General features: G+C 48.5%; 4 protein-coding genes and 1 pseudogene across 6 annotated transcripts; 2 read left to right on the top strand and 3 right to left on the bottom strand.

The window, feature by feature from the left end:
- Positions 1-17,282: 17,282 nt before the first annotated feature.
- Positions 17,283-19,761, bottom strand: LOC130874498 (sphingolipid delta(4)-desaturase DES1-like; annotated as a pseudogene).
- A 15,731-nt stretch (positions 19,762-35,492) lies between these two features.
- On the top strand, positions 35,493-66,913 carry LOC130875056 (epoxide hydrolase 1). Its single transcript, XM_057770692.1, has 9 exons — positions 35,493-35,603; positions 53,282-53,469; positions 55,971-56,151; positions 60,686-60,913; positions 61,887-62,016; positions 62,494-62,702; positions 64,437-64,545; positions 65,965-66,090; positions 66,488-66,913. Exons 2-9 carry the CDS (start codon positions 53,287-53,289, stop codon positions 66,687-66,689), a joined length of 1,368 nt encoding a protein of 455 aa, XP_057626675.1. The 5' UTR covers positions 35,493-35,603; positions 53,282-53,286; the 3' UTR covers positions 66,690-66,913.
- On the top strand, positions 35,553-89,535 carry Ephx1 (epoxide hydrolase 1). Its single transcript, XM_057770693.1, has 9 exons — positions 35,553-35,603; positions 79,070-79,257; positions 80,224-80,404; positions 82,100-82,327; positions 82,879-83,008; positions 83,542-83,750; positions 85,963-86,071; positions 88,645-88,770; positions 89,180-89,535. The coding sequence occupies exons 2-9, from the start codon at positions 79,075-79,077 to the stop codon at positions 89,379-89,381; spliced, it is 1,368 nt and encodes a 455-aa protein (XP_057626676.1). The 5' UTR covers positions 35,553-35,603; positions 79,070-79,074; the 3' UTR covers positions 89,382-89,535.
- Positions 89,536-91,213: 1,678 nt separating this feature from the next.
- Positions 91,214-128,079, bottom strand: Tmem63a (transmembrane protein 63A). 2 transcript variants are annotated; one of them, XM_057770776.1, is made up of 23 exons: positions 127,982-128,079; positions 123,357-123,556; positions 120,123-120,202; positions 117,474-117,537; positions 116,482-116,519; positions 113,960-114,102; positions 113,085-113,136; positions 112,646-112,754; positions 111,321-111,391; positions 109,323-109,403; positions 108,980-109,103; positions 108,747-108,880; positions 106,788-106,925; positions 104,283-104,436; positions 101,808-101,914; positions 101,624-101,710; positions 101,141-101,203; positions 97,849-98,011; positions 96,101-96,206; positions 94,371-94,538; positions 93,670-93,785; positions 93,310-93,372; positions 91,214-92,112 (listed from the first exon to the last, which is right to left on the bottom strand). In XM_057770776.1, exons 2-23 carry the CDS (start codon positions 123,540-123,542, stop codon positions 91,945-91,947), a joined length of 2,415 nt encoding a protein of 804 aa, XP_057626759.1. In that variant the 5' UTR covers positions 123,543-123,556; positions 127,982-128,079; the 3' UTR covers positions 91,214-91,944. The 2 variants fall into 2 exon arrangements, with proteins under 2 accessions (XP_057626759.1, XP_057626760.1); XM_057770777.1 differs by lacking the exon at positions 127,982-128,079 and adding an exon at positions 125,968-126,165.
- Positions 128,080-131,177: 3,098 nt separating this feature from the next.
- LOC130875043 (left-right determination factor 1) lies at positions 131,178-134,031 on the bottom strand. Of its 2 annotated transcripts, XM_057770665.1 has the most exons (5): positions 133,782-134,031; positions 132,852-132,894; positions 132,648-132,749; positions 132,200-132,445; positions 131,178-131,541 (listed from the first exon to the last, which is right to left on the bottom strand). In XM_057770665.1, exons 1-5 carry the CDS (start codon positions 134,029-134,031, stop codon positions 131,178-131,180), a joined length of 1,005 nt encoding a protein of 334 aa, XP_057626648.1. The 2 variants fall into 2 exon arrangements, with proteins under 2 accessions (XP_057626648.1, XP_057626647.1); XM_057770664.1 differs by having other exon boundaries at positions 132,648-132,894.
- Between the last annotated feature and the right edge of the window lie 1,740 nt (positions 134,032-135,771).

Here is a 135,771-nt window from a genome sequence, read left to right as displayed (position 1 = left end):
GCTCCAGCACCAAGTTCTCTGTGCTACAACCATAGGCTGCAGTTCTTGGTGTATTGATAGGAAACGGGTCCCAAGCATAGGTTAAATATGAAGCAATAGGTATGGAGAGAATGGTGTGAACAGAATAAATGTACTTTGCTTTCTTGCATATGAATAAATTCTCAAGGCATTTGAGGAGTGACTGCAGTGTGCCAGAGCCAGTAGGTGAGGGGATGCGAATGGAACATTTTCCCTCTAAGTCTAAACAATGGCCTCCTCTTTCTTCCTTCGCGGTGCTGTGAACCGCGGTGATGTGATGTGTGCACCGCATCGCCAAGGCGCCAGCAATTTTAAAGCAATTTCCCAGGAATGTTTTCTTTGTATGTTTTTTTAAAACCTGCAAAAGCGCTTTTTCAGGTACTTCCAAGGCCCCTCCTCAAAGCTCCATTTTCCTCCCGGGTTGGGTGCACGCTTGGTGGAGAGGGTGGGGGCATGTGTCCAGCCTGAGCACGCTAGTGGCCCACTGCATGAAGGAGCAGCTTTCCTCACGCCCGCTCCCTGCTTCTCCACTCAGACCTGGACTTTCTATTTGCTCTCAGCACCCCTGATTGAGACCAACCCTGGAGCCTGCTGCTTACAGAAACTGCTTAGGCCGTTTTCGTGATTCCCTCTCAATACCAGAGCCTATGTCCTAAGCTGGCCTTTTCTGATGCGCGGAGCTATTTGGACCCAACCCCCTTCTGTAATATTTAGATTTTGTAAGTGTAGACTCTAGGAAAGGGTAAGGAGAAAAATGATTCAGATTGTTTTAAAAATGTAGCTTTTAAAAATACGAATGTTTGACATTCGAAAAAAGTACTTGAGTTATAGAATAATTATGAGAGGGGCCCTGGTTTTAGCTACACCCAGGTCTACAATTTCAGCACCTCTCACTCTGGCATAGAAACAGAAAAGTAAACTAAGGGACGCACAGACCAAATGTTTTGGGCTTTGAAATGGCCTGATCTGTTATCTAGCTTTCATAGTTTTCAGGAGTGAGGCAAGAGATTTTCAATGAGATAATCGCCCGGGTCAGTCAGGGGGATCTGTCCAGTGTTCTGTCACCGTCCTGGAAGTGCTGGCTATCGGGTGAGCTAATCGGGTGAACTTCCCCATTCCCATTCTTTAATTAAGTCGTTAATTTGTTCTGCTTTATGTATTTGAGACAAGTGTACCTCTGTAGTTCATGCTGCTCTCACATCTGAGGTCATCCTTCTCAGCCTGGGGTTGCAGGTCCATGCAAACACACCCAGCTATCATTTAATTTTTAAACAGGCATTAGAGCAATCATTCAGCTGAACTCTTAGAATGACTTTACACGGTTTGGGCCTGCGAGATGCTTTGTCAATGTTGGTTCACAGAAGAAAAATTATAGTAAGCATTCCTCATTCCTGTCAAATAAACTTTGATCGTGTATCTGTTTCTGGATATCAGGTGGGCACAACAGACAGTGAGTAATTCTTTTGCCAGTACATACATGATTAATTGTTGTTGTTGTGCTTTTGGATGAGTAATGACCACATCTGTGCAGTTGAAACAGTGGCTGTAACTAGAGAAGAGCTAATGCTGGTCCAGCACTCCAGCTCACCTGTCTGTCCAGACCTTCAGGCCTTCTTTGGCATTACTGTTCCTGCCCAGTATTAGAGGCCTTTGTGCCATCGAGTGCTGGCATCTTTAGACCCACATGCTCTCCAGTCTCAGAGTCTACACAACTGAGCTGCCTTCCTGGGTGTCCCTTTTCTCCCAATACATAGCCTTCCCTGGGCTCTGGGCCTCCCTCTTTCAGAGGGATGGCCTCCATCAGCTAAGTTGCTTACACATTTCTGTGGGATTCTGGAAGATTCTGGGGAGTTGTTCTCACGTCTCTGGTTTAGAAACGTTGGTTCCAAGTCGCCAATCTCCTGGTTAACTGACACATCACAAGCAGGGCCAGCCTGCCATGCTAGGCTGTCTGGTTATCCCATGAGAGCCAGATGGTTCCTCAGGCTTACTCTCTGCTGCTCAGCTCAGCTCAAGCACAAAAGCAGACTGTGGGGGAACTTATATCATGACCTCTCTAGAAACAGGAGAAAGTGTAATAAACCCAATTTAGCAACAGCTTTATAGACAATCCAGTGGAGCTTACTTGTTAGAATAAAATGTAAATAGGTAGAAAATTAATGTACAAATTCATTCTGTGCTTTTACATACCAACAGCAACTGTCTCAAAGTTGCAATTAAATAGAGCAACAACACTTACCAAAACACAAAAGTACATCTAGAAACACACTGCAGCAAAGATCTTAAGACCTTTAAGATTGAACGTCAACAATCTGGTGGGAAGCGTGCAGGGGAGTGAGCCAGGGACACAGGTGACAAGCACACACTGCCATCCAGGACCACACTCCATCAACAATGTTAGCTCTTATGGAAGACACTAAGGACTTAAGCACAGCATGAAATAGACTATTCGAATAGACTTGGAGGCGACATTCCCTAAAAAATGGAAGTTCTCCTATTCAGCTAGTTGATCTACAAATAGATCCAAACTAATTCTAATCGGACTTCCATGTAGAATTTTGTTGGAAATTGATCAGATGGTTTTTAAATTTACATGGAAGAGTAACAACAAGAGCAAAAAACACCAAGATAGCTGCAAAAGAAGGGAGTGACCTTCACCAGAGGTCGTAAATTCTTACCCAGCTTAACAGGCAATTTATAGAACATCATGGCTACCTCAGGCTGCTGTAACAAATCCCCATAGACTTGGTGGGTTACCGAAAACAAAAATACATCCCTATAACTCACAGGCAGGCAAGTATACAACCTTGGCACTGGCAGCTCCAAAACCTGATGAGATCTCTCTTCCTATTTCATAGAGGGCATCTTCTCACCGTGTCCTCAGGCTGGAAGTAGAAGGAAGTTCCCTTGAGTCTCTCTTATAAAGGCATGAACCCTACCTATATATGAAATCCCTGCTCTCACTTCTCCAGGGCATGCCTACAAATACCATACAACTGGTATCTAACCAATGAGTTTTGGAGTAGACACTGATTCTGTAGGAATATGTTGATAATAACATATGGAGAAAGGTCATAATTCTGGGCAGAATAGAGGTTCCAGAAGGAAATCTAAGAGTACGAGTACCATAAGGTCAGTGAGGAAGAGGATGGAGTTTAAGTGAGATAAACCCACTCCATTGTACACTAACAGGGTTCAGATGGATTATGACTAAAATATGAAGGCTGAAACAAAGCTACTTTTAAACTTAGGAGACACATAATTCATTATATGTAGGGAGAATTCATTAAAAGACCAAAGGCAGCCGGGCGGTGGTGGCGCACGCCTTTAATCCCAGCACTCGGGAGGCAGAGGCAGGCGGATCTCTGTGAGTTCGAGACCAGCCTGGTCTACAAGAGCTAGTTCCAGGACAGGCTCCAAAGCCACAGAGAAACCCTGTCTCAAAAAACCAAAAAAAAAAAAAAAAAAGACCAAAGGCATAAATCATCATGGAAATTCATTGATCACTATGGTATAGTTCAGTGGTCAAGATATGTTTATTTTGAAGAGGTTTGAGGCCCAATCCTGGAACACACACACACACACACAAAAAAAAAAAAAAAAAAAAAGAGAGAGAGAGAAGAGTTGAGATCTGTTTGCCACAAGAGAGGTGTGGAAAGTCTAGCCAAGGGAATAGGATGCCAGTCAGGCAACAGAAATGATCCAGAAAGGATGGATGCTGATGAACACAGGAGGATGCAGTGGGGAGGACAGGACGAGAAGCGCTGTGGCCTCCCGGTCAGGGCCTAATGAGGAGAAAGAGTCACCCTTTCTTTTTGTCTATTTATTTATTTTAAAAAGAAAACAATCTTTTTTTTTTCATTTTACATACCAATCCCAGTTCCTACTCCCTCCCCTCCTCCCCTTCCCTACTCCATTCCCCACCCGTTCCTCAGGGAGGGAAGGCACATTGCTTTGGGGAAGGTCCAAGGCCCTCCCTTTTATATCTAGGCTGAGTAAGGTATCCCTCCAAAGAGAATGGATTCAAAAAAAGCCAGTACAAGCAACAGGGATAAATCCTGATGCCAGTGTCACCCACATTCAGAGGGACTAGTTTGGACCTATGCTGTTTCCTTCCCTGTCCGACTGGAGTTGGTGAGCTCCCATTAGCTCAGGTAGACCGTTTCAGTGGGTGTCTCCATCATGGTCTTGACCTATTTGCTCATATTCTCACTCCTCCCAATCTTTGACTGAACTTTGGGAGCTCAGTCCAGCTGTGGCTCCCTGCCTCTGCTTCCATCAGTTGCTGGATGAAGGTTCTATGTGACATTTAAGATAGTCATCAGTCTGACTACAGGGCAAGGCCAGTTCAGGCACCCTCCTCTATTGCTTAGAATCTTAGCTGGAAAGCCGGGCGGTGGTGGTGCACGCCTTTAATCCCAGCACTCGGGAGGCAGAGGCAGGCGGATTGCTGTGAGTTCGAGACCAGCCTGGTCTACAAGAGCTAGTTCCAGGACAGGCTCCAAAGCCACAGAGAAACCCTGTCTCGAAAAACCAAGGGGAAAAAAAAATCTTAGTTGGAGTCATCCTTGTGAATTTCTGGGAATTTCTCTAGAACCAGGTTTCTTGCTAGCCCCATAATGGCTCCCTCAATCAAAATATCTCTTTCCTGTCCTTCCTCCATCTCAACTATTCCATTAAGAGTCACCCTTTCAAGTCTTGGTAACTTTTTTGGTTTTTCGAGACAGGGTTTCTCTGTGGTTTTGGAGCCTGTCCTGGAACTAGCTCTTGTAGACCAGGCTGGTCTCAAACTCACAGAGATCTGCCTGCCTCTGCCTCCCGAGTGCTGGGATTAAAGGAGTGCGCCACCACCGCCCGGCTAACAAAAGGATTCTATTGTGCTACACTGGTCACACAGATAGTGAAAAGTTCAGAGTAACGTGACAAGGAAGACACTGTCCCTCAGTTGGAAGGCCTCCTCCTCAGGCAGGAGCAAGACCTTGACACATCACCTAATGATGACAGAGTCACACAGGGCCTGTCAGACAGGTCCCTGGGGCCCAGACCATAGCAAGCAGGACCTGAGGCAAAGAGAAGAAGGGACAGATCCTTGGCTTCCCCTTCTGCCTTTTCTCCTGCCTCTCACTAGGCACACAGCTGGAATCCAGCTCATGTGGGAAACAGCCCCCAGAAACAGCTGCAGGGCCTGCTGCTCTGCAGAGCAGGGCAGAAACCCCAAAGGAATGAGTCTGGGGGTACACAGGTAGGAGCTTATGTAAACTGCCCAGGTGAATGTGGAAAATGCCCCCCACCCCGTTATGAGAGACCTGTGGCTAGAACTCACAGCAGGATACACATTCAGAAACTCTCAGAACCAGAGTGAAGGTATGGGCAGCTCTGTGTATCTACTCTCTAGTGAAGCAATGATAAAACATTCCATGAGATTGTGATAACCCTTTAGCAACTCTAGAAATTGTCTCAGGGATGTACAGCACATCAACATTCACCCAAGAAAATCTGAATATCTCTGAGGGTGTGTGCCCTGGTAGTGGAGCCATGCATGACCGGCTGTTTCTCTTCTCAGCTCAGCATAACAGATCCATCCCAGACTGACTCTCTGGCCTCAGTTCCCAGCCAGGGATTACAGTGCCTCCAAGGAGGGCAGGCGGCCACACTTTCTCACTCCCTTCCACCTCCTCCGAGTTGCAGAGACAGGAGAGTGCAGCAAGCAGTCAGGGGCTCCTTTCACACTTCCACCCGTGACTCAGTGGAGTCTCTACACCAACTGCAGAAGGCTTAGGAGCAGCAGAGCCAGCAGCCTCGCTCCTCTCACTTGTAAGGAAGGGGTTCTGTAGCCGGGAAGGCAAGAGAGATGACCAGAAGAGGAAAAGCATATGGCTGACATAGAGCCCTGCTGACAGAGACGTGTGTGCGGACAGAAACAAGCCCCTGCCCTCTCTGCTAGGGAAAGTGACTCTGGATTTTTGAAAGAGAGACAGGTCATGAGAACAAAGCTCTAAAACTTTTTCCAAGGAATGAAAGCTGTTCAGGACAGATTGTGAGGAAACTCAGGCCTCAGAGTACATACCAAAACAAGATACTTTGTAGTTGGTAGCTAAGACGAGGCTTAACATTAGGAAGCTTAAATCAGGTTCCATTAGGTTACCAGACACCAGTGAAGGAGACAAGAAGGAACCGTTCAGGGGTCAGAAGACATCTTAACAACTGGACTCACTCTCCTCCCCTGCAGCTCTTGGTTATGCCAAGGATGAGAATCAGCACTTGGGAGGCCCTGGATTGCATCCTTGGCAGTAACAGAAAGTCCCAAGAGTGAGGGTGGACATGTTTGTGTGTGCGTGTGAGAAAAAGGCCCTCGAGACGGCTCCCTCTGTGAGTTGCTTCCACGGCCAGTCACCCTTACTTCCTGGCAGTCTGAAGTTGGCTTCAAGGCCCAGATTCAAGGACAAAGAGAGATTGCATCATACCCAGTAGGGTCATCAGATTTTGTGGGAAGAGTGTGGCCTGTCTGGTCCTCCAAACCCTGGAGGGACTGGATATAGTGGGAAAGGAACAAGGACTCAGGGACATGATGATCCGTTCTAGATACGATCATGGGACAGATAAGTGACGGTGACCAGCAAGAGTTAGAACGGATAGTAATGTGTTTACAAATTGTCTCACTGGGGAAAAGAGCGCAGCAATGTTAAATGTACATTTCACAGTTTGTCAGCCGCTCCTTGTCTTCCATACTTGCTGATGAACTTTCTGTGGAATCTTTACTCCCCTTGTTTTCATGCGGTCTTCTTTGACCCCTGCAGTCCCTGTAGCTTTCTCTGTTCTTGGGTTGCTTCCCTTCTTTTCTTAAAGTCTTCTTACCCCACCTCCCCACCCCCACACAGGTCATGTCTTTTAAGTACATAAGTTTAGGCTCATTTTCCCTTTGTATAATCCAATCACAAATCATGCCAAAGCCAGTTGTGTTGCCACCACCAAAATGGGTTCCGAATCAAGTTATAAAAATGACATCCATGTGGTTTTGTACATTTTGCCTAAGTTTTTCCAGATTTCCTTTCTTGAATACTGTAGCCCTCCAGGATGTCTTAGACAGGGTTTCTATTGCTACAAGGAAACACCACGACCAAAAAGTCAGTTGGGGAGAAAAGGTTTATTCAGTTTACACTTCCGCATTGCTGACCACCACTGACGGAAGTCAACACAGGACCTCAGACAGGGCAGGATCCTGGAGGCAGGAGCTCAGGCAGAGGCCATGGCGGGAAACTGCTTATTGGCTTGTTCCCCCGGGCTTGCTCAGGCTGCTTTCTTATAGAACCCAGGACCACCTGCCTAGGGATGGCACCACCCACCATGGGCTGGGCCCTCCCCCACTGATCACTAATTGAGAATATGCCTTACAGCTGGACCTCATGGAGGTGTTTCCTCATCTGAGGATCCTTCCTCTCTGATGACTCTAGCTCGTGTCAAGTTGACACCCCAAACTAGCCAGGAGACAGAAGTACATTGGTCACGAACTTCCTGCTAGGAATAATTCCCGCATCACTCATGACGGCTGCAGTCTTTAAGTAGCCAAGGAGATAAAGGTAAGATTATTAAATATTGATGAGGATGTAAGAGAAATAAATTGCCCATGTATTCTTGGGAGACTGAAAAATGTTATCATCATTATGGAAAACAGTTTTGCATTTGTTATTAAGTAAACCATACAGTTACCGTATGAGTGACTTGGCCATTCTATTCTTTGTTCTTTTCCCTATTAGAATTAACACTTGCTCAAATGACATCCCTATGTCATCTCACAACTGTTATGCACCCAAAGTTAGAAATGATTTGGTCATCAGTAGCTGGCAGGCTGAACAGATTCTGGTGTAATTTATCTATATGATATACTGCTACTACAGCAATGTGTTTGTTGGTGTGATCACTAAAGAAACCCCCCTTTTATACCAGGCATCCACCTTGGTACCCACCAGCCATTTGTTCTGACTCTGATCCCTGGAAGATAAGTTCTCAGTGGCCTGGACTCAGTGACTCCCACACAGCCACATACAGCCATGACCATCTACTTGTTCTATAACTAACTGCCTTGTTGGCTCTGTAACTTGCTAATTCAGATACCCAGAGATTGTTTTGGGTCATTATTTAACTTGGCAGAACAGACCATTTGTTGCCTTCTTGTGTAGATAGTGTGGATGCTCGTGACGTGACTTTTGCCTTTAAAAACCCTTCCCCACACCCCTCCTTCATGACAGGCCTGAAACTGGGCTTTAAGGCTGTAGTCTTGCTAGCAGCTAATCAATAAGTCCTTTAATGATGACCGGATTGAGTCTATGGTCTTTTTCCAGATGTCACATACTCACAACATAAGAACATCAGAATGATAGTAGGGAAATCTGAGTCCCCTAGTGGGGTTCTAAGCTTCATTAATGAAGGCATTTAAGTTGGTACTCAAAAGGAAGTTCAGTGACAGTATTTTTAGTTTTAAAGAAAAATATTTCCGTGTAGTCAAGCTGTAAATCTCAGCAGTGGCTCAGAGAATAGGGGGAGGGAAGGGAAAAGCCCTGCTGTGTCAGCGCCACAGCAGGGGGGTCTGTCACAGGGTAGCAGGTGTCCCTAAGGTGGGGAGAGGAGTCTTATAGAAAGGATAATAAAGCCCAAAGTATCAGGAAAAGCATAGATTCTGCCCAGCATTACAAATAAAGAGGAGAAAGAAAGAAAGGGAAAGCTATCCCTTTCAGAGTTAGGACACAAACAAGTGAGCAGATCCCTCTTGCACTGACGAGTTTTACACCAATTTGACGCACCCTGAAGTCACCTTAGAGGAGGGAATGTTAGTTGAGAAATACCTCCAAGAATGACCTGTGGGGCAGTTCCTTCATTGGTGACAGCTGGGGGAGGGCTCAGCCTATTGTGAATGGTGCCATCCCTGGGCTAAGGGTTCTGGATTCTAAGAAAGGAGGATGAGCCAATCACGAGGAGCAAGCCAGTAAGCAGCAGGCCTCCATGGCCTCTGCATCAGCTCCTGCCTCCAGGTTCCTGCCCTGTTGGAGTTCCTGTCCCGTCTTCCTTTGACAACAAACAGTGATATGAAAGTTTAAGGCAAAAAACCCTTTCCTGGGCTGGAGAGATGGCTCAGTGGTTAAGAGCATTGCCTGCTCTTCCAGAGGTCCTGAGTTCAATTCCCGGCAACCACATGGTGGTCACAACCATCTACAATGAGATCTGGCGCCCACTTCTGGCCTGCAGGCATACATGCAGGCAGAACCCTGTATACATAATAAATAAATAAATCTAAAAAAAAAAAAAAAAAAGCCCTTTCCTTCCCAAGTTGCTTTGATCATGGTGTTTCGTCACAGCAATAGTGACCCGAGCTGAGACACCATTGAATCTCATGGTGTCTTGGTTTATGGAACCGTGTTAAGCAGAGGGAATTCTGGGAAGGAAAAATACAGCATCTCTTTAAAGGAATAATAATTTTACCTAAGTTTTTTTTAGCATGGCTTAAGATAAACCCATCTTCTTAGGGGAGATCCTTGTCTGGGTGATTGACACACCCCAGCTGGTATACGAGGATTCCAACATGGCCAGAGATTCTAGTCTGTTGACCAGAAGTTTACCCTTCATGGGCCTTTCCTGATACACTGACAAAAATATTAGGTTGAAGAAAATGAGACGTAGAAAAATAGAGCCACCTGACTCCTTTCACATAAAAGTGTAGGAAAGCAAGTCTTGTCAATAGTGATGGGAGAGCTCTTCCATGGTTGTCTGAGGTCAGAGTGCCTCTGGGAATCCATGACGATGACAAAGCAAACCTCGTGAGTAGGAAAGCATCCTCTGTCCTGATATGGTGATGTTGTGATGAGACAGGGTGGGATCTATTTGTCATGTTTAAAGACTCGGATGGTAAAATGGAGGTGTGTCGTCGCCGGAGTGAATGCCACCATCACGTTAATGAGATGATGATAACACACTCATCACCTTCCCTTCCCTCTTCCCTTCCCTCTCCCCTTCCCTCCCTCTTCCCTTCCTTCTTCCCTTCCCTCTTCCCTTCCCTCCCCATCCATCTCCTTTCTTTCTGTCTTCCATTTCATTTCATTTATTGAGAAAAGGTCTCCTATAGCCTAGACTGGCCTTCAGCTCCCAATCCTCCTGCCTTCATATCCCAGTGTGGGGATGCAGGTGTGAGCCATCGCGGCAGGCTTTACTTATCCAGTCTTTAATTGTTTTATTTCCTCTCTGACCCCTTTCATCACCCACACTGGCAGTGAGAGTCCAAGACTTAGTTGAAGCAAAGGCATCCTATTCTGGAAAGAAATATAATTTGTGAGATATTTTTTCTGTCAGTGATCTAGTCCATTTCGATTATGCTAACACATTGCTCCAGTGTGGGTTACTTTTAAGTAACAAACTTCAGTTCTCACAGTTGGCGAATTTGAATACCAGACAATGGTAGGCTTGGTGTCTGGTGAGGGCTGCTTTCCGCCTCATAGTCTGCTGCCTTCCCACCATGGCTTCCAGATGCAGGGAGGGCCTTTGGGAGTTCTCCTCTGTAATGGCACGGGTATCTTCCCACCACAGCTTCCAGATTCAGGGAGGGGCTTTGGGAGTTCTCCTCTGTAATGGCACGGGTATCTTCTCACCATGGCTTCCAGAAGCAGGGGGGTGGGGGGGCTTTGGGAGTTCTCCCCTATAATGGCATGGGTATCATCTATCACCCCCACAGAAGTTCCACTTCCTAGTATCTGAGTTTGAGAACTGGACCTCAACCTAACGAGCTGTGGCAGAAGCAGACATTCAGTTAACAAACTGTACATTAGCTCATTTTTAAATAGAAAATAATCATCATGATTCAGAAACGTATTTGATAGTGGTGAAGAGTGCAGCTCCCTTGTAGAGTACTATCTAGGATGAGGTGCCCTGGTCTCCATTTACAATATGGAAAGGAGAATCCTGATGGCATATGAGGAGAATTGGGTGGACACCATCGAGATGACTCAGCCAGTCCTGTGCCCACTGCTGTCCCTAGAGCAGCGGCTCTCAGCCTCTGAGTGTCTCAGATCTGATATCCTCTATATCAGACATTTACTTTACAACTCATAACAGCTTCAAAGCTACAATTGTGAAGTACCAATGAAGTAATTTTGTGGTTGGGGGTCACCCCAACATGAGGAACTGTATTAAAGGGTCACAGCTTTAGGAAGTTTGAGAACCATTGTCTTAGAGATATGAAAACACCTTTCCACCAAGGTTTATATGTGACTGTTGATATCCTATTTCTGACATTCAAATATAGACATCACAAGCACCTGTTTCTTTGTGGCAGGAAAACCAGAATCTAGTGTAGAGTACCACAGGACAGAATACTGCAATGGGAATACTGCATATTTGCACTTACCAGATATTGGCATGCTGGATGCTAAGAAAAAAGATGAAGGAAAGATTAAGGCCTCACAGGAACCAGTACCTGTGAAGTTACCTTCTTCTTCATTACTATTGAAACGAGCACATTTACCTTGACTCAGATAAACAGACGACAGCCCTGGAAGAGGATCGCCCTTTGTCCCACTCTTGTTCCGGCTTCACGGGCTCTGGTTTCTGTGTCTGAGACAAATAAGTGAAGTGGAACTTATACTCGATTTTCTTCTTTTACATCGAAGCATGGGTACCTTAATGATACATTTTTAGGTATAAAATTAATGTACAAATTTAAAACCTAACTCGATCTCATATTCTGAAGCAATATGTACTATCAAGAAGGTTGTATGTCAGAACTTGTGATTCTCAAAGGTATTTTAAAGGTATTCTTAGAGAAGGAAGTTCCTAAGTTATCTATAGAAATAACTCAGAACGTTCCAAATTTACTAGGCATTAGTAACTTCCAACCACTTTCTGATATCCTTCTGTCAGGTTAAATCATGGAGCCAAACGACCCGTGCATCCATCTCCAGGGCTTCTTTATCTTATCTGAGTTCATCTTCACACCCGAGAATAATAATCCTGGCCCTTGTCCATGCTAGGCACATTCTCTGCCACTAAGCTGCATCTCCAGGTCAGCCAACAGCTAGTGTTTGTTGAATAGAAAGCTTTTTTATTAATATAGGAACAGTAAATGTTCATAATCTCTCCCCTCTCTCTTTCTCTCAGAGGAGCTAAATCCAGGGTCTTATGCAGGCCAAGTACATACTCTATGAACTACGCCTCTAGCCCCAGTGCATTTACTTCTGTGTTACAAGGGAACATTGCTTAACTTTGAGGTTATTTATGTATGGCTATTATTCTCTTGGGTGAATGTGAAGGTGTATAAGTCTTGACGAAACATTTCTCAAAACAAGAAACAACACCAACAAAAACCATCTTGGCCGTCCTCTTCTATCGCTTGCAAATTATGAGTCTTGGCAGACAATTTCTATCTTGTATGACAATTTTGCTTTAAGGTTTTGTTACATTTTCTTTGTGTGTGTGTGTACTTGTACAATGGTGTGCATGCAGAAATCAGAAGACAACTTGCAGGAACTGGGTTTTTCCTTTCTCTGTGTCTGTGTCCCCGGAAACATCTCAGGTTGTCAGGTTTGGTCGCCAGCCCCATTACATCACCTCTGACATCATAGCAAACACACATTCAACACCCTTTCTTGGGTATGAGCCCTTGCCAGGCATCTCTGAAGAAGAGCGAGGCTTCCACTGTTTATTGTTTAATTAGATATAAACTTTTAGCTGTGTTTCACCAATGATACATACTCATGCTGATAATTGCACAGAAGTTAACCAGACACATCTATTTGTAAATATTCATTTAGACAAGTAGAGAATTCTGACATTCTCTCTTTCGCTCCCTCCCTCTCCCCTGTATGTGTTTGTGTATGCATGTGTCTGTTTTGTGTGCATGTGTGCGCATGCATGTGTGATGTGTTCATAGGTGTCTTGTCTTCTTCAGTTATTGCTCACTTTATTCTTTGAGACAGGCTCTCTCCCTGTTCCCTGAGCTGCTCACTGATTCCCTAGACTGACGAGGCTGTGGGCTCCAGAATCCCCCTGCATCTGCCTCCCCAAGCTGGTATTGCAGGTGCCTATCACTGAGAGGGTTTTTATTTTTTAATTTTTAAAATGTGGATTCTGAGGATGGAACTCAGGTCCTCTTGCCTGTGCAGCAGGAACTTTACCAGCTGTGCCTCTCCTCAGACTTAACAGAAAGTCACTTCACAATTTCAGTCCTTGCGGGTTTACATTGGTGGGCTGTGTTCACACACCCCGGTAATTCCAGCAGTCTGGAGGCTGTGGCAAGAAGACCTCAAGTTTAAGGTCCGCAGCAGTGACAGAATGTTCCAGGCCAGACCAGGGTACACAGCAAGACTGTGTCTCTGATTGATCAAAGGACGCCGAGAAACAAAAGCTCATGAAGGACAGTAGCCGTTCTGGTAACTGTTGACAGTGCGTGCTGAAAGTGTCAACCCCAGCATCCTCTTCCTGGTTGACTGCTGCCTGAGACTGCTCCTCTTTGTGCCCGGTAGAAACTCTTCACACCCTGCGCTAGGGTATGAACATGGAAACTGAGACACCAAAGTCTACTCTATTCTCCTCAGGCTGGCCTTAAATAAACCACTAATTTCTGCCTCCACAGGTATGTTCTTAGATTTGCTAACATAGGGAGGCCACACGGAGTTGAGCAAGGGGGGCCTGTTCTTCTGCAGCCCCAAGAGCATGCCCCAGGAGATGGGGGAGGGGGAAGCCCCTGTGAACTGAGCTGCTGCTGTGAGTGAGAGCAGAGCACTGTGGGCCCAGAAGAGCTTTGTGAGGCCAAGACAGAGCACAGCACGGCTGGGGCTGTGCACAGGGGAGACACAGGGCTGCTCCTACCGCTCACTTCTGTGTCTTAGATATGTCCATGCTAGGTCTGTGTTACACCCTGCAGAGCTGCCTTGTCTGTCCATGCGCTGTGGAATTATTCATGTTTGATTTTAAAAGCAGCTTTGGTAGCTTGCGGTTCAGACCGTCATGAGTTCTCGGCATCTGTGTTATAAACACAGAGGGATTTTGCAGCTCTTTTAACTTCACTGTGTCTTTGCTCAGGTTCTGGGTGCTTGCTGTACTCAGACATAGGCCCCCATGTCCATTCCTGTTCAGGAGAAGAACCCAGAGTCAGCCTTCCCTGATGCCCATCTGCTCCTCATCACCCAGGGAAGGCAAGTCTCTTAGAACTGCTCATACTCCACAGCCTCACCTTCCTCTAGCTCTGGCCATAACTCTGTTCTTTGAACAGAAATGTACATTGGCTTTGTAACCTATGCTGACTGTCAATTTTTCTTCACCGATAACTAAAGTGTGGTGGTTTCATTCACATGCCGATTAGAGATCTTACTATTTCCCTGAGTCGTTTGATCCTTAAATAAAACTGAGTGGATATCACTTTATTAATGGAACTGAAGTAGAAATTTTGCTTGTCCTGAATTGAAGTCTTTATAAACTGTACATATCAAAAACTATATACATTTCCCAATCTTTTTTGTTTTTTGTTTGGGTTTTGTTTTTCCCTTGTTTTGCTTGTTTTCTTTTGTTGTTGTTGTTGTTTTGTGTTTCTAAGAGAGGGTTTTCCAGTGTAACAGAGTCCTGGCTGTTCTGGAACTAGCTCTGTAGACCAGGCTACCCCAAACTCACAGAGATCTGCCTGCCAAGTGCTGGGATTTAAGGTATGTTCTACCATTTCCCAGATTTGAATCTGTTTTGTTTCACACTTTAATATCTATTTTAACCTCTCATTTCTCATGGTGTATTTTTATCATAGGAAATCTTGCATTTACCTAGTCTGCTAGGTTTTCTATTTATTCCTCTTTAGAAATAAAGTATATTTTGCGTTCGTGTTTAGGTGAACTATCCATTTTCTATTTATACTAACAACCAAAATTTTTCTAGTGTTGGGGATTAGTTTCAGCACTGCTACAGATACTATAGTCGTTTGCTGACCAAATCCCATAAGTAAAATGCAGCATTATTTGCATAAAGTGTATACCTATCCATCCATTCCCAAAGCAAATGCTAGAGGATATACAGCCGTATCACAGTGTAGACATCTATGTGAATAATTCTCACAGCTACATAATAGTTCATTATTATAACATGCAGAATAATGCATCTGTATGTAGGGAAACGTCCAATAATGTGTTCATTATTATACAGAATAATGCATCTGTACGTAGGGAAACGTCCAATAATGTGTTCATTATTATAACATGCAGAATAATGCATCTGTACGTAGGGAAACGTCCAATAATGTGTTCATTATTATACAGAATAATGCATCTGTACGTAGGGAAATGTCCATGAATGTGTTCATTATTATAACATACAGAATAATGCATCTGTACGTAGGGAAATGTCCACGAATGTGTTCATTACTATAACATACAGAATAATGCATCTGTACGTAGGGAAATGTCCACGAATGTGTTCATTACTATAACATACAGAATAATGCATCTGTACGTAGGGAAATGTCCACGAATGTGTTCGTTACTATAACATACAGAATAATGCATCTGTACGTAGGGAAATGTCCACGAATGTCCAGTGCAGGTGCAGTTGTCTTCCAGGATATTGTTTGGTCTTCAGAAGAGACCCCGAGCAGAAGCAAGGGTAGTGGAAGCTGTTGCATTTGAGGTGAGATCGGGGTTGTTGTTGCTCTTTTTCCCGTGGCTGTCTACTACGGTTCTCATTGTTGAAAAGGCATGACTTTTCTGCCTGGTGAGATGTCTCGGTGGGTGAAAGTACTTGTCACACAAACTTCCTGACCTGAGTTCGATCCCTGGACTTGCGAGAAAGTAGAAAGAGAAAAGCAACCTCAGAGTTGCCCTCCGACCTTCTTCACCTGAGCACTGTGGTATGGCCACACTCGACTCAAACACACGCCACGACTATAAATAATAAATAAATAAACAATTAAAATTTAAAAAGGCTTGACATTTCACTCCTCCATAGCCCAGCATGTTAATGAATGTGAATTGGTCATATATTCTTGGTGTTTTAAGTCTCTTTATAGGTCTGCAAAACATTTGCCAGCGGCTTGTCACTTTCTCCAGGAGGGCCTGTTGGGAATTTGGAGGGAAACCCATGGAATCTGTGTGTAAATTTGTAGGACTCAGGAATACCCCCTGGGGTCTACATGTTTGAGCTAGTGATGTGACTTGATTCCGTTATCTTCTTTATAAGATTATTATTTTATGAGTATGGGTGTGTTTCATGTGTATGTACCATGTGATGTAGTACCAGTGGCGGCCACAGAGGGGGATGAGATTCCCTGGAACAGGAGCTACAAACAACTGTGAGCAGTCACGTGGGTAATGCAGAGGTAACCTGGGTTCTCTGGAAGAGCAGCCGGTGCTCTTAGCCACTGCATGGTGTCCACACAGCAATCAAGAAGGTCCTCCTGCATGCTCAGGCACTGAAACCTGTGTCTTAGTTTGGGTTTTATTACTGTGGAGAGACATCATAGCAATGGCAACTCTTACAAAGAAAACATTTAATTGAGGTGGCAGCTTACAGTTTCAGAGGTCCGGTCCATTACCATCATGGCGGGGAGCATGGCAGCATGCAGGCAGACGTGTTGTAGGCTACGTCTTGACGAGAAGGCAGCAGGAAGTTGACTGACTGTCACACTGAGTGACACTTGAGAAAAAGATCTCAAAGCCCAGTCCCACGGTGACACTCTTCTTCCAACAAGACCACGCTTCCTCCAGCCGCTCCCTTAGGGAACCTCTTTTTTTCAAACCACCACAACCTGCATGTGGCATCCCACACAGAGTCAAGACCTCAGGCCCATGAGATCAGAGTCAATTTCCTTCCCAAGGACTACGGAAAGTACTGGGGGAAAACCCATTTTTGAATGGAAAATTTAAAATAAGTTTCCTTTAGTACCCAGGTAACCAATTGTAATAAAGGAAGAAAAATGCAAAGAAACAATAGATATTGATACACTGTGATTAATACCTTAAGTTATTAGTTATCTTAAAGGTAGAATTGTGACAAAATCATATAGTTGAAATGGACAGTTTTACAATATGCTTACAAAATGGCAGACAAGGGGGAACACTCTCTCAGGGATGGTTGAGTTCTGTGACAGAGTCAGGCTGACAGGGAATCAGAACAGCTTCTTGATATTATGGAGATAAAATTCTTCCGGGGCAGCTTCTGAGCATCACTGGTCTTACGTTAACAAGATGAAAATTCCACTTTATCAACTATTATGGAGCTTTGGAGAGGAATTCCTTTGGCTGTGTTATTTACTCCAGATTCTCAGTCCCTTTCAGAGGTCTCTTCATCCGTGAGTAGGGACTCAGTGTGTCAGGCATCACAAAATCATTCAGTACTTTCTCCCAGGAGCTGTGATGAGGAACCTGCATGGGTCTGAACTAGGCCCCCTGAATGCAGGTGACAATGGTGTGGATTGGGCAGTCTGTGAAGCCTCTGGGAGTGGGACCAGGATCTGACCCTAATCCATGAACTGACTTGTAGAGCCCATTCTCTATGGAGAGAAACCTTGCTCAGCCTAGGCATGGAGGGGATGACCTTGGTCCTACCTCAGGGAGATGATGAGGCAGATTTAGCTTACTTCCCAGGGAAGGCCATAACCTCTCTAAGGAAAAGATGGGGATGGGGGAGGGAGAGGAGGTAGCGGGAGTGGGAGAATAGAAGGAGAAGGAACATGGATTTGGTGTGTAAAAAATTAATTAATTAATTAAGAAGGAAGACAGCATGAAGGGAGAGAGAGGGATGCCCTGGGGCTTAAGTCAAGATGTCTGACATGAGCTAAATTTTCAGTATCAGAATGGCTACAGAAAGTTACACATACCTTTCTATGTGGCTTATTTTGAAAGAAAAAACTCCATGTGTTCAGAGGATTATTGGCTTAGTCTCCAAGGCAGACCCACTTAAAAAACATAAAGTTCTAGGCTAGAGAAATGGCTCAGAAGAGTGCCTTCCAATATCGTAGAAGACTCGAGTTCAGTTCCCAGCACCCATATGGCAGCTCACAACTGCCTGTAACTCCAATTCCAGGGGATCTGACACCCTCTTCTGGTCTCCCTGAGCACAAAACACACATGTCGTGCACATCCATGTCTGCAGGCACTCACACGTACACAGCAGAGGTCAACAAAAGCCACACTAGAGATTCAGGGCAGACTGACACCAAGGGATCGGGCGCTAGTGTCGCACTACCCTTGTTCAAGGTTGTGCTCACACAGGTAGGCGCTGCTTTCCTCAGATACTTTGTTCTGAAAACGTTAAGCCTGGTGAACAGTGGAGAGAATAGTCCAGTGCCCTCATGGGCCCTTCGCCATGGTGAAGGTGTGTCACAGTTCCCTGGGACAGTTGCCCGCTAATGTTCTGCATAAAACAAACCCACACTTGTTCCTGCTGGACCTATTGAAACTAAGTTGTGGACCTCATGCATGAGTTCCAGAAAAGGTAACAGAAGTATTTCATGCCTCTCTATCTCAACATGTGTTCCTCCAAGTTGCCACTCTATAAACCAGATTTCCACAGTCCATGCCTGGTCCAGTCTCATTCACCACCGTTCCCACAATCCTGCTGCCATGATCCCTGCCATGAGGACCATGGGCTCACCCTCTGGAACTGTGAGCAAGCCCCTAATGAAATGCTTTCTTTCCTGAGCTGCCTTGGTCACGGTGTCTCCTCAGTGCACTAGAATGGATGCTGAGAGGCCTAACCAGAGGCAACAGACTTTACACATCTCCCAGTACTTCTGGACCTTAAATGTAACCATTAAGCCTCAGGATCTAAAAGCTTGTACCCTTAGTAAACACTAGCCTATTGGGCATTAGATGTATATTACATTTAGATTTTCATTTTAACGAGCAGCTTTGGTTGATAGAATATACTAGCTTTCTTTAAAAACAATTAAGTGAAGAATAATTTGGATTATACAACTATTAGGAGTGAAAATATTTACAAAATCTTTCACTTACCAGGGGCAGGTTTTTTCCAGGAACGTTGGGGAAGTCATGGTGTTCATTATGATAGCCCACACTGAAGGTCATCAGATTCAGAGATCCATAATATGAGTATGTTTCGTGTCCCTTTAAGAACATGTAATGTTCAGCTATAAAATGCCCAGCAATTGGGTGGAAACCTCGGCCAAGCAGGGAGGCTGCCAACATGTAGACTAGAGATTTAATTACAAAAACATAGTGAACTACAATGTCAAAAATGATCTGGGTCACGGTATTGATGATTTCCAGAGAAGTAATTGGTTTGGGATTGATGAACAGGGGTCTAAAAGCATAAAAGAGGCTGAAGGAGAACCCAGACAAGCTTCCTGAAGGTGGTGCAGAAGAACCAGTCCTCAAAATCCATAGGAACATCCACATCGATGTCATCAGCTCCGAGGTATCGATGATGGTCCATGTGGTATCTCTTAAAGGAAACCGAATATGGAACTCCAATAGGGAGGTTAGCAAATATTCCAAACGAGCGGTTCCACAGCGCCCTGTAGTGGCCAAAGGGGAAATTGTGGGAAATCTCGTGGATCGCCATAGTCATTGAGTGGTTAATGGAGCTACCAAAGACAAAGGACCAAAATAGGACCCATTTCCACTCCAAGTCTTTCACTAGGTAAAAGGAAGCCATGTGGGTGAGAACCATCGCAGTTATGATCCAGATCAGGTTGGGGTCAGGTTTCACCAAGGATTTTATCTCTGGATATTTTGCAGTAAGAACAGAACACACAACAAGAATCATAAATGGAGATTAGTGTAATTACAATCATAGTCTGTCAGGTTTCCATGAACAGAGTGAAGCAATTATACTTGGAGGAGTTGGGGGAGATGACTCAGTGGGTAAGTACAGTTGCTGTGTAAGCACGAGGATCTGATTCAATTTCCAGTGCTGAGGAAAGAACAGGCATGGCTTACCGTGCCTGTAACCCTGACACTGGTGGAATGGAGACAGGAAGATCCCCAGGGCCTGCTGCTGGCCCCCAGCCTACCTCAGGTTCAGTGAGAGACCCTGTCTCACAGAACAAAGAGAGAGCGATAGAGCCACTCACTGACGTCCTCTGGACCCGGGGCACACGAGTGCTGTGAACCCCACACACATGTGCACATTCACATACACACACACCATACACACGTAGACCACACAAGAAATTATAGTGATGTAAGCTCATTAATTACATTTTTAAAAATCATAATATTCCCATTAATGAAGGTTTAATCAAATATTTATATGCTACTGGTAAACAATATTTTGATAGCAAGTTCTAATATGCTGTAACATAATAATATGAGAATTTATTGAAAATCTGGAACGTCCATAACTTTTCTTCTTCCTCACCCAATGTATCGCAATGTAACTATAGCTGCTCTTGAACTCAATGTAGACCAGGTTGGCCTCGAACTCACAGAGATCAACCTGCCTCTCCCTCTTGAGTGCTGGGATTAAAGGCGTGCGCCACCACACCCAGTTGGAAAGTTCATATCTTTTACATTATGTTTCTAACTATGCTTTGGCGGAGCTCTGGAATCATTACATTACTAACACATGTTACAAAAGAGAGGTCTATTTTTTGTTTTGATTTTTTGAGGCAGAGTTTCTCTGTGTAGCTTTGGAGCCTGTCCTGGCACTCATTCTGTAGTTCAAGGCTGGCCTGGAACTCAGAGATCCGCGTGCCTCTGCCTTCCAAGCTCTGGGATTAAAGGTGATAAATTCATTTTAAGGTGTTCTAAAATATGAAACATTTCTTTATGGTTCTCAAGGACAACTCAACTCATCACAAATACTTTGTACTGAATTTTCAATTAGTGGTAATAGTTAAAACACTACAATAATAGTTCGAGAGCCTTTCCATGACATGGTGGCAGAGCAGCTAGTCATTAACATGTAGACTCACAGTGGGACACCTTCCTCTAAGTATGCACAACTGCTAAGTAAAACCGTGCTGAAGACCCAATGATAAAATCACTAAACTCAGAAGAAGACATTGAGGTGAATCTTCATGACCTCTGTGGTTTCTTATGTATCCTTCTTAAAGGTACTGGTGCAAATAAGGAGAAAAGTATACTGTATTAAAATCTTTTCTTCTGGAGCAGAAACTGTGCTTGGGATGTAAAAGGAATAAATAAATTTAAAATAAAAAACCAAAGCAATCTTTTCTTCTGCTAATGATGCTATTGAAAAAGTCAAGACTAGCCGGGCAGTGGTGGCGCACGCCTTTAATCCCAGCACTTGGGAGGCAGAGGCAGGTGGATCTCTGTGAGTTTGAGACCAGCCTGGTCTACAAGAACTAGTTCCAGGACAGGCTCCAAAACCACAGAGAAACCCTGTCTCAAAAAAACAAAACAAAACAAAACAAAACAAAAAAAAAGTCAAGACTATTCAAAACCCAGGAAATCACATGCGGAAATGGCCTATTCGATAAGAGAATTTTACATGGAATAAATAAGGAACTTTTAAAACGTGTACAAATGAGTAATAATCCAATTTAAAGACTGTAAAATGCCTGAACAGGTATTTCTCGAAGAACACATATGTGATGGCTAGTCTTGGCTGTCAACTTGGCTAACTCTGGGCACACCTGTGATGGATTTTTCTTGGTTGGATTATTTGAGTTAGAAGATCCATCCGAAATCTGAGCCAAGTTTTCTGGTGGCAGCCCACATAAAAGGGACATGGAAGGTTGATGCTCATGGCCTATGTTGCCACCAGAGGCCACACAGGCCTGGAGTCTAGTCAGCCACCAGAGATCATGTTGGTATCCAAGGGCCATGCTGCCACCTGGGCCATACTGATGTGGGTGGCCTGCACTGACTCCAGGCCATGGTGACGTCCAGGCCCGATCTGTTGCCGAGGGCCATGTCTGAGTCCGTGGCCCTACTGCAGCCTGGGTCTGTGTTGATCTCTGTGGCCCATGTGACCAGAGGTGCCACAGGAACCATGCGTGTTGAAATCTGAGGCGGGGGCAGAGCCAGCGCCTGTTGTTGGTTGTTTTTATTCCTTTGCTCTTTGGGGGGCCTGATACACAACTCCCAAATAAATACACAGAGGCTTATTATTTTTTATGAATGCCCAGCCTTAGTTTGACTTGTTTCTAGACATCTTTTCTTAAATTATCCTCTCTACCTTTTGCCTCTGGGCTTTTATCTTTCTCTATTCTATATGCCTTTGTTTCCTTCTTACTCCATTGCTGGTTATGTAGCCCCTGGTGTTCTCCTCTCCTCCTTTTCTTGCTCCTCCCTCCTCTCTTCCTGGATTTCTCCTCTTTATTCTTTCTGTCTGACAGCCCTGCCTATCTTTTCTCTTGCCTCACTATTGGATGCTCAACTCTTTACTAGACCCGAGCGGAGCCTCAGTGAGGGTCCAGGATCGATGGTATACCAGAATCCTGTTGCACGAATTTTAGTTTGTCTTAATATCACATACCACACCCTGCCTCATTGGCCTAGCATCTCTTCGTGCACGGCTGGGTTGGCAGGTACTTGAACTGCCTGTCTGGGATCCGCTGCCCACACTTCTTTGGCGAACCTGAACCACAGGACCTGGAGCCTGTGCCGTGCCTATCTTCCCAGCTCTCCACCTGGCCACTGCCCTCCCAGACAGACATCTTGGATCTTCCCTAGAATCTCAGAGTCGGGGTTGTGTGAACCAGGAAGGGTTGTGTGAACCTGCTGTGCTTCCTGTAAGCTCTGCAGAGAGTGCAGGGGATGCAACTTCTATTTGCTATCACCAGTAATGGGGTGGACTTGTATGTGATACAGTCGCCATGTTCTTGTAAATAACCCATGCCCATCCTCCTGTAAGGCACCCCAATAAATATACTGGATCACTAAGAGAGACATGTAGATTTGTTTCTTTGATCTGTCATTAATAATGCCCTAAGTGGGGTGATCTCCAGGAAAAGTCATACAATAGATTGCTAACTTTTTTTCTTTTTTATGATCATTTCAAAATGATTCAACTGAAACTAATAATGGTATGGAGAAGGACTGGCCTATAAGAAGCTTTGTTAAAATTTACTTATAAAAGAAAAATTCCTATAAACATTCTTTATTTGCTTCAACTAAACCTAACCTCGATAATTTTTGTTCTGTATTTCTGGACATACATAATAAGTGATTATTTCCCAATAAATAGCTTCTCTTTACTTCTTTCAAAATGTATCACTGGGGGTTGGAGAGATGGCTCAGCAGTTAAGAGCACTGGCTGCTCTTCCAGAGGACCTGACTTTATTGGCAGCTCCCATCTGGTGACTCACCCTTCATAACTCCAGTTCTAGAAAAAAGGAAGACCCCAAAGCTACTGAGGATCAGCCTACACATTTGACAAAGAAGAATGAGAAATGCCTCTGCTCCAGTATCATACCTCCTTGATTCCTGACAGCAGCAATGCCACAAGGTGGTGTCAGATGATTAGACAAGAAACTGCTGTTCTGAAGGATGGGATAACTGTGGTCTACAGTGGATCAGTGACATGAGCTCTCTGGTGCAGAAGACCTTGGCAAAACCTCTGAGGAAAATGTCTAATGGTGTCTTTTCCACTCAAAACCTAAAAATGCCATGATCTTGTGGAATCTTGTGTGACCGAGAGATTTCCAGGTCAGTCTGAAGGCTCATCTTAAAATGTGGACACAGGTCAAGGGAGTAAGACACAAAGAGACAGAATATGGTGGTTTGGATGAGACGTCCCCCATACTCCCAGCCACGTAGAACCTTGGTCACCAGTTGGTGGCCCTATCTGGGGAGGTGTGCTCTTGTTGGAGGAAGTGTGTTATAGGGCTGTGGTGGAATGTTTGTACACTGTGTGAGATGTGTTGCTGTGACTGGTGTAATAAAAACTGAACGGCCAATAGCTAGGCAAGAGAGATAGAAAGGATTTCTGGGCAGAGAGAGGAAGAGAAAACGATCGACGCACGTGGGAGAAGCCAACAGAACAAATCAGACATATGGGACAGAGGAAAGATAACCAAACTAAGTGATAGAATGTAGATTAATAGAAAAGGGTTAATTAAGTTATAAGAGCTAGTTAGAAAAAAAGCCTAAGCTAAGACCAAGCTTTTATTATTAATAATAGGTCTCCGTGGCTGGGTGGTGGTGGCACACACCTTTATTCCCAGCACTCAGGAAGCAAGGCTGATGGATCTCTGTGAGTTTGAGGCCAACCTGGTCTACAGAAAAAAAGTCTCTCTGTTGTTATTTGGGAGCTGGTAGTACAGAGAAAGACTCATTATAGTCTTTTAGGTTTCAAAAGCCACTTGCCATTTTGAATTCACTCTCTCTGCTTGCTGTTTGCAGCTCAAGATGCAATCCCTCACCTTGTAGCTTCTGGCTCCAGTCACTGAGACTGCCTGCTGCCACACTTCCCCAGGGCCATGGTGATGGACTCTAACCCTCTGGAACAGTAAGCCCCAAATATACTCTTCCTACCTAAGCTGCCTTGGACATGGTGTTTATCACAGCAGCAGAAAAGTAACTAAGACAATTAACGCATGAAAGGACTCAACAGAAACGCTGGAAAGCTCCCCCCCCCCCCAGGGATGCTCGTAAGGGACAGAGCTCACACAAGAGCAGGAGCTACAGGGGAAAAGGCAAGGGCTGACCTTGTTGTATGAAGGGTCGCCATGCACACCCTAGGTCACATCTTTGCTTCAGACCCATCCCGGCTCTCTAGCCAACTTCCATTCTTAAAACACTGTCTCTATTTCCATCACTACCCATGTATCCATGGTCCAGTTATTTATTCTTGGAATAAATCTCAGCAGGTGCCTTCTGAATTCACATCTGTGCCTAAAACAGGCAAAGCTTAAGAATAAGACCCTCATGAAACTCAAAAGCTGACGGGGGGTGGGGGGCTCTTAAATAAGAGGTGATGGGAAAGTGGAATGGGACCTGCTAGGAAGAGGACCAGGATAATTGACTGAGGCTGGGAACAGGGGCAGGAGGGGAAAGCATGAATGGAGATGTGATCAGGAAATCCATTTCTCTGTGGCTAATTCTACTACATAAAGAGACTTTGCCTCTGACAGACAACCCAGGGCTTTGCACGTGCTGGGTGAGAAGTCTACTACTGAGTTATGTCCCCGTTGTCTCTATTATCTCTGATATTCTCCTCCCTCTGTCTGCCCCCACCTTTGTCTTTTCCTAATGGGGTTCTCAACATGTTGTCCAGGCCAGCCTTGAACTCCTGAGTTCATGGCAGCCTTCTACCACTGTTCCAATGTTAGCTAACACCACAGGCGTGTATCATTGAACCATTTAATATTTTTTAATTTTGGTTTAATATTTACAAGGTTTAATATTTATTTTTTATTTTGTTTTAATGCCATATCTTTGCTGCCCTGGTTTCCCTCAAACAGGCAAATCTTCTGCCTCAGGTTCCCAAACAGCTGAGAATACAGGAACGCACCACCATAGTCAGGTCATTTAATATTTTAATTAAGAACACAGAGAACTGTTGGGAGACCAATGAGTTTTGCAAATCACTTACATATTTATGTTTATGAGGATGGATATAGACAGATTTTTCTTTAACTGCCAGCTCACAAAAGAACAACATGGAGACTTATTATTAATTATAAAAGCTCAGTCTTAGTTTAGACAAGTTCCTAACTAGTTCTCATCTTTAAGTTAATCTTTTAACCTACATTCTTACACATGAATTGGTTACCTTTACTCTGTACTGCCTATCCTGCTTCCTCTGCCCTGGCTGGTGACTCCACCTTTCTTCTTCCCAGAGTTCTCTTAGTTCAGAAGCTCTGCCTATATCTCCTGCCTAGCTATTGGCCATAAAGCTTTTTATTAAACCAATCACAGTGACATATCTTCACACAGTGTAAAGGAATATTTCACAATAGATAGGTAGACATTTTGGGGTGCCCTGAAACAGCAATCTCCAAGCCCCTACCACAGCCTTCTGCTTCCTTTATTCTGGGTGGTGTAAGTATGAGAACAGCCAGTGCTCTCTCCCCATTCTTTCTTCCAGGTCAAGATCAGCATGAGGTTCAGCCAAGACAAATGCAACCTGAAAGGAGGTGGTTGGAGCCTCTATTGTAATAAATGTCCTTCCTAATTTAAGGAAAGGTCTATTATGGATTGAGTATGAAATGCCCCCTGCAGGCAGGAGTTTTGAATGCTTGGTTCCCAGTTGAGGAGATTGTGGAAACTTTATGGTTTAAATTTATGACACTAATAGTTTAAAGTTTTATTTTGACACTAAAGGATCTTCAATTAAATCTTCAACTCAGTTTTTTTAAAAAATAAATTTTTCTTTCTTTTTTGGAAAATAGATTTTTCTTTTCTTTTTTTAAAATTTTATTGAGCTATACATTTTTCTCTGCTCCCTTCCCTTCCTCTCCCCTCCCCTTCAACCCTCTCCCATGATCCCCACGCTCCCAGTTTACTCATGAGATCTTGTCTTTTTCTACTTCCCATGTATATTAGATCCATGTATGTCTCTCTTAGGGTCCTCATTGTTGTCTAGGTTCTCTGGGATTGTGATATGTAGGTTGCTTTTTTTATGTCTAAAAGCCACTTATGAGTGAGTACATATGATATTTGTCTTTCTGTGTCTGGGTTATCTCATTCAATATGATGTTTCTAGATCCATCCATTTGCCCGCAAATTTCAAGATGTCATTATTTTTTTCTGCTGTGTAGTACTCCATTGTGTAAACGTGCCACATTTTCCTTATTTATTCTTCAGTTGTGGGACATTTAGGTTGTTTCCAGGTTCTGGCTGTGGCAACAATGCTGCTATGAACATAGTTGAACATAGTTGAGCACATGTCCTTGTGGTATTATTGAGCATTCTTTGGGTATATACCCAAAAGCTGGATCTTGAGGAAGGTTGTTTCCTAATTTTCTGAGAAATCGCCACACTGATATCCAAAGGGGCTGTACCAGCTTGCACTCCCACCAGCAATGCAGGAGTGTTCCCTTTACCCCACAACCTCTCCAGCATAAGTTGTCATCAGTGTTTTTGATGTTGGCCATTCTTACAGGTGTAAGATGGAATGGCAGAGTTTTTTGATTTGCATTTCTCTGATGACTAAGGATGTTGAGCATTTCCATAAGTGTTTTTCAGCCATTTTGGATTCCTCTGTTAAGAGTTCTCTGTTTAGGTCTGTACTCCATTTTTTTTTTATTGGATTATTTGTTCTTTTGGTGACCAATTTCTTTGAGTTCTTTGTATATTTTGGAGATCAGTCCTCTGTCTGATGTGGGGTTGGTAATGATCTTTTCCTATTCTGTAGGCTGCTGTTTTGTCTTGGCGACTGTCTGGTTATTTACTCCTCTTTTTTATAGTAAGCGTTATGCCATAGCAAAGGAATCTTTACAATCTTGAGGTGAAACTTAGACACAAATTTCCCTTCTTTGCAATTTCCATTAACAGAGTTTTTCAGTTAAACTAGTGTTTGTATTTAGTCCACTGCTTTTCCCTGGCCTTCCTGGACGGTGGTCACCAAGGCTCTGCACCTCCCCTGGCACTGCCAGTTTCGCATGGCAGGGAAGAGTCTGGGGCAATGTAAAACCAAAAGTCAAAAACATCCCATCATTTAAAAGTTATCCCAACTCACATCAGTTTCTGGTCATGAGTGGTCAGGGGGGTATCTAAAAGCTGATCCTCAGTTTGCAGAACGACCCTAAGTTTGCAGAGGGCCGCTTCAGTCTCGCAAATAGAGCTATGGGTTGTAAAGAGGAGTAACCCAACCTTTTCGTTTGTTTTTCGTTTTGTTTTGTTTTGCTTGTTTTTCAATACAGGGTTTCTCTGTAGCTTTGGAGCCTGCCCTGGAACTAGCTCTTGTAGACCCAGCTGGCCTTAAACTCACAGAGATCCTCCTGCTTCTGCCTCTTGAGTGCTGGAATTAAAGGCGTGTGCCACCCCCACCTGACTGAGTAACCCACTCTTAATTGTTGATCCTTAAACTGCTGAGAAAGCTGCAGACAGTCTGCTCTCGTTCTCCTAGGCTTACAGCTTTATATTTCTTTATTTTTACATTTTTATTTCTGGAGTCTACATTTTTATATTCTTATTCCTGGACTCCCATAGGAAAGGCCCCTTCAGTTCTGCTTGTAGAGTCTTTGGCCTACACTTAACAACTCTGCCACATCCCTCCAAGAAACCAGCTTTAAAGCTAAAAACTGCATGGTCGAGGCTTAATCACAGAAACAACCGCATTTTTTGAAACCAGCTTTCCTTATTAGTTGCTTCTCTCTAGGCTACGATGAAGTAACTGGCTGAACCGCTCGCTGAAGGGAGGAAAGATTATTTGGGGGTGTGGTTTAAGGGACGCAGTCTGAAGCCGGACATGGTGGTACACACAGGCTTCCAGCACTGGGGAGGCAGAGGCAGGCACCTGGCCTGCATAGTGAGTTCCAGGACAGCTAGGACTACACAGAGAAACCCTGTCAAGGATGCAGTTCATAAAGTCAGGTCAGGCATGGCCACTGGAGTGGACTCGTGTTGTGACAGTGGAGTTTGCCCAGATCTGAGCTCAGAAAGCAAAGAGAGACCAGGAGTCAAGGCCAGGCTATGAACCTCTAGTCACCCACTGTATTTGATTTGGCTTCAGTTCCTAAAGGTTCCACAACCTCTTTAAAGACCAAACATTCAACACAGGAACCTATGGTGGACAATTTACATCCAAATCATAGCAGGAGCCCACGGCTCAAATGGGGACTTCCTTTCAGGACACCTAGTCAGCCGGACTAGTGAGTGCAGGTCTCTAACTGCTGGGGGCAGCGAGGGGCAGCATTCTCTCTAGTCCATATTTCTTGAATTCACCTATCCCAGTAAAATCAGAGGCTTTCCCTCCCTTCCGTTATGATGACCCGTGACCCAATGGGACCCATATGCTCTGCTTGGAGCTTCAGTCTGCAGTAGAGTTCTGGGGTGAGTAGGCGTCTTACCCTGGATTATACAATTTAAAGTTAGTTAATGGAGAAACTGTATTAACACTAGCTCTTGAAAGCAGTATACCAAACACCAAAAAGGAAGCCAGAAAAAGTGCAGTGTGTCATCTTATGGTAGGGTATGGATGGATCTGAGACTGGGGCCAGGACTCAGGTGAGGGCTGAGCTACAGCTGGGGATGGAAGGCCACTGGTAGAGTCTGGCTCACCGGGCTGAGCTACAGCTGGGGATGGAAGGCCACTGGTAGAGTCTGGCTCACCGGCCTCTGCCAATGGTAGCTCATCCTCCATAGCCAAAGGTGGCTGTGTTAGAATCCAAGTGGAGCGGTTCCTGAAGGGTCACAGAAGCCAGACGATGATGGGACTCAGCCGTGAATGGTAGAGGTACATCCACCCCTACCGTTCCTAGGAGGTCTAAGGCCATAGCTGGTAACTCTCTGAGCTGGCATAGGGAGATCGACTGTAGATCTAGGGGTCATAAGATACGCTTCCTTCTCTGTGACTGCAGGAGGCAGATTGACCTCTCTGGTGGCTGAGTGTGATGCCACAGCTGGGATAGGGCCTCGCTTGGCTGTTTCTGCTGCTGGTGTGTGTATCTGCCTACAGAATGATTGCAAGGCCTGGCTTCCCAGAAGGAGGTATTGCTCTCTGAACAAGTATAGGCAGAGCTTCTTCCAAGTGACAGCACGCAGGCAACGTGATGCCACACAAGAAACTGTCTCTCTTGACTGCTATCTCAGGTTTACCTCCAAAATAATGAAGTTGGCACTCTCTCAGCTAATACACTCTGACCCCCACCTGAAGGTGGCGCTCTCAGCTGACATGGTCTGATCCCCACCTGAAGGTGGCGCTCTCAGCTGACATGGTCTGATCCCTTAGCTGGAGGTAGCTCTCTTTTAGCTGATGTGAGGGAAATTGTTTAGCCATGGAGAAAGAAATTGTGTCATTTGCTGAAAAATGGAACTGGAGATCATTATGATCAGCAAATCAAGATGAACACGTATGGTATGTGTCCTCTCATGTGGAGTAAGAGAGAAAGAGAGACATGAAGGAAGGGTTATTGTTACTGTTAGGCACCAAGGACGGGAGACAGGTATAGATAATGGGAGAATTATAACCAAAGTACTTTTTATATATGATTGAAAATGTCATGATGAAACCCATTGTAATGCAAATTAACACACATTAATAAAAACAATCAGAAAGCCATGCCACATGTCTGGAATCCCAATATTCAGGAGAATGAGGCAGGAGGATTACAACTTGGAGGCTAACCTGACCTTGAGACTCTGTCTTTAAAAAGGAAAGGAAAGGAAAGCAATGGATTTGAGAAAACACGGTGGGAAAGGTTTTACTGTACTCCATTTGTCTGATGTTTAGTTAGGGTCTGGGGTGCATGAGTGCATCTATACTCCATAGAGTCTGCCTGGTCAGGATCCCCTTAAACACCTAAAACTAATTAAGAGCACTAAGACACTGTTTTTTCTTTTTGTATTTTTGAGACAGGGTCTTTCTATGTAGCCCTGGCTGTCCTGGAACTCACTGAGTGGCCAGGCTGCCTTTGACCTCACAGAGAACCACCTAACCCTGTCTCCCAAGGGCTGGAATTCCATCGTAGGGATTTCATAGATTTGGCTAAGGCACTTTTCTGATTAGCAGCATATCGAAGGTTATTATATTAACTTATAGAGAGAACATGGCATTATTTTACATTTTTTGCCAATCTTTTAATGTCTGGCTTAAGAGAAGAAAGATGCATTCTGTATCTATCAGTGTTTTCGGTCTGTTATGAAAACTACCATCGACAAAACTACAGAATAAAACCTTGTTTTGTCCACCATGCAATCGGGAAATGAAGTATTTTCATGACAGTTTCACACAGACATTGCATTTTATACTTCACTGAACTTTATGAGTGACAGGCTCTTCTACCAGTTTTTGGGTGGGAAAGAGTCACCATGAGAACAGTGGGAACAATGCAGCAGACTGGATGTGTCTGGGGGTTGTGGGTTTTAGGATGTGTTTGTTCGGAGAGTCGGCTTCGCAGGTAAGAAAGCTGGTTGCTGTTGCAGGGGACCAGAGTTTGGCAGTTCACAAACATCTGTAACTCTAGTTCCAGGGGATCCAACACCCTCTTCTGGCCTCTGTGGTCACTGCAGGCATGTAGTGCACTTACCAACAAGCAGACAAAACACTCATACACAATTTTTTTCCTTTTGTTTTTTTTTTGTTTTTATTTTTAAATTTATTTATTTATTAAAGATTTCTGCCTCCTCCCCGCCACCGCCTCCCATTTCCCTCCCCCTCCCCCATCCAAATCCCCCTCCCTCATCAGCCCTAAGAGCAATCAGGGTTCCCTGCCCTGTGGGAAGTCCAAGGACCACCCACCTCAATCCAGGTCTAGTAAGGTGAGCATCCAAACTGCCTAGGCTCCCACAAAGTCAGTACGTGCAGTAGGATCAAAATGCAGTGCCATTGTTCTTAACTTCTCAGCAGTCCTCATTGTCCAAATACACAAATTTTTAAATAAAAATTTAGGGCTGGAGAGATGGCTCAGCGGTTAAGATCATTGGCTGCTCTTCCAAAGGTCCTGGGTTCAATTCCCAGCAACCACATGGTGGCTCACAACCATCTGTAATGAGGTCTGGTACACTCTTCTGGCCTTTAGGCATACAGACAGAATATTGTATATATAATAAATAAATAAGTATAAAAATTTTTAAATTTATTTGCTTGGTTTTGTTTTTTGAGACAGGGTCTAGCTAAACAGCCCATGTTGGCCTCAAGTTCACTGTCTCCTGAGACCTGAACCTCCCACATGCTGGGATTGCAGGGCTACCACCATGCCTAGCTCCAGAACATCTTAACCTGTCCAGGGATTAGATGCACAAGTCAATCTTTCTTTCTTTCTTTCTTTCTTTCTTTCTTTCTTTCTTTCTTTCTTTCTTTCTTTCTTCCTCCCGCGTTCCTTTATCTCTCAAGATGGAGTCTTATTTTACTCAGGCTGGCCTTGAATTTGTGATCTCCCTGTCTCAACTTCCCAAGCATCTGAAATTCAAGCCAACACCATCGCGCCAAGCTGGCCTGGGTTTCCTTTGGGGACGGGAAGACTCAGGAGGAGTTCTGTGATTTTTATCCAAATTGTCACCCACACGTTTCTCAAGTCTGGCATGTGTGTAAACTTAGGGTTTCAGCACCAGATGTGTGAACTGATGACATGCCTGCTCCAAGGTATCATTAGGCAGAAGGTTTTCGTTGTAGATATGCAGGAGAGTACAGCCAGAAGCATATGGAAGAGTCCAGAACAGAGAGAGAAAGCAGTAGGCGAGACATGGCCAGCAGGCTGGACTTGGCCATGAGAAGAGAGGGAGGTGGTAAAGAGTCTAATAAGAGAAAGGGAACCAAGAGAGAGAGAACCAAGAAAAAAGGGACCAAGTGAGCTCATGGCCGAAATAGCAGAGTTAAAAGGGAATGAGAGGTTGGGGGAGGGAAGCCCATGAGCTGGAGAAGTTTCGGGTCGGGAGTAGGGTGAGAGGAGCTGAGAAGGGTCGGCATGTCAACACGGACTCTCTAACAGGTACTTGTGGTACTGAGAGAGCCCGGAGGCCAACATGCACTTCGGTGTGCTCACAGACACCAGAGTTCGCCCTCAGCTCCAAGTTTCTTCTGGACCTGAGTGTGTATGAGTCAGCTTTGAAGTAATCAGCTTATGAAGAAAGCAAGTTTGTTCTGATTTGGAATTTTAGAAGTCTCAGATTTTTTATTTTTTTATTTTCGAGACAATGTTTCTCTGTAGCTTTTGGTTCCTGTCCTAGAACTAGCTCTTCTAGACCAGGCTGGCCTTGAACTCACAGAAATTCGCCTGCCTCTGCCTCCCGAGTGCTGGGATTAAAGGTGTGCGCCACCACTGCCCGGCTAGAAGTCTCAGATTTTGATTTGTTGGCCTTGCTTGGGGCCTGGGGTGACACATCATGGCAGGAGCACATACTGGAGAAAAAATGCTCAACTCCTAGCCAGGGAATTGGAGCAGTGAAGGTGAGAGGATGGGGTCCCATGATTCCCTTCGGGAGCATGGCCTGCTGACCTCTCCCTAGGCCCCACCTCTTACACAGTTTCCACACCTCCCAATAGCACCTGCTTAGAAACAGAGCTCCACCACAGGAAAGGAGGGGAGGGTGTTTAAGATCCAGGCGGAGGCACCTGGATATTCTAAAGCACATGCCAAGAAACAGCCTTTTTCTTTCTTTTTTCTTTCTTTCTTTCTTTCTTTCTCTTTCTTTCTTCTTTCTTTCTTTCTTTCTTCTTTCTTTCTTTCTTTCTTTCTTTCTTTCTTTCTTTCTTTCTTTCCTTTTCAAACATAATCTATTCTAGCTGTGACACTGTATCCATTCTCTCCCTCACTGAGCTTTGGGATGGCTTTTGAGCAAACACACAGGAAAGCTGTCTGAACTTCTCCCAGCTCTGATGAACTCTCTGTCTCTCGTGTTTGTTAACCTCCTTTGTGTAAACTAGACTTTGAAGCCTCTTGCACCACATTAAAGTTCATGGCCTGTGGGTGACAGGCAAGAGGGAGTCAAGGCTACCTCTCTGCTTTGGTTTTATTTGTTTTCAACTGTGACTTTATTCAGATGTAGTGCACATATCACTATACTCTGTTTCTTTATTTGTTCATTTTTACCATGCTGAGGATCCAATCTAGGGCCTTCTGCTTGCCAAGCAAGTGTCCTACTACAGAGCCACACCCAGGCCCTGTTTATCCAACACTGCAGGTTTGGTGGTGTCCTAATTGGATTTTGTTTTCTTTTGTCAAATTGACACAAGCTGGAGTTATCGGAGAAGAGGGAACCACAGTTCCTCTGTAAGATTGGCCTGTATGCAAACCTGTGGAGCTTTTTATTAATTAGTGATTGATGTGGGAGGGCCCAGCCCACCCGGAGTGGGGCCACCTCTGGGCACATGGTCTTTAAGAAAGCAAGTTGAACAAGCCAGGTTGAGCAATCCAATAACAGTGGCCTCCGTTTTAGCTCCTGTCCCCAGGTTCTTGCCTTGTGTTCCTACCCTGACTTCCCTCCGTGCTGGAGTGAGACCAAAGAGCTATAAGCTGACACCAACCCCTTTCTCCCCAAGCTGTCTTGGGTCATGGAGTTTTAATCCCAGCAATAGGAACCCTAACTAAGACAAGTGGGTTCAGCATGTCCTCACAACGGTATAGTCATCACCTGGCTTGCCTTGAACTCACAGAGATTCGCCTGCCTCTGCCTCCCAAGTACTGGGATTAAAGGTGTGCACCACCACTGTCCAGTGAGTTAGAATGTTTTCATCCTCACTGGGTTAGGAATAATAAATGTGCCCACTTTGGTGATTTGCAAGAGACAGAGCTCCTATGGGAGCAGTTTGGAGGGAGGCTCGGGGACTTGCCTGGACTGTGCACTTTGGGGGAGGCCCACAGGTGCGAGAGGGTAGGTGTTGAATGCTGTAGAGCTGAAGTACCAGGAGATTCCATGTTTGGATAGAGGATTGGCAACATGCTCTCCAGGGGTTCCACGGCGGTGGGAAGGGGCTATGTTCAGTGGAGGGAAACTGCCCCTCATAGAGTGGGGAAGGTTTGGGCCATGGTGAGCAACGCAGAAGGCTGGAGACAAGGGTAAGAGGTGAAAATTTAGAACCCTGCCCTCAAATCTGTGCAGAGGGATAAACCTGAACCTCCCAGCAGGCCCCAGCAGGCTAGGCCCTCCCTCGCAGTGCTGTACCTGGTCATCCTGTCAGTGTGCTGACTTAAGCACGTAGATGCTATTGGCCAGTCTTAGGAGCGCAGCAGAGGTGACGATGGGGGTCTGGGCAGGCTGGCCAGTGGAGAGGAGGTTAGCCCCAAGGGTGCCAGGAACTGTGGTTGACATTTCTGCTTGGGCACCTTTGCCTCCTTCCTCGCTGTGCTGGCCTATGCTTGGCGTCCCTGTCACACCTCACAGTGTGTGCTTAAAGACAAGGTTTTTGTGTGTGTGTGTTTATATCCACACTTCATTCTTTAGTTTATTTACTTGTATTTTCTTTTCTTTTTTCTTTTTTTCTTTTTCTTTCTTTTTTTTTGGTTTTTCGAGACAGGGTCTCTTTGTAGCTTTGGTGCCTGTCCCGGAACTAGCTCTTGTAGACCAGGCTGGCCTCGAACTCCCAGAGATCCGCCTGCCTCTGCCTCCCGAGTGCTGGGATTAAAGGCGTGTGCCACCACCGCCCGGCTTACTTGTATTTTCTCTGTGGTTCTGAGAATGAACCCCAGGGCCTTGTCCATACAAGACAAGCACCCGACCCCCCAAGCTTATCCCCAGACCTTGGTTTTGTTTTTAAACTTTGTTCACGTGCCAATTCATTTATAAAATAATTACAACTGCTCGCTAGAAAGGTGAGAGAAAGGGTGGGAGAAAGGCTGTCATCCTGGCCAGCTCGGCTTTTGGGTTTAGATTCCACAGGCTGCAAGCTGCCTGGCAAGATGAAACCTTTACTCTGCAAGCCTTGGCGGCCTAGGCAACTCGGGGGTGGAGCCGAGAGAGGGGTGGGGCTAGTGGGGGCGGGGCTAACGGGCTGCTGGGGTCCCCGCAGCTCGAGTCCGGCAGACTTGCAAGAGGAGTTGGGGAGTGGAGGAACTGCACACCTACGGCCGCCGGAGCGTGAGCGCGATCCTAACCGTAAGCTCCGGGGACAGCGGTGGCAAGGGCTGCGTTTAGCTCCTGCAGTTAAATGCGCTTCCCCCATCCCAAGGCTGGGCCCCGGCGTGCTCTAGGCCATGCCTTCTCGTCCTGCGTCCGACGCCCCATTCCTCCCCACCCCTTCCCTGGGCCGTCCGGTGCGCTTCGGAAGCAAGGGGTGGGTGTTAGGCCTGACAGGGCCGCTCCTTAGCCCTCTCGCTCGGTTCCCCACAGGTGCAGGTTTATCCCTTCGGCTCCAGGCTCGGGGCTTGTCCAGGCACCTGCCCCGACCCTGGTGGCTGAGGGCGCTAGAGCTACAGGGACCCTTTAACTTCTCCACTCCGCACCTCCCGCTTTTTAAACTTCCAGCGGCCCAAAGCGGGGTTCGCCTTGCCCGCGCTGGGTTGCGGGATCGGGCGGGAGGTGGAAGCATCGGGTACCTACGCGCAGCTCGCCCGAGACTAGGATCGCGCCTTTGCTAGCATTCTGCCGCTGCTGGAGAGAACTGTTGAGTTAGACTTTTGGGTTGTTTTGCTTCTCTACCTCTGAATTCGGCGTGATTTTTTTTTTTTTTTTAAGCCACAGTGCTTCAGAGGATAATAACATTGTTAGTGTGATAGTGGCTTCCTTCGTCAAGAGGAGCCTTTCACTGTCTGTGCCTGGTCTGACGTAGCAGAAGACGAAGGAGGGAGGGAAAAAAAGCTTGGGCGTGTTCAGCAAACAGTTTCCATTCCCAAATACCCACACGAGGAGGGCCACGTGATGGCTGTCTGTGTCCCTGTTGAAGTGTCTCCAATGGGGCTCTGCCTAGGGACCCGGACGGCTGTTCATATACTGCCCTACACCCTGGGAATGGCAGGGGGCGTGCTTTCATGGGATGAGCTTTTGGACAGACAACAAACACAATCCAACCCAGCACCACAAAATAAACAAGTATATATTTGTACATTTTAAATTGTATTAGAAGATAATGTGTGCGGTGGAAAACAGAAAAGTATTAAGAAGAGAAAAGGACTGTTGAGTGGAAATCGAAGGCCTCACAGAGGCAACATGTCAACACTCCTGAAGAGATAGAAAGTCACTTTGTGTGTGGGCGGGGGTGCTGCGCTAGACTGAGGAAAGAACGCACAGGTCCTGAGGCAGGAGGGTACGCCTCGTGTGGATGACTTTTATGTCCTCGTTTGCAGTCTGAGAGGAGTGACTATTGTCAAAGAGAGGAACCCGAGCTTTCTGCCGTCCTGATTCCAAGAAAAGAAAATTTCCCCTAGGCTCTTAACTGCTCAGAAAGTCAGCTGTGGGAGCTTCAGCACGGTTTCTAATGCTCCATGTTGTCTGGTGTGACTGTGCCTGCCTTTTGGCTGTGCCTAACACACCCCAGCTACCACAGTACGGGGTGAGCAGAGAGAGGGATTTTTAGTGAAAGTTGGGAAAGTGTGCACCTCCACCAGACCTCTGGGGTGCCCATTTTCTGCCTAGTGCCCAAGTGGTGCCTACAAAAAGCCCCTATCACTATGAGCAACATCCTACCTGTTCTCCCATTACAGAGGTGCCAGCATGCCCAGGCATAGCTCCTACCTACCTGGTGCCTACACTCTTTTTTTTTTCCCTAGCATTCTGGCCCAGGCTCAAGAATTTGAAGGGCAGAAGCTGTCCAAATTCCATTTCTTGATTCTTGTTCTGAGACCAGAAAACATGGAGCACAGCCTGGGTGTAGAGGATGGGGAGCAATAGAAGTCAAGGACGAGATTAGAGACAAGAGGGCCTCTACTCAGCCCCACTTCCTGGGTTACCTGCAGGTGGTCATCAGGCCAAGCTAGTGATGTGGCAGAGTCTTCAGTGGGGTCCCCAAGAGGAAACCAACCTCTGCTCAGAATCTTCTCCTGCATGATGGTGCCCAGTGCAGTGGGGAGACTGGGTCCCCATCTCCATCACGTAATCAGTCACACCAACTAGGTCAGAGAAACACTTACCCTACTACCAGGATTTATTGGCTTTCTTGAGGGACATCACAGTTCCTGCTTTCTCAGCAGAGGGCACTCTCATAGTGGCCTGCATGCCCTGCCACCATCACAGGGCTGGAGTGGCATCTTCTCTCATGGCCCAATGCCTGCCTTCCCTTTGCTGCCGCTGGTCACCCCCATTTCCCCGGAGAGCCAAGCCACTGCACAGCCACACCCTGTGTGCTCTTCCAAGGCCTGGGGAGCTCACTGTAGGGGAAAAGTGTTGTTCCAACTGTGTTACTGAAAAGGCCATACAGAAAATTCTCTAGCTGGCCCGCCAACAAGCAAGAAGCCTTGTACCGAGAAGAAGCAGGCGTCTTTGCTGCCTTTAGCATTGGAGAGACTGGTAAGCAGCGATGCAGTGTGGACGTCTCTTTGGCACTTACTGGTTAGATTATTAGGAGCAAACTTCCTCTCTGAATTTTAAGTGCTCTTGAAAACAGAGGGAAATCCCCTTTATTTTTTAGGTTGTAGTATTGCATGAGGTGATAACGCCAAAGTCTGGCTGTCGGCTGCAGCAAGGACACAGCTTATCAGTGTGGCCTTTCCTCTCCCTCCTTCCAGGGTATATTAAGATCTCTGTTGCCCTTGGCCTAGCTGTCAGTGTGTTCTCCCTGTGACAAAGGGGCCAGGGTGATCTCCGTTCCTTGATGGCCCTAGGTAGGATGGTGATGTTATTCCCAGAGGAAGACGCCGCAGAACAACGGTGGTGCCCATCTGTCACATAGGACAACCATGAGAACCGTCTCATAGTATAATGGTGGTACCTGTCTGTGTGTGAGGGCCATTTCAAGAGACAGTCCCACCTAGTTTCTTGGTGAGTTTTGAAGTCAACCTGTTCAAAGGATTTAGATTAAATATGTCTTAGCATAACTATTTTTATCTAAACTTTTATTTAGTATCTGAGATTATGAAGTGATTTATGGGGTTCATTGTACACCTGTTTGTTGATAAGAAAGGAGTATTAATTTTTTTTTTAAAGCAGGCCAAAAAAGGTCAAAGGAGTTCTTACTGTATATCATGAGGAAGTGGAGACACATGGTTTGACTGTTAAGCATGGTTCGGTCTTATTGTGAGGGTTTCTCTCAGGATTATAGCCTCTTGCAGGCAGTTTGAAAATTCTTGGCAAAGACTTAACAAGATCCCAGGGGAAAGGGGCTCCTTTATTCTCAGTGTCCCCTTATTTTCCCTGTCTTTCTACTGCAATGTCACAATCCAGGCTCTCAGTGAACTTTCTCTAGGTGCCGAGCACGTGAGCATTCCTGCCATGGACACCCTTGCCTGGCTGTAGCCTGGCTGGCTGCAGTTTGCATTGTGACCCGGGAAAGCTAAGGGGTGCCACAGTCATGGGTAGGGGGTCCCAGTGCCTCCATGGGTCATCAGAGAGTCACAGGTGAGGAGGAGCTTGTATAAAGAGGATGTGGCTGCTCCAGGGTCTGGGTGAGCAGAAGGTTTCTATTGTAGATGTGAGGGACAGTACAGTCAGAGGCATCCTGAGGAATCAGAGCAGGAAGAGAAAGTAGTCAGCTGGTCGTGGCCAGCAGGGACCTGGCCATGAGAGGAGAGAAAGGGAGCGAGTGAGAGAGGAAGACAAAGAGAACCAGCAGAGGGAGAAACTGAGTGTGAGACCTAGAGAGAGCAAGAAAGAGGAGAGAGAGAGAGAGAGAGAGAGAGAGAGAGAGAGAGAGAGAGAGAGAGAGAGAGATTGCACAGCAATAGCAGAAATAGCAGGATTATAAGAACAATGAGCAGGGAGGGAACCCGCTGGGGAGTTAGCATAGGGGAGGGTGAGAAGAGCCAGGGTGCCAGCATGAACTCTGAAATGTTTAACAGGTACTAGTGATAGTGAGCGAGCCTGGAGACCAGCATGGGTTTTGGCATGTGAATAGGTACCAGAGAGGGCCATTTGTCCCTTGGTAGAGGGGAACAGGCTTCACTAGTGCCTGAAGAATGCTGGCCTTTATCTAACTAACCCCCAGGATTTGAACCTGACACAGCTATTGGCTTGTCTTCTGTCCACTCTACCCAGAGCTGGCTCTCCTGCAAAAGGAGTGACCGTGACTGTTTGGAAGGCTGGCTCTTAGGCAGTACCAGACCCAAACTCCTTCCTGGCAGACAGGGTTGGTGTCTGAAGTAGAAGTGTAGCCGTGGCCCCATGCTGATGCCCCTGAGGGAGATTTAGAAGTTTACTTCTGCCCTCCCCGAGCTAGCAGGTGGGCTACAGACTGCCTTCTCATTTGCAGTTTGTCTTGATTTTTTTTTTTTTTTACTTAAGTGGACTTTCGTCAGAAGAGTAGACTTAAGGACAGAGAACCCTGCAGGCCCAAAATAAGTGAATTCTTTCCTCTTTGAAAAGCAGGAGGCTCTTTAAGACTTGCATATTCTTCAGCCAAGACTTGAAATTAAAATCCATCTCTAGAACAAAGAGCAGAGGCGGCCTATGTTCCCTTGGCCCTGGGAAAGGACAAGTAAGCTTGTCTCACTGTTGGGTCCAAAGGAAGCTCCATTTCCCCAACTCCTGGTGGTTAGACAAAAGTCAGCGTTCCTCAGGAACTTGTGAAGCCTGTTCCCCTCTACTGAAGGAGCCAGTTTCCTCACCACTGCAGAAGGAACAAACAGCAATCTGTGGTGCCTATTAGCACACCAAAGTGCATGCTGGCCTCCAGGCTCCCTCAGTATCACAGGTGCCTAGCTCTTCTCACCTCCTCCATGACCATAAACTTCTCCAACTCCTGGGCCTCCCTCACTACAGCTGTTCCTTCTCCTTAGAGCCTGTTATTTTGGTGATGTGTGCTCTTGGTCTCTTTGTCTTCATCTCTTATTCCCTCACTAGCCCCCATCCCAAACACACACACACACACACACACACACACACACACACACACCCCTCTCCTGCTCTGTCTGCTCCATTCCTGCTTCCGTCATGGCTGGGTCCAGTCTGCTGGCCATGCTCAATCTACTACTTTCCCTCTCTTCCATGGATTCTTCCAGATGCCTCTCGTGGTTCTCTCCCTCATATCTACAGTAAAAACCTTCCCCTTATGCATGCCCTGGAGGAGTCATGTCATCAACGTATATACTCTCCGGTGTGTATGGCCCTTGTTTCATGGCTTTCTATAAGGTGTAAGATGATGTTGTGTGGAAAAACTTAGAGACCCCTCACTTGTCTAAATTGTAAGCAAATCCACTTTCCTTGGACGGCTTGTTTCTTAAACCATTTTAAAATATAAAGAAGTCAGACCTCAGGTTTCTGGACCTGAGTGCTTGAGGGTGACAAGGCAGTTTAGGGGAGCTGGTCTCCCCTGCCCACTGAGTGTGGGGTGCTTTCTCCACTTGCAGCTTGCCTGTCTCTGGCAGATCTACTGCCCTACCAGCTTGCCCCACTGAGAAAACAGAACTACCCAGAAAAATGAAAGCCTCCAGCCCCAGTGAGGGGAGGTGACTTTGTTCTCTTCTCACCATGCACCCCATCATGGAGGCCACCCAGCCCTTGTCAGCCCTGACCTCTGAGAGCCCGTACTTCAGGAGGAGATGATGTCCTGTTAGGGTCGGGCATCTTAACTCAGAGGTGACCTTGGGATTTTTTTCTTTCCTGTAGACAGAAGTTTCTGTCCCGCCTGGTCCCACAGTCAATCCCAAAGAAACACAGAAGTTTATATTAATTATAAACTTTTTGGCCTATTAGCTCAGGCTTATTATTAATCAGCTCTTATAATTTAAATAACCCACAATTCTTGTCTGTGTTTAACCACATGGCTTGGTGCCTTTTCTCAGTAAGGCATTCTCGTTGCTTCCTCTGTGTCTGGCTGGTGACTGACTCTGCCTTTCCTCTTCCCAGAATTCTCTTAGTCTGGTCACCCCACCTATACTTCCTGCCTGGCTACTGGCCTATCAGCATTTTATTAAACTAATATGAGTGACAAATCCTTGCAGTGTACAAGAGCATTATCCCACAGCACAGTACTGAGAATTGAACCCAGGGCCTCACAAATGCTAGACAAGTGCTCTACCATTGAGCCACACCCAACTCCCATGGCACATGCTTTAACTCTTTACTCATAGGCCTCAGAGACTTTTGATTCTCTTTTTGCAACCTAGACATTGCTATAAGCAAATTCAGTACTCTCCCAGCCTAAAATGAAACAACCTAGGGAACAGTGCTGAGAGGCTGGCCAGGCCTCAGAGGGCTCTGCAGGAAGTTCTCCCGGTATCCAAGAAGCCAGGAAGGTGGACTGGATTGCTCAGAAGGCCCAGGCTCCTGGCAATCCTGTTGCCTGCAGTGAGGAAGCTTCTAGACCATGAGGTTACGATCACTGAGGAAAATCACATGAGGGTGGGGTGTGGTGGGAAGGAAGGCAATGGTATGTATGCTGGATGGTCCACGCCTGCTGTCCCAGCACGGGCATCTGTCAGCCCAGCGCAGCAGCAGCCGTGAAATACACTCATCCTCCTTAAAGCAGGTGAGCCGTGCTCCTCAGACATCTAAGCCAGTGGAAAATGTGACCGCTCCTGTTTTAGTTGGCAGAGCGGGAGCTGGAAGAGGGCTCTGGTGAAACTCCCAGGCTTTAGCACGTTGACCTGGCAATGCTCTTATGTTGTCAGAGGACGTTAAAAGCTATGTGGCAGACTGGGGGAAGTGAGTGAAAACAGAGCAGGGTAACAGTTTAGTGATAGAGTATGTGCCTGTGTGAGTGAGGCCCTGTGGCCCACCCTAGCACTGGAGAAAATTATTATTATTATTACTATTATTATTAATTATGTTTTTTGAGATAGGTTTTCTCTGTGTAGCCCTGGCTTTTCCAGAACACTTGTTCTGTAGACCAGGCTGGCCTCGAACTCAGATCCATCTGCCTCTGCCTCCTGAATTTTTAGCAGAGTATGTTTGTTTGAGAACCCATAAAATGGAGACGAGGCCACAGTTAATGAGATCTTAAAAACATCTGCAATGGAACTTTTGCTTGAGACTAAATAAAATAAAACTCCTAACTAATTAGCAGGCTAATTGTCCAACCTCCTTAGGTTTAAGGCTTATAAACACAGGGTTGAACCAATAATCTCACGTGACTTTTCCATGCTAGAAGTATTCCACCCTCTCCGAAGCCATTCAGGGCCCGCCCGCTCGCACGTGTGCTCCCAGCCCTCCCCAGCCAGCCCCTCTGGCGGTGGTTAGATTGAGGCCTGGACAAGGACAGTCTCTTTCCTTAGGGTACAGGGACAGCACTGAGGGCCTGGCCTCCAGCTGGGCTGGCCCTGGGCCCTGAGGTGCTTCAGCAGAGTTCACTTTCAGATCCTAAATTTTCCACCCACCTCTGCTGAACCCAACGCCGTTCCCTTCTTTATCTCTTCCACATTTGCCTTCAAAAATACTCCAACTTTCTCCTGCTGGTCAGCTCTGATCTGTTTTCCTCAGCTCAGCTCCAAGGCCGTGCTCTGAGAGAAACAAGACATTAGGCCCAGTACAGAGCCACAAAAGCAGAGCCACAGTGGCCCTGAGGGAGAAGAGACTGGCCATTAGCCAACTGTATGGTCTGAGGAGGCCTCTGCTTGTCCATCATTGCTCCCTGACAGGAATGTCTGTGTGTGTGACAGGCTGGCTGGAGTACAGGAGGGACCAGGAAGGGAGATGGGATTGCAGGGCTGATTAGGCTGAGAGGAGGCCTCACCTCCCTCTCCTCTGGCCTGACATCTGAGGGTAACAGGAACATGGTTTCCCCACATCTCCTCTGCCCTCATAATTCCCAAACCAAAGTGTATGGCCCCAGGAGGAGCTTCCAGGAGCCCACGCCATGACCAAGAACTCTTGCAAGCCTCATGTCCAGTCAGACCCAGGGCCTACTGCCAACACTGGCAGGGCTGGACTCTTGGTTGGCCTTGGCTCTGGAAAGTGCCCCCGAGTATCCAGGCCTGTAACTTGCAAAGAGCAGATCTGCTGAGTCACTATTAGCTTGTACTTGAGGGTGACTTCAGGGAGCATGTCTGAGCACTTGCTGGGTTACAGAGTGCAGACTTCTCTCCAAGAGCAGTTGGCAGCCCAAACCCTGGGACTCACCGTGAGTACCCATTGGCACTAACACTACTCTCTAGTCTTTCTCCATGCTTTGAATAATCCTCAGTCCTTTAGCATCCAGACTAGACTGAGAGATAAGCTGTATTGCTTAAGGAGATTTTAAAATCCTTTTCATTCAAAACTTCTGTTGTCATGTGCAAGGTCTGAGAGTTAAGAAGGGGCCTGAAGAAGCCTGCTTGTTGTAAGAGGCACAAGCCATGGCACGGGGACTAGGCACCAACAGTAATGAAGGAGGTGGCAGTTAGCAGCCCCCTCAGAGCTCTGGGACAACAGAGACGGCTGAACACAAGAACTAAACAAAGATGGTCCAACTGCGGGCGCCAGGGAGAGGTGGGTCATCAGCCCACACAGGCCTTCAAGGACACATTAAGCAGTTTTTCTTTGTCTTGTAATCATGGGAAGTTCCTTGAGGGTGTGTGTGTGTGTGTGTGTGTGTGAGAGAGAGAGAGAGAGAGAGAGAGAGAGTGTTAAGTGGGGAGGGGTCTGTCAGGGGCCTTGCAGCAGTCCTGGGGAGATCCTGTAGGTGCCTGGGCTGGGTGTGATGGCAGAGGTAGACTTGATTGCTATGCTTTGGAAGAAAAGTTGTGGAGCTTACAGATATGTCAGTGGAATAAGGGAATGCCAGGGAATCTGTGTTTGGGAACCTGGCGGTAGCTGGTGAATAGCAGCATGGGAGTGGAAACCCCAGAAGATGAAAGGCTCAGGGGACAGGATGACAGTTCCATGCCACTTGTGTTGGAGATTGGGAGACACCTGAGAAAGCAAGCTGGTGGGCAGGTATAAAGATGTGAGACTCACAGAAAGTCTGGAATAAACACACATGCCTCGGCCGTCTCTGCAGTGACAGTGGGGTCACTGCATGGATATAAACGATGTCCCCCTCTCTTACACACCAGTTCTCCAATGACCCTGTCCCCGTCTCCCTACACCCATCTTTACCCAGTCCCCATCTTGCCAACTTTGTCTGCATGGATTTACATTTCACCAGACTGCTGGCACACATAGGTTCCCAGACCGATCTTTGTCTCATGGATGTCACAGACAGAAGGAAGTCGCACAGCAGTGCCCCATCACTCTTGTCACACCTGCTTGGGTGTGTTGTACAAGACTCTTACACTGTTGAAATGGATTCCCAGATAAAGCTTTTCATGGTGTAGAAATGTAGAACTAAAATTTACATTTAATAGAGTAGATAACATGTGCATTTGTTTAAAAGTTATCTGAATGGTACAAAAGCTAGTAAGTACAATATTTAATCTGTGGCATGGATTATGCTGGACAAGCACTCTGCCACCAAGGTGAGATGCATACCAGCACCTAACATTAAAATAGGTATAACCTTAATCCTTCCTATAAGGATTTGATTGCTCCCCAAATTTCCAATAAATGACCCCTGTCCTCCAGTTACTATGTGTTTTTTTTTTTTTTAATTTTATGCACCTAGGTGTTTTGCCTGGGTGTATATCTGTGAGCCTTGTGTGTACAATGCGGGCAGATGCCAGGGCACCTGGAACTAGAGTTCCAGGTGGATGTGAGTGGAATGGAATCCCCATCATCTGAAAGAATAGCTAATGCTTCTAACCGCTGAGCCATCTTTCCAATGCCTCCCCCCCCCAATAATGTTGTAACAAATGTATCCAGCTGCCTGTTGTTTAAATGCATCTTCTCCAGTAGGTGGTGGCGCACACCTTTAATCCCAGCACTAGGGATGCACAGGCAGCTTGCTCTCCGTGAATTCGAGACCAGCCTGGTCTATAAAGCAAGTTCCAGGACAGCTAGGACTGTGTTTCATAGAAAAACCCTGTCTTGAAAAACCAAAATCAAAACAAACAAACAAACAACCCCCCCCCCCCCACACACACACACATCTTCTTGACTGGGCAACTCAACTCATCATTTCATGGGGCAAATACCGTGGCTGCAAGAGAGAAAATACGGTTTCCTTTGGCTTTTGTAGCACTAGGCACCAAACACATCTCCATGTGCCAGGAACTTCTGCCCAGAGCCACCCCCCTAGCCCTGCCTTCTTTTAGAAAGGCTTCCTCTCCAACTCCGAGCAGGTGTTTTTCCTCATTGGAACATTGGGTTACAAAACAAATAAAAAGACTACTGGGAGAAAGAAACCTTTGGTACAGATAAATTAGACCCCAGTTTCAGGTGCTAGCGTGGTGGAAAGGACTTGGGACCTGCGCTTTTGTTTTGTTCCCTCTTCTTTCCCGATATCCCCTAAACCCTGGTGGGGTTTTTGTTTTTTTTGGGTTTTTTGGGTTTTTTTTTTGTTTTGTTTTGGTTTTGGTTTTTCAAGACAGAGTTGTTTTTTTTAAAAAAAATATTGGGGAAATATACTTTTTTTTTCTAAAACATGAAAATTCTTACTCAGTTGTAGTTTTGCTGTTAATATAGCTTGTTCCATCAAGTTTCAACTTAGAATTGTCCATGTTAAAATGATATTTATTTTTAAAATTGTTTTTATTGAAGTATATATTTTCCTCCACTCCCCTCCCTGCCTCTCCCCTCCCCTTCAACCCTCTCCCAAGGTCCTCATGCTCCCAATTTACTCAGATCTTATTCTTTTCTACTTCCCATGTAGATTAGATCCATGTATGTCTCTCTTAGGGTCCTCTTTGTTGTCTAGGTTCTCTGGTTTTTTTTTTTTTTTTTTTTTTTTTTGGTTTTTCGAGACAGGGTTTCTCTGTAGCTTTGGTGCCTGTCCTGGAACTAGCTCTTGTAGACCAGGCTGGCCTCGAACTCACAGAGATCCGCCTGCTTCTGCCTCCCGAGTGCTGGGATTAAAGGCGTGCGCCACCACCGCCCTTGTCTAGGTTCTCTGGGATTGTGAACTGTAGGCTGGTTTTTCTTTGCTTTATGTCTAAAAACCACTTATGAGTGAGTACATATTATATTTGTCTTTCTGGGTCTGGGTTACCTCACTGAATATGATGTTTTCTAAATCCATCCATTTGCCTGTAAATTTCAAGATTTTTTTTCTCTGTATAGTACTCCATTGTGTAAATGTACCACATTTTCCTTATCCATTCTTCGGTAGAGGGGCATTTAGGTTGTTTCCAAAACAGGGTTTCTATGTGTAGCTTTGGTACCTGTCCTGGAACTAGGTTTTGTAGACCAGGCTGACCTCAAAGTCACAGAAATCCGCCTGCCTCTGCCTCCCGAGTGCTGGGATTAAAGGTGTGGGCCATCACCGCTGGGCTAACCCTGGTATTTTAAGAGGTTAGAATGTTCTCTACTGCACCAGAAAGGAACCACACAGAAGACATCACTGTAGCTCTTTGCTACAATGTAGAGGCTCAGCAGACAGCAGTGGGAGCCTTGATGGTGAGAACAGAACTTCTCCGAGCTAATAGCAAAAGCAGGCACCCCACGGACATGGCTTACAGAACATGGATGGTCTCAGGCCTCCATGAACTGGGTTGGGCTTAATCCTGCATCACAGCTTTGGTGATGGTGCATGGGCAGGACAGTGGGCGCCTCAGGACACGGGGGTCTCCACTATGTACCCTCTCACCTTCAGCCTGGTTCTGTGCACCTAGGCTGCTGTAGAGCGCTTGGATATGAGGGTCCCACACAGTGGATTAGGGAAAAGGAAAGGGCGCCCACTTTGGTGGAGCACCTGCTCAGAGCCCTTCAGTCTTCACCAGCAGCCTGATAGGTTGATGATCCCCACACTCTAGATGACAAAGGGTCAAAGGTTTCACAATTTCTCCAGAGCCCACAGCTGCTGAATGATAGAGCTGCAAACGGAACCACCTAACAAAGAAAACACTAGAAAGCCCCTTATTGTACCTCCAAGATTCTCCTGTCCCTAACGTCAATGTGTCAAAGCTGCTATTTGGGGTGTCATGGCACAGAAGCCCTAGAGGAAAGCCAGGTAGTGATGTAGGAGTGATTTCTTTCTAATCTGTTGCTTTCATTGGTTAATTAATAAAGAAACTGGCTAGGCCCATTTGATAGGCCAACCCTTAGGTGGGTGGAGTAAACAGAACAGAATGCTGGGAGAAAGAAGCTGAGTCAGGCAGTCGCCATGATTCTCCCACTCCAGACAGACACAGGTTAAGATCTTTCCTGGTAAGCCACCAGCTCGTGGTGCTACACAGAATATTAGAAATGGGTTAGACCAAAATGTAAGAGCTAGCCAATAAGAGGTTAAAACTAATGGGCCAAACAGTGTTTAAAAGAATACAGTGTCTGTGTAATTATTTTGGGGCATAAGCTAGCCATGCGGGCAGCCGGGTGCCGGGGATGCAGCCCCATCACAGCTCGTATATAAGCCAGCCAGGCAGCCGTGAGCCAGGGCGGCAGGAATGCAGCCCGCTGCTCTTATTACTACAGAATAACATCCTCACTGTATAATTGTGCTAACATGCAGCCCTGACCACAGGCATTGCATGGTCCCTGACATTTAGGGACAATGAAAGGACACATCTTCCCAGAGGACTCAAGGTTAGGTCTATCCTCTGAGCCACGCTCTTCCAGAAACTGGATCATCTGAGCCTGACCTCTTGTAGAAGGCCCATGAAAAAGTCAGTGGCTTATCACAGTGAGGTGCCCATGACCACCCAGGCTCATGATGGTGTCTCCCTGCAGTGACCTCCACCACGGTGAATTGCAGCAGTGTTCCTACCCTTCCTAGACTACATACACACCTCCACACCTGTACTCTTCATCCCGTGGACTTCGTTATCCATCAGTGCTTGAAGCCCCTTTTCCAGTCTCCAGAAGAAGCAGGAGCCACGTCTACCCTGCTCTAGATGGTGGGCATCCCAAGTGCTCAGTCTCGGGAAGAGGGGTGCGTGGGCAAAGATACCCATCGACACCATGGACACCAGCTCTGATTGGTCGAACTCCAGGCTCTACCCCTTCCAGGATGTACTACCCACTGTCTAGCAGAAGATATTGCTTATTATCCCTTCTGTTGGAGGAGAAATGACTCACCATCCAGGAGACCCCATGGGGGCCGCAGTATCTGGGAGCACGAGTATCAGTGTTCTGAGGTCCCAGGGTTGGTTTGAAAGCTTCAGACTGTCAACGTGTCCTGGGGGAGAGAGCCAGGGAGGGGACATGCAACATTCTCTGTGGCAGAAGTGCAGTCTTTGGCCATGAATTGGAGCCCCCACAAGCATGTAGCTAGGCACTGCTCTTCTCTGATTCTTATCTTAAATAAGTGTTGGGGGACTTTTGTGTTTGTTTCTTTGTTTTTAGAAAAGGTCCATGAATAGTGGGTTCACCTGTACTGTTATTAGCGAATGCAGCAAACCCAGCCTGCAGAAGGGCAATGCAAGCTACTTGAGGCTAGTCAGAGGCTCAGGTCTGTGTGTGCTATTATTACCTGCTATTAAGTAACAAGCAGTGTTAGTCAGGGGTGAACTGAGACACTGCAGCTGGTCCTGCTTTGTAGTCCGAGGCCCAGGGGCTCCAAGGCACTGGAGCAAAGCATACTACTGTTTTATAACATTGTTTTAGTTAGGTTTCTATTGCTGTGAAGAGACACCAAGACCACAGCAGCTCTTATAAAGGAAAACATTTAACTGGGGCTAGGTTACAGTTCAGAGGTTTAGTTCGTTGTCATCATGGTGGGAAGCATTGTGGCGTGAGGGAGACATGGTGCTGGAGACAGAACTGAGAGTCCTACATCTTGATCTGTAAGCAACAGAAAGTAGTCTGAGACACTGGGCATGACCTGAGCATACACGAGCCCTCAGAGCCCACCCCCATAGTGACACGCGTCCTCCAAGACCACAGCTACTCCAACAAAGCCACACCTCCTAATAGTCCCACACCCCATGGGAGCCATTTTCTTTCAAACCACGACAATAATGGATAATACTAATACTCTTGTCACCTGGATTCGAATGTTAAGAGACATTTAAATTACTCTTTAAATTACTCTTTAGATCTGTTGGTTTACACACACACACACCACTCTATTCTTGAGCTTTTTGAAGGACAATACTTTCCAAGACATCCCACCACATGAATGCCTTAAGCCAAAAGCAGTACTGAATCCTGTAATGTCCCACACATTCCTCTACCTCCTTGCCCATGATAAAGCAAAGCTTGTAATGAGACCCAATCAGAAGTTGACAATAGCTAATAACTCAATTGCATGTTGACAGCGCTGTACTGTGGGACATCCCAGCACCACGGCAGCCAAGTGAAATGGAGTCACTGGAACCATCTCTGTGATAACTGTGGGTGCTCCTATGCAGCTAAAGGACACCTAGTATATATGTCATGGATACACCTAGTGTATACATCATGGATACATTGAACAAAACAGTGGCGATATCACCATTTACAGCCCCAGCTTTTGGGTTCTGTTTGTTTGGGGTCTTGGGGGAGGGAGGGAATGTGAAGGGGTAGAAGCACAGCTCACCAGAGTCAGTTCTTTCCCTCCACCATGTGGATCCCCAAAGTCAAGCCAAGGCCACCAGGGTTAGCAGCGAGTGCCTTTACTCACGGCACCATCTTGCCAGCCCAGCACTCAGTTTTAAACTAAGAATTATTTCTCAAATTTCTATTTACATTCTCAGGTTTCTGTCACCCATGGGTAAACAAAGCCCTGCATAAGGGGTGACAATTTGGGGCAAGACCATCATGAGTCATCGGAAATGCCTTTTACCTGGATTCTGTTCTCTTGGACTCCGGGTCTCTGTCACTGTGGTTCTGTTTACTGTCTGAAGTCCAGAGTCATAACCGCCCTGTACACACAGTGAATCAGCTGAGTCATTGGGGCTGTGCATGTGTGAAAAGACAGGGCGGGTAGGGACTCACATTCAGCCCCCCTCACCTGTCCCCCGGCTCTGGGTGCTGTAACCACAAATGGGTCAAGGCACTTGCACCGAGCCCTGGGGAAGAGCAGAGAATGCTGGGATAATTCCACCCAAAAAAGGAAAAGGCAGGCACTTCTGTCCCCAAGGAAAGCAACAAAGGAGTCTTTGGCCTTTTACTGTTGCCTGTCAGGTGGGGGTCGTATTGTCAAGTTCTCTGGGCAGGATGGCTCTCCTTCCTGCTGCCTCTTGCAGTTCTCCTGATGACATCGTGAGAAATTGGTCTTCTCCCAGTAGTTCTGGGGCAACAGGTGACAGTATTCTGTCTTCTCAAAGAAGAGGACTTTCTGGCAAGGACAGAATCTCTGGAAATGGGGGGGGGGAAGACCATACAAAGTCCCTGTCTGGCTTCAGAGGGACTCCACTTCAGCCGCCTCTAACCTGTTTAATTTAAGCGCTTCTCACCACCTGACTGACTGGGGATCTGAGGACAGGGGCTGAGGGAGCCTCAAGCTGAGAGACGAGCCTTGGTCTGGAGCTGGAATGAGGGAGTGCATACCAACAGAGAGAGATTCACACAAACATATGCACAGGGAAAGAGAGATGCATGCATCAACACAGACACAGAGAGAGGTGCACAAATACACACACACACACACACACACACAGAGAGAGGGGCCTCGACACTGACCATTTGAAATTAGTGGGTGGAATGCACACAGGTGTTTTTCTAAAGGGTTTTCCTGCCTTAGGCTGCTGCTCCTCCTCCATCACTCCAGACCGGTCCTGACTATAGTGTGCCCAGGGAAACCTCCTCTGCCCTTTCTCCAAGGATAGGTTCTTGTTCGTGCCAAGCAAGGCACTGCACTTGGAAGACGGAAGCTGAGATGCCAGGCCACAAAGCTGGGCTGGGACCTTTCTGTATTGGTTTGCAGATACAAGTTCTTCTTTCTCCTGACAGAAAAGACAAAAGATTCAGACTCATGGGCGTGCCAGTACAGCTTGGATTTTCTGAAATGTAATAGTGCGTGCCCACAGAAACCGGAGACGTGGTTACTGAGGGCCCAGGATGCCCTGGGGACTAAAGAAGTGACAGGTTTGGGGTGTAGGCTTTCTCTTTGTTGGGATGACAACAGCTGACATCAGCTGTGCAGTTGCTCGCCCATGCCCATGAGTACACTGCAGACATGTCCGTCCTATTTCATTAAAGCTAGTGAAAACACACTGAGATGACACGCTTAGCCAAAGGCGGGCTTCCTAGCATTGGCCCCCACCAGCTGTGTGCAGTGTCCCAGGACTCTGTCCTGTCGCTTTCCCTTGTGCCCCATGAAGAACCCTCCTCCCAGGACCACACATGGGACAGAAGCCCCTCTTTTCACACATCAGGGTGTAGAGAGCCTTGTGAGTGACCTCAGGAGCAGAAGGCCCCTCTGGAGGCCCCGGCCTCCATATGCAGCCTCCACAGCCTCCACCCAGAACTGTGCTGAAGCCACCATATATGTGCCCTAGGGATGTGGGCAGTTCTCATTACTTACTGGAGTTATGAGTAAGTTTGTCTCTCTAACATTTTACATAATTTAATATTATATTTATTCAGCATTGTTGGCCTAAAACAGGAAATTACTGACCAGACATGATGAGGCATACCTGTAATCCTGGGTACTAGGAAGCCTGAGAAAAGAAGATGGCTGGGGTTCATGGCCAGCCTAGATATTATAGCCAAACTCCGTCTCAAACATCATTAAAATCAAACAAGAACCAGTGTCTCTCCAAATATTAATATTAATTTAGGAATAGCAAAAAACAAGGTAATGAGAATACACAGGTAAGGACTGTAGAGATGGCTCAGCTGTTAAGACTAGGCTCACAACCAAAAGTATAAGAGAATACACAGGTCATAGTAAATTATACCCATATTAGAAAAGATTGAAACAAAGGGAGTTTTTTAAAGGCAAAAATGACGACTGGCAGTGTAGCTCACCAGTGAGAGAGCCCTTGCCTACTATTCTTGAGACCAGGGATAATAATAATAACAGACAAAATTAAAACAAAGTTGCATGACATCGAATACATTGAAACAGTAGCCTTGGCCACTATTGCTAACAAAGAAAATGACTTCATAATGAGGTGGAAGACATTGGCTACACTGTTGTCCTTGCAGAAGTTTCTGTGTGGGACTGTGGCAGCCACTGTGCAAGCTTAGGTTATGACAGAGTCCTTATCCACAGCTACTATCAGTCACATAGAAGAATTATTTTCTCATAAGCGTTTTTTGTGGGGATGAACAATAAACCCCATTTTCATCCTGGCACCCTTCACTTCTCCCACAGGACAAACATGAAGAAGGCCAGGAGCGGGTCGCACGTGACTTATTTCCTGTTTGTTGTAACAAAATTCCTGCTAAGCAACTTATGGGTGGAAGAATTGGTTTGGGCTGTGCTTGAGGATAGAGTCAATCATGGTAGACAGACACGGTGGCAGGAGCAGGTCGATGGTCACACTGTGCCACAGTCAGGGAGCAGAGAGAGCTGGATGCTGGTGCTCAGCCCACTTTCTCCCTCTGTTCAGCCTGGCACTCTCGATGTGGAATGGCACCAACCAAATCCATGGTGGGTCTTCCAACCTCAGTTCATCTTTCCTGGAAGCACTTCACAGGCACACCTGGCGGCTTTTCTCCTAGCTTTGGGAAGAGCTGACAGTCAAGGTTACCATCACATTGCGGGATGCGCTGGGAAGAGCCTTTTTGGTAGCTAGTCTCTGGAAAGCTAGACATGAGGTTCTGGCTGGGTCGCTCCTCTTGCTGATGGATCCCATTCAATCTTACAGGAGTCATGTGGCTGGAACTCCTCCTGGCCTCGGTGCTGGGCCTTGTCATCTACCGGTTTGTCTCCCGGGACAAGGAGGAAACTTTACCACTCGGAGATGGCTGGTGGGGCCCAGGGTCAAAGCCCTCAGCCAGAGAAGACGAGAGCATCCGACCTTTCAAGGTGGAAACATCAGATGAGGAGATCAAGGTGAGACGCCCTTTCCCAGCTGGGTAAGAACCAAAGGGGCAGACTGGCTGTGGTTTCCTTAGAACAGAGTGGGGACATGGTTGAAGATGGAACTTAAGAAATGGGCCGTCTTGAGGTTTTGTCTGTCCATGCTAGCCCCTGGGGGCAGATGCATTTCGCTCCTAAATGGTATTTCCTACTTACTAACCCCATCTATCTAGCTACTTTTCCTCTCCCACGCAAGACCCAGGAGGGCTCCCCAATGTCACTGTATTCATCAGAGGTCAAAGGAGGCTTCCATCCCCCTCCCCTCATGCCCACTTGCAGCTGGTCCAGAGTTTAAGGGAGAAAGTGAGCAGATGCCCAGGGTAGATATGGAAGTCACAAGGACAGAGGGAAGTAGTGTTAGGAAATACCGTCATGTGGAGACCACAGGGTCAGCCGTGGGTAGGCCCCTACTGTGTTGACCACTTCTGGGCCCATCATTTCGTTACACCAAGCCTGTCCATTGTCACTTGTAAACAGAGATTGCTCTTTCATTTCCCGGCTGCCCAGACCCAAATAATCACACAGAAACTATATTAGTTACAACACTTTTTGGCCAATGACTCGGGCATATTTCTAGATAGCTCTTACATCTTGAATTAACCCATTTCTATTAACCTGTGTATTGCCACAAGGCTGTGGCTTACTGGAAAGTTTCCAGGTCCTTCTCCTTTGGCAGCTACATGGTATCTCCTTGACTTCACCTACTTTCTTTCTATATATATATATATTTCTGTTGAATTTTCTGCCTAGTTTTGCTCTGCTACATCATTGGCCAAAACAGCTTTATTCATTAACCAATGGCAAGAAAACCTAGTCACAGCATACAGAGGGGAATCCACATCAGTCACTTGTTACACCAGCTCTCAGAGGTGGGTCCTGAGAACGGTCCAGCAGTGGGTCCCAGGTGATGAGTTCTAAGTCTAAGGATCCTGGCCTTTTCATGTAGAGTTGGAGTCAGAAAGGAGGGGCCAGAGGGTAGAGGGAGGAGCCAGACTCAAGTGGGGTGCCAAGGGGGCAGACCTTACAAAGCCCATTCTTTGCTTCCCCGTGGGGTCCTTACGCAGCTACTGTGACAGGTGCCCCACCGGGTGCCTGGAGAACAGAGACCCATCCCTCACACAGCTCAGCATTTAGCATCCATCCGCGAAAAGGGAGTATCCAAAGATAGAGTGACCCACACATCCATAGAGATTAATGTCATCGGGCTCTAGCCAAAGGTCACAAAAGGTCCCAGGAGGAAGGGATTGAGACCGGGAACTGAACTGAAGCCAAGAGCAAGTGGCTGAGGTTCCTTTGTGGGGCACACCGGGCCCTTGCTTCTGAGGGAGGAAGCTGAGCTCTGAGGATCCTCCTGAATGGAGCCAAGACATGGAAGGAGTCTAGGTTTCCAAACCTGTTTGGGGGAGGCCCAGGGACATGAAAACCGCTGGGAATAGTGACACCCGAGCCACTCCATGGGGCACCAGGCACGTCCCTCAGCTGGAGTGCTGAACTTTGAACTGAATCCGCTGTATTTGGATCCTGTGTCCTTTTTATCTGAGTTAGGGTTATTTGATACTGTGCAGCAAGGACCGGCATACCATGGCTCAAGGCCAAGTGTAGCCTACCACTTGTATTTTAACTGCCTGGTGAGTAAACTTTGGTGTCTTTAAAGGAGCATGGGGTTAAAAAGAAAAGTAATAATTAAAGTCATGCAATGATTGTCTGGCCTTTGAGCTTTAGTCCTGTGTGTAAGTTTGACTAGAGCGCAACTTCGTTGCTCATGTGGGGGTCATCTGTGGCCACAGCCTCACTGCTCATGTGGGGGTCATCTGTGGCCACAGCCTCACTGCTCATGTGGGGGTCATCTGTGGCCACGGCCTCACTGCTCATGTGGGGGTCATCTGTGGCCACGGCCTCACTGCTCATGTGGGGGTCATCTGTGGCCACGGCCTCACTGCTCATGTGGGGGTCATCTGTGGCCACGGCCTCACTGCTCATGTGGGGACCATCTGTGGTCACAGCCTCACTGCTCATGTGGGGACCATCTGTGGCCATGGCCCCACTGCTCATGTGGGGACCATCTGTGGCTGGTCCTTCACTTCAGGGAAAGAGTAGAGAGCTTGCATCTTGGTATATGACTCCCTGCAGAGTATTCCAGTTCCAGACCTATACATGGCTTGGTGTGTTAAGAGTGAGTATTGTTCGCAAACCTAAGGAATGAGAGGATGCCTGGAAGGGAGCTGGAAGGGAAAACGGATCATGTGTGGCCTGAGCAGTCTTCCAGTCTCTCCCTGCACCTCACATCCCACCGATAGATGAAAGGGAATTTGAAGTCCACAGGGAGAACCCATAAGCCTCTCAGGGATCCAGTGACACCCATGGGCTCGGTGCGGCCCCTCCACGGTGTCCGTCTGTGGCCGCGGGGTTCACTCTGAGTTGTGGACACAGCTCTCTCCTGCCTCTGCTCACCCACCCTGACTTCCTCACTGCAGGACTTACACCACAGGATCGATAGGTTCCGGGCATCCCCACCTTTGGAGGGCAGTCGCTTCCACTATGGCTTCAACTCCAGCTACATGAAGAAAGTGGTGTCCTACTGGAGGAACGAGTTTGACTGGAGGAAGCAGGTGGAGATCCTCAACCAGTACCCTCACTTCAAGACCAAGATTGAAGGTGAGTTTGCAGAAGCCCAGCCGGGCCTAGGGGTGTGTGAGTCACAGGGGCAGCCTTCCTGTGCGAGATGAGCGACCCAACGTCAACCATGCTGTAGCACCCCAGGATGCAGGAAGGTCAGTGACCCCAAGTCAATCATGCTGCAGCACCCCGGAATCCAGTGAAAGGTCACAAAGATGCTGTGGTTCACCATCTTGCCAGGATGTACAAATAATGCCAAGAGTCAACAAACCATCAGTGTGTAACACTAGACTTGATGGCAGGGCAATGATTTTTGCAACCAGAGACCTGTAAAGTTCAGTTAGGAATCTAGAGGTCCTTGTGCGGTATCTGTAAAGGAAGCCTGGGGTCTGAGCATGGCCTGAATCAGCTCAGCCCCTGCTGGAGTTTTGAGCTGGGTAATCCATTGGGGTGCTCAGCAGTCAACCCTGTGATAAACTGTCGTGTCATTTTGTTTGTTCGTGGTGATGCAGACTTATTATTCACCGTGATTAATGGTATCAAGCATCTTTTAATTTTTAGATCTTTGGAGAAATTCGTGTCTAAATCCTTTGTCCATTGTTTTAGGATGCTGTTTCACTGATGGTCCAGGCTGGTCTGAATTTGGGAGCATAACTAAATGACTCTCCTGCCTCAGCCTCCCAAGTAGCTGGGACTATAGGAGGAGTCTGGAGTTACTCTGTGGTCAAGTTTCACTCTTCGTGTGTGCTGCTAGGCTGTTCTCCAGAACCTGGCATCTCCTGCCATGACTGTGTCAAGAGCATCCAAGCCACTCTCCCAAAGCCATCTGTTCAGGCTGACATACCAGTCCCCACAGGTTGTCATTTAAAGCCAATGACACTGCTTCTTGAGCTCAGACATGGATCTCTCTGCCGTCTCAACTTTTCTGTATCCATGCAGCTGATACGAACAGGGTATTTCTCCATCCCAGGTATTGTACTCAGCCTGGGATGGGCAGTTAGACAGGACAGGATTCGAGTCTTCCTGTCTATCATGGTTAGGGGCATACAGAGAGAAGGCTCCAAAGCTGCTTCCTACAGCTGTGAGTAAGGCTTCTTGGAAGAAGGGTCCACTGCGCCGAGGTAAATAGGAGCCAAGGGTGAGGGACGGGTGAGCCAAGGCTGGAGAATAAGAGAGTGCAGGGCAGGGGGTGCCAAGGGCTGTTTCCTTTCTGGTGACAAACTTAGGAACACAGCTTTACCCCAGTGACCTCTGGACGCCCCAGTCTCTGTCACAACACAAAGCTTCCTCCATGTGCTAGTGCTCCAAGAAGGCAGTTCCAGCCTGGAGCTCACCCCTGAGCAGTTGTGGTCCTGACAGGATGGGGTCTGCCTGCTGAGCTTGGAATCCTGGTTCTCTGGTGGCCATGTGGGCCATCTGTCACTTCAGTCCTCATACCCTTCCGCTCCTTTCCCGGACCCCACAGGTTGGGGTGGTTCACCCTGCTTTCTGCATCCTCCTTCCTGGAATGTGGCCCAGAGGCAGTCTGTGCAAAACACTGGGCTCTATATCTAATACTAATAGGAATTAATAAGGATGATAATAACTTTGAGTTTCTGTGATGTAATGTTATAAGGGAGCACAGATAAAGGTGAGTATTCCTGGCAGTGAGTTCCTAGTCTAGATCCAAATTCTGCTGTTTTTACATAACCTTCTCGGGAGAGCCCATGTAGATGTGTGGGGTTTTTTTCCTAATTTTAAAATCAGATGGTGTACTAAATTTTGAATAAAAATAACCTCATACCATGTAGTGTGGTCCAGAAATCATAAAAATACCCACTAAAATAAAAAAGATGCCTACTAAAGTAAACTTGAAGATGGCAGTAAGTTTAGCAGCCGAGAAGGACCCTGGGAGGTACTGGAAAGTGGGAAAAACAAGGTTCTAAAATAGAACAAGCCCAGCTTCTTAGTTTTGTTAAAAGGAAATATGTTCTAGAAGTGTTTCTTGTGCATGAGCACTGTGCTAAAGGAAGCAGTCCTTTAGAACACAAGTCAGGTCTCAGATCAACATTCTTCATCCGAGAATAAGGTCGGATTAAAGCTGAGAAACCCTGAATTGCACAGTACTGAATTACCTATCAATGTCACACAGCTTTGAAAGGGAGAAAACGAAGCTTGTGTCATCATCCCTTATCCTAGCACTCGGAGGGCAGAGGCTGGAGGATCAAAAGTTGAGGCTCAACCTGGGGCAGAGATAACAGTTTCAAAGGGAAGAAAATTCTGCAGTGTGACGCCATGGGCAGATAAACCTTAGGGAGGGTATTTATTATGTTGTCCAGGTGACAGGTGTCTTTCACAAAAGGGTGCATCCTTCACGATTCCACCTAAGTGAGGTATCTGAAACAGAAACTGACAGAAGCAAACTAACTGGGTTGCGGAGAGGCTAAGATTGCATAGACTGTTGTGGAAAAGATAGATGTATAAGTCCTAGGTCCCGCCCTGCCTTTTACAGCCATGGTGACCAGGGCTGCAGGAGAGGGGTGTGGCTCAATGGCCGGCCATTTGCCTAGAACACGCAGCGCCTGGGATCAAGGCCCCAGCAGTACAATGTGAATGGATAAAATCTTTAAAAAGTAATTTTGAGAACTTCCCAGTCTAGTGCTGGGACTGGAGAGCCGGGCTCAGCAGCTAAGAGCACTTCCCGCTCTTGCAGAGAATTAGGGTCCCCAGGTCCCAGGACATCAGGTGCCCTCTTTTGACCTCATCAAACACCAGGCATTCGTGTGGTATAGAGATATACGTTCAGACAAAACACTCGTAGCCGTGCAATAGAATAGGACTTTAAAGAGTTTAGTTTTTTTTTAAATATTTATTTATTATGTATACAATATTCTGTCTGTGTGTATGCCTACTAGCCAGAAGAGGGCACCAGACCCCCATTACAGATGGTTGTGTGCCACCATGTGGTTGCTGAAAATTGAACTCAGGACCTTTGGTAGAGCAGGCAATGCTCTTAACCTCTGAGCCATCTCTCCAGCCCCCAAGAGTTTAGTTTTATAATTGGGAAATTATAATTGATAAGAAATGCTTCAGCCAATACATGTAGAAAATGTATACATTTTATATCTGTTCATAATAGAAAAGTTAATACATTCATCACAAAGAATAAAACTAAAGTACTCAGCTGTCCCACTCCCAGATGATTGCTCTGTGTAACTTTGGAGCTTATCCCTGAGAACTTCAAATCTCTGCATACAGAGTTATATAAAGTCCTTGGCCCCCGAGGGTCTAGTCCACGGTTTTTCTCCTTTACTATGATGTGAAGTCAATATGCCTTCTGTAGAAACCACAATTTGGTCCTTTTGCCGGGCTGGTCACAGTCTGTCTAGGCACAACTCTCACACGGCCCCATTACCACAGAGGAAACAAGCTATTCTGCAGGGAACCGAGAAGGCTGAGCTTTCGTGTTTGACAAGTTAGGTCATTAAATGTGTGTGTGTGTGTGTGTGTGTGTGTGTGTGTATGTGCATCTATGTGTGTGCATGTGTGTATGCATGTATGTTCATCTCTGTGTGTTTGTGTACGTGTGAGTGCATCTATGTGTGTATATGTGTGTGAGTACGCTCACACTGAACACAGGGCCTCATGTATACTAGGCACGTGATCTGCCACTGACGAAGGCATTTTTGACTTCCAAAATTTTCAGCTTCTGGCAGGTTCGTGAGACTATAAGCTACATAATGGCTGTTGCACTCATGAGCAAGCAGGTCAGGCTAGTCGATAACCCCAACGTGACATTCCCCTAGATGAGAAGCTGTTGGTGGGGAAGTCATTTTTCTTCGGGGTTGTAGCTGATGGCAGGTCGTCCATTCACATACAGACAGCTCTAATTGGACTCAATGAGTTAGAAAAGAAGATAAGAATATGAGAGGGGGTCCTGGGGAGTGGGTACTATCACAAATCATTTACATATAGACATGTATGTATAATATATGAAATTGTTGAAGAGTAATAGAAATATTTCCATTTTTAAAAGAAATTTAAAATACATATAACCCCATGTATGTGAATATACTATGCATAAAGCTGTTTGTGAAACTGGGCTACACCGTGGCCTGGACATGATCACTTAATTCCATGGTTATGACCTCTTCAGTACAATACGTGAGCACACAGATGACAGTCACTTCTCACGACTGTACTGCAGAACTCTGTCGAATACAACCCGCTGTCGCTGGGTATACGGTCCCCTCTCGCTCTGCTGTGTTCTCGGTGAACAAGTGTTTATGGAGCCTTCTGTCAGCCAGGCTCTGTTGGGCTCTGGAATCCCGGAAGTGCATTCCAGACCACCTCTGCCCTCCAGAGAGCTCACTCTAATGTGGCTGGGATGTCAGCGAGGACATGCACATAGCCAGAGCTAACTGTAAGCACCTAACAGTGAGACTTGTTATTACTGTCATCAGTACCTTAGGGACATCAAGGACACAGCGCTTAATCTCTCCAAGAATGGCACACAGGGAAACAAGCTCCCCAGGACCTCAGCCTCCACTGCAGCGGCCCCTCCTTCCCTCACCCCGACTGTGCTCTTCCCCAGGGCTGGACATCCACTTCATCCACGTGAAGCCTCCCCAGCTGCCCTCAGGCCGCACCCCAAAGCCCTTACTGATGGTGCATGGCTGGCCTGGCTCCTTCTATGAGTTTTACAAGATCATCCCGCTGCTGACTGACCCCAAGGCCCACGGCCTGAGTGACGAGCACGTGTTTGAAGTCATCTGCCCCTCCATTCCTGGCTATGGCTTCTCAGAGGCAGCTAGCAAGAAAGGTACAGGGTGCTGGAGGGAGGAAGACACATTCCAGACTGGTCTGTTCCTACCAGTACCTGCTAGGGGCAGTGCCCCCGGGAACCCTGTGCTGTGTAGCTCACAGACTTTTCAGTGGCTTCAGTGCCCCAAGGGTGGCAGAACCAGGCACACTGCCCTGTGGTCTGCGTCTTCCTCAGGGTGCCAAGGCTCCTTCCTTCTGGTCTCCTCTGAGCTTCTTTGTGCTCAGCTGGGGAAAGAAAGGTCTGGGGAATTTCACAGGCACCGGCGCACCAGCCATGACTCCCTGAGTAATACCGTACTGGTCAGTTGTGTGCTGTTTGTGCTCAAGGTGAAACGGGCACTGGAAGCAAAGATGCTAACACCCCTAGCCTGACCCCCTATTTCAGACTCAAGCATGTTTATCTCAAAGTGTCCTTCAAGGCATCCAGTCCTGGGCCCCCTGACTCTAATGGGAAGAAAGAAAACCAGCAAGCAGCTCAGAGTGTTAAGAGCATTGCATCCTAGAGGACGGCTAGAAGGCAGAGTCGGGTGCTGCTGTGTTTATCCCATCTCATAAAAATGCCCACAGTGGGAAGCTCGTCCATGGAGAGAAAACTCTCCATGGGCATTCTAGCTGACTGCCTCAACTTCCCTCTTTGATTTCTGCGGCATGTTGGGAAGGTTCCCTTATTACTTGCTTCCTAGGGCAGGCTCCTCTGCTCATCTTTACAGCCTATTGAAAACTTCCAATTTGTTTGCTATTTTGTTAGCTGCCACTGTTGCCACTGTATTTAAAACTCATTCAAAGCCCAAACTCCAGCTATCGCAGATGATTCCCCAGGCTGTGCAGAACACCCTGTCTGTTCCCAAAGTCCAGCTATCGCAGACGATTCCCCAGGCTGTGCAGAATACCCTGTCTGTCTTCAAAGCACAGCTATCGCAGACGATTCCCCAGGCTGTGCAGAACACCCTGTCTGTTCCCTTCACACTCAGGCTTCAATACGGTGGCCACCGCCCGGATCTTCTACAAGCTGATGTCGCGACTGGGCTTCCAGAAATTCTACATTCAAGGAGGGGACTGGGGGTCCCTCATCTGCACCAACATGGCCCAGATGGTTCCCAAGTGAGTTGATGTAGTCATTCAGGCATGGTACAGTCTCTCCAGGATCTCTGTGTGGGTGGAATCCACACAGGACACAGGCTGTTGACCCTAGGGCCCCTCCAGCAGTGTCCAAGACATTGGAGCGCCTCTTAGCCAGGTCCCCACAGGCCCAGATGCTGTGGGCCTGGGGCTGAGGAAACAGATCTTCCCTCATTGGGTAAGAGAGGACGTGTTGACCCATCCTCTCCTTGGGGTAACTGTGGTGGCTGTCTAAAGCAGACGAAGAAGCCTGTATGAGATCATGTTGGACAAGATCTAGAACAGGCCTGACCAGAATACTCCAGAACAATTCCCTCCTCTCCAGCCACTCATCTCAACTCAGTGGATGCCCCCAACGGACAGGTGCCAACAGAGACTGGCTCTTCAATCCTGTCCCTTCCGCCCCATCTCCTCTCACATAGCAGTCAAGCTCACCTGTGCCCATTCCTCTGCCCACAGCCACGTGAAAGGCCTGCACTTGAACATGGCTTTCATTTCAAGAAGCATCTACACCCTGACCCCTCTCCTGGGCCAGAGCTTCGGGAGATTTCTTGGCTACACTGAAAGGGATATCGAGCTGCTGTACCCCTTCAAGGAGAAGGTTTTCAACAGCATCATGAGGGAGAGTGGCTACCTACACATCCAGGCCACCAAGCCAGACACCGTGGGTAAGCACACCAGGGCAGGGGGACCCAGAGGGAATCCCACTGCCCCTGAGAACACAGCTTACAGCAAGAGAGCCCTAACAAGGTACACAGGACTCTGCTTTTCATGCTGAGAATTAAACTCAGGGCATCGCACGTGCTAGCTAAGCCATTTGCCACTCAGTACAGCTATAATCCCAGGCATGGGAGGTAGAGCCAGGGGACCCCCACAAGTTTTAGGTACCTAGTCCACACAGTGAGTGCCAAGCCATCCTGGGATATATAGCAAGACTCTTGACTCAAAAAAGAAGAGGAGGAAAAGAGAGGAAAATGAACAAAAAATTGAGTCCATAAGAAAAATGATAGGATGATCAAACAAACAGTAGTTTGTTCAAAGGTATTAAATACAAACTTGTTTTCTAATGGATACAGAACTCATTAACACCCACAAGTAGTCAGGCCTGGTGATACATGCAAGCCTGTAATCCCAGCTGCTCTGGAGGCCACAACAAGACAAGGCCTCCTGGGTGGCTTAGTAAACACGGTAAACATGTCCATGTGGCAGCTCAGTGGAGAGCATTTGCCTTGCAACTCTGAAGTCCCTGGATCCAATCCCCAGTATAGAAACAAAATTGCCTGGGGTGGGGGGTGTGTATTTCTTCTTGAGAGACCAGAACCATTTGTATTTTCCTGGTTTTTCTTTTAGCTGTAAAGTAGCTAAAAGACAAGGGAAGGTGGAACCCCCCCCACCCTAGAATAGTGTTTCTCAACCTTCCTAATGTTGTGACCCTTAATACAGTTCCTCATGTTGTGATGACCCCCCCACCATAAAATTATTTTCATTGCTACTTCATAACTGTAATTTTGCTACAGTTCTGAATTGTAATGTGAATATCTGATGTTCAGGATATCTAATCTGTGATCCCTATGAAAGGGTCATTCAACCCTCAAGAGAGTCACATCCCACAGGTTGAGAACCACTGCCTTAGAGGAACCAAGGACTGCGAGGTGTCCTCTGGATGTCCCTCGAGTCCATTCAGAGGACACCTGGGAATCATTTTGCTCACTTCAGAGCCTCCCACAGTTCCCCTGGCAGTCCCATACCCACACCAAGGACAGCCTCTGATCACATTAGCCCTGTACAAAGTCGGGATTCCTTTCCAGTTGTGAAACAGATGCTCATCCAGTGATTAAAAATGCAACACACACACACGCACACACACACACACACACACACACACACACACACGCACACGCATGCACGAGAAGTCAGTCTCCAGAAGAGCTGGCAACCTTGTCCCTTACACATGTTGTAAATGCAGGCCCTATGGGTCCGACACAGGTGATGGACTCTTTCGGGACCTGAATGGGTCCCCCTCACTCCTCTAACTAGGTGTCCTAGGGTGCTGTTTCCGGTACTCATCCTTCTGGTGATTGGAGCCACACTGCATGGACTCTGTATTCTAGCTCCTTTTGCTCAGTATGACTTTTGAGAGGCTTCTATACTATTACCCTGGCCATGATGCTTAATGCTGGCTGTGCATTTGTTCTCCACTGTTACCCCAGCCATGATATTTGATATTTAATGCTGGCTGTGCTATTGATCTCCCCTTGCTATACGAGGCTACTCAGGCCAGGGCTTCAGAAGTAGGGTGCATTGCTGGGCCTGCTACTGCTCTGTGGCACCCACACACCTCCGTCCTGGAGTCATACTCTCTGGGGCCAGGCTCGAATCCCTCCCTTGCTCCTTCCATCCAGGCTGTGCTCTGAACGACTCGCCCGTGGGCCTGGCTGCCTACATCTTAGAAAAGTTCTCCACCTGGACCAAGTCAGAATACCGTGACCTGGAGGACGGAGGCCTGGAGAGGTGAGGCCCCACGGCCTTGCTGCAGGGACCCAGTCCCCAGGCTCAGCCTCTTTCTGCCTGCCATTCCATCCCCGCCCCAAGGCGCTCCACGGGGGAAGCCAGTAACCATCTTCAGCCCTTGACTCGCTGCACCCCCTACTCCATGGCCAGTGTTGTCCTTATGGAGATGGGGAGGTAGAGGCCATCAATGTCCAGTGACTTGTTCAGCCTTCCAGTTGGTGGTGAGACAAGATATGTGTACCAGGAAGTCCCCAAAGTCGCAAACACCCTTCATCGCAGGATAACTGAACCCTCGCTCACGGCACCTATGTAGCCTGTGGGTTCTGTGGAAACCAGCGGGGAGAGGCACATACATGTGAGGGTGTGTTTGTGTGCCCTCCGACACAGTGCTGAGTGACACGGAGCTTAGCATTGATGCCATGCTCTTTGTGGCATGGTCACATCGAGGCACAGGCTGCAAGACATCCAAGCAAAGGTGTCCATTCAGAGCTCGGATCCACAGAGGTAGCGCTGGAGTAAAATATCATATGGAAGAGACAGACCCATGTGGTCTGGTTGTCCTGGAGTAGATGTCACAGAAAATGTGGATGGCAGCATCTAGAGATGCTGGAACATCCCTACAGAGGAGGGAAAGGAAAGGACAGAAGGATGGGACAGACAGACAGAAAGGACAGAGGCCGATAAGAGCCTCACTCTACAGACCTGAGCAGTAAGAGCAGTTCAGAAAGCAGAACTGAGAATAGAATTGAGGGTGGAGTGGGAGTGGAGTTGGAGGAAAAGGGAGGGCAGCTGGAAGAAGGGGCCTAAGGGTAACGTGACAGATAGTGTGGCTAGCCTAGGAAGGAGAGAAAGCTGACATGGCCAAGGAGACGGATGGGTGATTCAGGGACCAACACTGGTTTTTCTAGGGCAGAAAAACCTGGAAATGCCAGGCCCGGACACAGTGGGCACTGGCATCTGCCAGACTAAGATGTTCTCAAAAAGGATGACCAGGCAGGTGGGGCTGTGATAGACGTGTGGCCCACCAGGACACATCCAAGGTTGGGACCTTTGGAGGAGTCAGCAACTGGGATCGAATAGAGTCAGCAGGGTTGTGAGGCCACTTGGGGCTATAACTTAGTCACAGTTAAGGCTCAGAAGACCACAGGGCTGAATCAGTGAGGTCAGCAGGTGTCATAGGAGAGACGGCAGCGCTCTGCAATGGGCCACCAACACAGAGACCCTTTTACAAGGCAGACAGCTACCAGGGATTGCCGGAGCTGTGGAAGGTCACAGCCGTGAGTGACAACTGTAATTCCTCAACCCTTCCCTGCACTCCCAAGCTAGGCCTTACCTGATGTTCCCAGCCTGAAGGGGAAGCCCCATTGTTCTTAACAGCCATAGCTTTCACTGACCTGGGCATCCTGTGTGCTTTCCCAGGAAGTTCTCCCTGGAAGATCTGCTGACCAACATCATGATCTACTGGACAACAGGAACCATTGTCTCCTCCCAGCGCTTCTACAAGGAGAACATGGGCCAGGGCATCATGGTCCATAGGCATGAAGGGTAAGCCTGGCTGAGCAGGGAGAGGGGACTCTGGGGCTGGGGCTGGTAAACACTTGGACTTCAATTCAAAGAAGGCAAGATGGTGAGATAAGAAAGACAGCAGATGTTCTTGGGATCCTGATGTTCTCTGGATCCTGCTTACAACGTCTACATTAAGACGCTCAGGTGACAGCAAGGAAACAGACTCGCAAAGTGGGTATTTAGAGGCTCACATGACCTGTTACATGGTCCTCCCAGGCAGAGAGCGTCCTTAGTAAGTGAAAAACAGGAGCTATAATGGGAGTGTAAGCCTTTGATGGCTCCATGATCTAGCCGAGCTCTCCCCAGGCCATAGGTGTCCCCTCTGGAAACAGAGAGCACAGCATCTCTGCCTCACCTTTATCCCTCTTCCCTGCAGGATGAAGGTCTTTGTGCCCACCGGCTATTCTGCCTTCCCTTCTGAGATACTGCATGCTCCAGAAAAGTGGGTGAAGGTCAAGTACCCCAAGCTCATCTCCTACTCCTACATGGAGCGTGGGGGCCACTTTGCTGCCTTTGAAGAGCCCAAGCTTCTGGCCCAGGACATCCGCAAGTTCGTGTCCCTGGCTGAGCTGCAGTGATGATACTAGCTTCCAACCATGGCTTTAGCAGCAGCCCTGGTTCCCCTGGAGGCACATTGAGGAGAGATGACCCCATTCTAAGGAATGTTTGCTTCTGTCCTCTGACCACCCTGGGGGTCCACACTTAACCCCCACCCAGAGTCCCCTCTCACCATTCCATATGCATCACCCCACTGCACACCAGGGTTAAGCTTTGATGATAAATGGTTTTATTTCTAAGAGTGTCTGGACCAAATTCCATGTGTTTCTTAGACACCCACATGGGGCTTTCCTTCCAAAAGAGAGTTGCCAGGTGCCCCGGCCCCATCATGGAGGGTCTTACTGGGCCATGCTGACTACAGCAGAGATGCAGTTAGATGCCACCAGTAAGTAGTCCAGGCCACCCTGCCCTAGGCAGACCCCAGAAGACTACAAGTACCCCTTGAGCCGCTCCCAGTACACAACCCCTAGGAACTGGCGGTTGTCTGTGAGAAGATCTGAGTACCCCAGGCCCCACCAGGTGAGCTCAGCGAGATCTGCAGAGCTGTGTTGGTCCCATGGTCCTCTGAGGTAGAGGGAAGGATCACCCAGGTTTGGCTCTGTGCCGCTACAGCAGCACTTCCTCCTCTTCCCCGAAAAATCTCTTGTCATGATCCTGTCCTTCAGTCATCCCCCCAGTGGACCACAGGAAGGATGCTCTTTGTCAAAAGTAGCTGTCCAGCTCCAAGACCCCGCTGGGGCAACAGGGGCTGCCTGGTCTTCTGCGGGCGCAACTTCAGACTGAGGACATGCTCAGCACCCAACCTGGGTACCCCACTCTCCAACTCCCACTCTGTCTTCATATCCTTTCCCATGAGCCCTATGGCACTGCTCCCCCCCCCACCTCAGCAAACACTGAGATGGGGTCTTACCAGCTGGGCCCAGTGGGAACTTTATTGATAATTCTCATTGTCTGTGCTTTCTGTGGCGATCCAGAACCTCTGCCCTGATCTAGCCAGAGTCCCAGGTAACGTAACACAAGGTAACGTAACACAAAACCCCTGCACGACAGTTAAAGTGTGCGTACAGCTTCCAGGAGACCCCTACCATAAGCATCAGCAACAGTAGGGGCCTTCCTGGTCCCCACCCCTCCCCACTGGGAGTCCCTACATGGGGCTGCACCTGGGCTCTGGAACCCATCTGGAGTTCATGTCAGGCCTGACTGCTTCAGGATAGCAACAGAGATGTTTCCCCCACTCCTCAGAGGACACACATCTTCCTGATACTGTATTCTAGGAGGTTCCTACTTCATTTGGGAAGCCAGGCTGTCTGTGGAGACAGGAGTGTGTCAGCGATGCCTCCTCCCCAGCATAGGCTGGGAACGAGGGATCTCCAGCACCCATCTGACCTATTCTCTTGCTGTTGGAAGGACCTCAGGTGTCCTTGAGTAATGACGGTCCCTGGGGATCTTCTCAGAAGAGACTGTCCAAGGACAGACTATTCTAAGAAGAATTCCTGACCTCACAGTGGTATCAGCTGGAAAGGCCAGGGCCGCTCTCCTGTCCTTGGCTATTAGGGTAGCATCCATCACTGCTCTGCTGTCTGAGACTCCCACCCTCAGCCTCTTGCTAAGCAACATCTGGAAGCTAGAGAAGAGGAGACTCAGGAAGGAAAGGGATCCTGGCATCTTATTCCTCTGGAGCAGATGCCTCAAGCGGTTGCTGAATTCAGAGGCGTGTGTTTGCCGCCCCCTTGTGGCTATCAGAGGAGCTCACATGGGCCCATCCAGAGCCTCCTGCACTCCTCCAGGCAGTGTGTCTGAGCATGGGCAGGTGAGGAGAGCATTACAGCCCAGGGGGTTGGCATCCATCCTACAAAGCTCCCGGTTTATCTATAGGGGAGGCCTTCCAAGATTCCCAACCGATACATGAAAACTTCCCTGAAGCCTTAAAACCATCACTACTGAACCCTGTCTGGAACTGGGGTGGTGTGTGAGGCCACAGGAAATATGACAGGAATTTTCTTTTCCTTCTCCATAAGTTCATGGATCAAAGATTGATCCTCCAGGGTCTCAGCATTTGGTATCTTTTTCTTTACTCATATATTAAGAACGTTCACTTTTCACCTGAGGGAATTGCTTCGAAGTCCCTCTTGGGCATTCAGAATGCCACATGATCCCCCTTGCCTACCAGGGCATCATTCAGTGAAATAATGACACCTGGTCCTAAGCACTGACCACTGACCTGGTTAACCATGCTGAGACTGGCGGGTAAGGGGCAGGGAGCTAACACAGAGAGGATGCGTGGGAACAAGACTCACACGGGACAGAATTATCTCCCGAGAATGACGTGTATGTGCACGGAAACTTAAGTTTATTTCTAAAAGAAGGAAATGCAAATGTGAAAGGAGACTGCACTGTACCTATTGCTAGAATGCATGAGGCTATGCTTAAAAGACCCTAAAGGGAGCTGGCGAGATGGCTCAGCAGTTAAGAACACTGGTTGCTCTTCCCAGGGACAGGGTTCAATTCCCAGCACCCACATGGTGGCTCACAATCATCTGTAACTCTAGTTCCTTGGGATCTGACGCCCTCTTCTGGCCTCTGTGAACACCAGGCACACATGTGCTACACAGCCATACATGTGAGCAAAACTCTTATTAGCCCCCCCAAAACGGAATTAAAGACCCCGCGGAATAAACTTAGCTGATAAACACTTTCAGCAAAGTATGGGAGGCAAAAGCACCTTATCAAGTCACTAGTAGCCCAAAGCACTATCAAGCCAGTAGCTTTATATGAAAGAAATCAGAATCCACTCATAATAACTTCTAAAAAGTAAAATACTAGGGCTGGAGAGATGGCTCAGCAGTTAGGAGCACTGGCTGTTCTTCCAGAGGTTCAGATTCCCAGCATCCACATGATGACTCAACCATCCGTAACTCCATTTCCAGGGGAGTCAGTGATTGTTCTGGCCTCGGCAGGCACCAGGCACGCATTTTGTATACAGACATACATGCAGGCAAACACCATATGCATAAAAGAATAAAAAATTTAAAATTAATTTTTAAAAAGGAATCTATGTAGTAAAGGAGGTGAAAGACCTCTACAGTGAGAGCTTTACAACACTGAAGAAGGAACTAGAAGATGCTAGAAAAAGGGAAAATCCCCAGTGCTCATGAATACGTAGTAAATATTGTGGAAATGTCCATGTTAGTGAAAGTGGTCTATAGATTGAACTCAGTACCTATCCAAATTCCAAAAATATGCTTCACAAATCATTTTAAAAAATTACTTCAAAAAATGTGTTTGGATCAAACAGTCCCAAATAGCCAAAGCAGTCCTAAGCAGAAAGAACAATGCTGGAAATGTCACAGTACCTGGCCTCAAATTACATTAAAGAGCTATAGTGACAGAAACATCATGATACTGACACAAATATAGACACGTGGGCCAATGGAAAGCAGGAGAGGACCTGGATATAAACCTATACAATGACAGCCACCTAATCTCAAGGTGTCAAAAACACATTGATAGAAAGTGTCAGCAAATGGTGACGAGAGAACCGGATATTCGAGTGTAGAAGAAGGCTAACGCCACATCTCTCGCCCTGCGCAAAAATCCAATTAAAGTGGACCAAAGACCTTCATTAAGACCTGAGTCTCTGAAACTTCTGGAGAGAAATATCAAGGAAATAACTCAAATTCGATATAGACTCCACAGACAGGGACTTTCTAGGAAGGACCTAAAGATGCCAGGAAACCTCAAGAATTCACAAACCAATTACAGGAAATCAAAAACCTTCTGAGCCGGGCGGTGATGGAGCACGCCTTTAATCTCAGCACTTGGGAGGCAGAGGCAGGCGGATCTCTGTGAGTTCAAGGCCAGCCTGGTCTACAAGAGCTAGTTCCAGGAAAGGCACCAAAGCTACAGAGAAACCTTGTCTCGAAAAACCAAAACCAAAACAAAACAAAACAAAAAAACCCTTCTGTGCAGCAAAGAAAGCCATCAACAGAGTGAGGGGACAGCCCACAGAACTACACATCTGACGGGGGGGGTGATCTATACTGAGCTCCAGAAATGACATGCCTCCCACAACCTCCCCCTGCAAAAAGTCATCCAGCTAATGGATGGGAAATGAGCAGCTCAAAAGAGGGAAAACAAATGACCTGAAAAATACACAGAAATGAAATATTCTATAGTGATATTTTATTTATGTTTTAATAAATAAAACTTGCCTGAAGATCAGAGGGTAAAACTAAGCCAGTAGAGGCCAGGCAGTGGTGTCACACACCTTTAATCCTAGTACTAGGGAGTCACATGCCTTTAATTCCAGCACCAAAGGGGAATATAAAATGGGAGGAAACAGCGACTCAGGGCTTAGTCTGCAGTCACTAGCCAGACACAGAGAAAGCAAGATGAGAATGCCTTATTGGGAAAAGGTACCAAGCCACGTGACTAAACATAGATAAGAATTATGGGTTAATTTAAGTTGTAAGAGCTAGTTAATAATAAGCCTGAGCTAATAAGCCAAACAGTTTATAATTAAAATAAGCCTCTGTGTGTTTCTTTGGGACTGAATGGTTGTGGGACTGGGTGGGACAGAAACTTCCATCTACAAAGTCCCAAATATGACAGCCAATGACAGGGAGGATACGAGGAGGCATTGGGAATATAACCAGGGTGTACCTATTATGGAAATTGATAATGGGGTTCCTCAAGTTAAAACTGAAACTTCTGGGTGGGAGAAATGGCTCCCAGTGGAGACCCCACTTTCTACAGATTGCAATAATAAAGCTACTGCCACCCTGGGGGATGCGCTTCCCAGTTTCTTTGCATGGTGGGGAAGGCCTGTGGGCAGGGCCATGCAGACAGATAGGCTTCCTGACTCTTACTGTTCAGCATCCTTTCCTGACCCATGGCCTGGCTTCTATCAGCCTTTCCTTTGGAGTAAAAAATGCAACCTACCCTCCTCTTGGCCAACAGTCTGGCCCTTGGCAGGAGGTGTCCTGCCCTGCCCATCAAGGTAGTGTCTTAGCCAGGGTTTCTATTGCTGTGAAGAGGCACTGTGACCACAGCAACTTTTATGAAAGGAAACTTTTAACTGGGCTGGCTTCCAGTTTCAGAGGTTTAGCCCATTGTCATCATGACGAGACATGGGGCATACAGGCAGTCAAGGTGTTGGTGACAGAGCTTAGAGTCCTAATCTTGACCTGTAGGCAACAGGAAGGGATCTGAAGCCCTAGGCATGGCCTGAGCATATATGAGACCTCAGAGGCCGCCTCCTCAGTGACACACTTCCTCCAACAAGGCCATAGCTACTTCAACAAAGCCACACCTCCTCATAGTGCCAGTCACTATGAGTTTATGGGAACCAATTACATTCAAAACACCACAGGTAGTGTTAGGCTTAAGACTGTAAATGGCTGCTGGGGGCAGATGGGGAGCTGAGCGGCAGTGGGTACCTTGTCTTTTTCTTCAGACAGGCATTCTGATGGCTTTATTGGGTTTCTATGCATGTCTCTACAGCTCTTTACTCTTCCTTACCGTCTCGTTACTTTTCCTGTTACCTGTTAAAATACCCTAACAAAGCAATGTATGGAGAAGGGAGCATTGATTTTGACCCATGGTTCCATGGTCCATTGTGACAGAAAAGTCACAGCGGCAAGAATGTAAGGTGACGTTGCCCCTACAATCAGGATGCAGAGAGAGAGAAGAGTGTGCTCCTGTGGTTGGGACCCCACCCCAGGGAATGGTACTGCACAGTGGGTAGCTCTTCTCACTTCTCTTAATCTTCCTGTGATAATCCCCCCAGGCATGCCCCGAGGCTCACCCATCTTCAGGTGATTTTAGGGCTCATCAGGTTGATAATTGATTAGCCATCACACCTACCACTGCAAGTCTCTCACTCCCAAACTTTTCTTTAAATTGAGTCTCATCAGGAAGCCCAGGCTGGCCTCGAATTCATAGAGACCTGCCTGCCTCTGCCTCCCAGATGCTGGGATTGAAGGTGTGCGCCACCACACCTGGCCACTCCCACGCTTCTCTCCTCTCCGGGTGCCTTTCCTTAATAGATTCTATTTTTACCATCCTTTTTTCCTCTCCTTCCTAGTTTTCTCATATAAAAGAAAACATTTAATACTTATGCAAGTTTGTGTGAGAAATCTCCCCCATAATCTCAGACATTTGAACACTCAATGGGTTTCCAGTTGGTGGCACTATCTGGAGGCTTTGTGGAGGAAATATGTTCCTGAGGACATTTGAGAGCTCAAGGCCTCACCCAGCTGCTTCCCGCTGGCAGTTGAGGTGTGAGAGCCCAATGTCCTGCTCCTGCCACGAGCCCACCGCTGCGGCCATGCTACCCCGCGTGATGAATTCCTACCCCTCTGGGACCATAAGTTCAAATAAAGTCTTCGGTAAGTGGCTTGGCCATGGTGTTTTATCAGAGCAGCAGAAAAGCAGCTAGAACACTTGTCTTCCTGCGTCACGACCAACAACATGGCTTAGTGGACTGAGGCACCAGTTGCTTAATGTAATGGCCGCAACTTCTACCATTTGCTTGCAAAGACGTTCATCTTTATAGCTTAGGAAAAGCCCCTTTGTGTGTGCATGCCACGTTTTCTTTATCCACTCATCTGTTGTTGGTTTCTATGCTGGTTTCTTGGCCTTGTAAATAATTCAGCAATCAACATGGATGTGCAGGGTCTCTCTGTGATATTTTGACTTATATTCTTCCAAACTTATAACTGATACTGTGGCTGGGTCATATGGTAGTTCTAACTTAAGTTTCTTAAGGAACCTCCATACTGATTTCCACAGTGGCTGCCTTAATTCACGTTCCTACCAACCGTGTATATGGATTCCTTGTTCCCCATGCCCTCACTTGGATTGGTTACTTTTAGATATTTCGATAGCAACCATTTTTACTGTATGGCAATGCATTCCTTAACAGCAAAGTACATTGAGCGTTTTCCCTTGTTTATTGGCCATTTGTTCCTCCTTTGAGACATGTCCGTTCAAAGCATTGGCCCATTTCTAAACTGGATCTTTTGTTCTTCTGTTTTTCATTCTTTGTGTGTTCTACATATTAATCTTCCGTTGCATGAAGCACCAGCAAAAAGCTTCCTCCCATTCTGAGGTTGTCACTTAGCTCTGCGGCACAGAACTGCAATTTGACACCCTCCCGTGTCAGTTTCTGCTGTTGCTTCCTGAGCTATATATTCAGTTCCCTGACTTGTGTCTTCTTCATGAATCTGTAGGCACCGTCGAGTATCACACCCTCAAGACCCAACCTACAGAAGGTCGATGCCGGCTGCTACTCTGGGCTAATCTAGAATAGCACTTATTACCTGCTATAAAATAAGGAGTGGAGACTGGTGTAGTCAAACCTGCCTTGTAGTCGGAGATCAGGAGTCTCAAGGTCCCTTCCTTGAGCAAAGTACTAATAGCCTTATCTTAATCCGAGTGTAAGAGAACAATTCAAATGTCAGTTTAGATCTGTTACTTTGTTCCCCACTATAACTTCACTTGGGTTTATTGGAAGATATTACATTCCAAGAGAGTTCACCTGGTGGCAGCCGAAAATTGAGGAGAGTATTAGAATGCATGTGTTTATCCACTGAATACACACTCACAAGAAAGCTGTTTGCAATTAGACCCAGGGAGAGACCAACAACGATAACTGATAAACCAGGTGAATGGTAGCCGCAGCCTGTATTCTGTACGGCGTTGCCGGTATCACTGGACCTGAGCCTTGGAACTGTTATGAAATGAAATCAGGACACAGCTCTGCCATACTGTGACAGTCGCAGTGACAGCTGAGCACCACTGAGTAACTAACAAGCACCTCGAATGTCTAGTTTTGACTCAGCGGACTAAGGCATGGCTTAGGAAGCCGGCGGGACGGAGTGGGACAGTGGGCGCTGTTATCACGCCACCTAGAGTGGCACGCGGTTTTCGATTATGAGTTGTTTCTGAAGTTTCAATATGACATTTTCAGGTTGCCGTTTCCCACACATAACCCAAACTCCACCAAGAAATAAGCCTACTGGGCAAAGTTGGCATGGGCCATCCTAACACCCTAGGTCCCCGAGTCCCTTCCTTTAGATGGAGGGCCAGTGGTGATCTCTTGGCACCCGGCCTCCAGGTCATTGAAGTTCAGTTTGCTGTCTGAAGTCCAGAGTCATAACTGCCCTGGATACACACAGATCAGCTGAGTCATTGGGCTGTGCAAGTGTACAAAAGAGAGTGGGTAGACACTCACACTCGGTCGCTCTGCCTCTCCCAAGGGCTTGGGATGCTACTGTGTGCAGAGCTCCACAGGTCTGCAGCTTGACGAGGAGTCAGGAGCCAGCACTGAGTCCTTGTGGACAGTCAGGCACACTGGGATAGCCCTGCCCAGAAGAGGAAATCAGACACTGCTGTCCCCAGGGAAAGCAACAGACGTGTTTTGGTCGCTCCCTGCTGCAATCAGGTAGGGGGCTGATTGTCAAGTTCCTTGGACAAGTCGGTCATCTTTCCTGCTGCCCCTTCTTGCTGCTGTCCTGATGACATCATGCAAAATTTGCTCATTTGCTTCCAGGACCTGCTCAGTTGGGTCCAAAAAACAGTGACTGTCTGTGCCCGCTGTGGTGCAGGGTGCTAGGGACCGCGACAGGAGCCAGGACAGGCACAGTCTTACCTCCTAGTAACAGGATCTGTTATGGTTTGAGCCTCGGGCTGGGGGAACTCCATGCACCTGCCCGCTCTGCCAGGGAGCTTACTTGTGTGTCCCCCACAGTCCCTACACCTACCCTACCTTCCATGACAAGAGGCTCCAGAGGATACTGTGCACCTTCTCCGAGAGTAAGGTTTCTGTCAGGGAGGAGGTGGCTTTCAACTTAAAACAGGAAACAAGAAAGAAACCTGTGCAACAATCTATTCTTCCTTCCCTTCCTTCCTTCCTTCTTTCCCCTCCCTCTCTCCCTCTCTTCCCTTCCTTCCTCTCTTTCTTCCCTCCTTCCCTCCTTTCTTTCTTTTCTTCTTTCTTTTTTTCTTTCTTCCTTTCTTTCCTTCAACATTCTTTTCTTAATCCACTAAAGTTGGACGGGCCTGTCTGTGCCCACCCCTGGTCTGTTTTAATTCAAGGAATGCTGGTCTTGCCACCTGACTGATACTTATCAAGGATGTGTCTCCTGGGGACAGGCACTGAGAGTGAGGAAGGAAATTCTGAGCCAGACAGGTCGAGGATGGTCACTTCCCAGGATCCCCCATGCCGCCCCTGGCGAGACCAGCAAAGCCTGCTTCTGTTACTGTGACTTTGTCACAGAGACTCTGATTCACACAGAACTGAGGAGGGAAATGTGTGGGAAAGTTCACGTCTGTGATCACAGGGCGTGGCTCCGAAAGCTGGCTGGAGTGAGGGCTAAGTGTGCCTGTGGTTCTAGTTAGAGGTGGGGTGGGGAGTCTGAGCCGAGAGGAGCTGGCCATGGAGGGGGCCGAATCTGTGTGGTAGTGGTGTGATACTAGTGATGGATGGGTGTGAGGGAAGAAACCGGTGGACTCCAGGGCTGATGACGGGCTTGGGGAGGTTGGTAATGTCACTGTCCAGACATAATCAGTTTCCACATGTGAGTTCCCATACACGCCAGGAAGCAGGTGCCCAATACCTAGCCACAGTGTGGCAGAAACCCTAGTGCTGACCCTCTGCACACTCGTATATCCAGGAATGACACCCACAGACCTGATTATCAGCTTTAAGAGACTCTCTATAGCGGTACCCTGGAGCCTCTACCAACACCGAGGAAGAGCCGGACACACAGACAGGGTGCTTCCCTGCCTACACTTCCATGCCTGGAGGCCCGCACCTATCTGGTCCCCTCCATATTCTGCTGTCCCACCGCTCCTACACGCATTGCGTCTTATGAAACCTCCTCCGCCACTGTCCCGAGGACACGGTTCATGTTCCAGTCACAGTCTGGGCTGAGCCTTCCTCCTATTGGTCTGCAGAAACCAAGTTCTTTTTCTCTCTGAGGGAAAAAAAAACAACAGACATCAAATGGGGATTAACACATAATCTGATTTTCTGAACTTTAATAGGTCATGAGTAGCCACAGAAATTCGAGAAAGTGGTTGCATTGGGCCCAGGGGAGGGTGGAACATGAAGGAACCAGCAACCGTGTAGGTGGTTACACATGGCATGGATCTACTCTAACTGGATTAGACATTTGAAGGGTATGTGCTTTTTGTTTCAATAAAGCTGTTGGGAATACACAGGGATGAAATGGAGGCCAAAGACGGGCTTCCTAATGCTTTATCAACAACTGGACTCCATCTCCCAGAACATTTGACCATTGCTCCCCTTCACACACCAGAAGGATAACCCTCTAGAGGGACTGAGCAAGGAGCCCAGTCAGCTCCACTCAGACCCAGGTCCTGCTGTCAGGCCCATACAGCGGGTGGGCCCTCATCTCCCAGGGATCTAGGTGGACAGAAAGCCTTCCTAACAGGAGCCAAAGACTCCTCAAAGGTCCCAGGCCTCAGAATGTGCCCCAGGGACCCATCCAGGGCTGTGTCAAAGTCACCATAATCATGACACAGTGGGAGTGGGGTGGATTTACCTGTCTTCTCTTTGGCTTCCAACTTTTCTATACACAATTTCAGGATTGTTGGCCTAAATTAAACCGAACATGTGGTCCATGCCTGCTGTCCTGGGTCCTAGGGAAACTGAGGCAGGAAGATGGCTGGAGCTCAAGGGTCGGTGACCTCCTGGGGTCATAGTCAGAGCTCCCCTCAGGACAATTACAAAAAGCGGAGTCTAAAGGCTACTGTTTATTTAAAACAACAGAGCCCAGCCCTGAGAATCATAAACCTCGCACATAGTCAAAGAGGCTGGAACAAAGGGATGTTTTCAAAAGGCGGAATACGGAATACGGAATGTGGAAATGGAGAAACAGAGCAAGAGTTCTGGCCTAGTGTGGTTAAGAATGTGGATTGTAGCCACAGCCACAGCAATTAAAACAAAGCAAAGCAAACAAAAGAAACTAAAAGACACATGGTAGAGGCTGGTTTTTACAAATGATTCTTGACCGTGGTGATCGGTCAGGACAGAGACCTCGCTCTGAGATGGGGTGCACAGTCACTGTGCTGACCCCTTGAAGAAGCACTTCCGTGTGAGGCTGTGGTGGCCGTGTGTGAGCCTAGGGTGTGTCAGTCTTTAGTGACAGCTACCAACAAACGATCGCACAGAAGAATCTGGGGTTCATGTGAAAAAACAGAACACAGCGGAAACAAGAAGCATGACTTTCAGCTGGATGGTGGTGGCGCACGCCTTTAATCCCAGTGCTCGGGAGGCAGAGGCAGCTGGATCTCTATGAGTTCAAGACCAACCTGATCTACAGAGTTCCAAGACAGCCAAAGCTACACAGAAAAATCCTGTCCCGGAAAGGAAAAAAAAAAAAAGAAAAAAGAAAAGAATGCCTTTTGCTCTGTCATTGTTGACATTTTTCTTACAGGACAAATGTGAAAACCAGGAGTTCGTGGGGCAGGTGCCAGGGAGTAGCCCATTGGCAGCTGGAGTCTCTGGCCTACCAGGAAACAAGTCCTGGCCAAGTCACTCCTCTTGTTGTACCCATAGTCTCGAAAAGGAAATTTACTCAACCCAACGAGAAATCCAACCAGCACTCAGAGACTCCTTTTCAACTGTGCATCGGGAGCCCGACTAATGCTCAGGGAATTCAGCCTGGAAACAAATTGGCCACCTTGTACGTGGGATGTTGTGATGTGATCCCACCCAAGCTTCCAACTGCAGGCGGCCGGGAAGGTCTTACCCCACGAGAATTTTTGAGCAATGAAGCAAATGTTGCAGAAGCAGGAAATGAAGGCTTTTGTTTACCTTTATGCTGCAATGTGTTTTGGTTTTTAGGTTTTGGATTTTGGTTTTTTCTTTTTTTTGGCAATTGCTAATCACAGGGCTGAAGAACTCGATTACACTGCCTTTAACAAGACTTGGGCAGTTCTCAAGGTCATTCCTTCAAGGCAGTTTGTCAAATGTTTGCTCTCTTCTAATGAGAGGAGGGGCCTCTGATGAGCAAGTTTAAAAGCATAGCTTCAACACATCTAAGTTCCAACTTATCGCTCTCTGTACTGTCTAGGAGGAACAGGTCTGGACGGGCTTTACAGCTATGTTCTAGTAACCTTGAGGCACGGGCCTTCAGCTAGTTATTTCTATGGAACTTCATGCTTCCTAAGCAGGCCTATTAGTGAATCTCTTTTGTCATATTTAATTAATGCGACAGCTTGTTATTTCTCTTTTCCCATTCCGTCTCACAGCAGTCATGTGGCTGGAACTTCTCCTGGGGGATGCGCTGGGAAGAGCCCTTTTGGTAGCTAGACGTGAGGTTCTGGCTGGGTCGCTCCTCTTGCTGATGGATCCCATTCAATCTTACAGGAGTCATGTGGCTGGAACTCCTCCTGGCCTCGGTGCTGGGTCTTGTCATCTACCAGTTTGTCTCCCGGGACAAGGAGGAAACCTTACCACTTGAAGATGGCTGGTGGGGCCCAGGGTCGAAGTCCTCAACCAGAGAAGACGAGAGCATCAGACCTTTCAAGGTGGAAACATCAGATGAGGAGATCGAGGTGAGACGCCCTTTCTCAGGCAGGAGCAAAAGCCGAGAGGTAGCCCTGTTGGGGCTCCACTCTGATGTGGATTAAGGCAGGGGTGGGAAAGAACTTGGGGACAGACCTTCAGTGACTTTATCTGTCCAGCCTTCTTCTCAAGCAAGATACAGACTACTCCCTAGAAAGATGTTAGGGTTAGGGTTAGATGTTTATCTTCTCCTGTAACTCCCCAGCCTTGACCTAAGGACCAGGATGGGTCAGGAAGACTGCCAGGGAGTCGTCTCATCCACAGGTCCCAGGTTTCTACATTCAGCTCCTCTTGCCCAACCCAAAGGATGGAGCTTGAGATAGCTTGAAGGGAAAAGTGAACAGTTGCTTCAAATTATTTGTGGTAATCTCAGCAACAGAGGGAGGAGATGCCCCCTGGAAATGCAACAGTTTGGAGATCACGGGGTTAGCCATAAGTGCGCCCTTACTGTGTGTTGGGTGCTCCTGGGACTGTCATGGTCTTAATCAAGCTGCCCAGTGGGGCTCGCTATCTCAGCTCACAGAGGATAAAAATGAAGTGAAAATGGTGTGGCCATGAGTCCCAGGAGACTGTATGAATGAACAAGAGGAATTGTCAGAAATCAGCTGCAGTTCCAAGGTCACTTCTGCACAACTCCAAAGTCAAAATAATCAGACCAGAAGGGACAGAGAGCAAAGGAAAGAGCCTCCCGGAAGGGCCTGGGTAGAGCGGGCCTGGGGGAAACTCTAACGTGGTCTTGCCCATCCGTTTTTCCATCCTAAGTAGTTGAGCACCCATGAGGTGCAGGCACTCTATGGAATGCATAGAGAAGACAGACACGCCCCCTTCCCTCATACAGCTTCACACACACACTCAGCCTCGGCAGATGAGTAAGGAATACATGGCAGGGTTCACTCTGTGTTGTGGACACAGCTCTCTCCTGCCTCTGCCCACCCACCCTGACTTCCTCACTGCAGGACTTACACCACAGGATCGATAGGTTCCGGGCATTCCCACCTTTGGAGGGCAGTCGCTTCCACTATGGCTTCAACTCCAGCTACATGAAGAAAGTGGTGTCCTACTGGAGGAACGAGTTTGACTGGAGGAAGCAGGTGGAGATCCTCAACCAGTACCCTCACTTCAAGACCAAGATTGAAGGTGAGTTTGCAGAAGCCCAGCCGGGCCTAGGGGTGTGTGAGTCACAGGGGCAGCCTTCCTGTGCGAGATGAGTGACCCAGATGAATTGTTATTTTCCTCAATGCTCAACATAAAACCCGACAAAGACAAGTGAAGTATCACTGGTTTGTTTTCCTTGTGGTTTGAGGGTACAGTTCATCGTGGCAGGGAAGCCCCTGCAGCAAGGAAGTGATGTCATACTGGATCTGTAGTCAGGAAGCAGCAGAAAGGAATGGGAGCTCCTCATTTTCTCCTGTCTTCCGTATTGTTTGTTGGCCATTCCATGCTGCCCATATTCAGGGCGGGTCTTCTTACTTCTCAAGCCTCTGTGGAAACACCCTCACATGGATCTCCCATGTGATCCCCAAACCAACCAAGTTGGCAATAAAGATCACAGCTGTAACCCCAGACATGTGGGGTCAGGAGGTGGAGATCCTTGGGGGCTCCCAGCCCAAACAAAATAACATGTTTCAAGTTCAGTGGTAGACCCTATCTTAAAGGAATAAAGCAGAGTATTACAGAAGGACTTCTGATATCCTCCCTGGCCTCAGCACACATGCGCACACACTCACACACTTGTATACACACACACACACACACACACACAAGCTTAAGAAAAGAAGGGTTGGGGGCTGGAGAGATGGCTCAGTGGTTAAGAGCGCTGCCTGCTCTTCCAAAGGTCCTGAGTTCAATTCCCAGCAACCACATGGTGGCTCACAACCATCTGTAATGAGGTCTAGTGCCCTCTTCTGGCCTGCAGACATACACACAGACAGAATATTGTATACATAATAAATAAATATTTAAAAAAAAAAAAAAAAGAAAAGAAGGGTTTATTTCAGCTAACAGTTCAAGGGTGCAGGCCATCATGATGATGTCATGGTGGGAGGAGCATTAAGAAGCCAGTCTCCTGCAGCTGCAGTCAGGAGCACAGAGCAATGAATTCTTGTGCTCAGCTGGCTTTCTTCTTTCCATTCAGTCCAGTAACCTAGTCCAGGGGGTGGTGCTGCCCAATTAATGATGGGTCTTCCCACCTGAACCTAATCTAGACAATCCCTCACGGATTTGCCCAAAGACTTGTCTCCTAGATGATTCCCATCCCGCCAAGTCAAGAATTCACAGCAGCTCTCGCAAACCCTAAAGGCAATCAGATATGGAAACACTTAAGAAAAACCAGAGCCACTGTGCAACCTTTTCAAGTTCACATCTCTTGGGGCAAAATACACAGAACCTGACGTCAGGACAAGTGGCCCAAGGAGGAGGAGGAAGCAGGTCAGGCAATGCCCAGCATGGCACTAGGCAGTATTTCGCTTTCAGTGGTGGCAAGCTAGGGAACGCAACTTCCACTCACTGGCTACCTAGTAACCATGGTTACTAGAGTGTTGCAGCACAAAGCCTGCTCAGGGTACAAATGCTCAAAAAGAACAGTCCTGGCCTTCGGTTCACTTTGGACAGTAGCGGGCTAAGACAATCCTGTGTGATCTGGTAGGACTGGCAGCCTGCGCTGGGCTGGTGTTTGCAGGATGCTCTGCTGGGCCTGGTGTTTGCAGGATGCTCTGCTGAGCCTGGGTTTGTGGTTCTCTGTACCATCTATAGCTATTTGGTGGCCTCAGTGCCCAGGAACCTCCACTGCAGCAGGCCCCTTCTTCTCTCACCCCGACTGTGCTCTGTCCCCAGGTCTGGACATCCACTTCATCCACGTGAAGCCTCCCCAGCTGCCCTCAGGCCGCACCCCAAAGCCCTTACTGATGGTGCATGGCTGGCCTGGCTCCTTCTATGAGTTTTACAAGATCATCCCGCTGCTGACTGACCCCAAGGCCCACGGCCTGAGTGACGAGCACGTGTTTGAAGTCATCTGCCCCTCCATTCCTGGCTATGGCTTCTCAGAGGCATCTAGCAAGAAAGGTACAGGGTTCTGGAGGGTGGCACATGCCAGACTGTGTCTCATGTAGCCAAGATGCCACGGTGTTCTCCTTCCAAGATGAAGCAGGGAAGCTAGAGAGTCTGACAGACATTTTAGGTTCTACATGACCAGTTCTTTAGGGGCAAGAGCCAAGGGGACAGACATGGCTGCCTAGCACTGCTCAGGTGTGGACTTAAGCATTTGCTGCTCGGGGGCAGCTCCATACCTGGGCCATGCCCTGCTCTAGGCCAACATGGCTAATAAAGTCCCTGTGCAGGGTATCCTGCAACCTACAGTGACTAGCCAAGCTCGGCACACACCTTCCTGCCTGGCAGAGCGGCAGCTACTGAATCACCGCCCTATCCTGAGGAAGGCAGCTCTCACCCTTTCCCTGTGTCCAGGGAAAGTGTCCTTGCAGCTCTAAGATTCCTTCTAGCTTTCTGTGGGCCTCTGTTTTCTCAGCTTGGAGGGAGGCTGGTCTAGGGCACTTGCAGGCACCCGAGTGTTCTGAAGGCATCCTCATGACTCCCCTGTCTGTTCCCTTCACACTCAGGCTTCAATACAGTGGCCACCGCCAGGATCTTCTACAAGCTGATGTCGCGACTAGGCTTCCAGAAATTCTACATTCAAGGCGGGGACTGGGGGTCTCTCATCTGCACCAACATGGCCCAGATGGTTCCCAAGTGAGTCGATGTAGTCATTCAGGCACGGCACAGCCTCGCCAGGATCTGTGTGTACACCATCCACACAGGACACAGGGCTGTTCACCCTAGGCCCTCCTCAGAGGGAGACTGGGAGCTTCCTCTAAGCCAAGTCCTCCATGGTGCTGAAGAGGGATATCTAAGAATGGAATACACTGGCCCCATCCTCCTCCGGGGGTAACACAAGAGTGGTGGCCCTTGACCGGCACCCAGGCTAACCACGGTGTACTGAGTGGCATTCATACCTTTCCTGGTACACACGTGGTCCATGGGCTGCAAGCTGGACACACCTGATTGACCTTCACGGTTGGCAGACTAAAGCTGCCCTGGTCAGAACTCTCTAGAAACTGTCCTTTCCCGCCCCTCCCCTCCAAGTCCATACATTCCCACTGGGACAAACTGATGAAGGAGGCCGGCTTGGGCTCTTCAGTTCTGTGGCCTCCTGTCCTCCTCCATCTCCTCTCCAAGGCCTTCATAGCAGGCAAAATCACTTGTGCCCATTTCTTGGTCCACAGCCACGTGAAAGGCCTACACCTGAATATAGCTTTCATGACAAAAAATATCTACACCCTGACCCCACTCCTGGGCCAGAGCTTCGGGAGATTTCTTGGCTACACTGAGAGGGATATGGAGCTCCTGTACCCCTTCAAGGAGAAGGTTTTCAATAGCATCATGAGGGAGAGTGGCTACCTACACATCCAGGCCACCAAGCCAGACACCGTGGGTAAGTACACTCAGAAGAGGGAAACCAGTTTCTCCTAGGAACACTGCTCACAGAACGAAAGCAAGGACCTCCGAACAGAGACTGAATTCTCTATGGAGGCGGGTTCCCAAGGTCCCACATGCTTTCCAGATTCCCAGAATAATCCAAACACCTCCACTAATGTAATTCATCGTGTGCTCAAGGGGCTAAAATTGCTCATCCCCAGCCTGATTTTTAGTCCTCTACAAGGAATAGAGAGGAAGGGCTTGGGGCAGAAGTCTAAGGGTTCAAGAGCTACGGGTGCCACAGGGAGCAGAGGTCTCGGTCAACTCTGAGAGGAGGGCTAGTCACCATCCCTGTCCCCTGGTCTAGTCACAGACAGCTTGTTTTAAAACCTACTTGCCTGGCAGTGGTGGTGCAATGCCCTTCGGAGGGAGGTGGATCTTTTTAAGTTCGAGGTCAGCCTGGTCTTCGGAGTTCCGGGACAGCCAAGGCTGTTACATGGAGAAACCCTGCCAGGAAAACAAAAACAAAAGACTTGAAAAGCTGGCGATTTTACCAGGATCAGTGAGCAGGTCCCAGTACATCTAACTCTTTTATTCACAGGAAACCAGTAAAGTGTTATCAGCAAAGGCAGGTAGGAGCACAAACCAGTTTTCTTTCTTTCCTTTTTGGTTTTTCAAGACAAAGTTTCTCTGGGTAGCCCTGATTGTCCTGGAAACTCTGTAGACCAGGCTCACCTCGAAGTCACAGAGACCCGCCTGCTCCTGCCTCCTGGGTGATTAAAGGCGTGCGCCACAACTGCCCGGCTTACAGACCAGTTTTTTAAGGACTGCAAAGCTCGTCTCCAGAGTGGTAAATAAAGATCTCTAGAAAATGCCTTTGTCCATCTCTACAGACAAGAATCATTTGCCCTGCTCTGGCTTTTCTGTAATCTATGGAGCCATGAAATGATTAACAACAAGGGTAGATGGAACTCTTAAAGCAGCGCTCTCAGTCTGTGGGTTGTGGCCCCTTCGACAAACCTCTGTCTCCAAAAAATATTTACATTACATTCATGATAGTAGCAAAATTGCAGTTATGGAGTGCATTGCAAATAATTTTATGCTTGGGGGCACCATAGCATGGGGAATTGTATTAAGGAGTTTCAGCATTAGGAAGGTTGAGAATTACTGCCCTAAAGGAGTGGAGGACTGGGAAGGCTTCTCTGAATGTTCCCCTGGTTCACTTAAAAACACCCAAGAATTGTTAGACCCATTTTTGGGGATCTCACAGTTCCTACGGCAACAGACCATTCCAGATACTAACATATGCTATGGTCAAAGCCTTGTGTTTTGGTTTGGTCTGGGGCTTTTGCTGGTTGTTTGTTCAGGGTCTATTATCTTGGTTTTGTCTGGTTGGTTTGGTGCTAAGGATCAATGAAGAGTCTTGAGCAGGTATCATACCACTGAGCTCCACCCCAGGGCCCCAGAGTTTTAATCTCTGGAATGTTATTTGGTCTCAGTCGTGTGTCAATATTTATAATTGATTTTCCTCTTAGGTACTTTTAGATTGTTTCTCTTCTTTTCCTTTCCTTCTATCTTTCTTTTGTGTGTGTATGTATGTATGTATGTGCCTGAGTGTATACATGTGTGCCGTATGTGTAAGAGTCCTCAGAGGTCAGAAAAGGGTATTCAGTCCCCTGGAACTGGAGTAACAGGCAGATGTGAGCTGCCATGTGGGTGCTGGGAACTGAACCCAGGTCCTCTGCAAGAGCTCTTAACCACTAAGCCATATCTCCTGTTTTTCATTTTAAGTATCAAATTCTCATTTTTATAGAAACAGCATTGTAAGTTGGGTGAATGTCAGGGTTTTTGAGCATTTGTGAAGCCCTGAGTTCAAGGCTCAATACCACAGAAAATATGTGTATGTATGCATGTGTTTGCTTGTGTGTATGTGTGTGTGAACCCGTGTGTGTGTGCCTGTGTATGTGAGAGACAGACAGAGACAGAGAGAGAGAGTTCTCTCTTGGACCTCAAGAAACTCAGTCCAGGAGATCATGGGGAGGATTGGACCCACTTACCAGATGACGTTACAAGGGCTCCAGAGGCTCCAGATGTGGGACGATGGGGCAGGGCTGTGCTGGAGACAGGGCCTCTCCCTATTACAACGCTGACCCAGCCACACACTTCCATCCTGGAGTCATACTCTCTGGGGCCAGGCTCGAATCCCTCCTTTGCTCCTTCCCATCCAGGCTGTGCTCTGAACGACTCGCCCGTGGGCCTGGCTGCCTACATCTTAGAAAAGTTCTCCACCTGGACCAACCCAGAATACCGTGACCTGGAGGACGGAGGCCTGGAGAGGTGAGGCCCCACGGCCCTGCTGCAGGGACCCAGTCCCTAGGCTCTGCCTCTCCCTGCCCATCATTCATCCCTGATCAAGGTCCTCTATAGAGGACCAGTAAGCTCCCCTGTCTTTGATGTCCTACACATCCTACCACCCCACTCGTGACCAGGGAGACCCTGTGTGGAGGACGGATAGGTGGAGGCACCCACAGGACAAGTGTCTAGTTCAATAGGTTAGTGACACAGAGGACTCAGAACTCAGCAGCTCCCCCTACAGGCAAGGAGTCTCCAGGACAGTGAGCAACCCTTACTGCAGAATAGCAGGGTCTCTCACCCAGAGCCTCCACAGATTCTGTGGGGGCCAATGAAGAGAGGCTGTGGAAAAGACTGGGGAGCCATTCCATCTCCAGAGTTCTGGAAGTTGCACCATGCATCAGATTTTAGTCCTGTTCCTTAGCCTGGTGCAGGATTTCGCTCTGGTCCCCAGCCCCCAGGGTCTACGCCTTTCTTTCCTTGTTCAGTGACACACAAAGCGCCCACCCCAGAGCTGTGAGCAGGAAGAGAAAATGAAATGGGGGGATCTGCCCGGGGACAGAGACACTGTTCTGTCCCCACTCTCACCTCAGCACCCACAGCAGCCTGATACAGTGAGTCTTCAAGAAATGGATGGGAGCCGGGTGGTGGTGGCGCACACCTTTAGTCCCAGCACTCGGGAGGCAGAGGCAGGCGGATCTCTGTGAGTTCGAGGCCAGCCTGGTCTACAGAGCGAGTTCCAGGACAGCCAAGGCTACACAGAGAAACCCTGTCTTGAAAAAGAAAGAAACTGAGGGTAGAAGAACAAGTCTGTGGGTGAAGGGCTCGCAGGACCAGAGGAGACGTCTGCTTCGTCTCAAGGGGAAGTGCCAGGATGTATGCCTCACTGAAGATCACTAAGATTCTGCTGGGCGGAAGAAGGGAACTGAGGCAGAGAGAAAAGCAATTTAAATGCAAGTTGAGTTTGGACTTCTCCAGGGACTTGAGCAGATTCGTCAAGAACAGGTCACCAACCCATTCCTCTGGGCAGGTCACCAAGAGCCTGGGCAAGTCCTCGCCCTGAGTCGGTCTCCTGCAGAGCACACTCAGCACAAATCCTGACTGAGGGGACGCCCCTGGGTCCCTGGCAAGGGACTTGGTATGCTCCTTGCGACCATGCCTGCAGCCCCCTTCAGTCTCTGGCCTGGCATGAGCAGCCCAGATCTCTGAGCAATGACAGACAGGTAGTTACACCAGGAAGAAGACTCACACCCGAGTCTGGAAGTGGCTGGTGTGGTAGATGAGCAGCTGTGATCAGGCAGAAGACAGAGAGCTCCTGGCAGAGCTCCAGTCCACAGGAGACGCATATTTGATTAAATCTTGGGGTAGTCTTCCCCGCAAGGAAGCTTCTCATCACCTAAAGTCTCTCTATTTTCCATTTCATAGAAATATTTCTGTAATGCCCCCTTAGCCCTCAACACTCCAGGATGCCCCTGCCCTACTCCGTTAGTGAAAGCAGGTAGAGTAAATCAGAGCATGCTTCAGAGAACGGAAAGATCATCGGGCAAAGGCACGTGGAAAGTCAGGGAAAGCAGCAAACTCCTCCTAGCGCTGCTCTCAGTCCATAGCTGCTGATAATCAGCTAAATCCCGACCTGGAGCTGAGCTGAGGGCCAGGTAGGGAGAGCAGCCTGGGTATTGTGGTCCAGGTGCCAGGAGCAGGGACAGGCACCATTGGAGGAGAGAGCCAGGGCAGCTGAGGTTGAGGGGACAAGGAAGACTCCTCTTGACTATCACCTCCCAAATGTTATCAAATTGGAAAGCCATCTAAAGAGCTGTCTATTCATGAGGTCAGAGCCCTCAGGATCCAATCACTTCCCCAAAGCCTTATAACAGTTTCTGGACCTTTTGTGGGGCACCTCCTATCCAAATCATCACACTGATTGGCATGCTATTGAAGTAAGGGACCCGTGTTTTCTCTATGCTTTACTTTGATGTCCCTCACATCTTCCAAGTATTATTCATTCTACTTTTACCAAAGGACAAACTGAGACGCGGGCATAGCAAACAATTGCAGCCTCAGGGCTCTTTAGTACTAGGGCCGAGACTAGTACCTGGGTCCCTTGACTCTTGGTTCATCACCTCAAACCACTTTGTGTGCTGGCTCCTGAGGATTACCCAGGAGACCAGCCTTTTCCTGCTGCCAGGAGTTTCAAATCCCTTAGCATCCTGAGAGAGGGAAATTCATTCGGAGAAACCTGGAATCTTGAACTCGGGGTGGGAGAATGGTCACTGGCAGTGCTAGCCACGACCTGGAAAACTCAGGAGGAAGGAGGAGGTAGAAGTTGTGTTGTGCACACCTGGGCTCAAAGCCCCTGGGTGCACGGGTGCCACCTGGTGGTGAGACAGGTGAGAAACTTATAACTTGTCTGCCATGGTCAGCACTCTGCATTAGCTATCCACCTAGAAACAGGACCTTGACCCAGTCGGCCTATGGAAAAAAAATGACTCCGGCATTTGAGGGAAGTCAGATAGGCAAGGACCCTGCCACTGACCTGGGCATCCTGTGTGCTTTCCCAGGAAGTTCTCCCTGGAAGATCTGCTGACTAACATCATGATCTATTGGACAACAGGAACCATTGTCTCCTCCCAGCGCTTCTACAAGGAGAACATGGGCCAAGGTATCATGGTCCATAGGCATGAAGGGTAAGCCTGGCTAAGCAGGGAGAGGGGACTCTGGGTCTGGGGCTGGTAAACACTTGGACTTCAATTCAAAGAAGGCAAGATGGTGAGATAAGAAAGACAGCAGATGTTCTTGGGATCCTGATGTTCTCTGGATCCTGCTTACAACGTCTACATTAAGACGCTCAGGTGACAGCGAGGAAACAGGCTCGCGAAGTGGGTATTTAGAGGCTCACAGGACCTGCTACATGGTCCTCCCAGGCAGAGAGCGTCCTTAGTAAGTAGAAGCAGAGGCTGTAGTGAATGGCTGACTGATTCCTGAGTCTGTCCTTGTCATTACGGGTCCACATGGGCTCCCTCAGCCCTGAGGTCCTGGTCTTGCCCATGGGACATGAGAGCAGCCTTAATCCACAGCAACCTCTCTTCCCCACAGGATGAAGGTCTTGGTGCCCACCGGCTATGCTGCCTTCCCTTGTGAGCTACTGCATGCTCCAGAAAAGTGGGTGAAGGTCAAGTACCCCAAGCTCATCTCCTACTCTTACATGGAGCGTGGGGGCCACTTTGCTGCCTTTGAAGAGCCCAAACTTCTGGCCCAGGACATCCGCAAGTTCGTGTCCCTGGCCGAGCTGCAGTGATGTCCTCGGGGATCAACCACAGCCTCAGCAGCCACCCTGGCACCTCCCCTGGCTCCCTTAAGAAAGACGCTCCCTTTCGAAAGAAAGAGCTTAAGATTTTGTGCCCTGCATGCTCTGGGAGCCTGGGTGCTCTCCTCCACATCTCACCGCCCCATGTTAGGTCACAGACCTTAAAACATGTGGCTACTTTAAGAGTCAGGTGCCCCCAAGTGCCCCAGCTCTGAGAAGATATAGCCACGCCTCCCCCAGAGGAGGGTATGGTGATATTTTGTTTGTGCTTTAATAAATAAAGTTTACCTGAAGATCAGAGTGCAAAGTAGCCATACTAATCAGCCATACAGGCCAGGCAGTGGAGGCACACACCTTTAATCCCAGCAACCACACTAGTCAGTCATAGAGGCCAGGAAGTGGTGGTGCATGCCTTTAATCCCAGCGGAATATAAGACAGGAGGAGACAGACAGGAGCTCTGGGTCTCGGTCTACAGTCAGGCTGAGGACAGAATCACCCAGCCTTGGTGGAGGTAAGAACTCTCTAGTGGTTGGCTGCTTTGCTTTTCTGATCTTCAACTTGAACCTCAATATCTGTCTTTGGGTTTTTATTACTCATGCTATAAAAGGGAGAGGGAGAGCTAACAACTGCTCTGTCCTCAAAGTCTTCCCTCCACTTCACAGCTGTGGGCAAGCAACTGCTGCTCCCCAGAACCAAGGCAACTTTGAATTGTGATTTCATGCTTACCTAGTGCCTTCCTGGCCCCCTGACTCCTAGCAGGTAAGATGGATCACCAGATATGGAACCTTCCCCACTTGCTAAGAACTCCCTTTGTCCCACACCCTCAGAGCCTTTCTGCCTTGCTCCTTCCCTTTAAGACCCCCTTGTGGGGGGTCACAGCACTCCTAATAAAGCTTTTCTGGAACACAGTTCCCTTCAGCACCTGTCTCTCACACCTGTCTGTGACACTTGTCTATGAAACCTGTCTCTCACACCTGTCGTTGACACCTGTCTGTGACACGTATGGCATCTTTCCTAAGATTTACTTAACGTGCTATGGACCTGTGTTAAGCAATATGGCCTTGGTGACAAATGATTTTACAAACAACATCCTTTACTCCAACCCACATGGGGCCCTCCTCCCAGAGGCGAGCTCACACTTCTGCCCGTGTACTTTTGTGCCTACTGGGCCATGTGAAACAGTCCAGACTGGTAAAGGCAGCAAAGGCAGCTGGAAATAACCACTGACTGGGGCCACCCTGAACCAAGCAGCCCCCAGAGTAGGGCTGGCACCATCCAGACACTTATAGAGATCAAGTCCCTGGAGAAAAGGCAGTGTTGCTGGCTGGCTCAAGTGAAAGGGTCCTGATAGGCAAGGACCACCAGAAAAAGGGATGGGCAGATCCTGCCTGGTCCCTGTGGTAAGGAACTGAGGCAGGCCCAAGTGGTTGGTTTCTGATCTACCTGAAGAAGATCCGAAACCCACACCTTCACCAACCTTGGACGACTAAGTCCCACCCAATCCCATGCGTGTCTTACCACACCTCTTCTCCATGTGGGCCCTGGGCCTCCACCTGTCCCCTATAGCCCAATCCCAGATTCCACTCTAGAAATAGAAAGAGCTGCCCAAAACAGAAGAAATGGGGTGGGGGCACCCTCTTCTCTCTGTGTCTGCCACTCTGTCCTCTCATCATTCAGGGCACTCTTGACGACGCCCCTCCCATCTTGTACAGAGCAGACGCATCACGTAGAGGCTAGTTGAAGCCTGCATGGACATGGAAAGCCACACATTAACCTGGAAGAGGCATGAGGAGTGGGATCTTACCACCAACCGAGTGGCCACTTTATTAATGGTTCTCAGTGTCCCTGCCCACTGCAGGGTGACCCCAGTCACAGGATCTTAGGCAACATGATACAAAAACCCAGAGGTACAGCAGGTACGGAGGTGGCCACATAGCCAGTGAGCAGGCGCATGCTGCCCTGCTGCTGGCAGCAAGGACAGGATGCTTCCTGGTCCCTACAGCTGTCCACTTTTCCCTGAGAAGGGGCTGCAGGCTTGGGAAGCATTGTAGGACCCCCCATGGGCTCCGTCTCTGACCCAGATGCTGCAGGGTTGCTGGTCATTAGCTATGCATCCGTTTGCAGAAGGCTAAGCAGCATTCCCGGGCTTTCCTGGACACATCTCCCTATCAACCGGTAATCTCTAAACCTGATCAGTCTGAGGGCAAAATTCCAATACACGATCATGACTACAAATCACTGGGGACATCATCCCACCTTCAGAGCTGTACCCTTGCAGTGGGTGGAGGAAGAAACGTGCATATCCTCATACCCACAAGAGGGAGGGAGCTGCAGGTGTTCCCCACACTAGAACCAGAAAAGCAGCCTACAGATGGTGCTTAGGAGCAGCAGCCCTACCGTACACCCTCAGCCAGGGGCCTGAGCCCCTATGACCCGCTGGTTCCCTCCTCTCACGAGATAGGAGCTTGAAAACAGGAAAGCACTCGAGAGCCTGTCTGGGCTCCAGTCCCTCCTGAGTGCTCTGAGCCAGTCAGACCAGCAGCTTGCCCACTCTCAGGATTCCTGGTAGGCATCGGCCAGGCTGTCACTAAGATTCTGAGCTACAGGCTGCCCAGGAAGAGTCCCACTGATGTTACGGATGGCACCGTACGTCTGCTGCTGCTGCGGGGATAACGCCGTCTTCTCGGAGGCCAAACCGTTCAGAATCCGAGGCACATAGGGCTGTTGGCAGATTCGAGAGTTAGGTCTTGCTTGGAAGATGGCAGGTCTGACACCCCACATCCTGGTCATGCCCCACACTACCCCTTATCCCCCAGTGGATGGATGCATATCAAGAAGTAGCAAAAAGGAAAGAAAGAGAAATAGCATTCGCGTGGGGGCATCTGGACCCTAAGTAAGCCAACTGTGTCTTTCTCAGGAGTCAGAACAAAATGGAAAGCAGTCTACAGCCCAGTTCTCCTGACAATATAAAGAAAAAAGAGTGACTTCCTCTGGCTCTCAGAGAAACATCCTTCCTGCTGCTGTACTCTGAGTGACTGTCTCAGCTTATTTGGGAACCAGGCTGTCTGGAGAGACACATGTCTGTCAGTTATGCAGCCTCCCGGGCTCAGGCTGGAAGTGAAGGATTTTCAGCTTCACCCAGCCTGCTCTCCTTGCTGGCTGGTAGGGGCAAGGGTGTCTCCGGGTAATTACGCTACCAAATACCTACTTTCTAGGGGTTTGTCCAAGGACAGACCTTAAGAGGAGTCTTTAGCTGCTAGAAGGACAAAGACTGAGGAGGTCACCAGTGCCCCACCCTCACACCTGTTAGGATGTCACCACTCTACCATCTGGGGCTCAAGGGCCACGCTCTACCCTGAGGTAGCACCCTGGAGGACAGAGGCAGGGAAAACCGGGAAGAAGAAGAAGGGGGCCTTTCCAACTTGGCAGCCTCTTCTGGAAAAGGCACCCTATGCATTTGCTGAACTCAAAGGGGCACAAGTCTGCTGTCTCCCGTAGCTGTCCCAGGATCTCACACAGGCATTCGAATAACCAGTGACGGAGCTGCAACCACAGGACCTCCTGATACAGCCGCACTGAAGGTCCAACTCCCCAGGCAGTGGGGCTGAGAGAGGGCAAGCGAGCAGGGCACTGTGGCCCACAGAAAGAAGGGCAACGCAAAAAAAAAAAAAAAAAAAAAAGAAGGGCAACGCAAGCCTCAGTGGCCAAGGCAGCTTCCTGTGTGCGGGAACAGCAGCATCCTGACTGGCTACAGAGTCCTTTCAATTGGCATTAGTTCAAAACTAGCCTGCCAACCGACCTAGGCTCTCTTTTCAGCTAGCACTATGCCAGGGCATTCCTATGGCTTCTCTGGATGTGACCTTACAACCAAAGGGACAAAAGGCAGCCACCATGGGGATAGAAACACAGATTGCTTACTGTGAATGATGGGGGCACGTGGGTCTCTGTTTCGCTTCCTCGGTCACTTGATGATTCTTCTGTCTGTGGACAACAGCAAAGACACAATGACGAACAGAACTGGTCTCTCTGAACAAAGGTCCCCTAAACAAACAGACTAGTAACCAGCAGAATAATGGGACCAACCAGCACCAGACTCCCAGTGCAGTTTGAATGAGGGATAGGGACAGGGGCCTAGAATAGGGGAGGGAGGGAAGTCACATCACACCCAAAGAAGAGCTGGAGAAGGCTGGTACTGCAGCCACATGGGGGGGAGGAAGAAGAGGGAACCGCTGCTGTCCTCAGAGTTGCCTGAGGCATGACAGGCAGCCGGGTGGGTACCTTGTAGTTCCAGGGGCTCAGGTGCTTGAAGCATCCAAAGCAAGTGTAGAGCAGGCAGGCCAGGATGGTAAGCAGTACCACCAGGAAGGTGAATAGAGTGGAGGGGGCCGTCAGACCTGGGAACACAGGTACAGCCTTGAGGCAGGGGACTGCCTGTCATGCTTGCTCTGTCAAGGATGGGGCCAGGCCTGGTGCCTAAACTGTGGGTGACTGCTCCCTGGCCCCCACCCCTACCCCTCACTTCAACAACCAGAACGGTATTCTCACAGCCAAGAGCACACAGGGTATAGGACCCACGTGCTGGCTAGAATCATCCCTAGTCAGCTTTTGGACACTGGGACACCAAGTAAATGATCATTTGATAGTGGGATTGCTGGGACAGCTGCCCCCAGACTCTGAAACCTAGGGCTAGACAGGGCAGGGACTCCCTGGGAGTGACTGTAGTGCTCATATCCTCTAGCTCAGTCTCCACCCACCACTAAACCGGTACTGGAGCTGTCTGCTCCGTGGGGATTTCTGGAGCCATGTCACACTTGACCTAGCTCAGTAGCCAGGTTGCCAACACCATACCAACCAGCCCTTACCCAGGAGCACCACGTTTCACCATACGGATGCTGTGAATGTAGTTAGGGACCCAACTGGCCGGTGTGCATGTGGGAATAAAGATCACTGGCACGGGGCCGAGAGAAGAATGCCCTTACCCAGACGAAGGAAGGAGAAAAAGAAAAGCCAGAAGAGGCAGAGGATGGGAGCTGCTAAGGCCTGGTTCACAGCAGCAAAATGAATCCTCTTCTCTAGCTTGGCCGGGAGGTAAGCGAAGTACAGGTTGTGCCGGTCCACCAGATGCTTGAGCAGGATGTAGATGAGACCTGCAAAAGAGGGGCTCTGAGCTAGAGGTCTTGCTGGGCCACAATCCCAGCACATAGGAGGCAGAGGCCAGCAGATCTCTGTGAGTTTGAGACCAGCCTGGTGAGTTCCACATAGTGAGTTCCAGAACAGCCAGAGCAATATAGTGAGACCCTGTCTTAAAACATAAAGAATTAAGGCTGGGTGGTGGTGGTGCACGCCTTTAATCCCAGGACTTGGAAGCAGAGGCTTGAGGATCTCTGTGAGTTCAAGTCCAGCCTAGTCTACAAGAGCTAGTCAGGACAGGCTTTTATTTTATTTTATTTATTTTTTATTTTATTATCTATTTATGTGAATGTGTATGTGTGTATGTAAAACCAAGGAGGTGAAAGAGATCAATTCTCTGAAGCTGGAGTTTCAGGCAGTGAACTGCCTGATGTGTGTGCTGGGAATCAAACTCAGATCCTATTCAAGAACAGTATGTGCTCTTAACCACTGAGTCATTTAGCCACCTAGCCCTTAATTAATTAAATAATTAAATTATATTAAAAAGAGTCAGTCACGGCAGCACAAACAGCTACAACCCCAGTGTTTGGGAGGCTGAAGCAGAGGATCCCAAGTTTGAAGCTGATCTGTGCTACAACATAGCAAGACTTTGTCTTTATAAAATATATGATATGATGGTGATGATGATGATGATGATGATAAAATTAATAATAAGGAAAATCATGACTGAGGAGCTAGCTCAGTCCATAAGGTGCCTGCCGCAAGCATGAGGGCCTGAGATCAGATTCGGCACCAAGGTAAACACTGGGCACCAAGATAAACACTGGACACACATCTGTAACCACAGCACTGGGAAGAGGAAGCAGAGATAGGCTGCTCCCCAGAGCTAGCCGGCCTATCAGTCAGAGAGCTCTGTGTTCATCCATAGTGGGAAGTAACAGAGAAAGAGATCTGAGAGCAGGCATAGTGACTCACACCTGTAGTCCAGCACAGGAGGCAGAGGCTCAGAAGAGCAGATCTTTGGGAGTTTGAGTCAGTCTAGTCTACATAGAGTCTACAACACTACAAAGGGAGACCCTGTGCTTAAAAAAAAAAATCAAGGAGGGCTGGAGAGATGGCTCAGTGGTTAAGAGCATTGCCTGCTCTTCCAAAGGTCCTGAGTTCAATTCCCGGCAACCACATGGTGGCTCACAACCATCTGTAATGAGGTCTGGTGCCCTCTTCTGGCCTGCAGACATACACACAGACAGAATATTGTATACATAATAAATAAATAAATATTTTAAAAATAATCAAGGAAAGAAAGGAACGAAGGAAGGAAGGAATCCAATATCTATCTTTGCCCTATACACCAAGTGCATGGACACCCAAACTCACCTATGCACACATACATACACACACACACACAAATCAAACAAGATACCATGATGGACCAGAATAGAAACTCACGCCAGACATGGTAAGAGAATAACTACAAGATGTCACTCTGCTGGGAATCCACTGTGACCTGAAAGAATCAGCTGTGGTATGAAAGAGTCAGCTGTCCATGAACCCTGAGACCGATGCCAGGACCACTTACCAAATGGCACGATGATGGGGCAAGTGATGCTGTAGGCCATGATGACGGTGAAGACACACAGCGTCCACGCATACATGGCTCCAAACTCGTACTCAAAGGCCTGGTTCTAGGAAAGAAAGGGTTAAGGCACCCTAGGCTGGTTCTGTCCCACATCCTTCTATGTACCAAGCATGGGAGATGGGAGGTTTTCAACAGGGTTGGGTGATATGGGATTCCCCTCTGTATGCTGTAAATACTATTGGTTAATAAAGAAACTGCCTTGGCCTGTTGATAGGGCAGAACTTAGGTAGGTAGGGTGGAGGGGGGAGACTAAACTGAATGCTGGGAGAAAGAAGGGCAGAGTCAGGAGAAGCCATGGAGCTGCTGCTGGAGTCAGACTTGCTGAAACTTTGCTGGTAGGCCACGACCTCACGGTGATGCCAGATTAATGGAGGTGGGTTAAATTAATATATGTAAGAGTTAGCCAATAAGAAGCTAGAGCTCATGGGCCAAGCAGTGATTTAAATAATATAGTTTCTATGTGATTATTTTGGGGATCTGAGCTGCTGAGCAGCCAGGAACCAAAAAGTGGCTCCCTGCAACACCTCGGGAGGACTAGTTAGGATGAGTGCTACCGAACGCCTTGGCTTTCTCTTCTCCAGCCAGGTCCAGATTCTCGTAGCTCACAGTCAGATCTTCCAAGGCTCTGTGTGTGCTCTCCTAGGGTTCCTCTGTAATTGTGTCCAACCACCAGGGCAATGAGTCCCCAGGGCAGACACAGCTGGAATATACTCCATAGAGAGTCAATCCACACAGACTGAGCATTCTCCCTGCCAACAGCTCAACCCTAGTTCAGGAGGCCTGAGCCAGCCCAGTTAGTACCACTGTAAAACAAGGAGACTGGTGGTATCCATCCCAAAATACGGTGGACAACAACCAGCCTCCTACTTCTTCCCACCAAGGCGTAGGGAAATAGCGAGCCCACACCACCCGACTTAGGAGGTCTGGAAAAGTGCTACAACCTGAAAGAGCTCTGACACCAGAGCACTCCTAAGAATCAGTCCAGAGACCCCCAAGAAGGGGATCTATGGGTTGTTTATCATCTCTCTCTTGCTAAGCAGGTGCTTAAACCATTAATTACATGTGTAGCTTTTAGCTATGCATTTCACATGTGATGACTAACCTCGATTGTCAACTTAATCGGGTTTAGAATCACCTTGGAGGAGACACAGCTCTCAGTGTGAGTATTTCTACAGAGGTTTAACCGAGAAGACCACCCCCACTACAAGGTATGTGGTATCATTCCATGCGTGAGATAGAGTCGCACAATGAATGAAAGAGGGAAAAGAGTCAGCAAGCTGAGTACCAGCATCCAGCTCTCTCTGCTTCCTGATTAGATCCAGTGTCAGCAGCTGTCTTGGGCTCTCACCCCCACACCTTCCCTCCACCATGGACTGTACCCTCAAACTGGAGGCCAAAATAAATCCTTCCTTCCTTCCTTAAGCTCCTCTATCAGGTCCTTTGTAAGGGGGGATGAGAAAAGTTAGACAGTGTGTGGCCGGACTGGTTAGACCACAAAAATCCCAAGCTCTTTCTGATTCAGCCCATGATTCAGAATGGAAGCTAAAGAAAGACTCGCCATGATCTAAAGAGGCGACCCTGGGCCAGGGCTTGAAAAGCACTTGTCACTGTGCCTAGCACTTATTCCAGAGAGCTGAGAGGCCCACGGGGGGGGGGGGGACGGGACACTGGGAGGACCCGAGTAGTACCTGCTTAACATTCCTGCGGTCAGCGGCTGTCTTGGCCATGATCATGCGGAAGGTATAGAGGATGAGGCCGGGCAGCCGCAGCAGCTCCATGCCACTGCCGATAAAGGCTGAGGCAATGACGTAGTTCACAAAGAAGGCACCCTGGTCTGGCAGGAAGACACACCTAGGGAGCGAGGCAGGCCTGTGAGCTGGGGGCCCAGAGCTTCCTTCCAGTTGGAAGGAGAATGGGGACCTCTGGGAGGGCTTTGCCTGCCTCCATCATTCGGCGCACATTTGCGGAGACCACGTGAGTGTCAGTCACTGCGCTGAGAGCTAAGAGGAAAATCAGGCTGCGATGCTTGTGACTGTCCATCACTGGGACAGCAGAGGCAGGAGGATCATGAGTCTGGGCCCTTCCAGCTACATAGCAAGATTTTTTCTCAAAATTTAAAATAATATAAAACAAACAAATCTCAGTCCTTGAGAGGCAGAAACAGGTAGATCTCTGTGAGTTCAAGGCCACCCTGGCCAACAGAGCAAGTTCCAGGTTCCAGGCAAGCCAAGGCTACAGAGAAAGCCTGTCTCATCTCAAAAAAACAAAACAAACAAACAAAAACCCCAAGCCCCTTGCATTTGCACACCCTCTGGAGCCCAAACATAGGCATATACAACATGGCAGGCAGTGAGGGGCTGTCTGCTCTGTGGGAACATCGATGAGTTTAGGAGGCTGATCAAAAATGGCGAGGAAGAAGCAGGTCACCCAGACACCAAGAGACCATGGGTAATGACACTGATGAGAAGTGGTGGCCTTGGCGTTGCCAAGGAACAGTATGAGGGGAGGTGGGCCCGGAAAGCAGTGACAGAGAGAGGAGGAGCACGAGGCTGATAGCCTCCTACAGCATGGAGGACACTACCATAGCTATGGGGGTACACTGGATGAGGACACTACCACAGCCATGGGGGTACACTGGATGAGGACACTACCACAGCTATAGGGGTACACTGGATGAGGACACTACCACAGCCATGGGGGTACACTGGATGAGGACACTACAACAGCCATGGGGGTACACTGGATGAGGACACTACAACAGCTATAGGGGTACACTGGATGAGGACACTACCACAGCCATGGGGGTACACTGGATGAGGACACTACAACAGCTATGGGGGTACACTGGATGAGGACACTACAACAGCTATAGGGGTACACTGGATGAGGACACTATGACAGCTATAGGGGTACACTGGATGAGGACACTACAACAGCTATAGGGGTACACTGGATGAGGACACTATGACAGCTATAGGGGTACACTGGATGAGGACACTACCACAGCTATAGGGGTACACTGGATGAGGACACTACCACAGCTATAGGGGTACACTGGATGAGGACACTATGCCAGCTATAGGGGTACACTGGATCAGGACACTATGACTGCTATGGGGGTACACTGGATCAGGACACTATGACTGCTATGGGGGTACACTGGATCAGGACACTATGACTGCTATGGGGGTACACTGGATCAGGACACTATGACAGCTATAGGGGTACACTGGATGAGGTGCTGGTGGGGTCAAGAGGCAGGGTCCGATTCTCCATCTTTCTTGGAGATAGAACTGGGGGATTTGCTAAGAAAGTGGGTACAGCGTGAGAGGAAAGAAGGAAGAAAAAAGGCAGGGTGAGCTCCAGGCCTTTTCTGGACCAACACTGAAAGCTATGAGGAAACTGTGGGCATAACAGATCCAATTATGGCAGGTAAAGCCCACAGTGCACAGCAGAGGCTCCATCTGAGGCTGGGGAAGGAGACGGAAGACTCTAAAGTGATAACATGGATGCGGTGGAATTTAATTTTTTCTCTAACTTCTTGGTGCTGGATGAAGCCCACCAAGGCACACCTCTAGCCCCTCCGTGCACATATTTTGATTCAGTAGTCAAATAGCAGTGAAGCCATGGGATGGAGCCTAGGATAGAGCCCTCGGGCAGCCGACTCAGCTTTGCAGGAAGTCTCAAGGAGGTTGCAAAGGAGATGCTGTGTGTGCAGGGAGACCACGGGCGGAGTTCAGAGTCAGGTGAGGACACTGTCTCCAGGACGAGCCTCAGGCAATATGCCAGGTGGGGCTCACAGGTCACAGAGAACAGGAACTGCGAGCTGGCCACTGAATTTGGTAGTCAGAGGCCTCCTTCAAGCAGGCGGTCCCGACTGTGGAGCTATGGACACACTGTTACAGCTTGCTTCCAAGCCAAGAGCTAGTTAGGTAGGTCATTGTCTATCTGTAGCTGCCTTCTCCTCAGTCACCGGTCAACTCAGCAAGAAACAAATGCCCCAACCTTTCAGGCCAGCCTCTCCCACTACCATTCCCAATGAATCTGGAGCCTTTGGGGCTGCGGAAAGTCCTAGAGTACAGTGAACTAGGCTGAGTGAGTAGCCGGACAAGCTTGGGTGAGCTACGCAATATCTCTGACCCCACTGTCTGTAAGATTGAGACACAGATAACAACTACCTCACAGATTTCTCCCTCTCCCCCTTTCCCCCCACCTCTCTCTCTCTCTGTTTCTCTCTGTCTCTCTCTCTCTGTGTGTGTGTATACACTAGATCTCTTCCTCTATGGTTCTCTATCTTATTTTTTGAAACCCTGTCTCTCTCTCTCTGTCACTGAAACTGGAGTCCACCCACTAGCTGGAGATGGCCAATAAGCTCCTGGAATCCTCCTGTCTCTGGCTCCTCGTGCCTGAACGATACGTGAGTGTCATCACACATAGAAATCACTTTACACACGGAGTTGCCTCCTCAGCCCCCCTCACAGTTTCTTGTGAGGGCTGAATAAGAACTCACAAACATTTAGCCTAGAGCCATTTTAAATGACAGCTGTCACAATTCGGGGAGTGTATCATAGGCTTACAGGACTAACAAGGGCACACACCAGCCCTAACTGAGCTCCATTTCCCTGGCTACAGTCCACAGGCTACACAGTCACTACGTTTAACTAGCATCCTTCCCTGGCTGGAGCGTCACTAAAACCCAGCAGCGCCTTCCCCCAGCGGCTCTGTGGTCTGTAAATAAGTCTCGGACAAGAAGAGTGACTGCCACTAATTGAGTCTTGGCCTAAATGACAATTACATTTCTGCAAGCACACACAAAGTAGGGCACATATATTCCAGGAATGCAGGGGGCTGGTGAGGTGGCAAGGCCTGTTATTTCCAGGGGAGAAAGCCTGAGCTGAGGCCTGACACCACACTGCAGCTCCCTCCCCTCACAAAGCTCTTGAGATCTGCACTCTGGATGGCGGCTGAGCCCATACTTACTCCAGCCGGATGGAGCCATCTGAGGAAGTTTTGTCAAAGAGCCACCGGAAGAAGAAATCCAGGCTGAAAAGCAGACGAATTCCATGAGTTTCTTGTTCATTTGGACCTTGGTGGGGGTTTGTTTGTCTCAATACTGGAGATGAAACCCAGGTCTCGCTCACACCATTCTGCCCTCCGGTTTTCTTCCCTGCGCTCAGCTGTAGTCATGACACACTTTCGTCTTCTTCCCCTCTAAAAGCAGCCCCAATCTTGAGACATTTGTTCCCTGCGGTGCCCCTTACATGTGACTCGTCACGCATGCTTTAACAGGCACTTCCTTCCACAAGAAGAACACAGCTAGGAGGAAACCCTCCCTGCAAGGGAGGTCCTTTATAAGTTTTGTTCACAGTTCTTTGTTTCCAAGGATTATCTATCATACTTCCAGACTAGATGGCAAGAACTGGGTCCTGCTTCTGAGTGGGGCTGGACAGGAGGTGGATGTACCTAGTCAGGCCGAGGGAGGGCAGGATCAGCACCATGAAGATCAAGAATATGTAGACCTTTGACACCATGATCCGATTTTCCCCTGACCTGCAGGAGACAAAGACGAGTTGATCCAGCAATGTGCCTGCTCCCCCGGGGGGGAGTAAGAGACATCCAATCCAGAACAGGCTCAAACTCTGCTCACCTCGTCCAGTGAGACTCCAGCAGTGTGGAGTAGTAGACAATGGTTGGGAGCAGCGCCGAGAAGGACCAGAGCAGGAGTGTGGGGAAAAACTGGCTGATGATAGGGTCCTGAAAGACAAGAGCCACCACAAGGATCAAGATAAGGTTGGGGGGTCTCTGGGGATCCAGTAGCTCAAAGTGTTCCTAGCCATGCTCCAGAACCAAAGCCATGCTGGGTAAAGGGTGGGCAGTCCTCAAGCCCTAGCAAATAAACAGTAACTGCACTTCGTGGCTACGCGACCTTTACAGCTGAGAGAGGAGTCACACGCGCAGTGCAACTCCACTCATCTGATGGGCCGGAGGAGACCGGCTTCTGCATCCCCAGTGAAGTCCAGGGCTCCTCTCCAACTGGTCAACACACACTTTCCAGCCACTTTCCAGCTTGCCACAGCCTCATGGTGTCTGATCCTAATCCTGTTTATACCGGTTGTACTGGCTACTGTCATTACAGAATTTATTTTCACTGATTAAAGGAACATAAAAACAGGAAGAAATTCTCTTTGAAACTAAGCCGCGGCTGTTTAGAGGTATGGCTCAGTACAGAGTGCTTGCCAAGTATGTGTGAGTTCCCAGGACCTCAAAAATAAATATGGAAAAATTTAAAAGCTTAAGTTGAACATTTTGAAAAGATTTATTAAAGTCCATTTCTAAAAATAGGTTGTTGAATTACGTAAGAGTAAATTAGGGACTGGAAAGATGACTCAGTGGTTGAGAGCACCGGCCAGAGGACATAAGGTAAATTCTCAGCGCCCGTATGGTGGCTCACAACCATCTATAACTTCAGTTCTAGTGGGATCCAACACCCTCTTCTGGCTTCCTCAAGCACTAGACATGCATGTATGTTTAAATGTTTGTTTTACTTTATTTATTCTTTAATTTGGGGTACTTGGGACAGGAAAGCTTTGGGGCTGCTTTCTTGTTATACAATGAGCTATACCCACAATCTAAATTCTTACTTAAAGAAACCCAAACTAGGATCAGAATTGGTGAAATAAGAACGTAGTTTATATAAGACAGACAAAGGGGACCTCTAACCGGCAGAAGTCCTCAGAAAAACAGGCCTTGTGTCTGCACCAAAAGATTGGCAAGAGAATGAATTTCACCTGTTGTCCGTCTAAAGAAAACTATGCCGTGCATACTTAGGTGTTTTTAAAAGTCTTTCAAGTCAGATAAATGCTCCTGTCATCTATCACAGGTGTAACATGACAGGTGACCAATCCAGCTAATGGATGAAAAACAGTGGTGGCCAAGCCAGGACCAGGGAGCCAGGACCCCTCCCAAGCCCTGGATACAAGTGTACATTACCACATCTGGCACATAACCTATCTTAGCCTCTTGAGTATCTATCATTGCCTGATCATCTGAGGTGTTTTGAAAAACATTCATTACCTACAGCAAATACAATGCTTTAAAACAAGACAATCAGGACTAAATTGGAAAGTAAAGCCATATATATACATCACTGGAACCATTGCTTAAATGCAATTCTACAATAAGTACAGGAGGTTTTGTTTGATTGGTTGGCTGGCGTTTTTTAAGCCTTGTTTTTTTTTTAATTATGCATGTGTATATTTGCCTGTGTGCGTTTATGTGCCATACACTCAGGCTGACGTGGAGGGCAGAGTGAAGGCAGCTGTGAGCTGACTGGAGTGGTGCTGGGAACAGAGCCCATGTCCTCTAGAAAAAAGGCAGTAAACATGAGACATGTCTCCAGACCTGGCTGGTCTGTTTTTGAAAAAGGGTCTCACTCTGTAAACCAGTATGACCTTGAACTTATGTTCAACCTCCAGCCTCTCCCTCCCAAGTGCTAGGATTACAGGTGTGAGCCATCATGCCAAGCTGTATATTCTGCTTTCACTATAAGCTTACCAAAATAACCATGCAGTTTTTCATAAATGTTTCACATTTCTTCAGGCTAAAAGATCATTCAGCTCAGATGACCTTTCCTGTTGAGCATTAGACTGATCCCATTAAGTGAACATAACTGCGTGGCCGTAAAGACTCTATGATAAACATCACCATGCCTGTTTAAAGCTTCAAAGGGCAAACGTGGACTAGAAGGGCTCCACTGGGTAAGACTACTTGTTGTGCAAGCATGAGGATCTGAGTTCAAATCCCCAGCAGTCCATGTGAAAAGCCAGGTTTGTGCCTGCCTGTACCCACAGCACTGTAAGCAGTGGAGACAGGAAGATCACTGGGCCTTCTAGCTGCCAGACTTCTACCAGGATCCACAAGAGGTTGTCTCAAAGTAATGAAACAGGACAACTAATATCCTTCTCTGGCTTCCACACTTGCACACGCGCATGCACGCACGCGCGCGCTCACACACACACAACAAACATGAGCTGAGTGACACGGCCCCCTGCTTCAAGCCTTCAAGCTCCATGTCCAGTTCCCACTGCTCCCACCACCCTCTCCCTGAAGGTCGATCACTCACATTCAATGCATGGATGGGTTTGGTGACATTGAACTTGTCCATGGTAGATATAATGATGGAGGGTGTGGTCAGGAAAAACAGCACCACAAACAGAGTGAAGTTGATGCCCAGCCACTGGAGCCACCAGCGGACACCTTGGACGGAGAGGTTCTTCCTGCAGAGGGCAACACCAACCAAGGGGCTTAGTCTCCCAGGCACAGGTCATCTACAACACGGGCAGCGCCTGTGGCTGAGGCAGGTCAAGTCAACTTTAGGGAGGCCACACTAGGACTCGGGCTGAGCAAGGCAAGTTCTCTGCGCTGGCCTTCAGCCACGGAAGGCCGAGTTTCAGCTCCTGGAGCTCAGAAGGAAAACAGTTGTCTGTAGTGACGGGAATTACCAGTGATGTCACGGACACCCGACACCGTCCAGGCAGAACTCCGTTGACACTTCTTGAGGATGCAATGCTTAGTAACTAATGGTACATTCTTTCCAGGGAGGGCATGGGCTGAGGCGAAGGGAGGCAAGCAGGGAGCACAGGCTGGACCTGACTCCTCACCCCACGGAAACAGCCTCGATTCTGGGATGCTCTATGACCCAGAGGGCAAGACTGTCAGAGGCTGAGCTCAAAAGTGAGGGGTAACGTGCATCCAAGATTCACTCCACCCAAGCAACCGAGAAGGGCTGCCAAGCAGGCAGCAGGTCTGGATGCCTCCATCCTCAGGGTGGGCCCTAAATCTTGCCCGAGGTCTACAGACACGGCTAAGCTCAGCAGCATGCCTCCATTCTACCTAGGGCTGTGCTGTGTAATGTGGCAGTCATACAGCCATGTGGCTACCGAGCACTTGAGGTGTGGGGTGGCCTCAGCTACAGATGTCCAAGAAGCATAAAATATGCAACAGATTTCAAAGACCAAGTACGAATGGGAGAAACATGAGTCTTGGTTTAAAAATATATATCGCATGCTACAATGTTAGCATTTGGAGTATACTATAGAGGTTTAGATTAAAATTAATTTCACCCGTGGAGCAAGTGATAGCACACGCCTTTAATCTCAGCACTAGGGAGGCAGGTGATCTCTGAGAGTTCAAGTCCAGCCTACAAGTGCCAGGTCTACAGAACAGGTGTCAGGACAGGCTCCAAGGCTGTATAGAGAAACCCTGTCTCAAAAAAAAAAAAAAAATAATTTCAATCGTTTCTTTCTCTAACTTGGCTACTAGATAGTTTTTAATGAGGTACATAGCTGACACGATATTTCTTCTGGACAGCATTTGAATGTTAAGGACTGATCGTGGGACAAAGCATAGACTCCTCTGCCTGATTTAATCAAACACATCACAGCACCGGGCTCAGAGCTTGGACTCCACGTGACCTGTGCAGCTGGCCGTTAAATGTGAGCCCACAGGTCAAAAGATGGCTCAATGCTGGAGAGTGCTGCCTGCTTCAGGGGATCCAGATTCGACTCCCAGCACCAACACGGAGGCTTAAAAGCACCTGTAACTCCAGATCCAGAAACGATGGCAACCCTCTCCTGGCCTTTGTGGGCACCAGGCACAGAGATGGTACACAGACGCACATGCAGGCAAAATACTCATGTACATAAGAATTAAAATAATAAAACCAACAAAAGTAGAATAGTATCTGGCATATAGTAGGTGTTTAAACATTTGTTAAAGAACTGGGCATGCTGGTGCACACCTTTAATATCAGAGGCAGATGGGAATCTCTGTGAGTTCAAGGACAGCCTGGTCTACATAGTGAGTTCAGCTATGAGCCCCATCTCAAAACAACCAAAAAATAATAAAATAATAAATATTGGGGGGTATGTTTTTTCTCTCTTTTTATTTTTTAAAAAAGAAAACAAACTATCTTTTTTCATTTTACATACCAATTCCAGTTCCCACTTCCTCCCTTCCTCCTGTTCCCTCCACCCCACTCTCCATCCACTCCTCAGAGAAAGTAAGGGATATTGCTTTGGGGAAGGTCCAGGTCCCTCCCTACTATATACTGAGTAAAGTATCCATCCAAAGAGAATGGGTTCCCAAAAAGCCAGTACATGCAGTAGGGATAACTCCTGGAGCCACTGCCAGTGACCTTGTAGACTGCCCCAGTCATGCAAACCCACATTCAGAGACCTAGTTTGGTCCTATGCTTGTTCCTTCCCTGTATGACTGGAGTTGGTGAGCTCCCATTAGCTCAGGTAAACTGTTTCAGTGAGTGTCTTTGGGGGGATTTTTTAAGTCAGGGTTTCTCTGTGCAACAGTCCTGGCTATTCTGGAACTTGCTCAGTAGACCAAACTTACAGAGATCCGCCTGCCTCTGCCTCCGAAATGCTGGGATTAAAGGTGTATGCCACCATCACACAGAAATAAATAAATATTTCTTCAAGGAAAAAAAAAAGCCAGGCCACATCTATGCTCCAGGTAACCAGGCAACACCCTCCCCACTCCCAATGCCCCATCCTTCTACCCACTCCCCAAGCTCTGCAGAAAACCAGGTCTTTTTCCCACCCTCCTGGGAACTTACCAGCAGATATCCTCAGGGTACGAGGCAAAGGTGACGGTCCACTTGGAGACACAGAGTTCTCTGCTATAGGAGGATGGCTGGGGCTCCCCTTTACACCGAAGGCCCTGGCACTTGCAGGCATTAAAGTCTTTCAGGATGCTGTCGAGAAATGCAAACGGTGCGGTTCGCCTGTGTGCCACACACAGCCATAGCAGCCACAGACAGAACACAGGCGAGCACAGGATGCCTGCCCCATTGTTACTATCGTATTATTAGTGCTCGGAGAGACCCAGTATGGTGTGCTACACCCTTGCAATCCCAGCACTGGAGAGGCTGAGGCAGGAGGATCATGAGCAGATGTGGCGGATTGAATAAAATGGTCCCCATGTGTCATTAGGGAGTACCACTATTAGGAGGTGTGGCCTTGTTGGTGTGGGTGTGGCTTTGTTGGAGGAAGTGGATCACTAGGGAGGTAGCTCTGAGGTCTCAGAAGCTTAAGCCAAGCCTTGTGTAACTTACTGTCACTTCCTGCTACCTGTGAATCCAGATGTAGAGCTCTCAGTTCCTTCCCCAGCACCATGTCTGCCTGCTTGCCACCATGCTTCCCGCCATAATAATGGACTAAACTCTGAGACTATAAACCAGCCCTAATTAAATGTGCTCCTTTATAGGAGTTGTTGTAGTCAGACAGTGGTGGCATCCCAGCACTCTGGAGGCAGAGGCAGGCGGACCTCTGTGAGTTCAAGGCCAGCCTGATCTACTGAGTTAGTTCCAGGATATCCAGGCCTACACAGAGAAACCCTGTCCTGAAAAATATTTTTTTTAAAAAAAAAGAGTTTCTGTGGCCATAGTGTTTCTTCACAGCAATAGAAACCTTAACTAAGGGTTGGAGAAATGGCTTAGTGGTTAAGAGCACTGGTTGCTCTTCCAGAGGACCCTGGTACAACCCTCAGCCCCCACATGGCAGTTCAAAACTGTATGTAATTCCAGGTTCTGGGGATCCAATACCCTCACACAGACATACACACCAATGCACATAAAATAAAAAGAAATAGTTTCAAAAAAAGAAGAAGAGGAAGTCCTAACTAAGGCTCATGGCCTTGTCTACTACTGTCTTAGTTGGGGCTGACTTATAGCTTCAGAGTTTAGTCCATTACAGCCTTGGTCTCATAGTGAGTTCCAAGCCAATCTGAACTATTCTAAGATCCTGTCTCAAACAATCAAAAAGAAGTGCCATTCCTGCTATGCTGCAGAGAGTTTTGATTTATCCTCGACACAACTCTGCAAGCAACAGGTTGCTGCATCATTTTACAGACAGGGAAATTGAGGCCCAGCATGTTAGGTTTAGCATCTGCACATATCCGGCCAACTTCCATACTGTCTGCACTGTCCTACTACGGCATGCCTCCAAGGAGCCACCCTCTATGCCTCCTTGTAACACTGGAACATAAAGCTGACTCTGCCAGCCAAGCGGCGCCACTTCCCAGCCCTCACTATGTCCCACCTCGCCATCTCAAGCTTCTCGCTTTGGCTAAACCCACAGAATCTCACTGCTACCTCAGAGCTACACCTCTCCTCTTCCTACAGAAGAGGCCAGAGTCCTTGGTAACATCCCAGAGACCATCCCCAGAGCCACCATGCCCGAGGTGCAGAAAGCACAAGAGCTTTTATATCCTCTCTGCACCCTACACATTCTGGGCTCTAAGGTGTGGTGACACTAAGGTCCGAGGCCTGAGAGAGCTTCATAAGCTTGCAGCTCCAGGATTCTGTAGCTACGGACACTCAGAGTGTTCCACGGGGTCCCCATAGCTGTCCACTTGTCAAGAGACAGAGCAGGAGCCTGGGTCCTGAGTTTCAATCCACCTGGCAGGTCGTTACACACAAACAGCAGGGTGGACTGGTGGACTGGAGCCACTGGGCCACATCAGCCTGGCAAGGTCAGTAAGGACCATGAGGGATGAGGAGTTCTGTCGTACTCACAAAGTAGCCATGGACTTCTCACGGAAGGTGACAAAGGCCATTCCTAGGGGCTGGTCCTGGACCCGGCACTCCTCAGCAGTAATCCTCTCCAGCAGTCTGTCATTCATTCGGGTATAATAAGAGATGGCATCTTCCTGCCAGAAGATACAGCCCCTGGGTGATGTGACCGTGTGCAGGTGTCAGGGCACCCATGCATGTCCCCTGCTCCAGGCAGGTAGGTGGCAATGCCTCACCCGCTCACAGCCCTGCACTTCGCAGCAGCAGAACTGGCCACAAGTCTTGGGGTTGATGAGAGTCACTCGGCCTGTCTTGGCCTGCAGGCTTGTGTAATAGGCAAGGCTCTTCTCTGCCTTCTTCCTGTACGATAGGAGTGAGACTCAAACTCAGACTCACGGTTCTGGGGCCGTGCACAGCCAACAAGTCCCCACCAGCAGGGTAAGGAGCTTAGCTTTGAGATTCAGGAAGAGGCAGGCCCACCCTCCCTGGCCAGCTGAAGTTCCCAGCAAGGGAGCAGGTGAGCATCTCGGGGCAGGAGGTGGGAAAGCTGCAGCTGAGCTCAGGCATCACCTCCCTTACCTCTCTCTGCACAGGTACATCAGCTTAGCCACGCTGTAGCAGAGCTGGACGTCCACCACCTCACACGTAGGATACGCATTCCTGTGGCCAGCAAGGCAGGGCAGAGAAAGCCGTTGAAAGAGAAGACCCTGTAGAAATGAGCACCCTCCCTGCCCTTGCAATGGAGTCATGCTACTGCCGCCTGCCAGCTGTTCCTTTGAGGTTTAATACCAAGAGGGGTGTGTGTGTGTGTATGTGTGTGTTGACAGGGATTGAACCCACAGCCGCGTAAATACTAAATATATTTTCTATCACTTCTTATATCCCTAGCTCCAGAGGCATAGTTTTCAATAATATGAAAGTAATTGCCTTGAACTGACAAATTTATACTTACTCAACTTTTGGTTGGGAGGAATTGCTCATGGGGAAATACGAATACAACAGGCCTGAGGTGTGGCTCAATGGTAGAGTGCTTAGCACACACAAGGCCCTGGGTTCCATCCCCAGCACCACTATCCTCCCCAGCCACCCAAAGACAAAGACTGTCATCTGTTCTAGGGATGTATCTACTTTAAGCTACTGCTGAAATCCACTCTGCCCATAACCTTTCTGAAGGCAACAGACCCTGTAGAGGGTCTAAGAATAGCAAAACACCCTCAAGCTGGAAAACATCCAAACACATACTAACAGTCAACAAAATGCCTGCATCACCAAGGGTAAGCACTGTATGTTCAGAGTCATACAGTGAGTGAATACTTGAGCCAGAAGCTGAAGCTAGTCAGCCTAGCTGCAAGGTCAGCCAATAGCTACCACAAAATGGCCCTGAGCCATATAAAAAACACTGTCCACGTGACTCTTGAGGACTCCGGGCCCACATGGGCACCACCTGCTGCTATTCTGGGTGCTGGGAGCAGAGCCTGCTTAAGTTTAGATTTTAGTGAGTGAGTGAGAGGGTTCCCACGGAGGAACCAACTAATTTGTTGGTCAGTAGGACCATTTCAGAACCCAACAAGAGCCAGGGGAGGACTGGGGATGTGGTTCAGTGGTAGAGGCTTTGTCTAGCAAGATTCAATAATCAGAACCACAAAAAGATGAAAAGAAAACGCTTTGAGGAAGGGATTTCCAGAGAAAGTGGCCCCGGTGCAGAGCAAGCCCACAAGGCTTCCTAGAACAGGGAAAGTCTGCGTCACAGTGTTGGATTGGCAATGAGGACACTTGTTTTTCTACTTAAGTGTGTGCATGAAGTAGACTCAGTGTTTCCAAACACAGCCTGGCAGGCAACTTAGAGGAATATTTCTCAAGGAACAGAAAAATTATTCCCTTATCAAGTGAATATGCAAATATATTCACATACATATGGAAATATATGTAAATATTTCCAAAAATAGTTGTAGCTACTGAAGGAGAGATTTGGCAATAATTTTAAACATCTTTTTATAGTTTTGTTTATACTAATTATTTCCTAGTGTTTTTGTCATAAACTGCACAAAGTTAATTTGTAGCTAAGTCCTAGTATTTGCTAGGAGTCAGTGATGGCAGAACTGACCAGGATGAAGGGAGAGCCTTAGAATTGCTCCTTTTCGCTAGGAATTGAACCTGAGCTTTCCCTGTGCTTGTGGCTGTACACATCGCCTGCTCTGCCTGCAGGAGCTATGGCTGCAGAGGTTGTCCCAGAGCCTTTGAGAGTCAGAGGCTCTCCCAACAGACAGCCAACATTCCAGGGCCTGGGAGACCAGCTCTGCGTGAACACTCTCTGTGCCTGCACTCTGGATCCTGGATCCCAGAGGCTTCACCACAACAGCTACAGAGTACACCTCCCCACACACACCCCACACCCGCGCCAGGCCACTGCACAGCTCAGCAGCAACACACTCGGAAGTCACTTGATACCTATGGCAGGGAGGGATTAGCCCTGCATATCCAGACAGACAACACAGTGTCCATCCTCAGCACAGGCCTCAGAGGCTCCGGTCCAACAACCCTGTTCACCATGAGTGGCTCACAGGGTCTTTCTCTTACCGGAAGTGGCCCTCCACAGTTTCCTTTCTGGCTTCTCTGGGGAGTCCTGTGATGAACAGTGTCTGTCTCACCTGCCAGGGACCATATCAAGAAGAAAGTCACAGAGACAAGTCACGGGGTGATGGGGGAAGGGTAGGTGTTACCTCCTTCACAGCTCAAGAAGGAAAACCATGTAGATAAGAGGTTCAAGTTTTCTCACTCTTGGCCTTAAAGAGGCCCAGGGGTTATTTATGCTGCCTCCTTTTCCAAAGCAGCTCCTGAGCCTGCTTTGTAGGGCAGGGAACTGAGAGAGCCCAGAGAATGACAGCGGCTCAAAGGGGTCAGGCAACAAAGCAAAGGAGTTGAAACCAAGTCACAGTGGGGCACCTGTCCTTAACCCACACTGTTCTGGCTTGAGGACGGGGTGCTGATTGTTTTTTTGTTTTAATATTTTTGTTTTGTTTTGTATTTGTCAATTTAACACAACCTAGAGTCAATTGGGAGGAAGGGACCTCAATTGAGGAATCACCCAGAGCAGACAGGTCTGTGGCCATATCTGTGAGAAACTGTCATGATAGATGATTGATGTCAGAAAGCCCAACCCACTTTGGGTGGTGCCATCCCTAAGCAAGTGGTCCAGAACCATATAGAAGGCCATCAGCCTGGGAGTGATGAGCCAGTAGGCAGTATTCTCCCAGAGTTCCTGTCTCAGTTCCAGCCAAGACTCAACGATAGACTGCGTTCTGGAAGTATAAGCTTAAATAAACTTTTCTCCTCCCCTAAGTTGCTTTGCATCATGGTATTTATCACAGTAACTAACAAAGGAAGCTAAAATGGGATGGGCATTTTATTTTGTTTTGGCATGCTGGGTTATCAAAGCCAGTGCCTAGCACACAGCAGGCAAGCACTCTACACTCGGCTCACGCTCAGTTCTCAACATACTTCTCTACTTCATAGCAGTAACTACAACCCTGACCCCACAGATCAAAGAGCAACTGGCAAACCGAAAGAAAATGTCCAAATTACAGCTTACCAATAAGGTAAATGATAATAATAAGCTGAGTATGCCGATGCATGCCTATATTCCTGACACTTAGGAGGTAGCGGCAAGATGATCATAAGTTCAAGGTCACCTTTAGCTACATAGCTAGCTCAAGTCTGGGCTACACAAGACCCTGTATTTAAAAAAAAAAAAACTTATAGCGATTGGTGGTGGTGGTAATGCCAGGTTCCGGCACCCCCCAAGTTCACTACTGATGTGGTCCTGTGGAGACCGTGGGGGCTATCCCCTCCATCACTCACTTGAGACCCTCCCAGAACAAGTCCCAGGCCCCAGCCTCACTCACCTGGCTCTCCTCCTTGTATCTGATGGACCGTGTATGATGCCACATAAAGCCCACAGTGAGGAAAAGATAGATGACGGAGAAGACGGTATGCAGCCAAAGGAGGTCATTGCTAAGGAAGACATCACCTGCTGTCAGGGTTGGGCATCCCAACAGAAGGGACAGATTGTGGGGCTGGGGCGGGATCACCCTCAGTGGGTACCTTGCCAAGAGTCAATAGCTCTGCCTCTAACAGATGCCATGTAGTCAACGGCCCCCATCAGTAAGCAAATACTTTGGGGAGACCCCTATTCTTACACTAGGCTCTATGCCCCCTACAAACCTGAAGCTTCCCAGGACATGGTCACACCAGAGCCCAGCAACCTAGCAGCACTGAGGTGTTTCCAGCCTGCTCCAGGCTCCCAAATCAGCCTCCTTTGTGGTCAACAAGCTCCGTACTCACTTGGTCTGCAGGTTTGCTATTGTCGTCCTCCCAAAGCTGTACGGGTCTTTATCTGCAGAGAAATAGACACTTAGGTCCAGGGTCACAGTGAGAAGAGTTCTACAGCTCAGGGAGGCACAGTGCAAGATGCCTAGACATGGTGTGTCTTCCTAGACATGGAAGACAATGACATCATTCATCAACCTATTTAGAGCTCCATCACCCAGGACCTCTGCTACAGCTTATTGTGCCAGCAAAGCCAGAATTTAAGTTCATTTTGCACTGAGGTTTGCTTTAAAGATGCTTTGATGATAACTAGAAGCATCCTTGGTTGTTACCAGCTCAAGGTTCTCGAGGTTGAGGACCATTAGATGTCACAAGTGGTTCTGGGATGGCATTTGGGAGCTAAGAAGATATAATTCCACAGTGACTTGACTGTGTATCACAGTTATCTTCTGGGTCCGTGAATAGTAACCTCTGGGCTTGGGTAAGGGCAGGAAATTGAAAAATAGATTTTGAAGCTGGGAGTGGAGACCATATTTATAATCCCAACACTCAAGAGGATGAGGGAAGGCTAGCCTGGACTACATAGTAGGATCTTGTCTCAAAAAAAAAAAAAAAAAAAAAAAAAAAAAAGAGCAAAAACACAGCTGCTGAAACCTCCAATTCTATTGCACCTGGGGTTGATTTTTTTTCCCCAACTTAGAACCAAACTTGATAAGGGGCCCCAGCTCCCAGCCCAGACTGGGACGGATTCTCTTCCAGATCTTTATTTGGATGATAATTTTCTCAAAGTCCCTCTATGATTGTCTCACATCCCACTCTACCGAGTCCCTTCCATAGAGTCAATGCCCCACTCCCTCCCAACACAGACAATGGGCAAGACAGGGTCTCACTCAGCAAGTCTCCCGAGAGGTTGACAGGCAAGATGACACACAGGGACAAGAAGCTGATCACCACCAGCAGGAAGATGATGTGCCTCTGGAAGGACAGGTAGTGGATGGCGTCCTCCCCACACCACTCCAGAATCTGGTCATCGCTGGCCAAGACATACACGTGAAGACATTCTTAACAGGGAGCGGCAGGAGGCCAGGCCTGCAAGGCCCGAGCGAAGTTTTCATCCAACCCTTACGACTGTTGTAGGAGACAGTGTTTTTAGCTCACATCCTTTCCTTTGATGTGTGGGTACAAATGCACAGAAAAACCGTAGAGCTTTAAAGGCCACACAACTTGCAAAGCTACTGGCATGAGTTCTGGGGCCACCTCCAGTCCCAACACCAGGCTCTCAGCAGAGGGCTTGCCATCCTCCGTGTTCTGCTGCGAAGAACACCTGTGTGCCCATTATATAACGGATGAGGCATGTGGTACACCTTCCCCACAGTCCCTACTTGCTTCCACAGCAAGATGGCTCTGAAAGTCATTCCGGGAACACAGTGCGGCTTACTTGGGCCCTCCTTCTCACCCTCTCTCCCATCCCCCCACCCCAGGAAGGGCTGGGAGAATAAGGGGAGCCATGTTTTGAACATACTATGTCATTCCATCCAAGTATATCACTCCTTCCCTCTGTCCCTGCCATGGCCCCAGAGATGGGGAAATTACCTGATCTGCCTTCCTACCCACTGAAACTCCTGGGTCAGTTGGAAAATCCCAGCCGGGGATTTTCTTGCCATAAAGGGAGGAGGGCCAGGTGTTCCACCTGTTCTTTCCTGAATATTCTACACACAGCAGAGACCAAGAAAGCCCTGTGTGGTAAACCCAGAGAAGCAAGTCTGGAAGCCTGAAGAAGCTTACACAACGCTGCGTGGGCCCTGCATCCCAGCACCTTGTGCTGACCGGGCTCAGAGGAACTAACCGCCCATTTCCCACCTCATCCGCCCAGCAGAGCTCAAGGACGCAATGAACAAAAAGCGCACCCACTCCCAAGGGTGTTCAGGGGCGAGTGGTCTCAGGCTCGCTCAGTGTTCCACTCCAGGGTGAGCTCTTCAATTAACACCTTTGCACTTCTAAGCAAGCCACCCACACACCCACTTGGTTCCTCTTGCTTCAACAAGTTCTCTGGTTTCTCCCAATAACTCTGCCTCCTGCCCACAACCTCAGCTACATCTCCCACAGAACTCCAACTCAACAGGTGGGAAAACTGAGGCAACTAACATGTTTCATTCTATGATATCTTTTTTTTTGAGACAGGGTTTCTGTGTAACAGCACTGGCTGTCCTGGAACTACTTCTTGTAGACCAGGCTGGTCTCCCGAGTGCTGGAATTAAAGGCATACACCACCATTGCCCGGCCCATTATCCTTTTCTTTTATAATATTATGCAAGTTAACTAAAATTTTGTTTTGGTTTACTTTAGGAAGAAATTATTCTACTTAATATTTAACAGTGACTGGATCGGGAAAAGAACTCTACTAGACAGGCTTATATGTGTTGGAGTGAGTTAATGGGGAAATAAATATATTTGCTAAAGGCTAGGGATCTAACTCAGACGTAGAGCACTTGCCTACTATGCATGAAGCTCTGGGTTCAATCCGTATCCATATAGCCACCTCATTTAGTTCAAAATTCTGTCTCTCTCTCTCTCCTTCCAAAACATGGGAATTAAGGAGAGAAATCTAAGAAATACTTGGTGATAAAGGCCTGGTTGGTCACTTTTCCTGTGCTGGAAGGAGCCAGCTATCAGCACTGCAGGAGTCTTGGCTCTGCCACTTGTTGCTGTCCACTCCAAAGTCTACATAGGCATCCCTGTTAGACACGTCATTATGTGTCACACTACAAATAAGACAGTGCTGGCAGCTGAGCAACCATGACTGCAGCTGCAGGTCCTCCTTTCTGATAAGTGGAAATACGGAAGAAAAGGCCACCTTAGAACTGATGAAAGATGATAAAAATCCACAGAGGAGGCCAATTCCCGTGAACTAATATGTGAGAGACCCTGTTGTAAATGGTGGAGTTTGATGGGAGTTGCACCCAAGGTCAGGTGGTGAAGCCTGTGTGAGGGTACCATATTCCCTGGAACTGGAGTCACAGACAGTTGGGAGCTGCCATGTGGATGCTGGGAATTGAACCCAGGTCCTCTGGAAGAGCAGCCAGTGATCTTAACCCCTGAGCCATCTCTCCAACATGAAATATTTTTTAAATAAAGTTTGTTTCAAGAACCTTTGAAATTCATCTGCAATGTGGGGATCCCTGACTACCAGTAGGGCTATGTGCCTGGAAGACCTCCTTCTCCCCTGTATCCTGACTACAGGGGCTTCCCAGCCACTTCTGTTCTAGCCCCTATACCCTGTTGGGGTCCTGAGCTGGAAAAGTATGGAAGACACCATCACAGGATCAAACATCTCAGCTACATCCTCCTGAATGATCAAACACCCACACACAGTCACGTGCCCCAGCAGACACCCCACCCCCGTCTTACTCACTGCAGGCGGAAGATGGCAGTCAGCCAAGGGCAGCATCCCTAGAGACGGAGAACAGGCATTAGCATCCAACACCTATGTCTTTGGGAAGCAGATACGATCACATCTTTGAGATTAAATAACCATCCCACATCTTGCTGGGTAAAACAGGGTTTTCTTTTACACATTTGATCAGTTACTCCCTCGGGCTCTCATCCTTTGCAAGTCACAACCCCATGGGGAGGGTGGAACTTAAAAAAAAAAAGACACAACCTTGCTAAAAACCTAATAAGTTTTGTCAAAATCAGTGGTCAAATCACTATATAAGCTCCAGGGTCAGATCACAAAACTTCAATCAAGAGCTGGGAAAAGTAATGTGAACTCCTGTAAAATTATTTCCAAGTGGCAAAAAGAGTGGGGGAAAAAAACAGGAACAAGTCTAGAGAATTGGAAAGTACCCCAGAGCAGGCCCTGGAGAGGGAAAGAAGTGTGTGTAGGTTCTGTGATCTCTCGTGTCCTACTACTCATAGCTAGGTGGCTGCCTGCTGGGAAGGGCAAATATCTGCTCATTCAACAATGACTAAGTACTTCCCAGATACCTAGTGCTGGGGGACAAGGCTGTATGAGGCAGGGTTCCTGCCCACATTGGCTCAGCATCTAGCAGCTGAGTCAATAATTAACTCTTACACAGAACCGTAAGTGTGAGAGAGGAGCAACTCATGGGTCAAGTTGCTGGCAAAGCCCTGGGGATCCACAGCCCTTTCTGCCTGCAGTGAATGGAGCCTTGCGGTGAGGGATCACTTAAACACTGGCTCCTTCCAGCTTCTTCCGAGTCCCCGTGCTTCTGTGCAGACGGAGGGCAGCTCCCTCCAGTGTGGACCATGCCCATAGACCACAGTGCTGCTGTCAGTCACTGAGCCAGAACCACTGTCCAGTCCTCCATCAATCATTACCGCCAGGCTACATGTACCCTCTGCCCTTCGGGCCACAGAAACAACCATCCCTTGGATACCAACCAGTTCATTTTCAAAGTCTTCTTGCCCTGAGGAAGAAGATGACAGTCTCTGGAATCTGGCCTCACTGGAGACACAAAAGGGGAAAAAAAGATAAATAATTCTAAAATTCAAAAAGGTTGAATATACATGTCCAGTATCTTGCTTTCTAACCTTAGAGTTCAGGATCAAGGCCATTGACTCTCAATAGTTGCAACAAATATAAACTGCTCAAAAATAAAACAAAACAAAACAAAGATAGAGGCAATGCCCACAAACCCAAATGACATAAAACTGTGTTTTATAGGCTGAACAGCACAGGGCCAGGTGGCATCAAGAAACCATACCTGTGTGTACACCCTCCAACCTCAGCACTGAACTGGTCACACCTAAAGGAACTTCAGAATGTTGCCTGTTTACAGTGCCTTTCCTAAGACATCCAAATCAATTTAGAATGCTGCATTTTATCCTACCAAAGTGACTGGAATGACAGGCAATTAATAGAGGCTTCGTTTCAGAGAAAAGAGCCTGAGAAAGAGTGGTCACAGGAACAGAAGGTAGCAGGGGAATAAATGGCCCCTCTTCCTGCCCAGGAAGTAAGCTAAGGAAAAGTAAGAATACTTGTGAGGCCTCATCGTTGGGATGGATCCACTTCAAAACACACACACAGGACTGGAGAGTTAAGAACGCTGATCGCTCTTCCACAGGACCTGGATTCAATTCCCAGCACCCACATGGTGGTTCACAAACATCTGTAACTCCAGTCCCAGAGGACCCAACACCCTCTCATGACACCCCTTTCTGTCCTCTGTGGGCACCAAGCACACATGTGATACACAGACATGTATGCATGCAAAACACCCATACACATAAGATAAAACTGTAAAAATTATAAAAAAAAAATACACATGTACCCACCTACACACAGTATTTTATCTAATCCAAGACACCAGCAGTGGTTAGGTGCATAGTTTTCTTAATGAACCATTAAGAAAGAAACAATGGTGCCAATTAAGCTATAACCGATAATCTCATGTTGGGCATGGTGGTGCACACCTGTAATTATCCCAGTACTCACTTGAAGGCCGAGACAGGAAGACCCCAAGTTCAAAGAAGGCCAACCTGTTAGACCAGGGCATAGGATACATTTTTCTCAACAACGACAAAAAAAGAGGCGTCCCAATTCTACCATTAAAGGTGCAAAATGCTCAAGTGTGCATCTCAGAGTAGATGAACTGGCATGTTAAATATGGTAGCATATGTGTGTGTGTGTGTCTGTGTGTGTGTGTGTGTCTGTGTCTTTGTGCATGTGCGTGCGTGCTAAGGTAAAGATATACATGCATGCACATGTGGTGATTGGGGGCCAACATTTGGCATCTCCCTCAGCCTCTCTTCATCTTATGTTTTGAGAGAGTCTCTCATTGAGCCTGGAGCTCAGCGCTTTGGCCAAGGCATATGATATATTATATTAGTAAAGTGCCTTATGTCCTGTTTGAGCTTACTGAGGAGCTGGCTCCAGAAGTGGGGTTGCTTACCCCACCTCTTGCGGTATTTCAAATTTGTCTCAAAGTGTCCTCTGAGACCCCTTGTCCGAGAATGAGATGCCCTCCCCAGTTCAGTGACATGGAGGGAAGAGAAGAGCAAAATAGCCTTGTCTGGAAAGACATGTCCTCAAGAGTCAGAAAGTAAACCATTCCCACAGAAGATAGCTCCCATGGCCTCTCCTGTGTCCTGAGGTGGGATCTTCATGCTCAGGCCCAAGCTGAGTGGAACAGTTGAAGGGATCTTTTGGAGGGAAAGGAAGCCTCTCTCTAAATGCGCCATCCTTCATCACCCCACCACTGTAACGTTTCAGAAGCTGAAGCAATGGCCATGGGCCACCGGGATAGACACAAAAGTGGGGACCACCGGGATAGACACAAAAGTGGGGGCCACCAGGATAGACACGAAAGTGGGGCTGTCTCCCATTCTCTTCTTGCTGCCTCAGCTGACACTCCTTCCAGAGGTTCAAGCAACCAGACCAAACAGGAAAATCCAGTTCTAGGATTCATCTTCACCTTTAGTAAAACGCACAGAGCTGTCCCCACCCAAAGAAGAACTGGGAAGGCCTGAGGTCTGGCCAGAGAGCATGTGTTTGGTTAACAGGCTTGTCCAACTTGAGCCCTGACCAGAAGGAAGGTGGGTCGCTTCCCCACATCTGCCTTCCTTCTTGATCACTAAGCCAGCCCCAGAACAAGGTGATTAACTTCAGACGTGACGTTCTCAGAGAGCTGCGGCCAAGGTGAGGAAGGAAATGTTATCCACCTTCCCTGGTGACAAAAGTCCTAAAAGTAAGGATGATCCTCCACAGCCCGAAACCAGAGCCCGGGGAGAGCGAGGATCTCCAACATTAGTTTCCCTGAGCACACTCTAAGAAGGGAGGCCTCAAAGGGGTTTTTGGTGACCAGCAGAAAGGAAGCTAGAGCTTCTGACTCCAGCCCATCCCAGAAACACACATACATCAACATACACACATACATACATGAATACACATATACATGTACACACATGTAAGCAAACATGCACTTACATACACACATATATGCACGAGGCACACATATTCATACATAACACTCACACTCAGGGGTGCATAGACGTGCTCACATTCTCAGTGAAATGTTTTGTTTTGCTTACCTGCCTGCTTCTGATACCAGAGCTATGCGGCCATAATCCCAGAATCTTCTCCTTATGAAGGAAAACACCAGGACTAAAAACTAAAAGAGGGGAAAAAACACCAAGTTAAAGAACACTGGCCGGGCTCCGGGGACAGCCAGACTCAGCGGGCTAGAAAACGTATCTGGCCCAGAAATAACCCACAGCTTAGCAGCCTGACACCTCCCTCCACTCACTGACAACCTCCATCACCTGTGCCAAGTCACCAAGGTTGTCACACTGCCACAGGCTTGAGTGACATCTTCCTACTCAAGTACATCAGCCGCAGCCAATCCCAATCAGAAGATGAAGTCTGACCTCACCTGATTGAAAAATCCGCTCTCCCCTTTACTTCACCCAAACTGTGTTCTTAGAGACAAGCCCTCACTAGATTGCCCAGGCTTGCCTCTAACCCCTAGGTTCAAGTGATCCCCCAGCCTCAGCCAGTAGTATCTGGGACTAAGGGGATGCATCTGGCTTGATTTTTCTTAATTATATTTTATTTTATTTTAAGTCAGATTCTTTGCATTTGTTTCTTCTAAAGGCAAGTTTGCAGACACACAGCAAGAGCACCCCGTGAGCCCTGTCACGCCCTGGCACTCTAGGCTGGCCCAACCCCAGAGAGCTGGGAGAGATGAACAGGCCTGTGTGGCACCAGCAGCCCCATGAGGAAGTGAGGCCCCTCTCTCCTATTCGCTCTAGATGTCTGAGATGCCTGGCTCCCCAGGCCCTTTACTTCCACCTTGGACAGCTCTCCCCCAACTACACAGGCGTCTTTGAGATTCAGAGATGGAGAAAAGAAGCATCCTAAATAGCACAGGCTTGCCTGCTCTGGTCAAAAGCTGGATTTATTTATGTATGTGTTTATTTAGTGCTGGGACGGAACCTGGCGCCTTAGACGTTCCAGGTCATTACTAGGTCATACTAGGTTATTGAGAGAGGCCCTGCCTAGAAACTAGGGTTTTAAAGGTCAATGTTGTTCCCTTAAGGGAAATCCATAAGCCCTGAGTTTCTGTGAGATTTTCTTAAGGTAAGTCCAGAGCGGATGACGTATTTTCAAAGACAGATGAGTCACCTGTAGGACAAACACAAGCCCCTCAGCATGTGCTCACCCTCTCTCTGACATTGTTCCCTTGCCTCTGCGCACGCAGCGTGGACATCTTCCCGCACCTAGGTCTTCTAGGACCCTCTGGCTTGCATATGGCCCCTGCTTGACCCCATAAATTCCTGCAATAAAAATCTGCACTCCTAGACAGGCAGTGGTGACACATGCCTTTAATCCCAGACAGAGACAGGTGGATCTCTGCATTTGAAGCCAGTCTGGTCTACAAAGTGAGTTCCAGGACAGCCAGGGCTACACAGAGAAACCCTGTCTTGAGAAAAAAAATTCATTGTGGGGCTGGAGAGATGGCTCAGAGGTTAAGAGCACTGACTACCCTTCCGAAGGTTCTGAGTTCAATTCCCAGCAACCACATGGTGGCTTACAACCATCTGTAATGAGATCTGGTACTCTCTTCTGGCCTGCAGGCATACATGGGGCTGAACACTGTGTACATAATAAATAAATCTTTAAAAAAAATTCATTGGCCGGGCGATGGTGGCGCACGCCTTTAATTCCAGCACTCGGGAGGCAGAGGCAGGCGGATCTCTGGGAGTTCGAGACCAGCCTGGTCTACAGAGCTAGTTCCAGGACAGGCTCCAAAGCCACAGAGAAACCCTGTCTCGAAAAACCAAAAAAAAAAAAAAAAAATTCATTGTGAGCCGGGCGGTGGTGGCGCACGCCTTTAATCCCAGCACTTGGGAGGCAGAGGCAGGCGGATCTCTGTGAGTTCGAGACCAGCCTGGTCTACAAGAGCTAGTTCCAGGACAGGCTCCAAAAAACCACAGAGAAACCCTGTCTCGAAAAAGCAAAAAAAAAAAAAAAAAAAAAAAAAAAAAATTCATTGTGGTTGTTATAAACCTGTCATCCCACCTATTTGAGTAGCTAAGGCAGGAGGATTGCTTGAGGCCAGGAGTTCAGAGATCAGCTTCAGCAACATAGTGAGACCTTGTCCCTTATGAAAAAGAAAATCACCCCTACCAGCACAGTCTACATGAAAGTGACTTTCTTCCTAAGCAGCTATCCAGCCCACCTGGGCTCTCCACAGCGCTCTTCAGGCCTTCACCTTCGCCTAGTTCTCTCCATCCTGAGGGCATTGACCCCACCCCCTTTCAGTATACTGCCTCACCTTGCCTGCTCTACCCTCTGGCCAAGTCCCACAGCATGGAGAACTGTTTTTCTCCTGCCAATAGGATGGCGCTGAGGACGTTCAATGATAGTAGAGATTCCCTTTTTGGCGAAAGCCAAGGTGAGAACAAGCAGTTTCCTGTATCAGACCTGACGAGCAACAATGTAGCGAATTTTAAGGGCAACAATGTAGACCTCGGCTCTACAAACCTTCTGCAGGTCAAGTGTAGGGTCAGGAGACTTGGGTGTGAGACCCTCTGCCCCTGCTGGGCAGGGACTGGAGTCCTCTGACTGCCTCCCCTCCTTTCCTAGCTTTCCTACTCAGCTTAGCCACCAGTCCTGGGTAGACCTAAGATATGAACTCCACCCTCCCATCTATCCCATTCTCTACTCCTAGATGCAAGAGTCAAGGAAGGCACGGCTCTGGGGAGTCTTAATGAAAAAAAAAAAACAGTGCATGTTAATCCCAATAAATCTAAACTAACTGGGCTGGGATGTGGCTTAGTAGGAAAGTACCTGCAAGGTATGCACACGCCCTGGGTTCCACCCCTAACACACACACACACACACACACACACACCTCCACCACTGTTGAGCCATTGCAAAGATAATAACGCCTGTTTGAATTGAAGGAATCTTTGCAAACATAAAGTCGACATTAAAGAAAGGGACACGGACCCCCTAAGGTCAGCTCTGGCAATCTATTTCTGGCCCTCAACAGCCCTCACATCTCTCATGCCACCCACGCTGAGGGCCAGTAAGACAAGACAGGCCTGGCAAGTGGTTCTGCAATCGGGATCATGATCACACTGCCACACGAGGCCCACGTCCTCTGAGGAAGGAATCATTACAGTGGTTCCAAACCTCGGGGTCTATCTATCTACCACATGCCCGGTGTCACAGAGCACGCATGGGTGTGTGGATCTACCTCACGTGCGGTTCCTAGACGGTCCTAGAGAGTAAGAGGTTAAACTGAGAGAGAACCTTACCAGAAAGCAGATGACATCTATGAGCAGGACAGTGGGGATGCCTCCGAAGGTGACCCCCTGAAGCACAGTGCTGTTTTTGGCTGAGCTGTAGCAGTAGGAGTCACTGGGATGGTACCCAAGGTCCAGGCGCTCACTGATGGACACCTCCTTAGATGGCCAGGGATCCAGGAATGGGGAGCTGGTCATCCTGCCTTCTCTCCCTAGGGAACAAAAAGTATAATATCAGGGTGGGAACTTTCCGTTTCCCCAGCCAGGGCTGCCACAGCCAAAGGTAAGTGTATGTCGTCGGCCCTCCTCCCTCCGCCATGCAGGCGGAGCACCCGAGACCCTCAGCACAGGGTCCGGAAAGCCGAGCACCGTATCTCTGTGCCTGGAAGAGTTCACAGAGACTGGGAATGGCCCAGATGGTCAGACTACATGACCCACCTGGGTACACAATGAACAGATGCCCTGAGAAGGGGTAAATGAGGTAAAGGGATGGGGTGGTCAGAGGTAGCCACTGCTGTGGCTGAGGAGGTGCTGAAGTTCCTCTAACCTCAAGTGCTTCTGGGAAAATAACTCCTTCAAGAGTCCTCAGGGCATCCAGAAACAGGCAGGAGAAGGAGAGAGGGCCACAAAGGCTGGAAAGAGGAAACCTCAGACACCAGTAGGTAGGAACGGGAACAGCCAAGAACACTGCTGGTCCTTCTGAGCCAAGGACAAAAGCCCTCTCCAACTATCTATCGTCAGAATGTCAGAGCTGGGATCTCCAAGACTGCTTGTACTTGGAACCCAAGTTTTGAAACGTAATGACTACTTGTCCCCCAAACCAGGAAGCTGGGTGCAGCAGGATTGAGCCTCAAAACCTGACTCTTCACCCAGTGGTAGTGGTGCATGCCTTTAATCCCAGCACTCGGGAGGCAGAGGCAGGCGGATCTCTGTGAGTTTGAGGCCAGCCTGGTCTACAGAGCAAGTGCCAGGACAGGCTCCAAAGCTACACAGAGAAACCCTGTCTCGAAAAACAAAAAACAAAACAACAACGAAAAAACAGAAAACCTGACTCTTCACTCTTCACATGGTGCTGCCCCAAGAGAGGCAAAAGTGGGAGGCACAGCCAGAGAGGACAGGCCTAGGCCCTCTCCTGGGCGAGGCTCAGAGCAAAGCAGGCCCCTAAGCTCCGCCCTCTTCCATCCACACCTCCCCTCCTCTAACAGAAGGCTCAGTGTTTCTAGCAAACACAGCTGCAGGCTATGGCACCCCTGGAACTCCTAGCAAATCTAATGGAACTCTCTAGAGTCTGTCCCCTGGCACTGGAGACTGGGGACTTTGGTGCCCACGTTCTGGTCTACTCTACACATAATTTATGAGTGGAGAGTCCTAAGAAAACACCTTTCTCCTTAGGTGCCCGCCTCCCCAAATCTGCTGAAGTTACAGTCCCTAGAGGACTTCCTCAAAGTCCACTTCTTCTACCTGCTACAGAGACCAAACCCAAGTATTAGGGACAAAAAACAGGGTGGGGGTGTGGGGAACTGAAGCAGATGTCTGAACTACCTAAAGTACTAGTAAAGTATCCGTGGGGGGGGGGGACCCCCAATTCTGACTCCTGACACTGCTGCGCCAGGGAGTACACACACACAAAACTCTCTTTCTCACACACACACATACACACACACACACACACACACACTCGCAATGTGCCTGACAGGAAGTGAGAGGAGGATGGAAGGGAGACAGGCCTAAGAATGGATCACTTTTTTTTTTTTTTTGAGACAGGGTTTCTCTGTGGTTTTGGAGCCTGTCCTGGAACTAGCTCTTATAGACCAGGCTGGTCTCGAACTCACAGAGATCCGCCTGCCTCTGCCTCCCGAGTGCTGGGATTAAAGGCGTGCGCCACCACCGCTTGGCTAGAATGAATCACTTTTGCGTCCTATAAGGAACTTGCAGTGGCTGGAGAAAGAAGTTATGTATGGTGCTATAGCCCTTGGTTAGTGACTGTGAACAGTCATGAATGTCACCTCCACCTTGAAGCTGCTTTGTCTCATTTAAACCTCACCCAGGAAGTAAGGAATGGTCTCAGAAGGCCTGCAACCCCAGCACTCAAGGAGGAAATAGGAGGATCGGGATTTTAAGACCAGCCTTGGCTACAACAGAAAGCTGAACCCAACAGACTTGGCTCTAGGCTCAATGCTGACACCTCCTGAGGCTTCCGGTGCCCCTAGCACTAATAGAAATCTCCACATAAGGCTGTTTCAATGAAGAAAAAAGCGACCAGGACATCAGTACTTCGAAACATCCCTGTCTGGTGATGCAAGGCCTTCCATTCATCACACTTACCAGACACTGTAGAGAGGAAGGACTGTGGAGAGAAGTCCTCAGTTGGACCAGCCCCCCACAGTTCCTCATTTCCTGCTAGGCTGTCCACTTTGACCTGCCCCTGCAACACCAACCCTCACAAACTGTCCTATAGCAACACAGATGCCCCCAGTGTCACGTAAGTCACGAGGGTCGCCCTCCTCCAGTTTGGGAATCACAACAGCAGTCTATGGCACCCTGCTCCTACTCTCTGACCTGCCTGGATGTCTCTCATCCCACAGGCCCATTTCCTGGCTTTGCTCAGTGGGTCTCCTCCTACCTGGCTCTTCACCTAAACTCCCAGATCTCCACCAGCTACCGGTGCTCCTCTGTGTGTGCCGTTCCTCTCTCTTCACACAGCCCCGCCAGCTTCCTGCTTCTTGTCCCGTGGATCAAGGCCCTGCTAAAATCAGGAGAGTTTCTCTCCCACAGAAGCACAGTGGCTGTGGGCTAGAGGTGGCATTCACCCCAAGCCAAAACCTCATACAGACCCAGAGGGCTTCTGCAGCACCCCAAGGTTACCTGAGGCTAGAACTGGGGAAAGGGAACCGGCCACAAAGCAAACAAGGAGGGTTTGGAGAGAGAAAGGAAAAAACATCCTCATAAACCCTCACAAAGGGACATTGTCCCAGGGAAGGGAGGTGCTGAGGTGGAGCTGGGGTGGGAGGAGTGGCTCTCCAAAATCACTGTTTCAGGGGCTTGGAGAAACAGAGGCCTTGACCCCAGAAAGGTTCCTCTGGCTCCCCTTCCCCAACAGCCCAGTCACACTCCTAAGTCATTTTTCTCTTGCCAAGCACATTTCCCAGGACAATTTACAAAGTTTGGTAAAAACTAAGGGAGGCGGGTGTGGTGGTATGCCCATTTAATCCCAGAGTTCAGGAGGCAGAAGCAGGTGGTACTCTGAGAGCTCGAGGCCATCGAAAGAGCCAGGCAGTAAGACTCTGACTTAAGGAAAGTCAGACTGGAAAATCAGACAAAAGGAAAGCCCTGAGAGCTCAGCCAGCAGGGAGGGTGGCCTGGGCAAGAGGTCAGATCCACCTCCTCAGGCAGACACCAAGCGCAGCCACCAGGCACCGTACTCCAGTGTCCCCCAAGGGCTAGAATCGGGGAAATCAAACGCAGCAGAAAAAACATGGAAGACTTGGGAAATGAAAAGAGGAGGAACCTTTAAGACCCACAGTCTCAGACCCTCTGCTCTTCCAGCCAGGGGCAACTTGTTCCCACCCACCATCTGCATGAAAAGTCAGAGGCTGTCACAGGAACATTCCCTAGGCTCTCAATGAGCCAGCCCTTTCTCGCCTTCTGAAAGGAACGTGCTCTGAGGGGGTAGGGGGGGAGCGCACCCATCGAGGGGCAGCCAGACTAAGCTCAGAAGGTTCTCAGGGTGAGGAAAAAGCCAAATTAGCCCCAAGGGCTAGGAATACGCGGCTCAGAGCAAAGCATGCTCTGAATGTGCGGCAGACCTGTGCTCCAAAGACATCGCTAAGAGAGAGGGGCAGGGGGCGGTCTTGAAACAAAAAAAGCAATTAGTCACTGTGGCCTCAGTAGCCTTGCCTAGGTGCACGCCCTTAGCAATAGTCAGCATCCCACATTCAATGAGTATACTCATACACCAGTGCTCAGTATTCCACCATCTCATTTCCACCCAAAAAAAAAAAAAAAAAAGCCTCAACAGGGCTGGCCCTGCGAACCAACTAGAGCTTCAGGACAGAAAATGTGTTCCCTTTTGCAAAAGTCCCTACAACTGTTGGTCCCTGCCTGGGATAAAACTCCACCCTACCCGAGGTCTCAAGTAGCCAGGCTGATCAGTCCCAGGATAAGTTGTCGGATGTGGTTTCTTTACCGTCGCAGCCCCCGCCCCCACTCGCGCCTCCCCCCCCCCCCCCCCCGGTCTTCCCCAAGTCCCCAGGTTTCCTCCACCCGATGCTACCAGGGCAGGTGTGGTCACCAGGATGATACAAAGCCCGCTTTAGCCGGGTCTAGCCTTGTAAGGAATTAGAGAGAGTTCTGAGGCTGCCCGCCAAGTTAGACGGGGAGATCGGACCCCGCAAACAAGCTCCGAAGCCCGCGGAGGAACAGGGAGGGAAGTCAGCCACGCAGTCAAGGGCTGTCAGGAAGTCCCAGCGGCGCGAGGTTTGATTGGCACTCTCTAGCCACCTACCCGGCTACTGCCACCCCGACAGCTACCAGGGCAGGCGACCCGAGGCGTACTGCCCCGTGTGGACCTCCGCCGGCACATCCTGGGAGCGGCGGGGCGCGACTTCCCCCCTGCTCGGCTCCCCTTCCCACTTTACCTGCAGTGGCGGTGGCGCGCGGAGGGGGGTAGGAGTGGTCTGGCCGCACCTGGAGGGGCGGGGCAGCGTCCCCACCACTTAAAAGTTGCAAAGTGAAACTCCGGCGCCTCTTGCACATGCGCAGAACTGCGTCCACGCCTTCCTTAATTTGGACTGTTCGCCAGCGCCGGCGCCAGCTGGAGCGCGAAGACTGTGCGCCGGGCAGTGAGCCTGTATGTGGTTCTCTAACCCTGGTCCACGCGTGGCCGTCCTTACCGAGGTCTACGGTCGGGATCAGACCATCTAAAGCGCACAAGGCCGGGAGAGGAGTCGCGGGGCTGTCTTTCCTTTGTGCCCCAGCACATCCCCATTGAGAGGACACTGGGCCAAGTCTAGGATGGTCGGCGCTGGAGAGCATCTGCAAACGTTCGTGATAGGCTCTGTGTGGGGTAGAATGTCCCCAGGAACTTCATAAGCTGGCCCAGTTGGGACGCAGTGCGGGGGAGCACCGGGGCACAGTGGACCTACCCTGCACCAGTCATCTGTAGCCACGGAGAGGACCGCCGCGGTAAGGAGCCAGGACCTTGAAAGTTCCAAAGCTATGTCCTGCCCTAAATAAAATACAGCATTTCTAGAGTTCCTGGGACCACATGTTACTGTTCCGGCCCGGGACACCAACGTTGCCAACTGCGGCCAAACACGCTGAGCATCCCGTGTGTTCTGGATGGGACTTGGAGGTTTCCAGCGAACCAGTGGCCTCTGCACCTGCCTTGCCCCGCTCACCCAGGGCAGGATCGTCGCTGGATGTGCTGGGGAATGGAATGAGGACTGTGGCCGGGCCACTGCTGCAAACTACCCACTTGCAGGCCTGTTTCCACAAGGAAAAGAATGGAACCAAAGCTTGCTGTGGGGTCCTTGCCAGCACTAACCAACTTCATGCCTGAACAGCTCCTCGTTTCCCAAGGCACAGCTTTGCCCCTTCTCTGACCTCCCTTCCATGTCTGGGCTTTCATCTTCTACTGTAAAGACAAAAATATCCTGGCAGCTTTCCTGTCCCTGATTCTAGCTGGTGGCTATCTGAAACAGGGTGTCTTTCCTCTCTCCGTTCTCCTCTGTCTGACTTCCATCCTCTCTCCCTTAAGCGCCTAGCTAGCAGTTATTTCCCAGAACTTTCCTCTGTCCTTGTCTTCCCTTAGCTCTACTTGGCCACGCCCCTGCTCTGCTACTGCCTTTGTTAAAGACCCCACAGCTAGCTGGCTTCCCTAGATCCCTGGTTATCATGGTCCCCTGGTCATTTCTCTGGCTCCTCAGATTGGTTCTGTCCGTTCTCCCTGCTCCCACTCCACACATCTTTAGTCCTCACTTCCTGCCTTTGTTGATGATGCTGACACCTGCCTGACCTGGGTCCTGGGGTCTAGTCCCAGTCCTATGAGGATGGTGGCACCACTACCAAAGAAAAGAACACATTAGGACCCTTGATAACGGCAGAAAAGGCTTTCTCTGACTGCTTTTCAGTAGGTAACAGCTGTCTCAAAGTCCAGAGAAGGCAGTGGTGTGATGGTCAGGGTGCCAGTTGACAAAACAGAATGAAAGCAATGAACTAGGGGCTGGAGATGTAGCTCAAGCTGTCAGAGTGCTTGGGTAGTGTGCACGAAGCCCTGTGTTTGATCCCTAGAACCACAGAAGTCAACCATGGTAGTACAAGCCTGTAATCACAACACTCATGAGCCAGGCCAGTGATGGCTCAGGGGGTGAAAGTGCTTGCCATGAAAGCCTGAACACCTCCCCCCCCAAAAAAAACACTGTTTTTTTTGTTGTTGTTGTTGGTGGTGGTATTTTGTTTTGTTTTGTTTTTGTTGGTTTTTTTTTTTTTTTTTGAATTTTCAAGACAGGGTTTCTCCGTAGCTTTTTGGTTCCTGTCCTGGAACTCGCTCTTGTAGACCAGGCTGGCCTCGAACTCACAGAGATCCACCTGCCTCTACCTCCCGAGTGCTGGGATTAAAGGCATGCGCCACCACCACCTGGCTCAAAAACCACTGTTGAAGGAAGAAAATGGCTCCCAAAAGTTTGCCCTCTGACTTCTACAGCACATGCTAGCTGGCTCTCTCTCTCTCTCTCTCTCTCTCTCTCTCTGCACACACAAACACATACACACAATTTAATTTTTAAAATATTTAAGGTCATCTTTAACTACATATGGAGTTGGAGGCCATCCTAAGCTACATGACACTTTGTCTCAAAGAAAGAATAATGCTAAAATAAGAAACAAGCAGCTCCAACGTGAGACCCTGTCTAAAAAACAAACCCAAAGCGTGAGTTGGACTAGCCAGGATGTGCTAGTCAGTGTGTAAAGCAATTATGAAATCGTTGGTTCCTTAAACCAGAGCCATGGACCTTAGGGGTTGCACCTATTTAATGGATCAAGATGAGAAGGTTGAGGGCACAGCTAGAGGGTGTGGAAGTCTTAGCTAACAACTGTGTAGACTGGCAGAGAGACTTCAGAGTCTCCTTCCCTGGGCTGAGATTCTGTATTCGTTATTTCTTCAAAGTCTCTGTAAATGTGGTACCCTACCATGCTACAGACGATGTCCCTGTATCAGTCTAAGAGGACAAGAGGAGTGAGCCCTGTTCTTCTAGAGTATGAAGGATTTTTTTTTTTTTTTTGAGACAAGGTCTCTCTGTGTAGTCCTGGAATTGGCTCTGTAGAACAGGCTGACCTTGGACTCAGAGATTCACCTGCCTCTGTCCCTGTCTCAGAAACAACAAAACAAACAACAACAAAAGCTACAGAACAAAACATATTTTATTCACATCTAGCATAGTCCGTATTACCTAGGTTGAGCATGTTTGATACACTTGTGTCTTAGGGACAAAGTCACAAAGTCACTGGGGCTCAGTGACAGGTTAAGGGAACAATGGCAATTGGGAATTCTGTTCTTAGCTTACAGTAACTATACATGTTAAGTGCTTTAACATACAGTGCAGTGACTATAAGAACAGAGACGGCTAAGTAGGGCCCCCTAGTGGCCAGTGAGTCACATTCCTCATAACAAAGGTAAAATTTAGGGGAAGAGCCTGGACTCCAATACCGAGAGCTCAGCAAAGAACACAGACAGGGCATTAGCCCATCAGGGATTCAGAATCCCCATCTCTCAGTACAATAGAACACTTCGGATATACATGAAAGTCACATCGTTGGGGAGGCCACTTCCTTAACCTATGGCTCCAGCCTCCTGGGTATGAGAGCCCCATCAGAGGCACAACTACACTTCTGCACCCTCATGTTGGGCAGGCTGACCACCTGAGGCCTGGTCCTGCCTCCCTCCTTCATGCTGACAATCATGGGCAGGGAGGTCATCTCTGAGGCAACACACTGCCGTGGCCCCAGGAACGGCCACTTGATGGTCAGGGACTCAGGCAGCTGCAGGCAGCTGCCCACACACTCATAGACCAGGAACCCTGGGGGTTCAAGGATCCAGTTTTCTGCCCACTCCATCCCCTGCAGGTCAAGGTACATCTCTTGGCGACAGCATCGAGTGCCTTCAGTCACAGGTGCCTCAGGATCACAATTGCCTTGAGCCCTGTGGGAATGAGACATCAAAAGTCAGTTGAGAAGGCAGGCGAGAATCAGGGCACCTGAGAGGGAGACTTAAGATCCAGCTCTCCACTGGGCTGGACAGTAGTGGCACAGGCCTTTGATCCCAGCATTCGAGAGGCAGAGGCAGAGGCAGGCATATCTCTGTGAGTTCAAGACCAGCCTGGTGTCTACAGAGCTAGTTCTAGGACAGTCAGAGCTACACAGAGAAACCCTGTCTCAGAAAAGAAGGAGGAGGAGGAAAAGGAGGAGGAGGGGGAGGGGGAGGAGGAGGAGGAGGAGGAAGAAGAAGAAGAAGAAGAAGAAGAAGAAGAAGAAGAAGAAGAAGAAAGAAGAAGAAGAAGAAGAAAAGAAGAAGAGAAAATCCAGCTATCCAGCTGGGTATATAGTTCACTGGGAGAACACTGGCCTGTTGTGAAGCCTTGGGTTCTGGCCCAAATGCTATGGCAAAGGAAACGACTGAATTGGATATTTATGTGGGAGTGGATAACTAATAACTAAAAAATACTTACTGGGGGCTTCCTAACAGTCAGAGGGACGTTTCTAAATAGTCTCACACTCTGAAACTTGGTCATTTCACAGTTAAGTCAAATTACACATTTGTCTCTCAATTTCACTTATCAAGTTAACCCACAGAGTCTTACCCGTAGTCCTTGAGATCCAGCGTGTGCAGCTCCAGCTGGGGCTCGCCCCGCCCCTCGCTGCCCGGCGCCCCTTGAGCAGCAAAACGGACCAATTTGTGTGCGCTCCACGTCCCCGGGCCCAGATGCTCCCTCTGCACCGACACCTGCAGCAGCAGTGGCTGCCTCGGCCGACTCAGCTGCTGCCAGAAGTTCACTGCCTCCGTCACGTCGAAGGCCTTCCAGCCGCTCTCGTGGATGGACACGAGCCTGCGACACGGCTGCGCGTCAGGCGAGGGGACTGGGAGACTGTCTCTAGTCTACTAGTAGAGGAGTCTCCAGTCCCGTCCTGTCCCCATCCCATCCTCAGCTGCTCCCCTCCCCCAGACAGACACAGAGAGAGAGAGAGAGAGAGAGAGAGAGAGAGAGAGAGAGAGAGAGAGAGAGAGAGAGAGAGAGAGAGAGCCTATACCTGGAATCGATGAGGGCTGTACGGTTAGAACCATCTTCACGGAAGCGTAGCCACTCAATGGTGACCCTAGCCCGGGCACTGTGTGGGGACAGCCTCTTTTGCCTCCGGAGAGCAGTTGTGGGGACCGGCTCCTGGAACAGCCGCAGCACAGCCTGCACCAGCTCGCTATTAGGCGGCAGCCGCTGCTCCATGCCAAACACTAGCAAGTGTGTGGAGGTCTCGGACACCAGGAACCTGCCTGCCACCTCTGTGGACAATTGACAAGGTCAGCAGGACCTCTACTGGCACCAAGACCCAAGGCCAAGGTTCTTACTAATCCACAGGAAGAACTGGGAGCAGGAAGCCCATGAGCACGGGGGAAAAAGAAGTACCTCTCCCTGCATAAGAATTATAAATTTTGCAATGAGGCCCTGAATGCTAAAACAAATAGGAGCCTGTGGACATCTTTATCAGGACTGCAGGAGCCTGGGGCAGATGTTAAGGTCTATCGCATCCTAAATGGCACCAGTCACTGTGAACACCGGAGGCTTTAGGACAGCAGGATGGTCACCTGAGCGGCCAGCCACACCTATCCTCAGCAGTCACCGCTATCGCCTGTTCAGAACGAGCATCCTTATGTCTCCAGACTAGGTACCACAGAAGAGTAAATCCGAGGATGTGACTGTGCCCTAGGGCTGATTCCAGATGGAAGAGGCGGTGTTACCATGCGAGCCCTTGCTCTTGACAATGAGATGCTTATACTCTCATTCTTTCGAACTTTCTGCTACCCGGGGCTGCCCCTACCCAGCCACTGTTCTCTGTTCATGGCAAAACAGTCCACCACTATTCCAGATGGTGACCCCAGGAAGTTCTATGTGGCCTTGACCTTTCCTGGGGCTCTGTTTCCTCCATTCTCCTCCTTTTCTCTGCTCCTGAATTTAACAGCAAGTTCCGCCCCCCTTTTCCTATCCCCAAGGGTCCTTCAGCGCCCAGACCCAGCACTCTCCCGGCCCTGCTCCTTCTAATAAGCCCCTCAGACTGTGATCCCATGGCTTCCACTCCGAGTCCCACAAACCCAGGGCCCATTGACACCACAGGTGGAAGACCTGTGAGCCTGCCTTGCCCAGAGACTAAGGACAACGTGGGAGGGCTTACCTCGAAAGTTCTGACTGAACCTCTTCCCTCGGGAGCGGCTGGCATGGCTATGCTGTAGCAGGGCCACGTACTGAGCCCTCACATGGGAGGGGATGGTGAGCCCCTCCACATCAGCCTTGTCCAAGACCGGTGGCTGGCTAAGCTGCAGCTGTTGCAGTAGGCTGGCCAGAACCTGCTCTCCAGTCAGAGCTGCCCCAGGGCCAACCAGGGACAATACCCAGAGTGCCCAGCAGAGCCACAGGGACCTCATGGTGATGCCCAAGGGAAGGAGCTGTGGATGCGTGTGTCCCGAAAGAGTCTTGAGTCTACAGAGGGCTGGTGCAGACCAGCTTTATAGTTGGCCCTGGGGTGGGGGGTGGGGAAGAAAGAGGAGAGAGGTCACACCCCTGGGACCTCCTGGGAGCTCAGCATGAAACAAGCCCCTGAGCCCTGAGGAGGGGCTGTCTAGAAAAGACACAAAGGCCTGTCTGGACTGAGAACATCTGGTCACCACTGTCTGTGACACTGACTTAAGGGTGCCTGACCAGTTAAGACATTCAGGGTGGGGGCAGGAACAGTTCAGTGGTAGAGTACCTGCCCTGCACACATGAAGCCCCAAATCCAGCCCCAGCGCTGCTCGGGGCGCAGGTCCTGGAGCTCACTCTCTGCTGGATGCCTGTTCCCAGTGTCTGGAATGTATGCTTATAAGTCTTGTTCATTGCTGCTTCCAAACCCTGGAAAGAACCAAATACCAATCAACACCTGGGCTCTCCAACCGACTTGCTTCGCCGTACACCTGGCCAGGTGTTCAAAAGACTTCTTTCTGGGACTGATAGGAGCCGGCATGTCCTACTTTGGGTAGACCTTCCTTGGCTACAAAGTCTGGGACTGGCCAGTGAGAAGTTCCTTCCTTTCCTTCCCTTGCCGTATAGAAATTAGAGTTGAAAGTCCACCCTCTCCCAATTTTTGAGCCAAGAGAATAATGACTCAGAGAAGGGTCAACATAAAGATCAATGCCCACAGTGAGTGGCACACACTGTTAATCCCAGCATTCTGGGGGCAGGGGCAGGCCACCCTGGTCTACAGAGTGAGTTCTAGGACAGCCAAAGCTACTCAGAGAAATTATGTCTTGAAAGACAAAAGGGGGGGGGGCACATAGTCAGTGTTTTCAATATCTCTAGTTATTTTCTGCCGACTTCTGCTCAGGCACCTAAAGAGAGCCAGACGGACTCAATGCAATGTGCGTGACTGGAGGCGGGAGTAGGAGTGGGGGGAGTGGGGGGAGTGGGGAGGGGTTGGTGGTGGTGGTGGCTATACTCCAGAGTCTACTAAGCCCTTCCCAGGACAGAGGCTGAACACCTGAATGTGGATTTGTGAGTTGGTTGAAGGATAGTACTGGACAAACAAAATTGAGCAATCCACCACAAGTAGGGCTGCTGGGGGGAAAAAAAAAACAGGACTGAATTTGGGACAGATTACACTAATATATTATTCATTGTTTACCTTTGATTTGCATTACACCAGTATCTAGAGCTTTTATTTGCAGATTCTGGCGACCTCAGTCAGGGGCTGAAGAGAAAAGCCATAGTGGATTGCAAGACTTGTCGCTGTGTCCCCTGGTTCTCCAGCAGGGCCACCCTTTGTCATGTAGAAGAGCAGCTGTCTTCCCCACCACTCCTGACTGGGTCTGACCCAGGTCAGGCTTGAGATCGGAAAACAGACCCCAAGAGGGGACCCCTGGAATGGTACTCTCAACACACAGTGCCTTTCCTAACTCTAGGCCAGTGGCCCAGTCACGCTGGGAATGAGGGCTAAGGTAAGAGAGTGAAGCCTGCTGTTCCCCCAGAGACCTCCAACCACTCTCTGGCTCCTACAGTTTGACTTCAAACAGAGGTTGGACACCAGGTGAGGGCGGGGCAGTGCACTGCAATGGGAACAGGACGTCATCTTGGGACTTCCAGAGTAGAGGCCATCTGGAGTAAGATCAGGCCCAAGGACCTCTGAAGTCAGC

Source organism: Chionomys nivalis, chromosome 5, assembly GCF_950005125.1.
Source record: "Chionomys nivalis chromosome 5, mChiNiv1.1, whole genome shotgun sequence".
NCBI lineage: Eukaryota > Metazoa > Chordata > Mammalia > Rodentia > Cricetidae > Chionomys > Chionomys nivalis.
The sequence above is the reverse complement of the archived record's forward strand: the minus strand, read 5'-3'. Positions and strand labels throughout refer to the sequence as shown.

Bases quoted from the DNA above. Each gene is read 5' to 3' on its own strand.
- LOC130875056 (XM_057770692.1), top strand. From the start codon at position 53,287: ATGTGGCTGGAACTCCTCCTGGCCTCGGTGCTGGGCCTTGTCATCTAC. The intron at 53,470-55,970 runs GTGAGACGCCCT...TCCTCACTGCAG, and splicing joins CATCAGATGAGGAGATCAAG to GACTTACACCACAGGATCGA. The intron at 62,017-62,493 runs GTGAGTTGATGT...CTCTGCCCACAG, and splicing joins ATGGCCCAGATGGTTCCCAA to CCACGTGAAAGGCCTGCACT.
- Ephx1 (XM_057770693.1), top strand. From the start codon at position 79,075: ATGTGGCTGGAACTCCTCCTGGCCTCGGTGCTGGGTCTTGTCATCTAC. The intron at 83,009-83,541 runs GTGAGTCGATGT...CTTGGTCCACAG, and splicing joins ATGGCCCAGATGGTTCCCAA to CCACGTGAAAGGCCTACACC. The intron at 83,751-85,962 runs GTAAGTACACTC...CTTCCCATCCAG, and splicing joins CACCAAGCCAGACACCGTGG to GCTGTGCTCTGAACGACTCG.
- Tmem63a (XM_057770776.1), bottom strand. From the start codon at position 123,542: ATGACCAGCTCCCCATTCCTGGATCCCTGGCCATCTAAGGAGGTGTCC. The intron at 94,539-96,100 runs GTAAGTGGTCCT...CCTCTTTTGCAG, and splicing joins CCCCATCATCGTGCCATTTG to GTCTCATCTACATCCTGCTC. The intron at 93,373-93,669 runs GTACCCACCCGG...TGTTGTCCACAG, and splicing joins TGAGCCCCTGGAACTACAAG to ACAGAAGAATCATCAAGTGA.
- LOC130875043 (XM_057770664.1), bottom strand. From the start codon at position 134,031: ATGAGGTCCCTGTGGCTCTGCTGGGCACTCTGGGTATTGTCCCTGGTT. The intron at 132,895-133,781 runs GTAAGCCCTCCC...AATTGTCCACAG, and splicing joins GTTCAGTCAGAACTTTCGAG to AGGTGGCAGGCAGGTTCCTG. The intron at 131,542-132,199 runs GTAAGACTCTGT...TCATTCCCACAG, and splicing joins CTGGATCTCAAGGACTACGG to GGCTCAAGGCAATTGTGATC.